General features: G+C 38.3%; 1 protein-coding gene and 1 pseudogene across 2 annotated transcripts; one reads left to right on the top strand and one right to left on the bottom strand.

Moving 5' to 3' along the window:
• Positions 1-83,373: 83,373 nt before the first annotated feature.
• On the bottom strand, positions 83,374-118,860 carry MACC1 (MET transcriptional regulator MACC1). Of its 2 annotated transcripts, XM_061997127.1 has the most exons (5): positions 118,707-118,860; positions 100,758-100,872; positions 96,495-98,527; positions 93,542-93,730; positions 83,374-88,207 (listed from the first exon to the last, which is right to left on the bottom strand). In XM_061997127.1, exons 1-5 carry the CDS (start codon positions 118,707-118,709, stop codon positions 87,992-87,994), a joined length of 2,556 nt encoding a protein of 851 aa, XP_061853111.1. In that variant the 5' UTR covers positions 118,710-118,860; the 3' UTR covers positions 83,374-87,991. The 2 variants fall into 2 exon arrangements, with proteins under 2 accessions (XP_061853111.1, XP_061853112.1); XM_061997128.1 differs by lacking the exon at positions 93,542-93,730.
• Positions 118,861-135,115: 16,255 nt separating this feature from the next.
• On the top strand, positions 135,116-135,228 carry LOC133625596 (U2 spliceosomal RNA; annotated as a pseudogene).
• The last annotated feature ends 8,951 nt before the right edge of the window (positions 135,229-144,179 follow it).

Below are 144,179 nucleotides of genomic sequence, written 5' to 3'. Positions count from 1 at the left end.
GTCATTAACATAGTCTGTTTACTATCTGAACAGGAGATGGCTCCAGCTAGCCATACCCAAGGGACACTATAATTTCTTAAGTCCAATGTTATATTATCATTGTTATACATTATGAGAAATCTTGCCAAGCAGATGTGAATGTAATGGAATCTGAAGGAAGACATGACTAGAGAAAGCTTTTTCTCCAGATCTGAATCATTTTAACTGTGAGCAGTATCCATATCTCAAGAAGTTAAAAAGAAATAAGGATCCTCTATAACTATGTGTTTCTAAATTCGGTAAATGTGTTAATATTGGAATTACGAATATTTAGCTGACAGTTATCTGATTCATTATTCAGACAGTTATCTGATTTTGAAAGTGAGTGCTAGGAATGACCAAATTAAATGACATTCCATCCATGACAGGGTGGTGATCTCAAAACCTGGAGTATCAGAAAACTGATTAAGTATTAGAAAACACAGTTTTCTAATTTAAAAAAAATATTTTTTGAAATTGTTTGTTCTTTGGAAAACAACATATTTTAAGCACAGTCATATTTAGTTTGTCTTGACAGAGTTAGGAAACTAATGGCTACAGATCTAATCTCTACTGCAAAGTTCCATAGCAGAAAAAAAGTTTACATCAAGGACTTCCCTCTTTGCAGACAGAAAGCTTATTTTTGGAGAGAAATTTTAGTGTATATTTTCTTTGGGGGGACAAGCTGTCTGCTTAGAATCATTACCAGAAACATTTAGATTGTCATTTGCTTCTGTATGAGGAGAAATCTAACAGTAAATTTTAGCCACATGAATAAATTTACAGAAATTGGAGTACTTTGCTCTTCTCTGTTGTCAGTAACAGAGAACAATTGGTACTTGTTAGTTCCTGGAAAAACAAAAAAAAACCCACAAAAAAAAAAAGAAAAAGGGAGAGAAAAGGCATATTCTCATTAAAAATCAGAACAATGGAAGAAAATTGTTTCAGGACATATGTGATATCAGCATTATTCCAGAGCTGCTTAGATCTTATCCAAACCTAGAAAAGCTAAAATGCTTTCAAAAATCTTTTGGGAAATAAGGGTCTGGGCAGATGCTCACAGAGAAAGCAGCTTTGTTCCAACTGCAGCTGCTAGCCTTATTGGACACTTCAGTTCCAAATTACTAGCAGATAGCACTATCTTTGTGGAAGTGTATGTTAAGCAAAACTGGAATACATCAGATGGAACTCTTCGCTTCCCTTTCATTCACACAAGATAGATTTTTTTTCTATTTTTGTTGTACCTATATATGCAGATGAAAATTCAGGTCCAAGTGAAATTCTTAATTTGGACTAGTTGTCCAAGTTGCAGTAGTCTGGAAGTAAAATGGAGTAACACATGAATTCAAAACAGATCAAATTACTTTCTAAAACATTTTTTTAAACATGCATAAGTTAACAGCTTTGTATATAATATCTCATTTTTTTCTTCTCTCTTATTTTTGTTTGTTTTACCTTCCATTTTACCTCGGCCTTCTCAAGAAAACAATACATAAATCTTCAGACTTTCCCCAGATATAGATCTAGGAGGACAGGGTGGCCAAGGACTAGATGATCTTTAAAGGTCCCTTCCAGCCCTACCATTCTATTATTCTCTGACATTACTGTTCTTAATGTTACCAGTGCAACATATAAGTCTCAGGTTAAGTCTGACTGTGGTCTTGCAGTTGCATGACTTTGACTCTGACTCTGGTCTTGTAGTGCCTGATACCGTGCATAATATCTTCAAAATCCTGCTGCATTATTGCTCAACCTAATAAAGAGACACATGCTTCAGTTCTTTTATCAGAGTGAGAATAACATGTGGAAACTGATCCCTTCATTCTTGCCAGACATCTTAAGGCCTAGATAAAGGAAATATATTTCTATCTCTATCTTTTGCAGATTTCAATCAAATAAGCACCCTTGAAGCTTTACCGGGATAGTTGAAACCCACATTAAAAAAACCCAGACAATAGAAAAAAAAAGTACCATGCATTTCTATCATCCTATAAGTAGATCTGAACTTGCATTTCTCTGCAGAATGATCTAACTACTTACCAATATGCCACTGTACAGTGTGTTGGCTGACTCCTTCCTGTTAACAGTAGTGCCCCGCATCCCCCCAGACTGATTCTATATCAGTTTAGTCAGGACGAAGAATGACTTTGATACCTTATAACTAGCATATTCATTTGGGAGAAAATTTTTAGTAATGAAATGCCTTACATTGAGCACATAGGAGGGGATTAAAATCTCCTCTGAAGTCTGGCTAAATGTCCTAACCACTAAGATACCAAGTCTCTAGTGAGCTTCGGTTTTAGTAGAACATCTTCAGCAGAAGTCATGATGGCCTTTACACCTCCAGGTATACACCTCCAGCATAGCCAAGTGATACATGCGCTCAATCTGCCTGAGTACTAGGTAACTTCTACCATCCCACACTCCACAGAGTCAGGAGGTATGCTGAAAATACACATTCTCCTCACAACTTCTCACTGTGAACTATTAAAAATTATCAGCCACCTTGGTGAGTTCTAGACATTCAGATCATATGTACCTTGTGTACCAGTATATGGAACATATGTGTCTGAGGGCTTTGGATCTCATGAAGCCAAAATATTTTTTTATATATAGCCCTAAAGAGATGGCAGAGAAAGGAGTTCTATTGTTTAACACCCCAGACTATCACCTTAACAACTGGGAACAGCACAGCCTCCCTGATGAGCCCATCCTTTGTACTGGTTTTACAGTACATGTTTTTATAGCACATAGCACAATGAGACAAGGGAAGGATAAACAAAAGGAGATTAATCTTCTGAATTGCAATCAGCCTAGTAGTCATTAAGCTGTGGAATCAGCAATTTGTTTAGTTCCCACAAAGCACACAACAAAACATTCATTGAGTTAATGCAAATATTTCAGCTCTAACTAAGATGCAATAATATTCTATAGTCTTTTTATTGTGGAAAAAAAAAATCTTTCCTTTATGCTGAAAAGGCAAAATACTAAATGCCATCTTCAATAAAAAAATCTTCTCTATGCTTAACAAACATTAGTTAATTTAGAAACTAACTCCAGCTATGCTGCTCCCCTGTTTGTTGACATTTGGTGTTGCCTTTTTGACACATTATCTTGTGCCTGTAAAGATACTTGACAACACTGTTTTTTCCCTTATTCCATTTATTTGAACTTCAGTTTCAAAATGTAAAAGTATGAGAAACAGCATATGTATTGTTTGCATGAGCAACAAGAGACTCTCACTGTTTTGAAAAAGACACAAAGGTTGGTCAGTCTATGATTAGACAAGAAGCTGAGTTCAGAGTTCAGCTTTTACACAGTTTCTCATTCATTTACAGGCTCCTTTGTAAAACATTTGAAGTATAACATGCGGGCACTGCATGCATCATAAAGAATACTCATCACTTGAATAAGAAACCAAGATGTAAGTGAACAATAGTTGCAAAAGGGTTAGTTCAGGTCAAAGAGCTGCTGCGTCTGCTAGCACATAGTACATGAGTCAACCACTAATAGAGAAACTCTGAAGATAAGCAGTGGCCTCATGTAAGAACAGGGAAAGAAAATTGGTCTAAAAAACCTCACTGGGAAACTTAAAATATTCTGCCAACAGAGAATGATTCTATAGCACTCTGGAAAGGACCCTACCAAATGACTTCTTCAGTGAGGCACCGGGGAATACACTTTTTAGTAGCTCTATGCAAAAATGAAAGAACAATCTTAAGAAAAAAAAAAAAAAAGGTGGAGAGATAGCTATAAAATGTATTTTCTGCCCAAGTATATTGTAAAGAACTTACTGTCTAAGGAAGCAGGAAGTTATTCCAACATTCTAAGTTATCCACTGATGAAGATCCTTCAGGATAACCACCTTTGCCCACTTTCAGTTGACAAAAGTTGGTCTAACATTGCTAAAATTTACATTTTTAGAGTGTCTATGGCAACAAACTAGAAGTCTGCAATCTAAAAGTCACCTCTCAATATCTCTGTTGAAACATGGAAGATGTCCAGAGAATCATATTTTGCCTGGAGATTTTCAAAAGGGGATTCCCAGGATAAAGTCTGGAAATTTGATTCCTCTTTCAACATACTGAACACAGGTGCTCCTAAACATCCCGAATAATTTTACCAGGAAGAAAATGCATTGCAGTGGACTGAAAAACAGATATCACAATTAGTGACTGATCACTTCTCAGCTCAGTGTGTACACATATAAATACATATATACAATTCCCAGATATTTTACTTCACAGATCAACCAAATTCAAAACCATCATGTTCATTAAAACTCTTTTATTACACATAATATAGAAAATACAATATATATTCTTTCTCTTTTGGAGAATTGGGAGGAGGAAAATTAGTTAATAAGCAAATTGCATGAAAAAATGAGACAAAATAAAAGGAAACTCTCAAAGAAAAATGAGTTATAATGTCTATTTCATATAACTTACAGAAATAACTGAAGCTACTTAGCTAAAGTAAAGAAGTAAAAATGATTTTATTTTAAGAGACTCTTGAAAAACATTCAATATCTGTAACTTTAGATTTCTTTATTTAAAAAAAAATAGTCTCAGGTCACATTTTCAAATTTCTTGTTGAGTAATCGTGAAATAGTAAATGTAATTCAGAAAAAAAGAAAGCAGTGAGTTCCAAGGTGAACCTCCAACTTCTAAGGTCAACTTTAAAAACAAAGAAAATAAATTACATTCACAGTACCTGTGACATTTGGCAACATCCAAACTTTTTTCTCTCCCATAACAAAAAACAAGGCACAGGTTGAATGCAGAAGATGTCAGACTTAAAAACCACAGGCTCTCCTTCTATCTCACCCTGGGATTTTAGTGGAAACTTCCATGGGAAGAGTATTGATTTATTCATAGGAGCTGTTTTCCCAGTGCTATGAATTGGCCAGAGATGAAGACAGCTCTAGAGAAGTACTCCTCCAGCACTGTGAAGCTCCTTGCTTCAAAACATACATTGCTACTCACAACTCCCACATAATTTTCCTTTTCTTCATATGCCAAGCTTAAATACAGCAACTTTTTTCTCCACCTAACTAAGCTGCAATAAAAACAACTATTCCCTCAGCTTTTGCATATAACATACCTAAAGCTCTCATGTAAAAATGAGAATACAACCTGAAAGGAAAATTTCTGGAACATTGCAAGCCTGACTCTAATTGTGCTGATCTTACGGAAACAATGTCTCACACACACATTGTGCCTGTGCAGTACATTCATGCTGAGTGTTTCAGGCCTACTTTCCATGAGCCAGACTGTTGATCTCACTTAGGAAACATGCACGGGACAATTTCATACTGTGTGTAAAGCCCTACTTAACAAATGTCCTCCCTGCTATGCTGGGTCCTTTTGCATAGTGCTTAATTCAGCTTATTAAAGAGTGTTCTAGCCCTTGGAATGGCTGGCGTCTGAAGGACACAAAATGCACTGAACTTCTTTACTGCTTTGGAGGTAAATATTCTTTTATTAAAAGTTACAAAACATTTATGTCCCAGGGAAAGAGTTAACAGATTTCTGGGTACTGAAGACAGACATTTTGTTGTTTCTCAAAGTTACAGTGATAGAGCTGATCTTCCTACTAGAGTTATGAATAATGGACTCACAATTCATAATCTGGGTAGGCTGAATCCACTTATTGAACATTTATTTAAAACATCTAAGGTGTTTGCAATGGGAATCATTTATTTTTAAACTTGGGAAACTAAGGACAGTATTTTAATATATTATTAGAGTAACAGAGAACAATATTGAGAATTTTAAATAAAAATTTATTTTTTATTCTTCCTCTTCCAAGTGGTTTTGCTTCCCTACATTCTTTTATTAAAAAGACAAAAACCAAAACTGGATGTTGTGGTTTGACCCAAGCTAGCAAAGAAGCACCACGACAGTCTCTCACTTGGTGCCCTCATTCACTCCCACCCTCGTTAGGATCGCAGAGGTCCCAGCAAAATGGGAGTAAAAAGATAAGCAAGGTTGTTGTGGATTGAGACAAGGGCAGGGAGGGCTCGCTGCCAATTACAGTTCGGGGCAAAACAGACTCCAGTACTCGACTTAGAGAGGAAAGTAGGAAAGTTTATTCTACAAGAAACAGAACGGAATAAAAACAAAAATAGGGTAGGATGATGAGAAAATTACAACACTTTAAGATCTCCCTCCCGCATCCCTCCTTTCTTCCCAGGCCCATCTCACTGCTCCCAGTATCTCTACCTGCACTCCTATCAACAGCTCAAGAGAGCAGGGAATGGAGGATGTGGTCAGTCTCTCACAGATGGGCTCTGCCACTTCTCTCTTCTCAGATGAGGATGACTCCTGGCATTCTTCCCCTGCTCTGATACAGGATCCCTCCCATGGGACATAGTCCTTACTGAACTTCTCTGGTGTGAGTTCTCCCCAGCAGCTGCAGCTTCTGCTGATACAGGGTCCCTCACATGGGACACAGTCTTTAGTGAATATCTCTGGCATGGGTTCTTCCCCATAGTTGCAGCTTCTGCAGATATATAGGGTCCCTCCATCGGGATATGGCCTCTTCTGGGCATAAGTTTAATGAGCTGCTTTGTTATGGGTTCCTTTCCACAGTTAAAGCTTCTGTGAATATTAGATCCCTTCCACGGGACACGGCCCACTCCAGCCATAGTGGTAAAGGGTCCCTCCCTCTGGACACAGTCTCTTCTGGCCACAGTTTTAATGAAGAAAATCACTGACTGGCTTGGGGTCTGTAGTGAAGTGATTGTGTCCCTCCCTCGGGACACAGCCTGCTCCAGCCATAGTTACTGTCCCTGGCTCGGGGTTCTTAATGAAATGAATCACTGCCCCTGACTTGGGGTTCTTAGCAGAATGAATCACTGTCCCTGATACAGGGTCATTATCAAAATGAGTCTCTACTGCTGATGTGGGGTCTTTAATGAAATGCAAATCTCAGCTTCAACAGTCCTCTCTGTAGAATGCAGAAGAGTCTCTGCTCCAGCACACCTCCTCCTCTCTTTCCCCACTGACCTTGGATTCTGCATGGTTGTTTCTCTCATTCTTCCCACTCCTTGAACCACTACTAGATGGAGAAGAAGAAGGGACAGAAGAAGGAAGAAACAGGAAGAACATTCCTCTCCCATTTTCTTCTTAAAAAGGTGATAGTGGAGGCACCTGGTTGACTCAGTCCCAGTGTTCGGTCTGGCTCAGAGCTGGGGAGAGTTTTGAGCAACTACTTGCAGGATCCATCTTTACATCCCCTTCCCCCTTACCAGAAAAGGCTGTCATGTCAAACCATGACACTGGAGCACTAGTGCCCAGAATCCAGAGCAGACAACAGTCTCTTATGTATTCTCTTCCAGCAAATAAAAACAGGGATTTTTTCCATTTTGCACATGTGCAGTGACTCCACCAAGCCGGGAGCATGTATATCTCAATACAAATTAAGAAGGCTATTATTCTGTTGTTCGTCATAAAAGTTCTCTCTGGGAACACAGAGCACGTATTTCATTTCACTAATAGGAAGCAGTCTTGACAGCAAGGCCCAACTTAGTGCGCCTCCTGCAGTTAGCAACAAAAATCTTGGCAATAGTTTCACAGATAACACTGACATTTCTCGAGGGCACAGATTTTTGCTAATGTGCCATCCCATTGAGGGACTTTTTCCTGACAAACAAGAAGCATAAATCCTAGCTGCAATACCATCAACAGCAAACAATTCCTGTTGACATTAGTAAGTGCCATGAGATCTTCAACATTCACAGATTATCTGAAAATACATCATTAGTCACAATAGATCATACTGTTACTGACTGTTAGTCATTGATCTTCTATTTAGCTTTAAAGGAAAATTTATCACTTGCCAAATCTGCCAAATTAACAACGTTGACTAGAAAACTGAAGTCACTACAAGAGTGAAAAAAAAATCAAGGGCAGTCCAAATTTTTCCGTATTATCAATACTTGGTCCTTGGAGCAAGTCTGAAGACAAAAAATCTTCTATACTACTACTCATTTCACTTTAGTCTCTATAGAGACAGCCCAGAAAAGTGCTAATTTATGGCAGGATTTCAAAACACTAACAAGATTCCTAAGTCACGTTCTTATTTCATTTCCCTGATAAAATTCCATTAGCTGTCTATTAGTCTCAAGGAAGAAGTCATGTTTTGTTAGAAGGACTTTTCTACTCTGTATCTACCTGATACTATTCCCTCTGACCAAATTACTAGAATGTGGAAGGGTATAGGGTATAGCTTACCATTAAATTTCTGTATTTGCAGGTGAGACTGCGTTTTTGGCTTTATGTAACCACCAATCACAAAGGCAGCTCAATCCTTTAGAAAAAGGATATATTTCATATTTTGTAGAAGCTAATATTTACACATTTTGAAGCACCACCTTCTCTAGAATTGCAGACTAAAACATAAGATTAATATCAGGAATTGCACTGGCAAAAACATTGGTAAATCTTTTTTCTAGAGAGTTAATCCAGTGATGGTGAAACTATGCTTTGAACAATATTAAAATCAAGAAGTTAATTTCTCCTTTTCTCTTGCCTAACGAAGTTATAAACATAGCATAAAAGTAATTTTATAAAATTTAATAAAACCTATATTTAAAAAGTTATCCAAGAGCCGGAATAAATAGATGAATTACCAACATACCTCTCACTAAGACCACCACCTCCAGCTTTACTGGGGCAATCTTAGGAATGAATGAAAATAACTTTTTGTCCCCCACCCTGCACTCCCTAAAGATCCCATTTCCTCTTACAAGGAACAAGTAGCCTACTAAATCTTGCATTTCCATTTGTAAGACTTGGAGGAGGGCATTTAGCAAAGGAAAAAATACATAATAAAATCACAGTCTGATATTATTAGCAAACTCAAAAAAAACCCTCATCATACTAATGAGAGCTTGGAAGATATAAAGAATTTGAAAACTAGCATTGACTACTGAAAGTAATCCCACCAGCAAAAGGCAATATTTTTCTTAATGACTATTTTATCCAGAAGGTTCTCACCTCCAAAATTCCTGCAGTCGAAAACCTGAATAGCTGATGATAAATTAAAAATATAAAAGAACAACAAGAAAAAAAACCAATCCCTCCCCAAATCTCTTTCAAAATTACCAGCTCGTGAATAAATGAAGGGAGAACTTGTCAGAAATCATTAGGCTCTGTTGCGTTTAGGCTAGCTAAATGGAAGTCTACCGAAATGTAACAAAGAATTCAAAATTTCTTTTTCAAAGGATACAGAAAGCTGACAAAGCCTCAGTCTCTCCACTGTTTTCAACCCCAAAGTGCAATCCAGATGTTCTGGACCATGTTAAAGAATATAGGTTGCTATTAAGCACTTTTCAGTATTACCCCTTATTTTTTTTCTTTCCCCCTCATATCTCATTTCCTGTGATAATGTTTGGTTGCTTTTTTTTAGTCCTTGTTTGTAGTGTTTATTAGAAAGTTTTGTAAAATATTTTACAAGGTGAGCCACTTAGGGTTTGCAGATTATTTTTTATAGTCCACTGAAGACTAAGTGATCATTATATTGCATCATGTGTTTGGAAGAAGAGGACTTCACTCTCAATGACATAAATGTTCATATTAGGAGGAAGATTATAAAAAAACATCTCTAGCATTGAAGCACTAGGAGTCTTATGTGAAATAAAAGCACTGAGACAGCAACAAACAGTTCTGCAAAGCACCTTGACTCTGACTGAGTGCTAGTCATAGGTTTATGTGGAGACATTTTTGGTAACACGGAAGGGACTGTAAAGATGGCTCTTGTAAGAAATTTGAAACTTTCCCTGGTGCTAAATCAAACCCAACTCTGGGGATGAGTCTATTGGGTGCCTCCACTATTGCTTTTTTAAGAAGATGGAAGAGGCAGGTTCTTCCTGTTCTTTCTTCTTTTTCTTTCTTCTTGTTCTTCCTTTTTTTCCAACTGGTGGTCGTGGAAGGAGCTGGAGGAGAGAGAAGCGAACACATGGACCCCAAGGTCAGTGAGGGAAGAGATGTGCTGGAGCAGAGACACCTTCCTTTCATCCCATAGTGATATGGCAGCTTGTCCCCCTGAACCCTGTGGAGAGGAGAGGTGAAGCAGAGATTTGTTGGCAGTTCGTATAGGACCCCACACCAGGGGCAGTGACTGTGTCCAGGAGGAGGCCGTGGATTTGTGGGAGGCTGGCTTTGCAGCAGAAGGTGTCCTGAATGCTGCTGCTGCAGGAGTCCCACTCTGGAGGAGTTTGTGAGCAGAAGCTGTAGCCCTTGGGAAGGACTCACACCAGAGAAATTCATTAAGGATTGTGTGCCATGGAAGGGGCTTTGTGTTGGAGCAGGGGAAGAATGTGAGAAGTCTTCCTCCTGTGAGAAAAGTGGCAGAGACCATCTGTGAGGGACTGACAGTAGGAGGTAGAGATATTTGGAGCACGGAGACAAGCCCAGGAAGAAGGGATGGGTGGAGGGAGGGCATCTTAAAGTGTTGATTGCATTTTTCTCATCATCCTGCTCTGGTTTTGCTTTGTCTGTTCTGTTTGTAGTAGTTAGTAGAATAGATTACGCTTAATTTCCTCTCTAAGTCAAGTAGCCGGATCTATTTTGTCCAGAACCGTAAATGGCAGTGAGCCCTCCCTGCCCTAGTCTCAATCCACAAGGTCCTTTTCTTCTCCCATCTCAGTGGGGCCTCCATCATCCTAAGGAAGGTGGGGGGTGGATGGGGGGCAGTGAGCAAGAGGCTGCACGGTGCTTCATTGCTGGCTGGGCCTGAATCACGACACTAGAGGAGTACACTGTTCTTTCCTTCATTCATCCTTTCCTCTCACTCTTGATTCAACATCAGCTTTTCTTATAGCTCTTACGTGATGTAAAAATACCTCTTCATACTTACTGAATTTTTTGTCCCTCAAATTTGCTAATTTAAATGCTGTTATCAGTGACCTCACACGACTTGAGGCTTTCATCAGTGTTTCAAGGACCTAAACTCTATAAAATATGGTTTAAATTATACTAAATATGGGTACAAGTTCCCCAGAGTGGAGAAAATGGAAGCCTGATGTTCCACAGTGTTATACTGTTGACAAACCCACTAACTCTACTGGAGTCATACTATCACAAATGTGAGGACACTAAGACCATTTTTTGACATTCTGTGAATATTACAACCATTTTTACAGATCTTTTTCATAGAAGTCACATTCTTGGAGATAATAGGGCTATTCACGTGAGTACAAGGCTGACTATGTATAAGAAATAATAAAGGCAGACAAATAATTAAAATAAATAAAATGTTGATGATAATTGACATTATTATGCTAGAGTACAACTATTTAAAATCAACAGAGCTACAATTTGAGTACAGTCTTAGAGAACGTGTAAAAAAACATAGGCAACAAAATAATCTATTATTGACATTGGCACAAAGTCTTCTGAAAATACACAGCTCAAATTTTCCATATTTTGTTTTATGCTATCCTTTATATTCCAAAGAAAAAGGTCTCTTAGAGCTACTTTACTCTATTTTTCTGTACTACTGTATGTTAGTGAATACAGATCTACCTGAAAGCAAGAGACAGAGATCAGACGATTTACTGTATGATACTGTACTGTATAAAACATTTTCAATCTAGTATGACTAATCCTTTGACAGTGTTTCTGTTCAAGAAGACAATTTGAATCCTTGTACCTTCACCCTGTCAGACTTCATATAGCCACAAAGAGTTTCCAAACAAAGTAATCTGTGAGCTCAGAACGAAGATGACAAGATGACCAGTGGGGAGAGTGAATGTTTAGTAGCAATCAAGGGATCAATCTATTCAAATGTGTCTTTTGACAAGGTTGGGATAGACAAGACGAATACAAAAGAATGGACCATTAACCAATCTCCCTTTGCTGGTGAGCAAGTGAGACAGATTTCACATATTAAACCAAAGCTCTAAAAACCCCCAAGTCTTATTCATTTTCTTTTAACCCACCTTCACAACTACTGTTTCAGACTCTGCTATCCCACCACAGCAGGTGATTTTCTCTCAGCCTGCAAGTTTAATAAGAAAGCAACACTTCCCAATGCACCTTCATTTCCGAGGCACTACAAAATGTCACTGGGAAAGTGTGATGGTTTTTTTTGTCACTGAGGGTTTTTTTAAGAAGCTGCAGTGTCTTCCTGAAATAAGCTATTAATGCAAACAGGTTAATTTAAGTACTTCCAGTTAAAGTCTGGGTTTTATGCGTGAGTTTCCATCATACTGAACTAAGAGTTTAATAATACAGCTGTCAGAGTAGCTAAAGTTAGTAGAGCTTTAAAAGCTGTCTCAACAAAATGTCCTAAATCTTATGAAAAACAAATTCTATGGAAACGAATCCACAAATCTTTGGCCCCATCTATTTACCACATTTTTCTCTAAATTGCTTCTAATAAATTAAATGTATGTATGAATGATCAGAAATAGAAGTTTTGTGGCTGCTACTAAGTGCTGAAAGAAACATTTCCAATTTAAACATTTCTAATTTGAATCAAGGATTAGTATATGATTAAAAAATCCTTAACTGGAATGTTGTAGAGCTGTAGTTCCCTTCAAAGATTTTTTTTCCCTTCTCCTCTACTTATTTAGTAAAGTTGCCATATGAAGCGAGAAATTATGGCCTCTGCCTGGCACATCCTTAATTTTACTCATATAAGGACTGTAAATGATGTAGAATAAATAATATTGCTTCACTAAATAACCACGATCTGATGAGGTCATTAAGAGATATAGTGTGAGAAATTATATACAACCTTAAACCAAGTAAATAAATTAAGTGGTAAAAATGTGTACCTTAAGCTAAACCTGTCCCTTAATCATAACTAAGGAGGATTAGACAAAATTTTTCAGATGCTTTTAAGAATAAAATAAGTTCCATGTTTTGTCAAAATATATTCTATAGGCAGAATAAGAAATAATAACTTTGTTTCAGGCCAGCTTGATTTCAATAAAAACATTAACCTATCTTTGCTTACTGCAACCTGACCTAGGCAGACCTGTTTCTGCAAGGGGGTTGGATAGGTTTAGCTCCCAAAAGAGTAATCAATCTGTATAAAAACTTAGAAAATGTAAATTAAGAAGGTAAGGGTGAAAAATAGAGGGGAAAAAAAAAGTCTTTATATTCCAATATAATTTTTGAAGTGAATAGTAATTTCTGCATTGATAAAATGTAAAAAAACAGATAAAATCCTGCTAGAATTCACCTGTTTAAGTCATGTATTTTAATAAGTGTGCTCTAGTGACATTAACAGCTTAATGAAGACTTTGACTGCTAAAACGGCATATCAAGAATTTGCCACAGTGAGAATATTATTTTACCTCATACTTTTCTATTTATCAACATAATACAATCTTAGGGGGAAAAAAGTAACAAAAAATATACTTCTGCTATTTCTAAGAAACATTACAGCTGTAAAAAACAGTTTAGAGAGGGGAAAGAAATAACAAGATAATCTAATCAATTTGAGAAAGCCTGTCTCCTTGAATCTTTTACAAAACAAAATGCCATACTAACCTGATCTGCACATCTAGCCATCATCAAAAGCAGTAATTCTGTGAGCAGAATAGAAATTCAAGTATAACAGATTTCTTTCTTTCCTTAGTTAGTTAGTTCTAGGCATCTGTACTCACTGAAATTGTGCCAAATTGTGAACAAGGTAATTGAGGAGAGTCCAGCACAGGGCCAATAAGATAGTCAGAGGACTTGGAGCATCTTCCTTATGAGGAAAGGCTGCAGGAGCTGGGGCTGTTTAGTCTAGAAAAGATTGAGAGGGGATCTCATTAATATTTACAATTATATAAATGGTGGATGTTAGGATATTGGGACAGATTTTTTCTGTTGTATCTAGCAACAGGACAAGGGGTAATGGGATGAAGCTGGAACACAAAATTTCCATTTAAACATAAGAACAAACTATTTCACTGCGAAGATGAGGGAGCCCTGGAACAGGCTGCCCTGGCAGGGTTGTGGAATCTCCTTCTCTGGAGGTCTTCCAAACCTGCCTGGACGCATTCATGTGTGACCTGATATAGGTGGACTTGCTTTGGCAGGGGAGTTGAACTATATGATCTCTAAAGGTCCCTTTCAACCCCTACCATTCTATGATCATGCTGTTGCTCTGGTTCTTGGTCAGCAATACCAGGTGCTGCTCTAGAGCTGAGTCATGCATTCCCTAATCATTACATAAGAGTTAAAAATGTGCTTAATTAGAAATACAAAGCATTTTGCTGAATAAGATCTCCCAAGATGAGCATGTCAAGGCTACACTGGAGCCTGCCACAGTAGTAACCCTCAGTTCCAATATTTTATTTTGTTGGTATTTTCCGTGTTTCATTTTCCCTTTACACAGCTTAATTTCCTTCCTCTCCAAATCTCCAAATTGCTATGTAGAAAAGACATTACAGCAAATACACACTGCTATATAAGCTGCGATAAATGATTTGGCACCTGGTAGATGCTGAGTTACCAAGTTACCATATCTGCAGTCCTTCATTGTGGAAATGCTAGTAACATACATCTTTTGCTCACATATACTATAGAGTTATAGGAAATAAACAGAAATCATACTGATTAGAGCATCTTACAATTTTGGATGATGTGAGGTGAGTAGAAAAGAAAATTCAATGATAAACTTCTGAAACTACTTTGTTAGACATTTGAACCTCCTCAAGCATTTTCTTCAATGCTAATGCACTTGATTAGGTCCTCCCAAGCCCAACACTCACTCCAGGATAAAATTACCATCCTTGATCTTTAGATTGGAATTTTTAAGCTCTGCCCTCCACTAATTTTAAGTGTCTTCTTCATCTGGCCCTTTCCATATTTCCTGCTTGTAATATTCCTTTTGTTCTGTCTTTCCCATCTCTGTGTCCTCTTCTTAGAGATCCTGTTGTAAGTGGACCTCTGTGCCTTAGTCCTAAAATCAAATAGTCGAAAAAATTGCTTTAGTAATAACGTTCCTTGATTCATTTTTATTTTCTAGGATGTTAAGATGCAGTGTACAATGAATCAGATGAAAAAGTCATAGAATACAGTAGAAATAGTTAACCTGTACTTGTTATCTCTTTCTACTTCAATGGGTTCTTTCTTGATGTTTTGTGTTACCTTTTCACATTAAACTATGCTTTTTGTTGTACATGTTCTTCACAAAGAGTCAAAGATGTTTTAGCTGTTTTAATGTGATTATGTTTGGAAACTTCCATATCTTTTTAGAGGATATATTTACTGATACTGATCCATCTGTGGTTGAAATTCTGTATCAAGTTCTTTATTTGAGATGAGTAAATACAGTATCTCTAGCAGAATTTACTGAAATCTTTTAACTTTTTTTTCAGTTGTTCCTAAGCCTCCTCTCATTTCACTCAATTTACTTCTTCAGAAATATCTTGGAGCAACAACACTCAAAAGTCTGGGATTATTTTGTTTCTCAAGTTACCAATATTCATCATTAAATAACACTATTTTTTTGATTGCTTTTCCATCCAAAATGACAAAAATCAGGATGATTGCGACTGAAATAGGAATGAGGATACAATAAAGAAATATATGGAAAGCATAGAGTTAGAGGTGGTGGAATATTGTCAGTCTTGCAAGAATTAGTTATTTGTGTATTTATATTGTCTTGGTTGGGACATGAAATTAGTATTTAACATTTGCTGTTTTTCCTGAGCAGCACTCTGAAACTTTGACCTTATTTAGCCTGATTGTTTAAATCAGTGACGGCATTAATTATTCCTTTGGGCTTTTCCTGGACTGTTTTCTGTATGTGTTTGCTTAGGTTTTGTTTGTTTAATTCTTGCTGTTTTCGTTTTATCTTTAATTAGTTCAGTGTTCCTCTTTCCAGTCTAAGTTGCACAATGCCTTTTGAAGTAGCAAAAACAGGTCAAGAGGGAATAATTCCATTCTTCAGGAAATGCTGAAATTTTGATTTTTTTATTTTTTCCCATTATGAAATAGAATTAAAATAACCTATAAAACACTCTTTCAAAAACTTCATTAGAAACATTTTTGGGAATCGTATTGTTACAATAAAGTCTAGAACCTTTAACTGTTAAAACATTTTTAAAATCTATATTTAAATAGGTTGTTTTAAAACATCTTGGACATAAATGAATCAAAACTTCCAAATATGTCAAAATGGGTGTAGTGGTTTTGCCTGGGCCAGGTTTTTCAGTAGCAGGGGGGCTACAGGGGTGGCTTCTTTAAACAAAAAGATTTGCCAGAAGCTTCCCCTGTAGCTGACAGGGTTAGGGCCAGTCAATGTTAAGCTGGACCCTGCACCTGACCCAGGCCTGGCCAATTAGTGATAACATCTGAGAAGGAGATGAAGTTGTTGCGCAGTTGCAAAACTGCAGCAGCAACAGGGAGGTAGAATGTGAAAACATCTCCAGAGACACTGAGGTCAGTGGAGAAGGAGGGGGAGGATAGGGCTTAGGCACTGAAAAGTCTCCCTTCTGATATGTGGTAAGGACCATGGTGAAGCAAGTTGTCCCCCTCCAGTCCATGGAGGTAACTGGGAAGCAGAGACCCACTGGCAGCCCATGGAGGATCCCACGCTGAAGTGGGTGGATGCTTGAAGGAGGCTGTGACTCAGTAAGAAGTTCATCCTGGAGCAAGTTCCTGCCAGGACCTGGAAGTCCATGGGGGAGGTGCCCATGCTGGAGCAGGTTTGTTGTCAGGACTTGTGATCCTGTGAGGTACTCAAGCTGGAGCAGTCTGTCCCTGGAGGACTGTTCTCCCCATGGATGACCCACCTTGGGGCAGTTTGTGAGGAGCTGCAGCCCATAGGAAGGACCCATGCTGGAGAAGTTCATGAGGGACTGTCTCCTGTGGGAGGGACCCCACAGTGTAGCAGTAGGAAGTGTGAGGAGGCCTCTCCCTGAGAAGAAGCAGTGGCAAAGTCCATCTGTAATGAACTGACCACAACTCCCATCCCCCATCCCCTGCACCACTGCAGGGCGGGGAAGGAAGGGGAATTCCGGGAAGAGGAGGGGTGAGGGGGGAGGTGTTTTTAAGATGGTTTTATTTCTCATCTCCGTGCTCTTATTGTTTCTGTAATAAATCAAATCTTTTTTTCCCTAAGTTGAGTCTGTTTTGCCCATGATGCTAATTGCCAAGTGATCTCTCCATCCTTATCTCACCTCACAAGCCGTTTGTTATATTTCAATCTCTCTCCTGTCCAGTTTAGGAGAGAGGGTGATTTTATGACTGGGTGAACATCAGGCTAAACCACCACAATGGGACAATCCCCTACATGAAAAAAAAAAATGTGCTAAATTGCCCAGTATTTCCCAATATATTATTTTCCTTTTCTTCAAATTGGTCAAGATTCAGTACTCTCCACTTCAGGGTAATCTTCAGGTGGACCTGCTTGAGCAGGGGGGTTGGATTAGAGGTCCTTTCCAACCCCTACCATTCTATGATTCTATGATTCTATGAACACAGAGCAGTCATTTCAAAAAAGAAACACTATAACTTCCTTCACTTACAGAAACTTTTCTCCTTTCCCTTTCCTCCCCACTCACCAACTGGAAGGATGTTGGATGTCTTTGTTTCTGTTTTGCTTCCATAATGTTTTCTAAACAGCACAAAACAACACTGTTCTCCTTTCTCATGTTTCTGGCAGCTTCTCTCCTGGTAACTCCTGTCCATGTACAACAGAGTTCTGAGTCCTTACAGCTCAGTCAACTTCACTGTTGACTTTCGTGCCTACCCTTGAATGCATAATGTCTTTTATAGCTTCTTCACAACCAAAATGCAGAATTGCCCACTCTGGAAGGGCTACTGGACATGGTTTATGCTCACCTCCTTCTGGCATGTGGCTTTCCTAGTTCTAATTGACCATTTTCTGTCCTCTCTCTCCATAATTTTCATTTATCCTCCTTCTGTTAGGGCCTCGGGACGTTTGTGTCAAAGTTCTTTGGCACATTTTATTTTCGCACTAAGACTCATTTCTATGAATACAGAATCAATTGCTATCCTAATATTGATGCATTATACATGGAATCCTTCTATCCAAATAAAACGCTTTTGATTTGTCAGAAAACAAATAGCTCTTTTGGGTTTTGTTTTTTTTGTCACTTCAACACATAAAAAACAGATGTCTTACTTTTTCTTTTCCAAGTCTTCTCTGCTATTTTGCCTTTTACTAATCACTTTCCTGTTTACTATACAGGTTTATAATTAGATATTGACATTGATTCACAATGCATGTGAGGCCCTACAAAAGTTTATAAATAAGTCTCCCTGATATCTTTGAACTAAGATTAGTAAAAATACATCTATCAAGACACAAACTTTCATCTAGTAATTCATCATCTTGCATTTTGATTTTTGCAACATCCTGAAATGAGGACTGAACTAGAAAGCTTGAAAAGTATTGGATTGGATCATAAAATCATAGAATGGTAAGGGTTGAAAGGGACCTTTAAAGATCATCTAGTCCAACCTCTCTGTCAAAGCAGGTCCACCTAGATCAGGTCACACAGGAATGTGACCAGATGGGTCTTGAAAACCTCCAAGGAAGGAGACTGCACACCTTCCCTGGGCAGCCTGTGCCAGGGCTCCGTCATCCTCACAGTGAAATAGTTTTTCCTTATGTTTAAATGGAACTTTTTGTGTTCCAGCTTCATCTCATTACCCCTTGTCCTGTTGCTAGATACAACAGAAAAAAAGGATGTCCCAACCTCCTGACATTCACAATTTAGATATTTGTAAATATTAATGAGATTCCCCCTCACTCTCCTCTTCTCTAGACTAAACAGCCCCAGTTCCTGCAGCCTTTCCTCATAAGGAAGTCCCCTGATCATCTTGGTGGCCCTGCGCTGGACTCTCTCCAGAAGTTCCCTGTCCTTCTTGAGCTGGGGAGCCCAGAACTGGACACAGTACTCCACATGAGGCCTCATCAGGGCAGAATAGAGGGGAAAAGGAACCTCCCTTGACCTGCTAGCCACACTCTTCTTCATGCATTTCAGGATGCCATTGGCCTTCTTGGTCATGTGGCCACATTGCTGGCTCATGTGTAGTTTATTATCAATCAGGACTCCCAGGTATCTCTCTGTAGAGCTGCTCTCCAGCAGGTGAATCTCCAGCCTATACTGGTGCATGGGGTTGTTCCTTCCCAGATGCAGGACTCTGCACTTGTCCTTGTTGAACCTCATGAGGTTCCTCTCTGCCCAGCTCTCAAGATGGTCGAGATCCCACTGAATGGCAGCACAGCCTTCTGGGGAATCAGCCAGTCCTCCCAGTTTGGTATTATCAGCCATCTTGCTGAGGATACACTCTGTCCCCTCATCCAGATCATTGATAAAGATGTTGAACAAGACTAGCCCCAGAACCAATCCCTGTGGAACTCCACTGGCCACAGGCCTCCAACTCGATTTTGTGCCATTGATCACCACCCTCTGGGCTCTGTCATTCAGCCAGCTCTCGATCTACCTCACTGTCCACTCATGGAAGCCACACTGCTTGAGCTTTCTGATGAGTGTGTTATGGGAGACAGTGTTAAAAGCTTTGCTGAAGTCAAGGTAGATGACATCCACCGCTCTACCCTCATCTAGTCAGCCAGTTATGCCCTCGTAGAAGGCTGTCAGGTTGGTCAAACTGGATTTCCCTTTGGTGAATCCATGTTGACTCCCCCTGAAACCATATTTTCCCTCATATGTTTAGTGCCAACTATCAGGATGATTTGTTCCATCACTTTTCCAGGGATGGAGGTGAGGCTGACCAGCCTATAGTTTCCTGGGATAAACAGGTAGAAATATGAGACAAAGGACCCAAAGAGACGGGGTAGGTAAATGTAACATTTATTAAAGTTCAGGAAAAGAAGGAAGTAATTTGTACCTGCTGGAATGCATACTCTCTGGAGTTTTGTTTGGAACCTTTGATTCCTAATTTTGTCTGCCATTAAACCCCAGTTTGGTCTTTTGGTGATAAGCTACTGTTGTTACCAGTTACTTGAATTTCTCAAGTGTCAGAAATTGACATGAATCTAAAGACTATTTGCCAATGAAATATGTGACATTCAGTTACCTTAAGATGACTCTTTTATTTTCACGGTCTGCTTAGGAATCCCCAAAAGTAAATTTGTCCACAGATGTCCAGTCCTAGCTAGTACTAACGTACTGACTTCAACTAAGCTGAGGGTCTTTAGAGCAGTCTATCATCCCCACATCTCCCAAGGCTTGAACATCATGATCTTAAACACTGCAGTATTTGCCAAGGGTAGTAAATTAATAGTTATGTCTTTAAAATACAATTTGAGAAGTAAGTAAGCTCTAGAAATGATGGGACGAACATAAAAGTATTAAATAGCTGGTCATTAAATGAGAATTACCAATTTTGTGCACAGGAGGAGGCAGATGTTCTGTGGAAAAAACAGCATGTGAACACGTCCTAATGTGCATGGGAAAGAAAATTAATTGTGGGTGATGAGGCTTCTGTAATTATGACACTTCTTAACTGGCAAGTTAAATTTGACCCTATAGTTATGGTAGTGTTATTCTAATACAAGTATGTATGTATAATTGAACTAATGGATATTCTGCACATTCTGTTTCACAGAGCTGATTTAAGACTTGCTCCTCAGTACCTGATAATATATATTGCTTCAGTCATACTGATTGTTCAGCCTATTTCTCAGTGAATAAGACCTGTAATATTATCAGTACAGAGAAACTATAACACATTGCAAATAGTCAGCTCAGGTCACTTCTAGAAACAAAAATTAAGCTCAAAAGTTGTGTTGCATCTCAGAATCTGTGAAGCATGATGCACTTCTCCCAGTGTTTTCTAGCAATAGTTTTTAGTAATCTAACTGAATGTGGTTCGGATTTGTTCCTATTTCTTGCCCACTGGCATATTTTCCCAGTAATCTGTCCATTTACAGACTCTTTTAATGACTGCAGAAGAAAACAGAACAGGAAAGGGAAAAAACAATGTAAAATTTAAATACAAATTGAACAGAGTATGTGTAGCAATGTAAAGTGTAAATAAACAGGAACCTCTAAAAGCAAACTCTATTTGCAGACCAGGATTAATGATCTTCTATCCTAACTAGGAAGTAAATCCTCAGTTGGCTTACCTATTACAATCATGTTACTGGATATTACTAGAAATATACTCATCAGCACTGTGACTTTGGCCCAGAAAGTATAACAGAGTCCTGAAGGATCAGAAAAACAAAATGATTGATCCTATCTTCTCATTTACACTTTCTTTTGATTTGAAGCATTGATGCTCACTCACACCTTATTTTACAAATTTTTATAACTTGATCAACACAAAAGTCCAAGGAAAACACACATCCTCATTTGGACACCCTAAACATAGTACACCAGTGCCATTTTAAGTAAATGTAGGGAAATTAACTCCCACTTTTTTTTTCTATTTCTGTTGATTTCTTGAAGCTTTCCTCTCCTGCTCTCTTCTGTTGCAAATCACTTTAAGCCTATAGACTGCCTATTTCACTCAAAGGAGAATTTATAGGATAACATTACTGTAGCACTCCCTTTCCTGTTATGGCAACCCAGCATCAGGCAAATTCCATGTTGCAAGAAGTTCTGAATCCAGAGCAAACACTGTGTTGCAGGATATGCTCCCTACTTAACACATAAACTATTCTTCATACTTTCCCGACATTTCTCTTCTAAAGGAGACCTTGCAGCTGCAGCTTCCATTTTTCATTATGAAAAATTCCTTCTAAAATACATTACTATGCATGGTTAAATAGAAAGAAGAGTCAGAGAATAGACAGAGAAGTAGCACAAAACTGAAGGTATAATGTTCCATTTACGTCTGGCTAAGGTCAAACAAGGAGTTACCTTCAGTTTTAAGATTGGAAATTTTGGAAAAATTCAGATGAAGATCTGCCAACTGTTTGCTGAAATATATGGCCTCAGAAGGTACACTGTGACAGTGATCACATTGAAAAATGAAGCTTGAAGTAAAATGGTTCGAAGTTTTAAAGAAATGTAGTCAGTGTAGAAATACTGCAATAAAATCACAGCTGTGACAAATATCAATGAGGTTTACGTATGTCTTATAAAATAAGGTATACACCTGTCTTTCAGCTGTACTGTGATTGTGCTAGTTTGATTCTCTTAACTTTAGCAGATGGGACACTGATTTGGAAGAAGGAACACTGGATTAACATTTCAGGATTAATTATACATTTACATATTTGTTAACTCTTAGGCTCCTTGATTATAAATTTTTAAATCTAGGAAGGACTGTTGTGATCATCTAGATAGATTTCTTTCAGAACATGGACTATGAAACCAGTAATTCACAGCTCAAATCAACAAGTTCTGTCTGAGCTACAATACATCTTTCAGAGCAAGCACCTTTCCATATTTTCTTCTTCTCATCTTTACCTGTTCCTTTTGCTTTCCTTTCTCATTCCCCTGAAATTCCTACAGCTTCTAGCAACACTTTCTTAAACCATACATAAAATCCAAAAGCAACTTATTAGGCACCGCATATGGCAGTCATATTTATTTTTTTAACATCTTCTCTTTACCAACTCTGACCATTTACTGATGCGACAGTTATAATCTTACTCCTGCATTATACATGAAGATATATAATTTGCCATACATACTGAGACAAAGCAAGTAGGAAGGCAGGTGTAGAGTTATCATGACCTGGCTTGAATAATTCTCCTGTATACTCTTGTTACTGTCACAGTCACAGAAATCTTGCCAAAGGAGAAGTCCCTGGGGAGATAATGTTACAGATGTCTTTATTCACCTTTCTGGCTGTAGCAGATGAGTAGTCTTCATTTTTGTGGGCAGACATGCAAAAGTATGACCAAGGGGGCAGGAAATGTGGTTAAGATAAAATCAGAACTTGACCAGAATAAAAAATGGATATACCCCCACCTTTTCTTGTGTGTGAGCACCTCTAAGGCACCAAGAGTACACAGCCTTTAAGGAGAGGTTTCATTGAGACAAAGAAATAACAATCTAGAAACATATTTGTCTTGGAAATCAGAAGAGCCAGGTCTGCTGGGAAGGAGAAGGTAAATCAAATGGACAGAAAACAAACCTGCCCACAGTGTTCCTGGTGGGAACTCGAGGAGACCCTTCAGTTCTGCATTTCAATGCAATTGTTTCCCATAGCCTTTCTTAGACCCATCTGATCCCCTCTGTTTCTTGAAAACTGTCTCCTTCCCTTCTTCCTACCCAAGGCATAACTGTGGGTTGTTGCTTACAGAACACAAGTGTCATGGTTTAGCAAGGAGCAGCTTTTGCTTGGTAACAGGGGGAGCAGGTTGCAGTGAAGACCCGGTAAAGAGTTTTTGGACTTTCCCCCAGCTCCTGGGTTCAGACCCACCTCTGTCCCAGCTGGGCCAATCTGGTACCTCTACAATTACTATTTAGGGACAGGAATTTGAAGTGCTGGTAGGAGGTGTAAGAGTGATACAAGATATAGGCAAATATGTGGACTCCACAGTCAGAGAAAGAGGAAGGAAGGAGGAGCACTAGACCAGAGACCCCTCTGCAAGCCATGGTGAGAATGCAGCTGTGCCCCTGCAACCCATGCAGGACCATGGCAGGACTGAGAACCACCAGCAGCTCTGTGTGAGTGAGCCTGGATGGGCAAGAGACTCTGTGAGGAGGCGGCCGTGGCCCAGGCTATGCTGGAGAGCCTGCACTCCTCACAACAGCCCCACACAAGAGGCAGAGAGGAGCTGCAGCTTTTGGGATAAATGCACGTCAGAGCGGCCCGTGCAGGGCTGCCGTGTGTGTGAGGTACCCCACGGACTTGCAGGGAGGACAAGTGCGGAGCCCACCTGCCCTGAGGAGAGACAAATGGCAGAAGCTATCAGGAATAGACTGACTGAAACCTCCACTCCCTGCCTGAGCAGTTCACGGGTGGGGGGGGGGGGGGGGGTGGGCAAAGGCTGGGCTCTTCATCGTTGTACCACTCTGTGTTGTTTTATTTTGGTTATGTTTTGGGGTTTTATGGTTATGCTTTAGTTGGTGTTGCATTAAATGATTTTCTGTTTTCTTCCCCAAGCCGAGTAGCCTGGTCTGTTTTGTCCTGGTCCTTAAGTGTCAATTAAGCTCTCCCTGCCCTTTGGCAATCCTCAAGTCTTTGATATTTGAGGCTAATCGTGGTCTTTTGGTCCCTGATGAGCCTAAACCATGACAACAAGTCTCATTGCTCCTCTATGCAACTGTCACAGCTGAATCCAATCTGTCCTAAACTCCTGATAAGTCAGTGCCCTGGGCTCAGCCTCTGGGCTTGCTCAGAGGTCCAGATCTCTCCTGCCTTCCAAAATATTTCACTGAACTCAAGAGCCAGAAGTTGAAATTGCCACAGTATCTTATCAAAATGTGTGAGATGTGCTTATACGTTAAGTTTTAAAGCATTAAGCACTAACCATTGAAAAACAAACCAAGGACTGTGGACAGATCAAAGCAACAGCTCTGTGACATCTAAAAATTAAAACTGTATGGAAAATTATTGTGCTTCCCTTGAAGGAAAAATGTTCCATATCACTTTACCATTGGTGCAACAGGCCCAACAGAGAATACATCAGACTACTGAAACAAATACTCTGTGGCATAAGCTAGTACCCCATCAAAATTTAGTGTATGCACTACATATGTCCAAATATATTTATATAAACAGTACATGTATGTGTGTCATACTTGCTGTGTGTATTATGCTTTAATTTGAGTGGGATTAATATTTAATTAAATACTTTGTTTCATCCTATGTCCAAACCATTCTGGTCTTTCCCTTTTGTGTATAAAAAACAGTGTTTACAAAGCCTTTAATATCTACAAATGACACAACCAGTTCATATGGAAAAATACTGATACCGAATTTGTCATAAGCTGGGCAGGGTAAAAAGAAAAACTTGAGAGATTCAAGAAAAGGTAGTAATTAGTTTCTACCTTTTCTTCATAGGCAAATTTTATAACTTTTAAAACTTTTTATTTCACTACTTTGTGCTTCCTGAGAGTTTTCATTAGAGGATATGAAAGCTCTGAGTTCTGAACGTGCCTAAGTGAGGAAAATTAATTTTTTATGAACTAAAACTGAGATCGAGTTGATGGTCAAATCAGTCAATAGGCAAAAATTTAAACCCAGTGGGCATCTTTGATGTGCTTGAGTAAATGTTAGAATTAGATAACCACCTCCCTGAAGTTGTTTTAAGGGACTTGCTGCATTATTTTTTTTTTCTTCTGAGTTATCCCTTTCTAAAGAGTTTTCTAAAACATGATCCAGGTCCACTTAGGTAAAGGATATTGTTTTTAGAAGTGTTGTGGGTTTTTCCAGACAGCAATGAAACACCACGACAGTCTCTTGCTCACTGTCCCCCCATCCACCGCCACACTCATTAGGATGGTGGAGGCCTGGGCGAAATGGGCAGGGCGGGGTGGGGAGGGGAAGATAATCAAGGATGTTGTGGATTGAGACAAGGGCAGGGAGGGCTCGCTGCCAATTAGGGTTCTGGGCAAAACAGACTCCAGTACTCAGAAAGGAAAGTAAGGAAAGTTTATTCTACCACCTACAAGAAACAGAACAGAACAAAAGCAAAAAGAGAGTAAGATGATGAGAAAATTACAACCAGCACTGTAAGATCTCCCTCCCCCATCCCTCCTTTTTTCCCAGGCCCAGCTCACTGCTCCCGGTATCTCTACCTCCGCTCCCCTCAACAGCTCAGGGGGGCAGGGAATGGGGGATGTGGTCAGTCTCTCACAGATGGGCTCTGCCACTTCTCTTTTCTCAGAGGAGGACGACTCCTGCCATTCTTCCCCTACTCCGTTACAGGGTTCCTCTCCTGGGACGCGGTCCTTAACAAACTTCTCTGATGTGGATTCTTCCCAGCAGTTGTGGCTTCTGCTGATACAGTGTCCCTCACACGGGATACAATCCTTAGTGAGTATCTCTGGCGTGGGTTCTTCCCCACAGTTGCAGCTTCTGCAGATAGAGGATCCCTCCATTGGGACAAGGCCTCTTCTGGCCATAGTTTTAATGAACTTCTTCACTATGGGTTCTTCCCCACAGTTACATATTCTGTGAATATTGGGTCCGTCTCATAGGACATGGCCTTCTCTGGCCATAGTCACTGGCACAGGGTCTTTGTTGAAGTGAGTCACTGCCTCTGATGTGGGGTCTTTAATGAAATGCAAAGAAATCTCTGCTTCACCAGTCCTTTCCGTAGAATGCAGAGGAGTCTCTGCTCCAGCACACCTCCTCTTCCCTCACTGAACTTGGAGTTTGCATGGTTGTTTCTCTCTCTCTTCCCACTCCTTGCACCACCACCAGCCGGAAAAGAAGAAGGGAATAGAAGAAGAAAGAAACAGGAAGAATCCTCCTCTTCCAGTTTCTTCTTAAAAGGTGATCATAGAGGTGTCTAATTCGCTTAGCCCCAGCAGTGGGTCTGGCTCGGAGCTGGGGAGAGTTTTGACCAACTTCTTACAGAAGCCATCTTTATAGGCTCTTAATCCTTACCAGAAACAGCTTCATTCCAAATCATAACAAGAAGGAGAGAACTTAGGGAACTCATATTTAGGTGTTTTTTTAGCCATCTTTAGAAGTACTGTTATACCACCCAAACTAGAATTCCAAAATTAGGAACTAAGAGCAGCATTCATTGAAGCTAGTAGAGAAGGTACTGGATCTGGCCTCTATAGAATCAAGAGTAACTTGCTACATTAAAGGTAAACTGCCTTGTGAACTACCAATTTATTTCAAATGTGAAAGCAAGAGTTTTCTTCAGCTTAGCCCTCATTTATTATTACATTCATCTTGCTTAAAATGTTATATTTTAATGTGGACAGTAAACTAAACATGAGTCAGCAATGTGCTCTGGCCAAAAAGACCAATGGCATCCTGGGATGCATCAAGAAGAGTGTGGCCAGCAAGTCGAAGGAGGTTCTAGTCCCTCTCTCCTCTGCCCCTGTGAGTAGAGTACTGGAACACAAAAATTTCCACTTAATCATAAGGAAATCCTTCTTTACTGTAAGAGTGAGTGAGCCCTGGCACAGGCTGCTCAGGGAGGTTGTGAAATCTCCTTCTCTGGAGATTTTCAAAACCCACCTGGACACATTCCTGTGCAACCTGATCAAGGTGAACTTTTTTTAGCAGGGCGTTGGACTGGATGATCTCTAAAGGTCCCTTCCAACCTCTATCACTCTATGATTCTGCGATTCTTAAGACTTCAAACTTAATGTGTCTTTTTTTCATCTAAATTACTCCTTTAAATATTAAGATAATAGAGAAAATCAGGGATAAGATGCCAAAGAATGATGCTTATATTGAAAAATATGTCTGCAAAAAAAAAAAAAAAAAAAGTCTGTTCTATGGTGCTGCATTTTATGGATATATTTAAAAACAAAATGAAAGAAAGAAAATGGTTTTCTGAAACCAAAAAAGAAATGTGATTTACTATTTACATACTATAAGACAGCTAAAATTCCAGAAACTTAATGCTTCAGTACACCATTTGGAACATCGAGAATTCCCTGACTTCTGTATTTGTTCCTTCATCAAATACCACAGGCTCTTTTAAGAGGGATCTCACAGTCCAGATTTCACCTTCTTTTGAGGAAATGCAAAGACAGACCTTAAGTACCACCAGGACCCTCAAGGCACCCATCTGCTTTCCCTAGTTTATGGATCTAATGGGTCAGAAAAGGACATACCTTTCCCTGACCATGTGTTGAATTCAGAACTCCTCATGGGCACTTCTCAAGCCAATCAGAGATCAGAGACGGCTGTTTGGTTTAGAAACCTCAACATCGACATTTTGGATTTAGGAGTAGAAACTGTCTAGGCGCTGTCAGAGTGAAATCCTTTGGAGTACTTGGTGAAGAAGTCTCAGATCATCAGTTTCAAAGTAAGGAACTCCCTAATGTATGAAACAGGTTTAAGAGATTTCTGTGGCAATTTCATTGTCTGTACATCAAATATAAAGCCTTTGATCCTTGTCCATCTCTCCTCTATTTTGGGACATTTTTTCTTAGACATTTTGTTCAACTCCTCCTTCAGTAGTCATCTGTTCCATATATATCAAATTTCTTTACATAGGATGGACAATAATGTTAAATATTACTTGGACTTCCCTGTATGTTACAGACCACAACCTTACTTAATTCACCTCTCATCTCGATTTTGAGAACTATGTAGCTTGAAAGTGACACTATTGGCATTCCTGCAGTTCATTATCATCTTTTTGTAATTTGTGAACTGTCCCTTGAAGTCTGCTATTTCTCAAAAGACTGAAATCTTAACATTGTTTTTAATCAAGCAATACTACTTCATTATTCCACAGAATTATAACTGTTTTCACTAAGAGAGATCGTTTGCAGAACAGTAATATTCAGACACTACAGGTTAAATTTCTAGGTTACTAACTGTTGGACAAAAAAATTTCTAAATGAGTTTCTATGGAGACCTGTAGGAAGAAGACATAAGTTATAATCCTGATAAATGCAGACTTTTAGTTTTCAGGTCTACATAAAATTGCTAGCTTGTATAACTCTTTCCTTATTAAATGTTATTTTATTCTTATCTGATGGCTAATTTTTCATATATAAATGAATTTTATGTCCAAGAAGTTGTAAACAAGAAGATGGCCCAACCAAAGAGACATTAGGATGTGATTTTCAAAGATGTCAAGGACTTAGAGGGAAGTGTAGAAAATGTCTAGGCTGCTCTGACTCTGCCAGAAAAAAAAAAAAATCAATTTAAATTACACCATTTTGTTTTATGGACTTTTGGCTACACTGAATACAATTATTATTTCTTTTTCATTAACTTTTCCTCTTAAGTAACTCCAAACTAATATTTCCTTACTTCTGCCAGAGGTCTACAAATCCTTATAAAAAAGAGATCTGTCAGTAGCATGTTCTCTATCTGGCACAGTTGTGCAAAGAAAATCTGGGCTATATGCATGTGCACTGCCAGTGATAGAAGTGTTTATACTCAAGTTAAGTCATTCTTTAATGTCTATTTGAAGGGAGAAAACACAGAGAGGAAAAAAAGTAAACAAAATGTTTTCTGGAAATAAAACAATAACCTAAAGATCTTTCCTCTATCTATTGCCAACCTGCTTGATTTGCTTTATCTCTTGAGCTGATCCACCTAATCAATCTTATTTGGGCCGTAGCTCAGCAAACCCATTTGAGGTTTGTTTCAGTGCTACTGGAAGAGTTTACTACACCCTTGGATTCATTAAACAAATGCTATACAAAATATTTATTTACCAGTCTATCTGAACTTATATGTGGAATGTTTTACTGACTAAAAGGCTATAACTTTTTATTTTATTTTATTTGTGGTATATATCCCTGATATAGAGGCAAGATTTGTAACTCAATGACCCTGGCATGGTGCAAAAGGAGAATTCCCTCTGTAAGGCTGTCTGCCTGCATATCCCCAGTGTCTGATTCTGAGCCCTAAGCAGATCTCCAGCTCTGCTCTGAGTCAAACCAGCAGATGTCACATAAATGTTACTCTGTTTAGCATCATCAGTGAAAATTATTCCTCTTTGTATTGGACTACATATTTGTTTCTCTTTTGTATTCAAAATTTGTCTAGCTCTTGCTTTATTGTTTGATGAAAATAAAACAATCTCTTTTTTTAAAAAATAATCTTGTTTCTCAAGGAGCATAGAAGGGGAAAACATTTCCACAACATTTTTTGTTGTATAAAAATCAGGATTCTGTCAAATGTATACTGTTAGTTACACTCTTGTCTTAGAAACATGAAATATATTGAATAAAGAAAAAGTTCAGAATGAAATTAATAATTTGAAGAATATTTTGAGAACATAGAAAGACTTGCAGTTTAACACTAAAGATCACTCTTTTATGGAACAGTTGTATTTTGTCTTCATGACTTTCTGAAGGATGTTTGATTTCCAAGTTCTCAAATTCCTAGAAGCCATCATTGTTCCTGCAATATATACATCTTCTGATGAGGCTGCGTGTGTATATACTGCTGTTGCACATGCCTCCCAGACCTCTTCAGTACACTCTGGAACTCAGTAATTATACTATTTTAGGGAAGGGATTTAAACTTTGTCCTTTAAGTCAAACCAAACACTGAGAGGTTTTGTGCAGTTAACTGTGCATAGGCTGCCAACTGCCTTCTCAGTGATGCTGGCGTGTCCACAGCTGTTACACGCAGGAAAAAAAAGACTTTGCACTAATTTTAAATGCTGTGACGTGAAGGTGCAGCTTCTTGCACCCCAGAGCTGTACCCAAGCAGCTGACTGGAGGCTCGCCACATGGCTTGACATGCCACCGCAAGACAGGGGTGCCAGGGAATTACAACCCACAGGATGACATCAGCTGTACTGCTGCTGTGGACCACAACATGAACTCAATAGGCTATAAAGATACAGTTCCCTTTTTGTTTTATGCTTCTAAAATTATTTTCAGATGTGCTGGCAGTCACAGCTTTTGCTGAAGGCTGTTAGGTTTTCAAGTACTCAGCACAAAGCTGATTAAAGAGCGGCTTTGTGTAAAATGTAAATATTTCATAACATAGCTTTTAGCCCATTTTGAAGCAGAAACAAACATAAGTGCTGACTAAAAGCTTTATTTAGGTATTTAAAAGAAAACAGTTCCTAATGATTAGTAATTTGTATTTGAACATCTATTATTTTAACTATGCCTTTTTGATAATCTGTATGACATAATCAATGCAAGTATAAAATTAGTTATGTGGATGTTAGGTCACATGCAGTTCTTTTGCTACGTTAGCAAGAGCTCTGTGAAAGCACGCAGGAATATTCTCTCCAAAGGAAACAAGCTGCCCAGTATCTATATATGGGGCTGAAATGAGTCAATATGTCCTCTCTTGCCCACAGGTGAGGTAGGGTGGTTGTTATCAGATGGGGAGCTTTTTCTTACCACAGTTGTTTATCCATAGCAGAGGATGGTTGGGCTCCTTCTTAGCTGCTCTGATTACAGCTCTGAATAATCATCTCCTGGGAATAATCCTCTCTCTTATTCCAGGTATGCTAATACAATTTGGTTTTAGGCATGTGTATTTAGAAACTGGAGTGGATATGATGTCTTTGTTTTAATATCTACTTTTCTGGACTTCTAAGTTCCACTAGTAAAAGTAGTTTAAGTAGTAATTTAGTAGTTTAATTAGTTTTGAATAGTCTTATTAGCAGTTTCTAATGAACATAAGTTTCTTTAATATGCCATTTCTAGTAGTGAGATGAATTCTGCTCTTCTGTATTTTCATATATAGCTATTGAACTTCAAGAACCTAAATTTTAGTACTGAAAGAATCAAGGAATTAAAGGCAGCATTTACTATCAAGCACACTTTCTATTTATGTGAAGTAGACCACACATATGGTAAGCTTTCCTGAAATATGTTACTGGAAAAACACTATGTTTCTTATAGGACCAAAAATTAGATTCACATTTAAAGGTTTGACCTTATCTTCCTTTAATCAATTCCTGGTATCTATTAGACGTATCTCTCCTGCAATCTATTGTACTTGCAAAGCTAAAGCAGATTGTTCCTTATTGCTTATTTCTTATGTCTCTCTGTACACTAAGATTTCTTTTCAGGACAAAATGTTTGTCTGGATAGCATGTAATAAAAGGCAAATAATAAAATCAGAATTCCTAAACTTCCAGAAAGCATATAATTTAATTTAGTTTAAACTAATTATTGCTAGCATCTATTTTACTGGTCTTATAGCATTATCTATGGCTTTTGTTTTCACTGTGACTGAATGTGTGGCTGTAATCTAAATTTTTTCTCTCTGAATTTAGAACAACATTAAACTATTCTGTAAAAGAGTTAAAGAAAGGACTTATTTTACTGTCTCAAATGAGTATTTTGAATTATTTAGAAATCCTTCAGCAAAATACAAACCAAGTTGGGAGGTGTGTGGGGGGGGAAAGTCTTAGACACCATATTAAAAGAAATGAAATATTCAAATATAATACTTTTGAAGAAAGATAGTTTCAAAGACAGGTTTTGGTGGTCTTAAATTTAGCACTTGCCTTTTTTTGGGGGGGGAGGAGAGTGTAAAATGTTTTTAGGCCTTGAAGTAAAAAAAAATTAATACTTTGCATTTCTGAGATTGCTTTTGGAACAATAAATTTCTTTCTGGTGGGAAAATAAAATAACAAGAGGCAGCAGTGTTTAGTATTTGCATTATTTCTTTTCAGTTCAATTGGATATTTAAAATGTCAGTGGAGTTGTGTTGTTGTTGGTTGATTGGGTTGGGATTTTTTTTTACCGTGGACCACAAAACTCCATTGTTTCCTACTGCTGTTCTCTTTCGTTGGGCTAATAGAAATCCCTACCAATTTTAGATGGCTATTACTTTCTTAGTAAAATTCTCATTTGCCTCAAATTTGACAATCAATGCTCTGCATGCCAATGCACATGAGATTGAACAAAATACAAATAAAATCCTGTCATTATTTTCTTTGTCTCCCTCATTCCAAACCCAGGAATTTCTAACTTTTAGGGAAGCTGAGGTATAATCCATTAATAGAGAAAAATCATATTAAAAGGAGTAGATGGAAGATAAATAAATCAAAGACAACTTTGACCACAGTCTTACCTTCTTGGATGTGAAAAGCACTATTGTAGTGGATATTAAAAGTGTTATGGGCTTATTTTCTTAACATGAGTTATTTAAAAAGAATACCACTTTTATTAAAAGTGTTACTTTTTTATTATAACCTGAATGTCCACCTTCATTCTGGCTTTTATTATAACTTTCAAGGAATACAATACAAAACACATTTCTCAGTTAATAGTAACTGTGTTCCTGATGAGAAAATTCTTGGTGTTGAAGGCATCTGCTAAACATCTTCACCATTCACTGCATATTGCTCCTATGCTATTATTGTATGTGTGTGTGTGTGTAGGCACCTGCCTGCTTATTCAGATAGATTATAGTGTATACTTTGGCACTTAAAATTGTATCAATCCATATGTTCCACATGAAATCCAAGAAATCACATGCCCCAGAAAACTTCATGAAGAGGAAACATTGGACTGAAGACTGTTGTGACTTCTTTAGCACATCAAACAATTAACTACATCACCTTTTTGGGTTTTTAATCCCTTCCGAGACATTAATGTTATATTTGATCTATTCCACAGTATATTCATCCCTTTGACATTAGCAGAAATCCTATCTGTAAATTTGGTGAAAGTAAATAATAAGTCTATGGTATTTAAAGGTATATCTTGGCAACAGAATTTCCTACATGAAAACCAAGAAATAACTTGTACAGTTTATCCCATTCTTCTTAAGATATTTACAAATTTATTGTACTTTATATACAGATTTGAGGGTTTTTTTCCTTTTTTTTACTTGTAACTTATACCATTATTTTCTAGATAATATTTTCTAAAACGATTTAGGATTCCTAGTGTCAGTAGAGATTATATACTCTATATACTTAAATGATATGAGTATGATCTTTAGGCAGCTGAAGTCAGAGAGTTTAATTTTGTTGATTCAAATAGATTCTTGATCAAGATCCTAACTCTTGGATAAGAAATAAGTAAGATTGCTGACTAACTTCCTTCACTAATTTGTCATTAATTTTATGTGGACTTCATAACATCCTGGCTACATCTGCACATACCAATTTAACATTTTTACCAATAGTTACTTTCCTATGACAGTTACTTTTCAGTTACTTTTCCTGTGTAACAGAATTTATTTTCTGATCCAAATGTCTGCAAATGTTAAGTTTTTCAGGAAAAAAAAAGGCAATAGCTAGTAAGCATATTTACAGGGAACTACTGTGTCTAGTACCCTTTATGAAAAAAAATTATGCTAAAGCAAAATCTGTCTTGTCCAAGGGAGGCTATTTGTAGATTCATCCACAAGGATTTCAGCATACATTTAACTGCTGTAGTGGGTCTGAGATGGTAGTGATTTTCCACAGCAGCTCTTGCAGTGCTGTGCTTACTGTTGGTATCAATATTATGACTACTGCTCACACAGCATCAGTGCTGTCCCTCCAGCATTCCTTCCCCCACCTTCACCAATAGCTGTGGGTGGGCACAATCTTGGGAGGGGCCACGGCCAGAACAGCTGACCCAGGCTGACCAAGGAGATATTCCATACCATATGACGTCAGCTCAGTAATATAAACTGGGAGAGAGGAGCAGGAAGGGGAGGCGAGATTCATTTCTGGCCTTCCAAAAGCAACCTCTATGCATACTGAAGCCCTGCTTCTCGGGAGGTGGCCGGACATCGCTGCTGATGGGAAGTAGAGAGTAACAGCTTATCTGCTTTTGCTTTGCTTCCCGCGCATGTGGCTTTGCTGCTTATTTATTAAACTGTTTTTATCTCAACCCATGAGACTTCCATCTTATTTTCTCCCCTTCCCTGACTTACTGAGGAGGTGGGGGATAGAGTGGTGTAGTGGGCACCTGGCATCCAGCCAGGCTCGAACTACCACAACTGCTTATGCAGTAGCTCTCTCCAGTTAAAGTGATAGAATTACACAGTGCTGTTAAAACGAAGCATATGTGTATATGTCCTTCAAAATTCAGGAAAATCTGGAGAAAAATAGATTGTATTTGGTTTTTGTTGATCAAGAACCATGTGCCTTTGGATATTTTAATAAATCCTTGTTTTTTAGAATACGATGCTTAAGATAAAAAACAGATTTCCAGCTGCCTTGCAGGATTCATTGTTGTTCTTGTGTCTCCTACTCCTCTCTGACTTAAAAAATCAGAGGATTCAACCTGTTCTCTTCTTTCCCCTATTTTGATTGGAATTCATGCCTTTGTTCATATGCATGCAAATTAACACCTATTGGTTATCACTGTTAGCTAGTGCAGCAACCAGATTTTAGCTCAATTTTTCTAAGACCCTTTTTGATGACCTGACTCTCCAATGGGACCTTTACATAATGGTTATCTGAAAAACTTAGAAGTGTACATAAGAGGTAAAAGATTTGAATGCTGCAGTGAGACACTGGTGAATAACTTCCATCAAGAATAACTACTGAAAGCCTGTTTCAGTTTTTATACATTCATGACAATTCTACAGCTTATCCCATAAAGGATCCAACTGTCTCAGTCCCCTGATAACCAGAAAGTTCAAATGAACACAGAAGAAGCACGGAACAGAGAGCATGGATTATGCATCCCAATTATGTTCTATAAAAAAAGACACAAGGAAACTGAAAAGTTGAAAAATGTATTTTCTCTAAGCACACTTACTCAACACATGTAGTTGTCAACTCTGAGGTAGCACATGCCTCATATGCCACTGTATGTCTTTATTTATAGATGTGCAGAACAGGATAACCCAAATACAGAAGAGGCAGTTCGCATAAACAGTATTAATAGTCTCTCTGCAGGAAGGATCATACAATCCACATGAAGCTCAGGAATCCCTTCAAGTTAGTGAATAATTAAGGATGTAATTAATGACTCTCAGACAAATGTATTTCAAATTATTAACATTAGAACTGCTAAGATTCTGGATTTTAGATGCTGAGTCTAAAATGGAAGGCTCTGAAAAACAGGATTTAATGTAAACAGGACTTGGAATAAATTTGGGAACCTCTTTCATTAACAAAGTTATGTGAAAAAAGATTTGAAAATTATGTTGACAGAATATGGAAAATTATGACAGAGGGAGCAACCCTCTTTTGACCTTGTAAGCATCAAAGCAGCTAGATATCTTGCCTTCAAATTCTTGTTCTCTATTCAGTAGCAAGATGCTTGGTATTAAATCAGATGCAACAAAGGGAAGGAAGATGTCTAGGGCAAGATAGAAACATACTGAACAAACACTATTTTCTTTCTATGAACTCTTCAGAATACTGTGAATTGCAACATATCAAACCATTACAGAGCTACACTATTTCCTGACAATTTTGCACAGACTACATTGTTGACTCTTGGAAAAAAAAAACAATTAAAAATAAACAGCAATGTGATGACAAATGCAGAGATCACTTAGTACCTAGAACTTGCTGCTCTATGTGCAACATCCTGGTCAAGATGTATACTGTGAGGAATCTTATTCAGGCAAATCTCCACTTACCAAAATTTGGGATTTAAAATTAGACAAAATAACACAAAAAAATAACAATTTCTCTGAATTGATTTTTTTTTTCCACACAGATTTGTATGGACATAAAAGCTCTCAAGACTGGGAGGACAAAATAAAAAAAAAATAAATTCTCTTTTCCAACCAGATTTTAGCATATAGGGAAACTGAAAAGATACATCACTATTTTTGATAATTAATTTCTTTCTGTAATAGATGGTCAGAGATTTCATTCTGTATAGGAAGTGAGAAATCACTCACTGCTTCCCTGCCTAATTAGAGTTACAATTTCTTCAAGTATAAACATTGAGATTTCTAAATTCATAAATAAGGGCCTGTGATTGCCTGTAACTTCTCGAAAGGTATGTGTCATTGCAGACCACCATCCCTTTCCACAGAAGTAGCACATGGATGAAGGCCAGAAGCAGTCTTGCCCTTTAAAATGTCTTGGAACACCTCACACTTGTAGAAATTTACATTAATCCTCTGTTTGTACAAGAAATATCACAACCATGTGGGAAACATTTACTGACATGAGCAGCAAAGACTTAGAAAATGCCAGACTCAGTATGTCTTTGACTAGCAAGATTAATGTCAATGGAAAGAAACAGGCATTGGATCAAGAGATATTTATGCATACTTCATTTTACTGTATACTTTGCCTTCTTATGAAGTTATTTGTAGATACAATTTACTTAACCAGTGCTTCTATGTCTGGCTTCTGTTTCAAAAATTAATCAAAAATTCATCATGTGCTCTGTTCAATAATATGTACTTGGAAAGCAAGAAGCTATAAATGACATAGAAAGGAAAGCATGGCTGCTATGTATTCGTGAGACATGAAAGTGAGTGCATGTAAGTTAAACGTGAACATTGGCTTGCAAAATAGTAAACAAACTTCAGAAATCATGAAAGATAAATATCTTAATTTCACAATTACTGAAATTTAATGGAGGAAAGTATTTTTCCTATGCTGAACATCAGGAATCTTAACTTCATCTCATTCTATCAGCCTGCAAATTGTACTGCATTGCACAGATCCTTGCTTGATGTAAAGAGCCCTGATGTCTGAGTCCAAAGAAACTACATTCTGCACCTGGAGAGAATCAGACTCTTGAAAATCATTACTTCTGAATTGGTAGCTAAAGCTTTGCTGCAGGGCTCCAGTCCTGTGTTTCCTACCTGGCCCTTGTCAACACCACAGAAATGGTGACTGGATTTCAGTACACCTAAATAGTGTAGATTTTTTCTATACTCTGACTACTTAAAAGAATGCACTGAAACCAACACTATTTTTGAATAGCAAATGTGGTGAACTCTAATGCTTCCATTTTTTTAGTTTGTATCTAGCAAATGTTGAGTAAGAGAAGGCAGCACAATCACAGAATGATAGCAGTTGGAAGGGATCTCTAAAGATCATCTAGTCCAACCCCCCTGCTCAAGCAGGTCCATCTAGATCAGGTCCCACGGGAACATGTCCACTGGGTTTGAAAAGCTACAGAGAAGGAGACTCCACAACTTCCCTGAGCAGCCTGTGTCAGGGCTCCATCATCCTCACAGTGAAAAGCTGGAACTTTCTGTGTTCCAGCTTTTGCCCATGAGCCCTATCACTGAACAGTACAGAAAAAAAACCCTGTTACCTCATCATCTTGACGTTCAGAACAAGGTCCCTCCTTAGTCTCCTCTTCTCTAGACTAAACAGCCCCAGTTCCCACAGCCTTTCCTCATAAGGATGATGCTCTTGTCACCTGATCATCTTGGTGGCCCTGCACTGGACTCTCTCCAGCAGTTCCTTGTCCCTCTTGAGCTGAGGAGCCCAGAACTGGACACAGTACTCCAGATGAGGCCTCACCAGGGCACAGTAGAGGGGGAGGAAAACCTCCCTTGATCTGCTGGCCACACTATTCTTGATGCATCCCAGGATGCCATTGGCCTTCTTGGCCATGAGGGCACATTGCTGGCTCATGGTTAATTTATTGTCAACCAGGACTTCTAGGTCTCTCTCCACAGAGCTGCTCTCCAGCAGTCACCTCCAACCTGTCCTGGTGCATGGGGTTGTTCCTTCCCAGATACAGAACTCTGCACTTGCCCTTGTTGAGTCTTATGAGATTCTTTTCTGCCCAACTCTCAAGCTCATCGAGATCTCACTGAATGGCAGCACAGCCTTCTGGGGAATCAGCCACTTCTCCCAATTTGGTGTCATCAGCCAACTTCCTCTAGGGAAATGGGATTTGGAAAACCCTTCTTTCATAATCTTTGATTCATCCTTAAAATAAAACTGTGTTCATGTCATTGTTAGGGACAGGAAGATGACTGTAATCCTTGTGGGATTTATCTGTTGGTGAGTCTTAATCACTTCTTCCCACAGCCTTGTGAAGGACTCATGTCAGCAGTCAGAGGGCAGACAGTGACGCTCACACAAAACCTTTAAAGCCTTCCTGGCAACAGTCCTTATTTTGATTCCAGTTACTGTGAAAAATACCAGTGAAAGCTGAAAAAGTCCCCGGGCATTTTTGGAAGTAATGAGGTGGATAATTTTTCCCAGAGAAAGATGGATAGAATTAGAGACACATGATACCCTGCATTAGGAGTGCAAGGATCTCAGGAGAGCCCTACGCAGAACTCTCCAACTGGCCTCCAAAACTGCAGGAACTCAGTGTCACAGTGCCTTATAAAATAGTGAGATGCACAGAAAGTATCTTCTTGAAAGTAACTAGTATTTTTAAGCTTGAAAGAAGTTAGGTTATTCTACTCTATGGATCCAGGATCAAGAGAACTACAGAGGCCATATATAATGGTTTCCCAAACCATTCAAGCTCAGCTGCGCTGTAGGATTGAGACATTTCTCATAGGCTAGTTGTCAAAGTTATGAAACAAGAGGTTTAAACTTGAGCCGAGATTCCTTTTGGTGAAAGCCAAAGGTGCTTGTCCACCTTGCTGTTAAATACCAACATAAAAGTATGAGCTCTAGGCTAACATGTGAGCCTGGACCTCTCTGCTTTGGTATCTTTACTTCCTACTGTTTCAAAACCACTTCTTCTATTTGTTCTGAATGAAAGAACTTATCAACCTTTTGTCTTTTGTCTCCTCTTCCAAATCTTTTTGAGGTGGATAGGGACTTTGAGGAGCTGTGAAACCTCCCTTTGGCTGGTCAGACTATGATAGTTTTAGCAGCATTTCTAAGTCAGGAATTCAATCAAGGTATATGCAACTCCATGGACAATTTTGCAGGTTTATCATGATCTGTTGACCCAAAAGGTTGCGATTTACTGATTTAGAGAACAGAGGTGAAAATGTTTTGAAATGTCATCCTGTTGGCACAAACAGCACAAAACTTGAGCACGGCTTCTTTAGAGTCCTCTTTATATGCAAGTATAACATAGACTAGTCTAACTCCTTTATATAACTGAATTGAGAGAAGTAGCACTGAAGTCTTTCAGTGATAAATTAGGGGAAGTTATATATCTTTGACAGCTAAATATACCCAATTGACATGTTGCTTGACATGTTGGTGAAAAGACAATTCTGAAAGAATTGTTTGTGCTCAGCATTATTTAGGATGATATTAGACTGACCTTCAGGAAAAGTTATGAATACAGTGCTAAACAATACTTCTTACCAGGAGTTTAAGAAACCTGGAATATTGAGCTCAGGACTGTGTTTTTTGACTTCAGTTGTATTTCTGGAATGCTTGTTTTGTTTTTTTCCTCCTCCTGGACCACCTCTTGACATTATTGGAAGAGTACATGCAGCAGGTTCAAAGTTCAGACAAAAGAGTTCCTCAAGGAAAGATTCAGTCTCTCCTATGAAAGCAAAAACACAGAGCAGGTTCTTTAACACTTCATTCTTGCTTTTCCCCTCCCTTATTCTGGTGGATGTTGGTAAACAATCACAATAATGAAAGACTTTATCAGATTCTTAATTTGTTTCTGACATGAACCAGACATCTTTTCAGCTTAGAAGGAAGTCTCCTTTATCTTCTCTGAACAGTTGACAGTGACAGTGTTTGCAGTTGTAATCATTGCTATCTTATCCTATCATTGCCTTGCTATTTTTGCTACCTTGTATGCACTTTTTCACTGATGGTTTCATTTCCAGAGGCTGTCCACACTGTAAGATTTGCAATTGAACAGTTCCAAAGGGGTCGGTGTCTTCAGAAGAAAATATATCTGGTAGCATGCCTCATATTTGTGTGATAGGTATTTTTATTAGAATGAAATTGTAGACTCCTTCTCCTCCTCATTCCCTTTAACATGCCAGAATAATTATGGGTGAACATAAGACAAAATATTTATCTTCCCTTGTAAGTTAATTGTTCACAATGGCAGAAAGAGATGATTTGCCTATTTCCATAATGAAGTACAAATGAAGGCAGAAGGACTGTGAAGAGAGCAATCAAACGGTGCACAGGGCGCTATGTAGATACAGGGTGGCTGGTAGATTCACTACGCTGAGTCAAAAAGCAGTGCAAACATCAGTATACCAACGAGAGAAGTTTCTGCCTGCAGTCCCCTGTGAGTTGAACTCTAGCTATGTTTCTGCAAGTGATTATGTTTACATTTTAAGATGCATTTATTAGAGTATAAAAATGTAAATGCTCGCAGACTGCATGTACATAATTCATTGTAGGGGGCACAAAAATCTCTCTGCTTGGCTTTGTGTGTTTAATCAGAATAATTAATGAGCCTGACAATTTAATTCTGCATAATCGTATTCCCATAAGCAACTATGCATTTATCAAATTCTGTCAGAGAGCAGAGATGATATAAAAGGAAGCATGAAACAATTCCTGGGCTCCACAGGGTACTGCCTGCACCTGAATTTTCAAGAAAAAAAAAATGACAGAAGTATGAAAATTAGACTCTTCTACTTTCAAGCTAAAGATTTGATGTTGCACATATCTAGGCAGTACATTGGAGCCTTCACATGATTCAGATTACTAGTGAGTGAAAATTAAGAATGAAAAGAGTTAAAGGATGCAAATAGATAATGTGGCCAGTAAGAGCCCCTAGGAAAAGTATATTTCTTTGATGACACAGTTGTCTTTCCTGCCAACTTCTTTCCAGTTGAGAGACCAAACGTTGCCTAGATTTGAAATCTAGAGGTTCTCTCTTGCACCACTCAAATGTAGTTTTATAGAGTAACCTGAAATAATGACAATTAGTTACATTTTTCCAAAAGTGACTTAAAACCTTTAGAGATTATTTGCTAGTTTAAGACAGTGGGACTTGTACCCTAATAAAGAATGGTTAATGATCATTTTGTTATAATAGAACTTAAAAGAAAGTTGCTTTACATTGTACCTGACTATCCATAAAAACAAGTGCTGCATGACACTTGGTACAAGAGCTGTTTATACTGCATGGCACAAACCCTAAATTTAGAAATGAATTCATAAATTATTTATAAATATTTTTTAATTTTTTTTTAATTATACCAAAATTCTCTACAGTATTCAGTTATGTCCTGAGGGATCAGGTATTAGGGATGCAGAGTTTACAAAAGATATCTGGTCTGCTGGTTTTTCCATCTCTATCGGGAGATAAAAAGTCCACATATTTCTACTTGGTTATGGTGTCTCTACCTGTTGTTAGCAGTGACTCTCTTGAGAACATTAACAGAATCTGTTGTCTTTACATTGTGTTGGACTTGAGGAATGGGATACTTATTTCTGGCAGCATTGTTTGGAGAGGCAACCCTACAGGACCTTGGAGCAATCTATTGTGACTCACTCCTGTTTGCAGATCTTGTGAGTGATTTGGGATTTTTTCATTTGGCTTCCAAAAGAGGTATAACAAGAATTTAATGCTTCTAGGACATCCAGTCACATGCTCTTTGCCTTTCCTTTTCTATCCCTTTATTCTCTTTTATCGATACTAAGCAGGAACACAAGTATTTTAACAGCCCAGAAGTTCTTACTGCAATTTTATTTTAAACTGAAACAATAACTGCTATTTTGTAATGAAATCATGCTAAATGCAAATCAGGATCTGACTCTGCATTCTTTCTATTTAAGATTCCTATTCTTCTGTAACTTCCATTCTCTACCAGGACATTTCCTGCACATTATGGAGGATGTGCTTAACCAAGCTTCTGAGATTCTAGGGCCCAGATTATTCACATAGTGGATATTAATGCATACCTGGACTTCACCCAGGGATTAACTAAATAGCTCATTTTCTGACAAACCCTAACCAAGAGGCAAGTGCTCCTTGAGGTTCCATCCCTATATATACGTATACTATAGCAGTAGCAGACCTCACAGGCTTGCATGGCCTCCAGAGATTACATGCTTCTCCCCTGTTTAACACAAGACATTCTCTCCCTATATTCATATATCATTGCACATACTGTTATAGTCTTGGAGGCTGAGACTGACATATTCTTGCACCAAGCCTGTACTTGCAGTTTTGCTGCAGAAAGATTTACTGTTGGAATTTTAGGAGACAGTTAACAAAGCAGGTACAGGCTGGTTTCTAAGAACTAGCATATCATGGTTAACCAAATTTCAAAAACTGAAAAGGATGAATCTGAAGTCTAGGACAGAATCTAAGACATCTTTGAGACAGTAATCATCAAATGTCTGACTGTCCTTTTCAACCATTCTCAAAATAAACACAAAGGACTTGCTCCATCAGTACCAGTCAGAGGACCAAACACATTTGCCTCCTCCTGATGTTTGGCTGCAGGCACATAGGTGTGGCAGTTTTAGCCCTGGCTGGGTGCCAGGTGCCCCCAAGTCTTAATATCACTCCCCTTCCTAAACTGGACAGGAGAGAGAGAAATATAACAAGAGGTTTGTGAGTTGAGATAAGGACAGGGAGATCACTCAGCAATTAGCATCACAAGCAAAACAGACTCAACATGGGAAGAAATGGCTTGATTTATTAATGAAGCATCAGAACAGGGAGATGAGAAATAAAACCGAATCTTAAAACATCTCTCCCTAACTCTCCCTCTTCCCAGGACTCTCCTTGCTTCCCCTCTCAGGTGCACAGGGGATGAGGGATGAGGATTGCAGTCAGTTTATTACAGTTCGCCCAGCTTGGTATCATCTGCAAATTTACTGAGGGTACACTTGATCCCTTAATCCAGATCATTGATAAAGGTGTTAAACAAAACAGGCCTCAACCCTGAGCCCTGGGGAACACCACTGGTGATCACCCACAAACTGGATTTAACTCCTCCACCACTCTCTGGGCCCAGCTGCCCAGAGAGTATTCCACCCAACAAAGAGTGCATCTGTCCAAGCTTTGGGAAGACAGTTTCTCCATACCTGCTGTCCTTGCTCAAACACTGTGAGGCTGTTTTTCGATCCCTGTTCCCTCCAGTCATGGAGTGGTACTTGTCTTTGATGTTCCTTGCCAATTAGGAAGAAAGACTATCTGTGTGTACCCAAAGGGAACATTTGGGTTCTGAACATTCAGACACCATTTATTGGCAGGGAGCACACATGTGAAGCTGTGATGCTACAGAGCAGGTATTGTTGAGGTATGTAAGGTGACAAGATAGTTGTGTTACCATATGCTCTTGTCAACATGCAGAACAGCCATGACCTCTCTGATTCAAACAATCCTGAGGCTTTGACAATATAGAGGAATACCTGTCCATGATATTTCACCCATAGGAGTGTGGAAAAATCTCTCACACAACTATCAAACAGACCGAGATATAGTCTGAGAAAAGTCACTTATTTGCCTTGGAAAATTCTTGTCATTCCAAGTTTTATTAGTGTCTCTATACCTATTCCAGATTCACTTATCATCCGTAATCTCCTGATCAAACCCTTTTCTCTTTTTACTTGACTCAAAATTTGAAATTGTTTGGTTTGCTTTTGGTTCAGACCACTTACAAAGTCTTCTCTAGTTTTAGTTTTGCACCATAGAATCAAATTAAGAGAATATTGAGACATGGTTTTTTATCTGTCAAAACACTGCTCCCTTCAGATGTCATGCTGCAGTTTCATCACTGATCTGTCAGGTCTGAGTGAAATAAAAACAATTAAATGTTATTGCTCGTGTCAGAATCAGGTATTATTTGCACTTGGAAGACAGCATCCTAATTTTCTTTACTGCTTCTTTGTTAGATGCCCTTGCAGGTCAAATTAAACACTATTTGAACATTCTCTGTCACTGTTTGTAGTCCTAAAAATGTGTAGATTATAACAGTTCTGTTTTTCTGCTTTCTCAGCTACATGTTTTTGGCTTACTTATAGTTCTGATCTGTGGTCACTTATGACTTACAAGAGATGCTTTATTGTGTTTCGTTTCAAAGTCATGCATAAGAGCAAGTCGTTACTTCCTCAGTCCTCTCTAGCACCACTCTGCACCACTTCTCCAGGCAAGTCTACAATTAAAGTTTACTTGTGATGAAATGAACCAAGATGACAAAGAAATACATTGTGCAGAGTTACCTGTCAGAGGCTTCTGTAGAAGCTACTACCTTCGAATATAATCAGTTAACCTGTTTAGAGGAGAGGTGTTGGCTTCGTTAACAAAGAGAATAAAAAGCTATCAATGCTGAGTTTAGGTCTTGAGGTACTATGGCTCTTATCACAAGTCTATTTATCCCATAACACAGGTCCCATTCCCAAACCATTTTTATTCTTCCTAGACTGGGTAGACATAATGAAATGCTTTCTGCAGTGAGTCACCAAAACCTATTATTTCTTCCCTAGCAAAGCCTGTACAAGGTAAAAGGGAACAATTCTAGGAAAATAGGACAGCCTGTTATGGTTTGGAAGGACTACTGTGTACTGTCTTTTTTATAATGCCTGCAAGTTAGAAGACAATGGCTTAGGGAATGTGGATTGGGAAATTATGTTGTGGAAACAGTTGGCAGTAAAAAAGGCACGATCAGTGAAGTGAGTAACTAACTGCATACTGAAGGGTCAATAGGTGGTCATGAGCAGAGAGTTGATGATAGACCTCAGTTATCATGTCATGTGATTACAATGAAACATTTGAGCAGTATCAGCATCTAGCTAGATTACAAATATTATTTATTGTTTTAATTGTATGTTAAATGAAATTTAAAATATTGTAATTTTTTAAAAAGATTAGCAGAGACTTGAAGAATCCTCGTAATGGTTTTAATTACTTAACTATGAAGACACATTTAATCAAAGCGCTATCTCAGGCAGAGAAGAAGTGCAGTCAGCAAGAGAACACAATATGTTCAGTTTCCATGGAAATTTACTCAAAGGAAAAGGGAAAATTAGCACTTGTTTCGTACATAAGGCAGTAAAATATTCTTTAAAATGCTATAAAGTCGCCTAGTCTTCTATAAAAATATCAATAAAATGCAATAGCAATTTTTAAATTCTATGCCTATAAAGATAGGTAGCGCAAATTTCTAGAGGCAATGCAAGCAAGAGATGACTTCAGAATTATACCTGTTAATAAGTTTGCATAGTAACAGACACAGTCTACTGTGTGGGCTAAAGCTCTTTGCCAAAGTAAACCCTATTTTTATAATGCTCACTGCATTCTGCAAGCTCATCTATTAATTCACTGGTCAAACCAAAACAATATCCAGCCTGACAAAAGCCAAAAATAGATGATGATTTTTATGACTGCATCTACAAATATGAATTATGCCTTTATGACATTTTTATTATTAATTTTTATCTTAAACTTGAGAACTTTGGTTTTGTTTTAAAAATGTAGGAGACATTCACTCAAGAGTGGAATCAAGTGATCTTTAGTAAATTATTCAATTGCTGATGCAAAATATAAAGAAAAGAGATTTTTATTATTTTCTTGTAATTAGTGATGTATTTATTACTCATGTATTTAAATATCAATCCTCATTTTTCATATGTTTTGACTGAATGTATTCATGCTTTTACATTATTTATTATGCTGGTTTTGTCACCTACCTGGAGGCTGAAATAACCTATGGGAGTTAGGATAAAGTCTTTTACAAACAACATCTGCCTCAGCTTAGCTTAGTGGTCAGCAGTATTCAGAAATATAAATATCTTTTCAGTAAATTCAACAGCATTAATCCAAATGTGAACATTAAATTCTATAAGCACAAGCTGTAGGAGGTGATTAACAAAATCCAGTTTTATTTGAGTGAATGACATCCCTTCAGAAGTCACCTCCGTTGCCTGCTGGCTATATATTAAGTTGCACATTTAATATAAGTATGCCACTATCTTTTGTGACATTGTCATGTTTTAAAGGTAAATGCATCTTATGCACTTTGACTGAAGGCATCTTCATGAAATTTGGGACAAATGGCCCTTCTCTCATGTCTTAGCTTGTAAAGCAAACAGGTAGTTCCTGGTGATCTTAGATCCATGGTAAAAACATCATCCTTCACTTTTACTGAAGTAAAGCAATTGTTTATGCTCTGTTTTGATTTCAGCCTACTGATTGGCAACAAGGGTCGCATGTGATAAACATCATCATTTCAGTCATAACTGTTAACACTTACTACTTTACCAGACAGATGTTTATTTTCCACTCACTTTCCATTATATAAATGGTGAGGTTTTCTATGGTGTCATGTTAACATGAAACCATAGTAAATAATTAGGTCCGTAATCTTCTTTCTGAGACTTTACCATTTAAATATTTAAGTAAGTGGAAGTATATGAGATCCTAAAATTGATGTAGTAATTATCATTTGCTGTTAGGTTCTGATCCAACTTCCACTAAAGTAAATATACTTTTAACATGCCAATAGAAGTTGGCTTAGGCCTTTAGAAATGAGCATATTAAAAATAATAACTAAAAATTAACCATCATCTTACTTTTGAATCAAGTAGTATCATATTGAGATAATTAGACTTGATAAAATATTATGGGTTTGATAGTCAAATGTGAGAACTATTTTAGAATAAGAATTCTGTTTAGAAGAACCACAAGTAGTACAAGTGTAGGCTGGGGGTGACCTACTAGACAACTGCTCTGTGAAGAGGAACCCGGCATCCTAGTTGATAACAAACTAAACACAAGTCAGCTTTGTGTCCTTGTGGCCAAGAAGGCCAATGGCATTCTGAAGATGCATTATAAAGAGTATGACCAGCAAGACATGGGAAGTTCTTCTCTCCATCTATTCTGCCCTGGTGAGGAGTACTCTAGGAAATTCTAGAGAGATTCTAGCGCAGGGCCACCAAGATGGTCAGGGAACAGGAACATCCTTCTTATGAGCCAAGACTGTGAGATCTTGGGCTGCTTAGCCTACAAAAGAGGGGACTAAAGGAGGATCTCATTAACATAAGTATTTAACAGGTGTATGTCAAGAGAAAGGGGTGGCACTTTTTTCTGTTGTCTACAGCGACAGGACAAGGGGTAATGGACATAACCTGGAACACAATAAGTTCCACTTAAACATAAGAAAAATCTTCTCCACTGTAAGGATGATGGAGCCCTGGCACAGGCTACCCAGGGGGGTTGAAGAATCTCCTTCTCTGTAGGTTTCAACACTCTCCTGGACATGTTCCTGGGTGACCTGATCTAGGTGAGCGTGCTTGAGCATTGGGGTTGGTCCCTTCCAACCTCTACCATTCTATGATTTTATAATCATTGTTAGTCAAAGAGTATTAGGCTGTGGTGGTTTGACCCTGGCTGGATGCCAGGTGCCCACCAAGCCACTCTATCCCCCACCTCCTCAGCAAGCCAGGGAAGGGGAGAAAATGAGAGTCTTGTGCATTGAGATAAAAGCAGTTTAATAAAGGAGCAGCAAAGCCATGCATGCAGGAAGCAAAGCAAAAGCAGATAAAGCTGTTACTCTCTACTTCCCATCAGCAGCGATGTCCGGCCACCTCCCGAGAAGCAGGGCTTCGGTGCGCACAGTGGTTGCTTTTGGAAGGCTAGAAATGAGTCTTGCCTCCCCTTCCTGCTTCTCTCCCCCAGTTTATATTACTGAGCTGACGTCATATGGTATGGAATATCTCCTTGGTCAGCCTGTGTCAGTTGTTCTGGCCGTGCCCCCTCCCAAGATTGTGCCCACCCACAGCTATTGGTGAAGGTGGGAGAAGGAATGCTGGAGGGACAGCCCTGATGCTGTGCAAGCAGTAGTCATAACATTGATGTGCTATCAATACCAACAGCAAGCAAAGCACTGCAAGAGCTGCTGTGGAAAATCACTACCATCCCAGACCCACTACATAGGTCAAAAGACCAAGATGAGTTTTGTTAACATAATTTTTATTGCATTTTGGAAGGCATTGGGATCTGCTCTGAGGGACATGACTACCTGAAAAACACTTCTATACAAACTTTTGTGCTCACCCTTTTTGACTGAGCCTTTTCTTTTGGTCACACAGCACTGCCACTGTCTTAAGTAGATATAAATAACAAATATAATGTTAGCATGCATACTGTGTAGTAGACTGGGTGAAAACATGGAATATCCTTCGTACATGACAGGAAAACATTGCATTTGGTATCTACCCCAGTGTTGAAATAAACTGCTGTGCAATTGCATGGCATTTGGCAAGCAAGAAGTAAAATCCCTATAATGTTGAGGATGTCTTAGCTATGATGTTCCCATTTTAGATCATCCAGAATGTGTGTGGCACATTTATGCCTTAAATGTTTCCTCTGAAGGACTAAGCTCCTGTTTTAATTATCTAATGCAACACCCCATCCCAATCCAAACCAAAAACAAATGAATTTCTCAGATGAAGATAATGAGAACAAATCAATAACACCATTGTAAAATAGTACTAGCTTCAGGGAACAGCTGCAAAAGTAAATAGGTCCATTTGTTTTGAAATCCTTCCTGAACATCATGACTCATCTTCCGGATCTATTTTGGGCTCTGTTATATGTGTGTGTGGCTGAGGTCACACAAGCATCCAGGCAGCTGAGGCAGTGTGAGTTGTCAAAAAGAATAGTTTATTGTGTGGATTTGCTGTATAGAAATGCCTTTTCATGCTCTGCCTTTACATAAAAGGATATGAGCAATAATCTGCCTTGGCTGCAATGGCTTCAATCTTCTTATTAAGAATCAGAGAAAGCTTCAAATTATTTCTCTAGATAATGTCAAATCTAATACTTTACTTCCAGAGAAACAAGATAAATACGGTTAAGTAGGCAGTTTATTTTGTCTGGAAAGAAGGCTGAGGAGATGTCAGAGAAACAATATGTATTTAGAATAGAAATAAATTTCTAGATTTAGATAGTAGCTTTTGCCATAGTAATGCCCTCGGAATAATGAAAAGGTCAATAGTTAATTTCTACCTGTTTATCATCTAATTAGGAAAATTCAGTATGTATGCTCTAATAATAAGCATGATCATAAGTGTTTTTTCAGATTGGACGTCAACTTTGAGGGCTGCTCACTTGCTGGGACATCTCCACAGAGGTGTTGAGCTGGGGCTTGTTCAGGGCAGATGAGGAGTCATCTCTGGCAGGCAGTGATGCTCATATGAGTGAGCAAAGATCTCTAGCAGGAGCATTGCCCATTTGGACGGAAGCAAATGCCTTGGGAAAGGAGAGAGAGGAGGAAGAATATGGTGTGGGTTTTTTTCCAGTTCTTAAGCTTTTCATTTGTCCTTTTGAGAGCTGAGAATAGTGGTGTCCTTTTATACAAGCATCTGGATGAAGTAATGATAGCTCTTAGGGTCACACAGTGAGAAAAATAAGAATCCACTAATTTCAACACAGCTGTGTCAGTATGCCCTACTTGTCTTAGAGCAGTTCTTGCATTTAGGTTTGACACCTTTGGAATTCCAGGAACAGTGTGGTGTTACAAACAAATGTGAAGAAAATAAAAACTTGTGATCTGCACGATTCAATAAAAATTCTGGGGTAGTTTCTATTTGACTCAGACCTTAGCTTTCAAATAAAATTTTGTTGGCAGTTTGGTTTGGGGGTTTTGTTTCTGTTGATTGCATATTTCATTTCTGGCTTTTTATTTTTTTACCTTTTATGGTATTTTACACATTTGTAAAACTAGAATGGCTACTGTAACTGAAATAATGTAGTAGTCATTTTCTATGTAATTTGATTTAGGGAAATCTAATGTCTGATGACAACTTATTAAATGATTGAGCATTAATAATTTTTGCTTCTCTTTTCTGGTTTAGTGCCTCCTTTCTCATACAAAGCTCATTGACATTCTTCTAGTCATGCTGAAGGTTATTCACTATGTGATCATTACTGCCTCACTTCTTACCTTCAGTTTGTGGGAAATTTCCAGTCAGAGCCCTTCAACATTTTTAAAGTTTTTAAAAAATCAAAATAGTTGCTTCTCCAGCACTGTCCAAAACTTCTGGGTACTAGTGAGACACTCTCCCACCATAGCCTCACCTGAGGAGCTGCAGTGATATAGCCTCCAATAGCACAGCTGCAGCGTTGTTCCTTGCCGCTACCCAGGACTTATTGAGAGTGAAGTTTGATTTTATCAACAGTATCTAAGGATTCCTCTACGTCACTCATCCCTTTGATGTGTGACTTTTCTCCCAATACACTTAAAGCTATTTCTTGAAATGGATTTGTTCTAAAAATAAGGACCATTGAACCCAAATGTGCCTGAATTCTATAGGTTTGATTTGCAGGGAACATGCCTTTCTGCACTGTTAACTTTGTGATTTTAAGCTGAAGTCTCCTGATAAATGCCATTTAAGTTGAGAACCGGCTTCTTGAAGACTGGTGATTGTAAGACTGTCTGCTTTCATTTAGATGAGAATTCTAGGCCTGTAACTGCATGGCAAAGTTTGAAAACTTACTCTGAGTTCACTTTTCATATTCAGAATCAGAGACAGAAGCCTTTCAATATTTCAAAAAATAATTTAGATTTGTAGTTTTCCTTTTTTTTTTCAATAGGATTTCTTTTTATCTTGTACAGTTTAGATGTCTCTTGAGATTGTTAATTTCTTATTATCATTTTGGATCGTGGCACATTTTCTAAACCTGAAATCTTTTGCATTTGGCAAAACAGCACGTTTCCTCTATTGTATTTTTTGTCCCTGTTGTTGAAGTTATTAACCCTGGAAAAAGGCTTTGAAGATCTTTCACATTACTATTTCTTAAGTGAGGCTGTAAATGATCGGAGTTACCATAACATATTGATTAGCCAGTTGACTTAAGGATCCCTATGCCAAAAATCAGTGACATTAGATTTTTTCAGAAATTGAGTGAAATGGAAAAGTGTTTGGTTTGTCAGATTAACTCTTTGTTCTTGACTGAAGAGATCCTATCTATAATAATATAAATAGTTTTAAACATAAAATAGAGTACAGATGTCTGACAAGAAAAAAAACACAGAAAGCTGTTAGAAGGAAAAGAAAGGAAAACTGAGAAAATTCGAGTAGTTTTCTTCAAGCAATATTGACTTTGGAGGGGTGATTAGCACCAAGAAGCCAGAACTCTTGGTGCCGAAATCCTCCCCCAATGCAAAGAGAAGCTGTCATGTTGTAATAAAATAATTTTCTGCTGCAAAGAAAAATGATTTTTTTTTTTTTTAGCTGGAGATGTTTTGCTACTTCAGAAATAAAGCAGTGGGATGTGTAGGATGCTCTACTATATATAAACTGTCCAGCTATACTAACTTTTGACTGATACTCTGTAATAATTTTCTGCACACTCATCAGTAAGCTTTGAATGCCACATATAGCTGACAGCTGCTTTCCTGGGTAGTGAAAGGGACAGAAAGGACTCTGGTCTGCTTTAAACATCAGACGAGAGCACAGGTTTCAAGGGGAACCTCTCCATCAGTTTTAAACTAGTATGAAATTAGTGTTGGAAAACGCCCAAGAGTTTGACTCTGCAGGCTAACCCTAGACTTGATTGATCTGCTAGATATATCTTTTTTAAGACCTTGGTTAAGATGCATGCTCCATGGGGATACATGCATGTAAGACGGTATCACTGAATTTTAAAACAAGTAGGTTTTCCTGTCTCACAAGTTCCTTACTTCCTAGGCTATAAGTCTTAGATATTTCTTCTAGACTTCTAACCATTGCATTTTAGAGTATAGCTCAGATTTTATTGGGTTAGAACCTTACATTTGTGTTGATAATATTCCTTGTTCCAGCTCCAGTCAGCATGTCATGGCAAAGCTTACCTTGTATTGGCAACAAGTCCACACTGCTAAAGGGTAGCAAAGGGACTATTCTGTTTCAACCACTGTCATTCTAAGCTTCCCCTGAATTTCTGTTCCTTACTGCAGGCACTCAGGAACAGCAGGGCTTCTCAGACTTACCAGTAGCTGGCTGCCACTTCACAATACCAAGAGGGTGTTCAAACAGTATCTTCAACAAGTACAAACAGCCCCATGTAAGTATTTAATTACTGCTAGCTGGCAGCTGAACGTTAACCAAGCCATATCAATGTAGAAAATGAGACTTAACTCTTCATGACTTACTCTTTCATCTTGCCAGATATTTTTTACAATCATTAAGGAATTACATGATGCAATATAGTGTAATCTAAACACTACTTTATAAGATTTCAATCTTCACTGACTGCCTAGTCACTCCTTTTTTGAACTTGGTGGCCTGTTTGTCAAGGCAGAAGTACAAGGAAGGTGATATTTGTAGCATCATATAACAGCATTTGTCATGTACTAGTTAACTTAGATGATCACTTAGATTTTCCACACTACTCCTGTCATGGAGTGCAGAGAGTCTACTATTTGGATAGGATGTGTCAGCAGGCTTTGTAGGTCAAACCTGCTTTTTTATTCCACTAAAAATCAAAACATATGAGTGGTTTCCATTTCATACTTAGTCTCACCTTTTTATTTTGTAACTTTTTTCCTTATGTTTTCTGTGTACGTTTCCCCCTTCTATTCACCTTCCTCCTTTTCCTGCATAGTTCAAGCTTTGATTATCTAATAAACTTTATTCTCAAAGTGCACTTAATTTGGAATTGAAGAAAAATGTTTGCTCATTGCTCAGAAACAGAAAATAATCCCCATGCTATAACTAGAAAGTAGTATTTTTAGCACATTATAAATATGTTTGTCTTATTTACTTATTTTTGAAAAGAGATCTTAGTGTGCTCTCCATGAACAGATGTGAAGGCTATAGGAAAATGAAATGTTTTTCCAACAGAAACCATAGATACTAAATTCTGCAGCAAGCAGTCACCAGTCTTAATATTCACCCAAAAAAAACCCCACATTGGTACCAAAAGGTGCTATTTTCTTTCACAAAGGTAACTGCATGTTACCGAAAGACCTAATGCCGAATCTATGTAAAACTTCATTGTGAGAACTTTTAAAACTCCTGAAGAAACAGAGGAGCAAAAGTGGCTAAAATACAAAGTATTCACAAAGACTGGAAAAGAGAACACCCTGTAGAAGGCCCTGTAGCAATGCCAGCATTGTCTTTGTAACCTAGGAGAGACACTGCCACTGGGAACATCGTTATTCAGAGGCTGGTATTCAAAAGCTTTGCATCATTTTATAAAAAAACAGCAAAACAAAACTATGGTACAGACAAACCTCTAGGGTTTTAGCACAGTCTGTATAACCTCAGAAATAGGTAATCCCTGATTTCCCATACCCCTAGGAGATAAATTAGGGAATTATTTTGAATAATGAAAAGTAAGTGAAGTTTCAGTCTCAGCTGCAACTTTATCTTGCATTTAAATTGAATCCTGATAAAGCCTAGCTACAGCAGAGGCAATGGCACGGGAAGAATAGGGGGAAGTTTATAGCCTGTAGTTTACGGTGTCCTAGCTTGGCATGAATAAAGTAGATATCTTGCACAGAAATGCTTCAAATGTCCCCTGTTTATGCTAACTGTGGTATTAACTGGCTTTGAGTTCATAATTTCCATATTCTTATTTAGCGTCAATAACTCGGGAGGGTGGTTTGGCACAGAGAGTCCCAGACCAGCATTAGCTTTTGGATTACTCCTCACCTCCCACTGAAGTAGTGACTGGTCTTCTCCAGTGTCCAAGACCTGATGTTGCCACCACCTAGGGCCAGCCCAGGATGGGCTACACAGCACCACATCACCCAGCCTGGAGCTCCCCTAGGAAAGGAACATTTCAACGTGAATTAGTGTTCTAGGATGGGCTTTTAATTGGTGGCATTTATAACTGATGCTGTATTACGCTCTGAATGGTCTATAAAAGCTTTACTGAAGGCAGAGGCCATTGCACAGGAATGAGGGGCCAGTGCCAAATTGTCTGTTATTTATTCAGGAATCTTGTAATGGATTTTGATTAGGCCAGGATGGTATCATCAAGTGATACACTTGCTTATTTTTGACTTCTTGTGATCAATACACTAAGATCTTTTTCTGCAGGACTTCCAGGTTCCTTCTACTTCCAGACTTATTTTCTCCATAGGTTAGTGCTGAAGCATGCTGACTGTTCATTTAACAGTGAGACAGTGCCTGAGGAACGAGACAGCAGCTTCTGCATACCTTGATTCATGGAGTTTTCTTCCCTTGGTCTTCTATGCCAAACTATTAACATATCATTCCATCTATCTGACTTAATTTGAACTAATGTTTGCAAGCAGTATGTGTAGGAACAGCTGTTATGCCAGTAAGAAGATTTAGAGCAGGAAAATTGCAATGTGAAAGCTTGTTTTCTAGAACTTACCTCCTTGTAGTGAAATCCCTTTGCAGAATGGCCAGGCTTGCACTTGTCTGTTAGAAGAAAACTGTATGATAGCATGCTTACATTTTCAATTTTTTAAAAAACGAGTTTGTGGTTGCTTTGCCAGAAGAGGGCTGATGTGAGGGCTGCAAGCTTTGTGGCTCCACAGCAGCTGGTCTGGGAGGCCTATGTGACGGCAAAGCAAGGGCTTCAGCTCCCTGGGTGCTTGGGCCCCAGCTCATGCCCAAACACCTGGGAGTCTCATGGTAATCCTTCAGAGGCTGGGCATGGGATGAAATTTATTTCTGTAACTCTTACATTCAAAACTGCAGTTACTGAAGTTAATCACCAAAAACTTCATAAACATTCATAGACATTTTCTACATGAAGCATTGACATGTGTGGAGGCGTTGTATTGAAGCAAAGAATTGAGTATTTAGAGCTCCTTGATTACTAATGCTTGACTGAAACACTGGTTAGAGAGTGATATCATTAAAGCAAGTCAGACCATACAGAACATAGTAACGATATGTGAAAGGTTAACATCAGGCAGTGAGACTGTTTCAGAAACTTCTCAGTCAGAGCTGACAGTTTTATCGCCTCCCAGAAAGTATACCTTTACTTTGTTCAGCATACTTCAGAGTCTTCATCTATCACTTGGTCCAGAAGGAAAATGTGAACAGTACTTTTTTGTTTAAACAAAAGTCTATTTCAATAAATTTTTATCCCCAAAATGAAGGGGACTAAAATAATACATCAAAATCAATGTGTGGTTAATATCAATGTGATGTTTACTTGTTTTCCTTTTGATGTCTAGACCGGTAAACATTTATAGGATGTAGAATCCTTTTGAAGGTTCACAGATTTGGAGCATATAGCTAAACTCAGTAATACAACAATACATGTGACTAATGACTAGTACTTGAAATAATAGTTCAGAATTATTGGTAAAGGTCAAATTCTTATATGCTCCTATTCCATCCCCTTTTCTATGGAAAGTGTTGCAGAAGTCTCAGTATGGAATATATAGGTCTACCTATGTAGTTGCATATCTCTTTCAAACTTATCATTGACCAAATAATTTTTCTGGAGGTAACTGTGGTTTATGAGGAAGCTATGCCAATACCAAACAACAGATATTAAGTTCAACAGAGTACAAGGCACTTTCTTTTGCATTACAGCTAAAATCTCATAACCCCCTCTATCCAAAAGAAATATGAGCATTCAACAGCTTTGAGGCAAAACTCATAATAATAACTTCATGTAGCTTTTTTCATTTCAGGATTACACAAAATGCTTTGATTCATGAAATTGCTTTTAAGCCAAGGGAAGATTTTAGCCTCCTGCAAAGCATAAACCTGTAGTTCCTCTACAGTGTCTTGTAACTTGTGACCACCAGTAACCTTGGGAGATCCCCATTAGGCAGGTTATATCAAGCTTATTTTGAAAACAGGGAAATTCTAATATTCAGTTAACTTTCTGACTCTCAGAACACACTGAAAGAAATACAATGCCCAAATTAAAGAGACATTAATCTAGGACTTAATTGATATACCAGCTTCAGAGAGCCTAGTTATTTTCAGACATAAAAGTCCCTTTTTAAAGTCTCGAGGACTTGTGTGAACTGTAAAAACAGTGACAGAAACTTGCTGTTAATAATTTGGGGGTTTCGTTATAGTATTTGGAGTCACTACATAGCATTGAGGAGAAAGTTTAGGGTTTTTTACTCACCTGTCATTAACAGGATGGTGGTGATGGGAAAAAAAGGTCATAGGAAGAGTTTTGGGGAAATTTTATTAAGTTTCATTGCTGTGATAAAATGATGAAATGGATATAAAAGAGAGGTAAATCAAAGAGCAGCAAAAGAAAATGGAGATACAACATTGTTTATGTTACATGCTTATAAAGGGCAAGTTGATTTTGTGCTCATGATGCACTAACAACTGTAGTTGTGCATATAAATGTGGAGGCTGGGGACTGTCCTGCTGGAGAGCAGCTGCCCTGGTGAGGCCTCCCCTGGAGTACTGTGTCCAGTTGTGGGTTCCCTAGCTCAAGAGGATCAAACAACTTCTGGAGAGAGTCCAGTGCAGGGCCACTAAGACGATCAGGGTACTGGAGCATCTTCCTTATGAGGAAAGGCTGCAGGAACTGGGGCTGTTTAGTCTAGAGAAGAGGAGAGTGAGGGGGGAATCTCATTAATATTTACAAGTGTCTAAACAGTGGATGTCAGGAGGTTGGGACATCCCTTTCTTCTATTGTATCTAGCAACAGGACAAGGGGCAATGGGATGAAGCTGGAATACAAAAAGTTCCATTTAAACATAAGAAAAAACTATTTCACTGTGAGCGTGACGGAGCCCTGGCACAGGCTGCCCAGGGAAGATGTGCAGTCTCCTTCCTTGGAGGTCTTCAACACCCGCCGGGACACATACCTGTGCGACCTAATCTAGGTGAACCTGCTTGAGTAGAGGGGTTGGACTAGATGATCTCTAAAGGTCCCTTCCAACCCCTACCATTCTATGATTCTAATTCAGACAGAACAGTAAGTACAAAGGGATTGTCCCTTTCAAACAACTTCTAATGGAAATGATAAAATTATTAGGTTTGTTTTCATCAACAATGGTATCTTTTTAAGATGCAGTGCAAGATTTGCTGGTCAACATTTGGATCAGTGTAACACATTTAACAGTTTATAGCTAAATTAAACAGAGTTACTGTATGACTCACTACCTACAGGAAAAATCATACTACCATCAACTCAAATTGCATTTGAGTTTGGGTTTTTCAACTTCATTTTAGAGGCTATTGCTAATAGCTATATAAAATGTTTAATAACTCTAACTCTGCCAATTTCTTATTGTCAGGCTTCATTTAGAAGTTTCCCTAGTCTGAGTTGCATGACTGGGGTTTTTTTCATCTACTTTTCCTCAGAAACATTTATTTTTTCTGTTGTTACTTTATCAAATCAGAGGTTTCAAAACATCAGAATCTAAAGAAAAGTTTGGGGTTTCTAGGGAACATCATTCCCTTAGAAAAGTTTCCACTGTTTTGGTAGAGCTATTTTTTATTAATCTGTTTGGTTTTTTTCTTTAAATCGGTGCTAAAATTATCTACTTCATTACACAAGATAATAATTTATTCCTCTAGGAGTGCAATATTATATCTACTTCTGAGAAGTGTTTTTTATGCTTTGAACTAGGTCCTGGATATTGACAGAAAGACCTCGTGTTAAAAGATATCTTTCATTGTAGCACTAAGTAGAGAAGTGTTCATACAGTGTTGTTTAACTGGTTTCTCATCAGTCTTTGAGAGATAGGGTTCTCCAGCTTTGTTTAAAAAGCCAAGGAAGCAAAATGAGGACATAAAACATTTTACTTGTTTCTTCAATTTGCCTGTTAACAGATACTTGAGATGGTCTCTTGCCTTTTATTGTGACAATATATATTGCTACATACTACACCACAGGAGTACGTGCAATAAGTAAGTAGTAGAAATAATTAACAACTGTCTTTTCATATTACTGACATTTCTTTCAAGATTCTTCCATTCTTTTTTTCAAGCTGAAGTATAGCATCATTTATTTTTAAGCACAAAAATGTTCCCGATTTCCCACAGATTCAATGATGTTAGGATGTCTGGGAAAACTAGTCCATTCTGATTTGTTTCTCAGAGTTTAGGTGTTCAAATTTTGCTTAGTTAGCACTGTATTGATTTTAGCTGCTAAGTGACCTATGATTATGGGCTTATGTTTTAACATTTGAATGTAGATGGAAAAGAGGAAATAATTATGTCAATTTTCTTTTTTGCTCTAAGAAAATTTGCCATAAGTTTTGTCAGTGTGATATCGGGGCATGAATGTTGGCTTCAAAGCATTCAACTTATTTCCGAGCATGAGATGCAATATAGCAACAAGACTTTGAACTACTGAGGTCTTTCATCCAGAGTCTTCATTCATCACTAGTATTCTCAGAAACCAAGCTAGATGCTAAAAACAATGAAGGCTTTAATTTCAGCACTGTAGAAATGCTTCACTGGAAGTAATTTACTCCAGGTAACACGGTAAATTGTACATTGAGCATCTGAAAGGAAGACAATAATTTAAAGTGTACTTTTCTGTCTTATTGTGTCTATAAAATGACAAATTTAATGAAGTAGAGCATGGGCAGAGAACAACCTTCATAAGTCCTTGAAGAGCTCTCATTAATGTGTTGTAGAATCCATTAAAACAATATATTGTTTTATGTAATGCCTTTGTTAGTCTAACTGGAAAGAAAATCTATCATAGGCAGCAAAACTGAAGAACACAGGTGAATTTGACATTTTGCACAAAAACACAGAACTGTTTTAATTATGCGGTATGTCAGAGGCTGTCAGTTGGTCTGCAGCATACTGCAAATGTTTCAGTTAGGGTTTTCATTAAACACTCTTGTCCAGGCTTTTCAGTATCACCAGAGGTGGGCAGGTCTGTTACCTAGATGTGAGTCTTGCAGAACCAAGTTGTTTATATTCTCATCCTTGATTTTATTCCTGTTACAAGCAAAATGCTGTTTCTGCTACATTGACTTACATGACAGTTCTAAAAAGATGTACTAATAAGCAACAGGATGAAGCCAAAACCTCTTTAAGGCTTCTCTCCCACTTCCAAAACACTGGATTGTGTGAGACTTTGATTGTAAGGAAATGCAGGTTATGTGTGGGTCATGAAGGCACAGAACAGCCAATATGACTCAAATTTCCTGATATAAATTATTACATCTCTGGCTTTGAACTCAAGATTTCAAGTTTCACCTGAATGTCCAAAATACAAGGGAAATAGCATCTTTCTGCAATAACTCAGTTGTTTTTAGCAAAAAAGTTTAATGTGGCTTAAAAAATCTTTTCTAATGGGAGTTCCACTGACATTGTTACATGAAGTCTTCAATATTAAATAACATGATAGCTACAGCTTGTTATTCTGCTGTTTCATTGTCTCTGCATAGGAAGACTTGGATGCTATAGAGTTAAGTTTTGACAGATGTTGATTTTTCCTGTATTTATTTTTAAGGATTAGATCAGTGGATGTTTTTCAAGTTTTGTTCTATTTTTGGTCTTATTATACATAGACACTGTGGAAAAGGTAAAACTCTGCCATAAATCTATCTCTTGAAAAGATTCTCATCGTATAGATATCCATCACGATGGGGAAAAAAAGCTGTTTACAGTGGTCCTCAGACCTCAGCTTTGATCTGTTTTCCAGAGCTCACCAGTAGACTGTTCAGACCAGCACAGGGAATGATTGTAATGTATCTGCAGGAATATGTTCCTGGGGAATGTAAGGCTACTTTCTGTTGTAGTAGTGCAGGCAATATTCACTTGAAGACGTAGAGAGTCTAAGTAATGCACGTGCAGAGACATACAGGGACAACATAGTACAACCACCAGAGTTGACTGGAAGCCACCCTTCCTTTGCTAGCTACCTCCTTATATGCTGCTTCTGCCCATGAGATCACCCAGGGCCCCATTGATTAACTTGATTAACCTGTTTCTGAAGTAGCATGCCAGCTGCATTAACTTATCCCTACCATCTTTATTCAAGCTGGCTGGTCCAAGCTACATCTGTGCCTACAATTCCCCCCTTTTTCTTTTTTGAACCAGCCAGCCTTTAGCAACACATTTCAAAATTAAAGGTACATGAAGAAAACAAAATATTTTTACCCATGGCCATGAGTTTACAACAAAAGGTCAATAACAGCTACATCGCTGAACAATACAATACAGAAATCCATAAAGTCAAAATAAACATAATCTGATATGTGTTGCTAGGAGGGACACACACTGGCAGGAAGGGATGAGTTCTTGGTAGCTCCACTCCTATTTCTTTTTCCTGATGTAGTTCTGGACTTCTCTTCAGATCCTTTAGCATGCTGATCTGTGAGCATTATCTGTAAGATGGAAGTATGTCTTCATCCATAGAAAACACATCATTTTTGTTTTCAAGTTCCCAGTGGTCATCTTAAGTTCTTGAATTCTTTTTATGCAATACAGATAGCTGGAGGAATTTACAGCAGCGTACGTGGTGCCACAGTTGTGAGGGTTTACATTTTAATTGAGTGATTGATTGAAGGTGGATCACTTGGTTCTTTCCTCAAGATTGTTTTTTCCATTGGTCTTACAGTTAAGTCCTTTCTGTTGATGTGGCTTGATCCATTTTGAAGGAATCCATCGAGGACCTTGATCTGTAATGACACAAGCATAGCCTCTTCCCCACGTCAACAGATCTGCAGGTCCTTTCCACTCTCCAGTAGTGGGATTCTTATACCAAACTTTAGGTTTGTCAGTAAAATCCAAATCCCGACTCATTTGGGCAAAGTGTGTTAATGCCAGTGGTTCATTCCTGTTTGCCACAATTCTGAGATGATTCATTGTATAAAGGGCTTTCATTAGTCTGTCTTGAGGGCTTACCCCCTCTTCCCCCGTTTTTTGTTTTTCTAGCAGGCCTTTTAAGGTTTGATGTGTACTTTCAATAATGGCTTGACCGGTGGAATTTCCTGGGATTCCAGTAGTATGTTTAACACCCTATAAGTTTAGAAACTTACGTGTTTTACTGGCTATGTATCCCGAGCCATTATCAGTTTTTATCTCTCTTGGAACACCAAGGACTGCAAAGCAACTCCTCCAATGTCTTATAACGTCTCGAGAACTGTCACTGGTTAAGGCTGTGGCCCAAACCATGGCTGAATAAGTATCAATATGTTCTGGTTTAGCAAGGAGCAGCTTTTGGCTTAGTAACAGGGGGAGCGGGTTGCAGTAAAGACCCAGTAAAGAGTTTGCGGACTCTTCCCCGGCTCCTGGGTTCACACCTACCTCTGGCCCGGCTGGGCCAATCTGGCGCCTCTGCCATCACTATTTAGGGGACGGGAATTCGGAATGTGAGGCAGGAGGTGTAAGAGTAATACAAGATGGAGGCGACCACGCGGACCCTTCAGCCAGAGGAGGAAGGAAGGAGGAGCAGTAGACCGGAGACCCTTCTGCAAGCCGTGGCGAGAATGCAGCTGTACCCCTGCAACCTGTGGAGATCCATGGCAGGACTGAGAGCCACCAGCAGCTCCATGTGAGTGAGCCCGGACGGGCGAGGGACTGTGTGGGGAGACGGCCATGGCCCAGGCCGTGTTGGAGAGCCTGCGTGCCACAGAGCAGCCCCACACGAGAGGCAGAGAGGAGCTGCAGCCTTTGGAATGGGTGCGCGTCGGAGCAGCCCGTGCAGGGCTGCCATGCGTGTGAGTTACCCCACGGACTTGCAGGGACGACTGGTGTGGAGTTCACCTGTCCTGAGGAGGGACAGACGGCAGAAGCTATTGGGAGCAGACTGACTGAGACCCCCACTGCCTGCCCCCCCGAACAGTTCAGGGGGGGCAAGGAAAAAACATCGGGATCAGGGCTCTGAGCCCGGGAAGAGAGGAGGTGTGGCGGGAAGGTGTTCTTAAAAAGGCTGGTTGGACTCTTCATTCATGTATTACTCTGTGTTGTTTCATTTTGGTTATGTTTTGGGTTTTTTGGGGGTATATTTTAGTTGATGTTGCATTAAATTATTTTCTGTTTTCTTCCCCAAACCGAGTAGCCTGGTCTGTTTTGTCCTTAAGTGGCAATTAAGCCCTCCCTGCCCTTGAGCAGTTCTCAGCCTCTTCGGTACTCGAGGCTAATCGTGGTCTTTGTTCCCTGATGGGCCTAAACCACTACACAATAGTAACATGTATACGTTTAAATCGTCCAAAAGGAGCATAGAGAGTGATATCTGACTGCCATACACCTGATGGTGCCAGATCCCTGGGATTGACTCCTACTCCTAGGCCGGTTTGATTCAGGCATGCAGGGCACGTGGAAACAATACCCTGAGCGTTTGATATGGTCAGGTCAAACTGCTTCGCCAACAGTTTCGCACTTTGATGAAAAAAAATCATGCGATCTTCGGGCTTGAGAAAATTTGTCAATTATTGGCCCCGTAGGTATCAATAAAGGAGCTGCTACTATCTTGTCAACAATTTCATTGCCAACTGATAGGCCATCTTTTAAGCCCGAATGGCTTCAAATATGTCCAATATAATAAGCAGTTTGACGTTCATTTATCTGATGCCAGAGCCGCAGGAATAAGTTATACAAATTCTGATTAGAGATTTTTCAACAACGCTCTGAACAGTTAGATTTTGCCATTTTCCATTCTCCCACCAAACCACTCCTGCTTTGGCTTGGATCTTACTTGCATCGGTAAAAACAGTCAGGCCTTTAACAGGTACTGCTGATCTCAATGGCCGGTCTTCCATTTGAAATTTAACAGAAAACAATTTATGGGCCAGATAATGATTATTTATAGCTCCTGGATATGACAATAAGGCCCACTGTAATTCATCAGATTGTTGCAGTGCCCAGTTCAAGAATTCATCTGTGAGAGGAACGAAAATGACGTCTGCCTCAATCCCTGCTATTTCCAGCAGACGTTTCCTGGCCTTAACTATTATTTTCGCAATTGCCTCAAGCCTTGTGGTAATTGTTTTTTGCAAATTATATGGCAAAAATATCCACTCCAAGATCCTCAATGGGTCTTTCGCTACTGAATCCCATTGCATCAAGACTGCCATTACATGCTGGTTTTGACTTATCACAGCAATGTTAATTGACAGGTCAGGATCATATCGGTGACTGTAGTTATTGACTATCTTGTTTCCTACTTTTCCTATTGCTTGGATTTGCTGCCGAGACAGTTTTCACGCACTATCAGCCTCTACTGAGCCCTTTAACAAAGGCATTAGTGGCAAAAGATCCTCATTCGTGATACCACATATGGTTCGTACCCATTGGATATCACCTATTAGCTTTTGAACATCTGTTAAGTTAGCAATATCTGTTTTAATTGCCACCTTCTGAGGATAAATGCGTGCATCGGTGATATTACCTAAATATTTCCAAGAGGCATGCATTTGTACCTTCTCTGGCGCGATCACCAACCCGGAGATGCTTAACTGCCAGTTCACTTCTTGTAGAATGCGATGCTGGCCCAGGTCTTTTCCTGCAATCAAGATATCATCCATATAATGCTAAAATAAGGCACGAAGGTATTTTTTGCGCAGAGGTGCCTGTGCCCAGGCAACATAAGTTTGACAAATAGTTGGCGAGTTCTTCATTCCCTGAGGTAAAACAGTCCATTGGTATAGTTTTGCTGGCTCTTGTTTGTTAATTGATGGTACTGTAAAAGCAAACTTCTCACTGTCATCCTCATGTAGGGGAATTGTGAAAAAACAGCCCTTTAGGTCAATCACCAACAGTGGCCACTCTTTTGGAAGCATTGCAGGAGAGGGTAATCCTGGCTGTAAAGCACCCATGTCCTGCATCACTGTATTAACAGCTCTTAAATCATGTAACAACCTCCACTTCCCTGATTTTTTAGGGATAGTAAAAATTGGTGTATTCCATGGACTGGTGGATGGCTTAATCTGACCTTTCTCTAATTGTTCATTTACTAATTCATGAATGTGGGCGAGCTTTTCTTTGCTTAGCGGCCATTGATCAATCCAAACTGGTTTATCTGTGAGCCAGGTTAACTTCAGGATTGGTCGCCCATCAATGGCCGCCATTAAAAATTTTCATTTGACAAACGAAAGCCCATTTGGCTTAAGGCGTCTCTACCTAAAAGCCAAACGGCAGTATTCATTACATGGGGCCTAATTTGCACACATCTACTCTCTTCGCCCTGTATGCATACCGAAATTAGGTCTGTGCTAATTTTTGTCATCTGTATTCCTCCTACTCCAACAACAGGGGTGTCTAAATTCTCTAAAGGCCAGCTTTTTGGCCAATAGGATAATGGAACAATAGCAACATCTGCTCCCGTATCCAGTAATGTGTTGTACCCAACCATGTGTTCACCATTTGGATGTTGGAATACAACCGTCTGAGTGGGCTTTCCCTGTGAAAGTGGCATTGCCAGTCTTACCTCAGGTACTCCAGTGGATCCAAAACCACCATCTCGATGCTTACGACTTCCTGCGAAAGGAACTTTAGCTCTGAAAGGAACTAATTGAGCTATTTTAGTTCCTTTAGATATATGAACTGGTGGCTGCCAAACTTTAACCATTATTCCAATGTTTCCTTCATAATCCGCATCAATTACACCGGGGAGCACAAAAATACCCTGTCAAGAGGCCGATGACCGTCCTAAAAGCAAAGCACTTAATCCATAGCCAAGGGGTCCGTTAGCGTTAGATGAGATAACTGTTACCTCCGTGTTGTGGATGGTTACATCTACTGCTGTTTCCACATCTACTCCTGCGCTTCCTGCAGTGGCTGATCTGAGGCCATCCAGGCAGCCATTGGTGTTGAAGGGCGTTTTTGTGTCATCGCGCTCGACCTTTTTGCGCTTGTTAACCCTTTTCCCTAAGGCATTGTATGTCTGGCCACTCGAGAGAGGCACTCAGTGGCTCTATGGCCAAACTTGCCACATCTGTAACAATTGCCATGAAATCTGCTGTTGGACCCAGATGGCCTGGCGGAGCTGTTTGTCCATACCAATGGTCTGGACCGACATTGATTTTTCACGTGTCCTATTTTTCCACAATTAAAGCATTTTGGCCTCCGATCTCCTTTGTGAGGTTGAACTAAAGGTTTCGATGCTGTTGCCATAGCTTCAGCTAAATGGGTTGATGATCCTACCCTAGAGCAGGCTTCTATCATGTCGACCAAAGTTGCTGTCCACGGGAGAGCCTGCAGGATCTTTTTGCAGTCATGGTTAGCATTAGCAACTGCTAAGTGTAACCGTATTTCCGCCTTTACTTCAGTTGACATGTTTGGTATACGATCCAGAGCTGCTCTTAGACGGTCTAAGAAGGTCATGAAAGGCTCATTAGGTTTCTGTATAATAGTTGTGTATGAGGGAACTGGCACCCTCATGTCAGGAACAATCTTAAATGCTTGACAAGCCAGTGTCTGTGTTTGCTGCAAAATAGCTTCATGCAGTCAGGCTTGTACCTGAGGGTCAGCAAACGGTCCTTTACCCAACATCACATCGGCCGTGATGACTCGCCGCGGATCTCCCTGTTGTAAGTCCGTATTTTCTACTACTGCCAGATCAACTCTTTTTTCCCCATTCTGACTCCCATAGTAATACCTGAGTGGGCTTCAGGAAAGTTTCTGCTAGCTTCCGGCAGTCAAATGGAGTCATCAATCCACTGGCGAAAATATGATCCAATAACGTTTGAATGTATGGGTTGGACAAGCCATATTGCATTAGAGCTTTCTGGCCTTCCCTTACCAACTTCCAATCCAAAGGTGCCCATCGTCGTTTTCTTTGTGCTACTATTACTGGAAAGGCTTGCAGAATAAGTTCTCCTTCGATTACCGCATCACATATGAGGCCTCTCCATTTCTTAGCCGGATCATAGTCATCTGGCCGGGGGTCTCTGAGCACCTGTGGGGATAAAACTTTAATCTTTGGTTTGGTTAATTCATTAATTCATTCCAACAGTTGATTAACTGTTGCTTTTGGTTTTTCCATCAGTTCCTCCAAGTGGGCCAAAATGTGTTTCATATCTTCTCCGTGTCATATTAATTCTTCCTTTAATAATTGTCTTTGTTGATCTTCAACTTCACTAGATGTTGGGGGTGATGATGGAAGACGAATGCACTCAGGGTTTGATGAGCTCAGGGGCAATGGCATATCCACATTGTCATTTGTAAAACGTACCTTTCGTTCTCTGCCAGGTACTCCTTCAGACATAGCAGAAGGATGGGATGGGGCAGGATGGTGAAGGGTGGGTGGGAGGGGAGGAGAAGCAATGCGAGTATTCGGCTCCTGGAACGGTGCTCTAGGGGGTTCTGGGGGAGGTGGGCTCACATCCATGCTCTCCTCTTCTAGAGGTGGAGCCGAGGGTATTACGACATTATCCCCTCCGAAGAGTCTCTTAGTATTTTCTTCTAGAGGTGGAGCCGATGGTACTATAAAGTCACCACCTCCAAAGAACCTTTTAGCATCTACCGGGAACGCAGATGGTACAGCAGCTTCTGCTTTCATGGCAGCAGCGGCAGCACGCTCAGCTTCTAGCTGGTGTATAATGGATGATACCAATTTACACAAGCCGATAGCATCATTCAACATGTCCCCCAGGTTTTCCCAGTGTCCCTTTTCATATACTTCTTGGGGGGAAACAAAGAGACCTACTTCCTGTCCCCATCTTACAAGTCTTAGTAAATCCTCTCTTTCATAACTGAATCCTTTCTCAGCAAGGATATGTTGAAGGGTGTCAATAGGATTTTCCTCTTTGCTTATGATTTTTTCCCATTATATCACTTTACTCAGATCACTTGCCTTTTCAAGCAGGAATCCAAGTGCTTTTCTGCCGAGGGTTCTTAGTCCAACCAATTCGGCATATCACGTCTGGGTCACCAAATGTTGTAGTAGTGCAGGCAATAGTCACTTGAAGACATAGAGAGTCTAAGTAATGCACGTGCAGAGACATACAGGGACAACATAATACAACCACCAGAGTTAACTCAAAGCCACCCTTCCTTTGCTAGCTACCTCCTTATATGCTGCTTCTGCCCATGAGATCACCCAGGGCCCAATTGATTAACTTGCAGCACCTGTTTCTGAAGTAGCATGCCAGCTGCATTAACTTATCCCTACCATCTTTATTCAAGCTGGCTGGTCCAAGCTACATCTGTGCCTACAACTTTCTGTACTCATTGATGTGTATGTGGGACTGCCAAGAACTAACATGCATATATAATTGAGTCTAGCTCATTAGCTATCAGTGACAAGCAGCCAGCTAATTGATCAGAAATGGTAGGAAACTGCACATGTAAGAAATCTCACATGAGAGAAAAATGTCAGTAAAAAATGTAATAGAGATTTTTAAGTTCTTTGTCCTTGTCTGTCCATTCCAGTTCCAGTCACAACCCACCCAGTAACTGTACCACAACATGTTGGCACTATTAAAGGAGTTTCACTACAAAAAGATTATCTGGTCTGCAATAATAAAATGATCAAAGAAGATACTAAACATGAAAATTAGGCAAAGACTAGGAAAGTTGCGTAATATGTGCAAACTTCACTTACCAGCTGCATTACTGAAGAACTACCCTGTCTTGTACCTTATTGTTGCTGTTCTTTCTGTTACTGTAGCATCTAGAAAATACAGTTATGAATCTATGAGGGCAATCAAATAATGTACTAGATGTTTCATATTTATAACAAAGATATTCTTGTCCCAAAGGACCTAGCAATGGAATGGCTAGACATTTAAGAGACAGCAGATGTATGGGTATAGACAGACTAGTCCAAGGGAACAGTTAAATGTTACTTCTCACTATTCAAAATTATGTGCTAATGTGCTAGAAAAAAGAGCATATTATGACACCTTATTTCTTTTTCTTAACATCTAATCCAGAAAAGTAGAAGAATGAGATGTTGTGAAGTTCTTTTGAAATGACGTTATAGAAAAAATCTTTCATCTTCCTTATCTATACTACTACTTCTCTTTTGAGTGAGCTGGGAAAGTGCTGTGGATTTCAGCCTTTTCCAAACCTCTCTAGTTGTATGCTCATATAACAAATACAGATGGGATGTCTTTGGAAAATAAAAAATTAGCTCTTGGATTAGAGGCAAGTGAATCTTCAATCTAGAGTGTTTTTTCTTGCCTTTAATCTAAAAGGCTAATAGATACAATTCAAAAATTCACATGTTAAGAAATCATAGGATTAAGGAAAACAGGATTGGAAGAAATCCAAAAAGGTAATCTACCTCATTTCTCTTCCAGAGTGGGATCAGACAGATTTATGGCATTTTAAAAGTGCAGATCAAACAGCCTCCTCAGCATGCTTACTGGTAGTTTGCTCCTGATAATGAACCCACACATTTTCTTCTTTAACTCAAGTTCACCCAGGTGTTCTGACAGCTCCCACCATGGCAACATGTTCCAACACACTGAATTACAATAAAAATAAGGAATTATCAGTAGGAGATGCATCAGTTTTTAATTATATTCCCTTTTAACACAGCTGAGTGTTTTGTTGGTAGGAACACTGATGCAAGTAGAAAGTGAGGAGACTGACAGTATCCTTTAAATTCATCTTTTTTTTTTTTAATTGAGGTGCAAGTGAAAAATAGATCAAGGAAAAATAAAATTTAGGACTTTATGGTTTCTACAGCTACTGTGATAGGAGAATTGCAGTATTCTAATTGCATTTTTTTAAAAAATAATCAAGCAGAAGTAAATTTTTCAAAAATAATTGTTATTGCCAATATTCATATCTTTCCTAAAAAGAGTAACTTCAGTCTTTACTTATTGAGTTGTAATCATATCAAATCAAAGTAGATAGAATATTTCATATTTTTTGACAACCACTCTACAAAATTTTATGTAGAATGAGGGCTGAAAAGCTTAATGGAACAAACTGCTTTGAAAACTACTGATTTTTGTGCATCTGTAAGAGTCAATTATTTATGTGTTCATTTTGGTGTTGCAATTCAATTTTTTATTGAATAAAATATCTAGAAATCTGACAATTTAAGGTTGAAATACAGTATAATTGTAGTGAATACTAAAGATATGAGGGTAAGGGTCAGTTTAGCAAAGCATTTTAGGGATGAGGGTAAAAATTTTGCTTTCAGTGGAAGTTAGCTGAATTGCACTCAGACTTCTTAACATACTTCTAGTTTTGCAGTGAGGAAATAAAAACTGTCATTTAGTTTAACTCACAGAGTTTGTCAAGAACAAATGTAAATACATTGTCTCCTGCACCTTTAAAACTTATCTAAGTAAAAGATATCTCCTACATCTTAATCTAATTGTCTAGAATAAATGAAAAGGCTGCCAAAGCGGAAAAAAACATCCACTACATCCTAACAGTAGGTATTCAGTCTATATTTCTAGAAACTGTTGAAATAATAAAACAGAGAGTATCGTTCTCTTTCCAGTACAAGAAGAGTAGACTAGGGAAGCAAAGGCTATCTCAGGCCTTAGGCTGACAGACATATGGCAGAGACAAACAGTGCACTGCTGTGCTCCAGCATTTCTACTTGGTCTCAATTAAATCAGTTTTCCAGCTGCAAAATAAGGATAAGCCTAACTTGACTTTCCTTGAAATGTTGTGAAAAGATAGGTATCCGATGCTCAAGAATGAGGATACTGATGATCCATATGGTTTAAAAATGATGGTCAGAAACTTAGTACTGGGGTTTAATTTAATCTATCTGAAAACATTCTTAAAACTCTTTATAGGTTAGATGTTTAAGGGAAAGACTATGTTAAAACTCAAAAGAACAATAGTTAGGTTTTCATTGTAGCTTAAGCTACTGAAGAATAGTAAATGACTTTGTCACCAATATAATGTTAACAGAATGGCCCAAACCACTGATCCTGATAAAGCTTTTTAGCAGACTAAATACTTGAATTGCCCAATTTTGAAAGAACATTTTCTGAAGTACAATTCTTTAAATTTGTCTCAAATTGGTAATTTGAAAACGAGTAGTTGGAGTCATTAGATCATCTTGAAGATCTAAGTCTTCAGTTTAGAACGGATCACTGTATTTTGATGAATCTATGGCATTCAAAGAGCTCTTTAAAAACCCTCTTTGAGAAGTGTGGACACGATAGTTAATGTAAGCAATTTCTACAGCGTAAGTATTGAGGATAGGTTTCAGCTTAGAGAGAAATTCTAGTACAGTTAAAGATCTGAAAAATGAGTACAGAACAGAAGGTCTGGCTCAGTGTTAACCTTGTGCAGTTAAATCAATACTGTAATACAGGCCTTTCCTGATCAGCTCTACTTATTGCTGCAATGCACAGCAATACAGTGCATTTACAATGCAGTGTAAATGTTTCCTTTACTGTTACAGGAAAGGATTAAAAATATAAATGAGGTGCAGTGGTTACCTTGGGACTGGCTTTTGGAAAGGGATGATGTTAAAAACTTTAGAGAAAAAAATATATCCTTTCCTTCTAAATGCATTGGGTGAGACATCTTGCATTTGGTACACAAGCTGTATTCTGACACTGCACTGGTAGAATTCCCACTTTTGAAATCTCCTGGCAAATTTAAAAGTCCAAATGTAGGACCAGACCCACATACTTGATGCAGAATGAAATAGACTGCCTTCTGACTCTGGGATTTCCAGCACAGTGGTATAAATCATTAAGTGGTCTGTTGTGCTTCAGTTACTGATCAAATAGAATCATCAGGTAGACTCAAAATGCTTTTTTTCTAGCTAAAACCAATAACTTCTTTCTTTAAAAAACCTCTATATTTCACTTTCACTTGTTTTCCGGCTTTGAAAGTCATATGTCTCTAATTAATGTCTAAATTAGTAAATTTGTTTCTGTTTAGAAAATGTCAATAAATATTCTGATACTTCAGGAGGTTTTTTCTCACTCATCACTGCTGATTTTTCTAAATTTATCCTAGTTTTGTCCTAAAACTTTGAATAATTGGGAAACAGAAAGGTTTCTTTGTAAAGGAGTTTTTATTAAAGAAATTATCCATTTTAAATCTGTGCCTAGCTCTATTTGATGGTCTATTTAAAATGCATGTACGTGTTTAGTACAGTCTGGCATTATAATCAGCTCAACATCACTATAAATTGAAAAAATCACTGTCAAAACTGATTCCATTATTGATAGTCTTGGTGAGCAGCTCAAAGACTGAATGGACTATGTGGTTTATTAGACACCTGGAACAGAATTTTTTCTCATTTGTAAAGCTTGGCTCATCAAAAGGAGACTAGAGGGGATGAAGTATGTGAAAGAAGAGCTTTTTCTCTTGTCACATAGGTTTACTGTGTTATTTTCTGTTTAATTTTCTTAAATTATAGAATACATTATATGGAAACAACATTTTTTTTTTAACTGTAAACATAGAAGAAAACAAAAAGAATGAAATTCAGTAGATTGTGGGTTGTTTTTTTTTTTAAAGTTATTTTCATTTTTGAGAATTTCACACAAGGGCACCTTTAATATGAATTTATAATTCTAAAATTAAGTTTCTAGTTTTTGCCCTGATGTGTCATCCTCTTCTGTCTTTAACCTTTTTAAGGAAAATTTGCCTGTTATTATAATGACCAGTTTATTAAAACTCTTCATCTCTGCTTATGCAGTCACTTCTACTGCTTGAACTGATACACTCCACCAATTCAATGCTCAATACAAAATCTGTCTTTCTACATGACTGCCAAAGTGACTGGTTTTGTTAGATGCAAATCTCTCATTTGCAATTATATTCTGATTTATCAGACAGCATTCTTGTCTTGAATTTTTTTTTGTTTCTGTGGAGGTGAGATTTCTTGTGTTTCTTCTCTTGAGAAATTCTTTTCAATGACTTCTAGGCAAGTGTCAACCATATTGCTTCACCAATTCTAAAAATGTATCCAAACATTCATCAAAATTATTTAATGATTATGTGACTCCATTATCTTTTCTCAGCATGTAGCAGAAACGTAAGATACTTAAGAGGATATCAGAATTGTCAGGTCTTGTGTCTGCTAACACTTGTCTGTACTAACACTAGTTTCATAATTGTAAGACAAACTTCAGAAAAATATGAGATTATGCATTTTACATTTTTTTACTTTTACCCTCTGAGCTTTTAGCTATACACTTCAGATACATTTTGTACCCTTTCTTTTGAAACCATTTGGACAGAAATTCCTAAAAGAAACTGTAAAATTATTTTTTCTTAACCATAAACTTCTAGCAAGTGGAGATTTAATGAAGATTAAGATTGTGAGAATTGATAACTGTGCCTTAGGCTTTCCTCAGTTAGTATGGAAAGCAATCGTTACTGCAAAGATCTAATAGTTTAGACTGAACGCTTGAGAAGTAATTATTTAGATGGTTATAGTGTTTCTTAATTAACATACCACCAAGAAACTACTAGTTCTTTAGTTATCTAAAAAACACAAAACACACCTGTATTGCTAGGAGTATGAAATCACAGTTGCACTGCTATGGACAACCCTTGTAAGTTACATGTAAGTCCCATTCTTTTCCCTTCTCTGTTTAGTAATAGAGACCAAGTTTGCTCCTACTTTGCTCTGTGCTGCCAAGTCTTTTGGGCATACCACAATGAGTTATCTGGGGGTTCTCCCTGGCTTCCCATGAGACTTGGGTATGTGGGTCATCTTTGCCACTGTTAGTCAACTGCTCTCCCACTGTCAGAAGATACCACTCCTCTTTATTCTTCTCACTTATTGAGAGTCAGTATAGATTCTCTGAAATTGAAAGAGTTGATCTGTAGTTTGTAGCAGCATAATAACCACTTTAAATTCTAGTTTTTACTAAGTACTTAGACGACCTGTGTCTTACACACTGGGAATGTCTCTTTCATTTCCTTTTGCTATAGAAAGTAGTTCTCTATGCCTTAAGAGGCAGAATGTTATTGTGGAACATAGAAAATATTTTTCTGGTGATGGTCCCAATGAGTCTGTTCCAAACTATAAGTTCTTTTTCAGTATCTGTTTTGGATTATTTATTAAGTAACGTTCAACTTATATATGCACACATACACATAGACATATATTGAATATGATGCATTAATTAGTCATCTAAAAATCCCATTCATCAGCCAGACTTCTTGATCACAATATGCTAGGAGCTATATTGAAAAAGATACACAGAAAGCTCTCAAAATAGTTTCTTTTGAAGTACTGTCTTATTTGAACTTACAGATTTTTTAAATCAAAGCCAAAAGATTCTGTAGTAGATTTATGATATAGAATTGTATGTTAGACATGAAGTGTTAAATATGTCCAACAAATTGCAGAAGCTGTGTATGTTACTTTATTATTTATTTCCTCAAAATGAGAAGCTGATAAGACAAGCAGCAAAAAACGGATACACTGAGAAGCAGGACATGGTTTTTTGGTGGTTCCAGAAGCACATGCTTTTATTTCAACATTAATAGACAAAGATACTCTTCACTGTCTCCTACTGAGAGGTCTCATAAAACATTTGTGGCTCAAGGCACTTAGGAGGATATGACTGTAGTTTGAATATATTTCATACCACAAAAAGAAGGCAAGGCTTCTTGCACTTGGGGAATTGACCACATAGTAACAGACTAGGCTCTGCTTTTGGATTCAGTAAAAATCTGGGCTACTACCAAATCTGTGTTATTACTTAACATACTAATAATGACTCTCCAATTCAATATATATGACAAAGTGACAGATAACTACGAATCATGTGTTGCTAGAACTTGCAGCCCAGCAACCAGATAAAAACTCCATGACAACACAATGCATATATTCTAAATAAACAAGTTACTGAATAAACTATTATTGAGAGATGTGATATTCAAGTCCATCAGTTATGAAATGCATTTCAGTCACTTCTGCTGTACTCATTTCATCTCTCCAGAGACTACTAGCCACCTTTTAAAACCATTTTGCCCACGTTTGGCATTTTTAGTCATTCTGCTAAGACTTAGTTTGGTTCAAATTTTTTGATATTTCTTAGGTCTGCTAGAGCTTTTTTCAAAGGAGAAAGTGCAGAAAGGGACTTCCTTTTCTATTTATGTTTAGTGACTACCAGTTAGATTTTAAAACTATCTGACTAAAATAGCAATAATTGATAAAGGAAAAATTAACTCTTTATTTTAGTTACACTGTAGCTGTAACGAGTCTTCATTAGTATTATTGTATTGACACCTTTTGCATTATCTCATTTGATGTGACATGTCTCATTTGCTGGAGTAATGAAAAATAACCAATTGTATGTTATTGTTGCTAAGATTCCTTGTAGTTTTCTTATTAAACTAAACTACCTAGAAAATATATGGCAGAAGATTTTCCATGAAAACTCCATCATAGCTTATTTGCCTTGAACTTCAGTCTCTTTACTTACTTCTCCTAAATAATGTATAAAAGTTGGTCTTAAAGAGTTTGGTGGTCATTACTAAAACTCTGTGGGTTATTTTACAAATAACGCACATTCAACCAGTTCATCAACTTTTTTTCAAGTCCTGTTTGTACCAAATTATCACTTATACACAAGCATGTAAATAAAAAGCTATTTATCACCTTGGTTGGTGCAATAAATGTAAAATCTTAATATTAAGAAAAATTGTAAAAGTTATTTTTTAAAAAATGGAGTAAATGGATCTTTATGTGAAGAAATACATGGTCAAACACTAACATGACAAGCAGATGAATATTTGATCTAAGGAGTCTGAAATAAAAACTAAGAGAATTATCAGCAGGATTCTAAAGATCTGTAGCTATTTTGAAATGTTAGATAGTTTATTACTTCCCCTCTTCTAAGTAAGTTTAGTCAGGAAGATGTTCTTATTTGCATGAGAGAAAGAAGGAATAGAAAAATAAGCTTGTCTGTGAGAAAACATATAGCCAACCTATGGTTCTTTTTGAAAACGTCATCCTATGTTGAGTAGTTGTTACTGGAGTTCTGAATTGTTTTAACTGGATCTCTTGCCATGATTCTGTCCCTCACTATAGAAGTCTGTGGGATTCATCTTCTTAATTATACATTTCTCATCATATGTTTTGAAGGTAATATTTGTACTAAAGGAGAAGTTTCCTGCCCTAGTTTGCTTTTAAGGCAAAGTAGAATTCTTTGTAGAAACAGAGGAACTATAAGGACATGCATAACATGGCAAAGCTAAAGGCCTGAGTTGCGATGAGTTGCTACTGAGAATTTAACAGGAGTTCGATGGAAGGTTTGACCACCATAGGTGATGCACATCTAGTTTTAGATGTCTTAAAACTTCTACAGTAGTCTCTCAGCATAAAATACTAACATTGTGAGCCACTAGTATTTTATATCTGTGTTGTTCAGTTAACACTGGTAAATGGTTAGTCAGCATTCTGAGGTAGAATCTGTCTCGGTCATTTGACTTAGGTTACTTGTGGTTTTCATTAAATGAAGGAAAAAGATACTTGCCTAGGAGAGTCAATTTCATTGCAGATAACAGTGAAAACCCTAGTGAGGTCATTTGGCTTAGTTACAGCATAAAATAACATAGCTCCCAGTGCTTAGAAAATTTCTGATATTTGTCTAAACAACTTTACATTCCTATTTAGAATAAAGAATATACAACCAGTATGTTCTCTCTCGCTTTCCACTTTAATTAGGGTGGAATGTCTTACTGGGGACATATGGCATGAGCACAGCTAGGCATCCCTCAGTTGACTTGAGAATCAACAACTGTTACTGTTGTGGTCTGTTATGGTATAAAACTAAAATATGATTTAAAGTTCATAAAGGGGTAGGTGATACTCTTTCCAATACCAGGATGTTACAATTATGCCAAACTGAACATTTCTGAAAATTGTTCTGTATTTCTTAGGATTTTTAGGAGTTGTTGGAGAGAGAAGTATTGCTTCCTCCACACCACCACAAAGAGGGAATTAAACATTTAAAGATGATTAGCATCTAAGGTATAATCCAGCCATGTGCAAAAGGCTCCGTCTGAGGCCCAGGTGTCAAGAGTGCAGCAGGTATTGTCAGTATTTTCTACTCACAGTCCACACTGGATTTTATCCTTCATGAGAACCATACTCTATACACTTCAGGAAGTTGAGTAAACACCAGTATTAAACATATTTTTAAGCATATTTTCAGCTGATTTTACAATTTAAAGGGAAGAGAAGTGAAAAAGATCCCAGCACTTTATGACCAGTGAATATTTTGGAAAGAAAAGAGCTCATGGGCGAAAAAATAAGAGTGCTTCTGAAAAATAATTAGTGTGCATTGCCCTCGGGGCCTTGCTCTTAAATCTTTTCCACTTTACTCTGCTCTTGGCATTCTGCTGCTGACATCAAATAGACATTTTGCAGTTAGTTACCTAGACTGTGTCATAGATGTATGTGTCAGAGAAGAAGCTAACCATATAAAAGCAGCCTAGCAAACCTAGCAAGCTATTTGTAATGTGTCTCCAAATACCTGCTGGCTTTTGCAATAAAATTCCAACAGCAATCACCACAGCTTTCAGAGCACTGCAGAGCATGCTTCTGGTTTGGATGGTGAAGGGGATGGCTAGCTCATTTTGTCACGAGTGTAAAATCGAAGCACACTTCAACAAGACTTTAAAAAAATATTTTAAAAGTGGGGAGGAGTTTTGTTATGTAATTTGTATATGTTTATTGTCATTTCAAAATTTTTGGATACAAGCTTCATTTAGTATATGTTTAAATCAGTGATTCTGGGCTGATGTACGCAGGTACTGCATACATGAACTACAGTAACTAATGTGAATTTGATAAGCGAATTTTATCTACTTATAGCAGAAAGTTTAAGTAGGCAAAAAAAGTGATGGTAGCCTCTGCTATTGAATGAATCAGCCACAGAACTAGTTGTTGTCCTAGGAAGGCTGTAGCTTCTTCCTTAACCTTCCCAATTCAATGTGCCACTTTGTGTCCTGCAAGCCTGAGACTCCTGGTGTAGCACTGTGTTCCCTGTTTCATCTGGGCAAGTGCTGCTTCAAATGCTGCAACACAGGCATGGTGCTCAGACACATGCAGACAAGCCAAGGTTTTCCAGTTGAGTGTTTATGATTAAGTGCTGGAATACTTGTACTAGCATGTGTTGCATCATCTTTAAAGAACAAGATTGTCTTAGCTTTATTCTTTTTTCTCTTGTCATTTTCTCCAATAAAATTATACCATGCTTATTTTAATTCAGACTGGCCAGGTATCTCCTGGCCAAGAAAGAGATTCAAGGTGAGACTTCACAGGACAACTGAGCTATGTTCTGATGCTGAAGGCAGCCAGTTCAACTCAGTGAGAAGTAATTTAGGAAAACAAGTGATTGGTTTTCTTTTAGGTTAGTAAATTCCAGGTATTTGTTAGAGAATTGCAAAGGAGACAGAAGGGCCATAGCCATGTGAGCACTGACCCTTTAAGGAGCAATGACTCATTTAGATGATTAGCTGGAAATTTCTTCCTTGAGTTTTAAAGAGTAGAGTTAAATCTGCCCATATCTCTTGAAAGGCATTGAAGAGGAGACTTGCTATAAGTCAATATGCTCAGCTGACACAGGTGTGTTTTCTACTATGATGTCTAATGATAACTTTCTAACAGTAGGAAGCTGAGACATACATCACCTTGGTAAGATACAACAGCAGACTAGTTTTATAAAAGGAACAGAAAGAGAGGCATTTCTCATTTACTTAGTCTGATAAGTATATTGGAGTTTCTTATTGTCTTGTATAAGTAAGTGAAACAGTTGACTACTTCAGAGTTAGATGAACGTATGCTTTCATTTCAATTTTACCTTGACTTGCCTTGAATGAAGAGCAGCTTCATGATAAGCAAACAGTAGGAAGTCATTCTTTATACTACAGTGTGACACATCTCTTTGCTGGAGCACCCTGGGTCACTCCAGAGGATCTGTAAAGTGAAGGCACTCTTCCACATGCAGGGGCCAGTTAAAGAACTGGTACCATAGTTGTCTAAAAGTAGTTTCTTTCAGAAGAGGGTGGTGACCATGAAAACAATTCAAGTTATTGCAAGTCAATGAGATGCATGTTTAGACTCTAGATCTCCTCCAAAAGTAGCTCACAGCACTTATCAAAGCAGGCAGTTTTGGAAAGAGTTTGCATTTTTTAGCTTTGTTGTTCCTAATAATTTATACTGACAGCTATTTGAGCTCTGATAGGTGAGTAATGGGACCAGACAAACTGAGAGTGCTCCAAACAAGATAGTTGAACCCTCAGCTTAGGAAAATATGTGTTCAACATATAGGATGACCCCATGTAAGAAATGGTTGGGACAATGACTGGAGCTAGAAAGCATGACTTTCCGTTCCTTTACTTCATGCCAATGGTCTTGACTTGACCTATGCACTGGATCATGAATATGCATGTGTGTACAGTCCTTGTTTGAGGGACAACTAGGTTCATGGTACTCAAAAACTGTTGTTACAGAATCAAATGGCTAATGGTATTAAAATAACAGTCATGATCAAAGGGTCTATGACAGTTGTAGATTAGTGGACATCTGTGACCTTTCTGCATAGATGGAAATCATCTCTGTGCCCTTTACAGTTGAATTCTGTAGTTGCTTCAAGGAGATCTTGACAACTGCTTTTTGCTCTGACTTTGCAATGATTAGCTTAATATTACTGATGCTGCCTGTTTCTGGATCAGTTACTAAAAATAGCACAGTAATAAATCCCTTTAAATATATTGGTCTAAATTCTCTCCTGACCTTCAGCTGCATCCTATCAGCATCAGACTACAAATCTCCACAGTACAGCTTTTTCACTGTTTACATTAGTATTCAAGATGTGCAGAGGCAGAAGGAAGTGCAGATGTAATAGAAGAGTATTGAAAGACAAAGACAGGGTCATAGTACTGTGTGTTGCTTTAAAGTAGTCTTAATGATTCTTGATGTTGATATGACAATGAAAGGAGAAACAATCAACCCGTCTTTAAAAAAAAAAAAAAACAAACAAACCCAAAATTCAACAATATAAATAGACAAAATATGAGAAAAATTTGAAGACTGAGGTTTTGGATACCATCACTGATGTCATCCAAAAGTCTGTAGGTACTTTGCAGGTACTTAAACCTTTTCAGCTTTCCTATGATCCTCTCCTTCATTAAGTAAGTTAATTATAAATAAGAACACAGGCAAGATTACACAAGCTAGACTTTGATTATTGTATTGTGCTCACAAATGATTGATTTTCTTTAGGGGAGTACTAGCCACAGAGGAATATTTTCCAGAATTGTATATGAACCCAACAAGGCTATAAAAAAGAATCCATAATTTTTCGTTATTGCATTCATGCATGGAAACTGTGAGGCATCTTTTACTAAATGAAACACAGAAAAAAGAAATCACTCCAGAATGATGAAGAGTCGCTTTGTTTTTTATTAGTCTGCAACTTGAAACAATGGCTGACATTAGTGTTTATTTCCTTTTAAGTTCATTTGCAAAATTTTGGATGGCCATAACCAGTAACATCTTACAAGAACTCTGTAACTAACCTCAGCAATTATTTCTCTGCCTGGTATTCCGTACTATGCTGGCTTACTCTTAGCATTTGTATAAGCACTTTTGTGTTTCTTATAATAGTCGTGTGCTGCCAGTATTTCAATGAGTACCCCCCACAAAATTTTTCCTATGTGCTGTATACCAAATGCTGCATTTTTCTGGTGCACAGTAAAGGAGAGGAAAAGAGAGGAGAGGAAATTTGTAATTTTAATTTCCTTTTCTGAAAAAGAAGGGGGGAAAAATGACTTGTAGATTAGGCCATTTATTACAGGCAGGTATAGTGAATTAGTTGGCTTTGGGGGGTGTATTTTGTCAGCAGATGGAAGAATATAATCCTAAAAGTGCAACACTTGGTGACATAAAACTGGCAGAATACAGGCAAATGTGGCAAGATATTTTGATAGGTACAGTGAAAACTACTACTGCATATAATGAAGGGCCAGATCACCCCTAGCTTATATACATCTTTTAATGAATCCCCTCTGCCTTAACAAGAGAAAGAGAGTGGTAGCAGCACTATTCTGAGTTAATGGATATCCCTGAGGACAAAATATTGACTTGAGGGAAAAAAAATATATGTAAAGCGAGTACCTTATTTGCAAGTCTGTAGGTGGGCTCAGGTTCAAGATTTTTTCGTTTAGATTAACTAGCCTGGGATGCTATTTTCCTATACCCATTATATGCATTTTGAAAGAAACAGTCTGCTAGAGAGAGCTCATCTGAAATTGTACAGCTACAAACAAGTTATTTACTTTGGGAATGATCCAATCATATAATGAAATAAGAAACAATATTTCAAAGTGGTCAAAATTCTCATCGCTGCCCATTCTGGAGATGCACTTAACATTACGTAGAAAGGCTTTTAGATTATTTAGAGGTTGTCTTTTCTCAAGACAAACTTGCTGATTGGGTGCTACACAGTTTCAGGTCTTACACACAGAAAGTCAGGGGGATTACTCTAGCAATGTCTTTGTCTGACAAAGATATTTTCAAGCTTTTATTTTCCTTAGTTATATGCACATTGGCAAGATTAAAATAAAAGAATTACAGTAGTCAAGATTCCTACAAAAACATGATGTCTCACAGGTCAGCTAGTAAGTGAATAAAACCCTGTCTTATGTAACTAATCTTAAATCTCATCACACCTCATGGCATACAGCAGCAATCCAGGCTAGCTCCTCTCTCCTACTTTCCCCAGGTACAGTGAGATGCCTAGATCACATGCCCCCAGTTTGGTTGGGTGACAGATATGTGTGTCTGGTTACATGACAGAACAAAATGCTTAACTGTATACAGTTGATATATGTGTTGATTGGCTGCTAATATCCAGTAGCGGTTTTGATTGTTTTTGTTGATCTTCTGCATCTTGTGTTTTATTACATTTTCCTTTTCTGGTGAAGGGTATATAGGGCTGGGGGTCAGAGGAACTGGGGAGTCTCAGAAAATACCCAGACACAGAGCAGTGGTCAAGGGAGGGTGGCTGAGATGAGAGGTGGGGTGGGAGTTCACTGTGAATGACTACTAGCCAGGTCAAAGACAGGACACCTCTAAGGGGTAAAAGGACACCAGAGCAAGAGGTATTGAAGGGATGAGCAAGTCTGAGAAGGCAGGGTGGCAGCATGGGTTGCAAAGGGATTTGTGCAATTGAGGTGCTGATGTGAACTCTCTAACCAGCACCTGCAACAGCAAATGTGCACAAGACAGCTCTTACATCAGTCTACACAGCTCACTCCGGTTTTTCCCATCTCAGCTGCACCATTGGTTTTGCTTTATGGACCAGTATAGGACTTTTATAGACAAATACAAAAATGAGAAAAGGGCAGGGTTAATTTGTGTTTTCTACACTAGTTTGATACGTTTGATACCCTGACATGCAAGGTGTACAGAATACCACCAACGCCATCTTGCTGGCTGGAGGCCTCCAGGCAGAGAGACTTGTTTGTGTGTATGAAAATGGAGCTTCTGACCTAAAACCCTTAACGATGCTTGCAGGCATACAGAGATGATTCAGATTTCAGTGTCTGTGAGATAATCCCCTGACACTAATGACTAAGGTCAGTAATTTATTCAGAAAAAAGTCCCAACTTTTTGTGATATCTTCTTGCTGTAGCTTCAGGGTTTGAGGATTTTTAATTTTAATTTGTTTTAAATTTCATAATCCTATTTAACCCTCCTGCAAATGGGTCCCCAGGGAGAGCTTTTCAGTTATACACAATTGGTTTTATAAGCAGTATTATTAAACCATTCATTTGCTTTTTTTTTCCCCCTTAAAACTCCTTTATTAATAGCAATAGAGACTTTTCTATTAAGAATAGAGGGTTGCATGATATTAAATGGTTTCAGACTCTAATAATAACATTTCGTACTTGTGAGTAGAATTATGAAGAGAGCTTTCTCGTCTGAGACTCTGCTTAAAATCTGCCACTCCTCTCCCTGCTCATCCCTTCCTCCTTTTGTGTTTTTCTCTCAGATGCATGAAATAGATTGAGAGAAGGAAGGTCATGGGGCAATGTCATCCCTGAAGAGTTTGGTTAGGTTACATTTTAAGTTTCACTTTTAAGATTGCGGTCTCTTCTCAGAGACCCCGTTTCCAGAATCAGCTGGTTGACTATGGCTCAGTCCAGCCAGCTGCTTTTGGTACTTGAGGCCACAGACCAGGAAAGAGTCTGTGATTGTTGCTGAATAATTTGAGGAGCTATCACCTGGGCTGGACAGAAGGGAGAGCATTGGAAAGCCACAACATCAATAACTTTAACTAATTGCCTTTCGCACCCCTTTATACTGATGTCTTCAACAATATCCAGTAACAATTCAATCCCCAATTCATCCCTGTATGAAAAGGTACTTTCCCTTATTTTTAAATCCATTGCCTGATATCTTCATTGTCATGAGACATAGTAGGTAGTCATTGCTTATTCACTTCCCTCCTGTCACTCCTGACTCCCTTTGTTCTCAGGGGATTGTATTTGACAAGGCTGTATTTTAGAACTTGTTCTGAATTTACCACAAGTGGTATGTTTAAAGCTCTGAGGCTGTGGAGTGGAGCTGAATGCACTTGTCTTTGTCTGCTTTTTTGGGAGTATTGTGCTGCTATCCTCCTTCTTGGCAAACCAGTTCATTTACATTTTAAAACCTGGGATTTAGAATGGATATGTAAATTGACCTTCCAGTCAGTACAGTAGCTCTTGCTACTTAGTTTTACATTAAAATTCCTATGATAATTTTAAGATTTAAGATAAAGGCTGTATTCCTGGCCAATTTGTACTGGAAGGAGTGTAAATAAAAATGTGATCTGAGAAAATGGAAATAGATGTTCAATTTAAACCAATGACCAGTGTTATTTCCTTCTACTAAAGGTTCATAAACTTCTGTTAGATTTGACCAACCTTTTCAACCAAAGATTTGCTTAAACTTTCATGACTCTGACAAAAAAAGAGAAAATTTGAGAGCATAACCTATAGAAGGAGGCCTGGGGTCCCCAACAAGGTCCACAGACAATCCTTTTCTCCAGAGTCCATTCTCTTTCTGGAAGTAATAGAGGAAAATTACTTTTGCTTATGAACATGCTAAAAGGATTGTGTGTTCATCTTTTTAACACACAGAGTTTTTTAATGAAGAAAAATATTCATAAAGGCATTGCGCATTTCCCTGGTATTAACAGAACAACAATCTTTCACCCTGTGGCCATCTTCCTCTTCTCTTCTTTGTCTTACAAAAGCAAAATAAAAGCCATGCAAGATTCCAGTGGACAATACAGTTTTACTGTGTTTATTTTGTTTAAAAATATATACTGTAAGTTAAAAAAAAAAAATATATATATATATATACACATATTGGCAACAAATATAAAATGGCATTTTCTGTATCAAGAATAATCACAGGTTATGTGAATATCTATCTCATACTGTCTATAGACATTTGTTGGCAGCAGAACTATTAAGAACAATAGTTATCACCCATACCATGCTAACATTTTCCTTTACACATCTACAATTGTTCTAGGACATCCCCAGAGATTTTAATAGACTGGATGGTGTCTCACACTAGTGTGTAGAATACCATTTTCTACATTTTTTTGTGGGGGGTAGGGATCCAACCCCCTTACTCTCCATTTTGTTGTCTTTTCATGGGCAATTTTCATAGCCATGACACAAACAGAATAAAACAAAGCTTTGTATTACTATTTAATTCATCTGTCCATAGCTGAAAAAGCTATTAAGTGATGAAAAAAAGCAGGATCACTGACTGGGTTTAGCTCAGAACATGGTATTACCATCTGCAGTTTCAAACAATAGCTTTTATTATTTAGCAGATCATTATCAGCTGGATCACTTATTGAGTCCAGAAGTACTTTAAGAGTAAGTTTGCAAAGTCAACTCAACACAATAAAATAGAATTGCTTCTTTGGAACTGCTTAGTGTTTGCTTTTAACACATGCTTCCAGGAATAATTTGTGAAAATAAATCTTTTTTGTATGTGTGAAAATGATTGAAGGGACACTTGCCTGCTTCTCACTATTTTTATGGCCTCAGTAGGAAGAAAGACGGCTGATGCTTCCTGTTTTCCCTCCCTAGAAAATTACACCAAGAATGCCCCTCAACCTGTGGCTTGCTCTTGACATCCAACTTTAAAAGAAACTTCCTTTTCCTTTGCTAAATCTATGCTTTCCAAAAAAATACCAAAAAACCCCCCATGGAACAGAAGCCTTCTTCAAACTCAACTGGAAGACTGGAATTGATGTTGGGGAATAATTTGCCTTTTATCTCCTACCTTGACTGTTTTGAATTCAGAAATACATCAGTGTACTGTGCTGTTAAATAACATTGAGCTGAGAGACCTCTGCACTAAAACAATACAAATGTCTTCCAACTTCTCTGAGAAAAAGCCTAGTATTTCTAGCATGAGCGGCAGCAAGATTTTCCTTGCTGCTGCGCACTATGAAAGGTGTCTGCCCCACTCAAGTGCAGCCATACCCAAATGATTCATTTTTCCAGCTTTCATAGAAAAGTGGCATCATAAAGTAATTGGTCCTCTGACAGCTTTACATTTGTTCCTTTGCTTAAAAACATATGTATTCAGGGATTAGAAGGCGGCAAAAGGGTTAGGTTTTTTCAGCCTACACATACAGAAGGAAATGGAACTGGCTGACACTGCTCTTTTCCCCAGGCTACCCAAAAATAATGGGAAACAGAGAGTCATTTCAGGCAAGGACCAGAGGCTGATATTTTTCCTTGTCTCCTCCCAAGGAGTTGTTAATCTCACTCTGCCTCACAGAAACCCAAGAAGGTATGTGTGCAGGCTCATGAGAAAGCTGTTCTCTCTTGACAGGGTGGGAGGAAAGGGGAAAGGTCAAGAACAGAGCATGTTTACGAAAGCCATGTGCTGCTAGCTGTGTGCTGCTGCAGAGTGCAGCTGCTTCTACTCTCAACTGGCATTTTGTGGTTTTGAACACTTGAGTGCTAAATAAAATATGGGGATTTAATACCTTATATATATATATATATATACACACACACATGTATCTCCAATGTGGGCTACTAAAGTAAACAGAATATTGCCTGAGTGCACATTTCATTCATATGAGTAGAAGCTTAAAGCAAAAGTAGGAAGCACAATTAACAACCAAAGCCCACAATCAAGTTCCCTGGAGTACAGCACAACTATAGACAAATTCCCTTTTAAAGAAATATACTTTGAGGATCAGTTTCATAATTCTGCAAGTTGAGAACATTGATTCACTAAGTCAATATATTCTAAATGTACTGGGCCAAATTCAACTCTTATTCAAGTCAGAAACAACTTTGCTGTTGTTTGACAGCAATGAGAGGGCCTGGCCACAATAGTATCAGGCAGTATCTCTGCTCCCTGAGCACTTCTCTTCACAAGTTTCTGATCACTTACCACCTTCTCAGGAGGGATTGGCTTTCATCCTTGAGGGCTTTGGGTAGCTTATCTTTCATATTTGGTAGAATCACTGAAAGAGCAATATGTGCTTCTGGTAGCTTTCCTCTCTCTTTAGACTAGTAGGAAAAGCAGTCCTGAACTAAGAAATTGCTTTCTTTTTCAATAGGTCATGTAGTAAACACTCATTTACTAAAGATAGGAAATTAAGATGTGCAAAAAAAAAAAAAATGGAACCAGATACCTTCAGGAGTAAGCCTGTTGTTGCAGCCAAGTTAACAAAAGAGAAGAAAAACAGAAGGGGAGGATAAGGGGGAAAAGAGAAAGAGAAAACAGGTGGCTTTACCAATGATTTAAGTAAGGGAGCATGGTCTGCTGGGACATGTGAAGATCAACTGGTGAGAGAAGGTGGTGAAGCTGAAAGATATACTCTGTGATCTCCTCTGTTCAGCTAGATAGCTCTTAGGGAGAAAAAACAAAAAAAAAGTATTTCCTTGCAGTTTTAGGCAGGGAGATGGTGTGTGACCTGCTGCATCACTGCAAAATCCAGTTCAGGTTTCACAGTCTCTGCTATGAGAAGGGTCTAAGGTGAAAGTGGCAGCAGTCTGGGAAGTCTACAAAAAAAATTTCCCCTGGGAGAACACAGTGGTATATTGCAAGCATCAAAGACATTTTTCTTTTAATTTAATGTCTATTTGTAATATTTATAATTTAATGTTTGAATTTATCTTTTTACCTTTAAGGAAGTCTATTTTAAAAGGAACTAGTACATGCCTTTTCCTTACGCAGCAGCATGAAAGAGAAAATCAGCAGATACTTTCTGCCTGTTTGGAAGCTTCACTGCCTGCAAGAAGGAATGAACAGTTGGTCTCAGTACTGAAGTATACATAACAAGAGAATGTTATTTTGTATTTTCACTGCAACTCTTTTTAAAAACTGCACAGGGCAAGATAGCATAGCCTCTAGCACCTGAAACACCAGGGATCTTTGATAATCTGATGCTTTTTTTCACCACCATTACTTTATCAAGCAAAACCAGTCACTGTTCTGTGGGCTGAATTCCTCATTCTGTTGCAAATCAGGAGGAAATCCACTGAAGCCAGATAACTTGCACACATGCTAATTCAGCCATGCCTTGATGTTAAAATGTCTTTTGTCAACTGAGATTTCCTGTTACTGGAGTAAGTGCTTTAACCTCAGTCTCTTTCCTGAGCTATGCTTGCTTTGGGAAAGCTTAATGAAAGTAGAAAAGAAAGCAGGTTAGAGGAAAGGGGAGGGGGGAAAAAATGTTTAAATGGACTGTTTTGTTTTAGAATCACAAAACTTGCCTTCTTAGTAAAGGTGAGCTAAGAGAACAGTGGAAACACAAGTTTTGGACTGACACATTACTACTTTGTGGTACTCCTGAAAGAATTTGGCTTTGTCTTGTCAACTGCAAGTGATGGCAGAACACCAATTTTCTTTTCAACTGGTTGTCATGAATATTTGGTGATGTTTCTGAATGAATGTTGTTCAAATGTGCTCAAAATGGCTTTAACCTTTTAGATCTACCACTTAAATAAAATATATTTAATATCTAATGCTGATGAAAATAAATAAAGCTGGTTAGCCTGTAGCTATTATTCAGCCTTATTTTCTACATCTATAGTAAGATATTCAGTAATGGAAAGATTTTTATTGATAGCACCTAAGCAAGGTTCTTTTTAGAACATATAACTGATGATAATTAAGTGTTCCATAAATTAATGAATCTAAAAAGCACCCCACTGTTAACTTCTTTTGAGAAAATAATAGCCATTAACCATATCCTTTATACAGTAAGGTAGAAGAAAATGTTCAACAGAAGTAAGAACTGTCTACACCTCTTGTACCTACAAAGCCACTCTATCTACATATCTAACAGCAGAGTAGGAAAAAACAAATGATCAGGGGGTGGACAGTGTACACCAAGAAGGCTTCCTGCATTTTCTTGGATTTCTGCACAGCTGGGTCTAGACATTTACAGCAATAAATCAATCCAAACCAGTCATTTGAGCATTAAATTGCCTGTCTGACACCAGCAGCTGTTTTACAAGGACTGAGAAGCACAAACCTATTTTTCCAAGTGAAAATAACTCATTAATTCCTGTTTTGTGAGAAAATGAGATTCATTTTGTCCCAGTTAAGGCCAAATGAAGCCTAAAGTTTTCTCTGGGCTAACCTGGACTCCCTGTCTTAGAGTTGAGGATTTTGAGCATCAATTACAATAATGTATTAAAATATTTAGATTTTTAATACCTCACTGAAAATATTGTAAACTTAGCTCCTTTTAGAAACCATCCTGCCAAATTTGAGACTTTTTGTTGACCTCACAAGTTTAATTCCCCCACTCTTATTTACTCAGTAGCCATTAGTAAGCTCTAGCAATCTGTTGCCAAGAACAATGGAGCTAGACTCATCATCGGGTCAAGGAAAACAAACTGCTTTCTGTCCTGCTCTGCATGCATCACTGAAACACAAATATCAGCACTACAGTTTCACAAGAAATTTTTCAAAAAATATCCCAGTAGTCTATTCTTCTTCCTCCATTTTGGAAAAAGCACTTGCCCTTAACACTTCCATGCAATTCACAAGAATCAAAGTTCCAGTTAACTCTCGCCATTGTTTCGTTACTGGGTTTTTCATTTTATCCAAGGCTGATTGTAGGTCTTGTAAGACATCTCTGTAACTATCTCCATAATGGGCTGCCCACGTGTAGAGAAAGTCATATGCAGGTTTCCACATCATCTGCAGATAAAGGGTAAAAAATAAAGAGGTTTAGTTGCAGAAATTGAATGTTGAGTAAACAATCGCTATATCTTTACAATGGTAGAAAAATCATAAGGGAATTTGATCCCTAGCCATGTTAAAATGCATTAGCATAAAAGGCATGTTAATGTAAATACTCCATTAACCTTGTCTAATTCATTTCTGCAAAACTCTCAAATTCTTAGAGGAGTAAATAATGGAAAGATAAATTCTTCTTTCAGATTATTATCACAAAGTTGAAAGATATCCCTGCCTGAAAATATAATTCAAAGACATGAGGTGGAAGGAAAACCTTTTTTTCACCTTGGTCGTTTCTGCAAGGCATGCAACCAGCAGCAGTTTCGCTATCTGGAGTTTGCCTGCACTTTTGACAGTTAATGCATCTCTTTGTCTCATTCATCAGCATCCTACTGTCCCTCTACTTAGCTTGAAACTTTAAAAAACACTTCTTATCTTCACATAAAATATTTTCTGGTAAAAGAGCAGGAAGATGATCTATCTATATTTAAAAAAAAAAAAAAAAAACAGAAAGGAAAACCCCCCAAATACTCCAAAAGCAGGAAAGGCAAAAGCTTTTATAATTAGATTTTTAAATCAAGACATACAATTTAAAAAGTATCCCGTAAGAAGCAAAGGAAATGAAAAGACACGTTACCAGTGTTTATTTCAAACTACAATATGTTTCTTTTATACCAAACCAATGTGGAGTAGGTTTAATTTGTCATTGGTCTAATGAGAGAATGATTCAGATACCAAGCTGGATGTACATATTTCAAAGTACTGATGACCAGAGTAAGTTTGTCCATCTTACAAACAAAAAGATTGTTTTCCCAGCTGCTGCTTTTCCAAATTTAATTTGAGCAATTCACTTTCTAGTTTCCCACTCCTTCTTGCAATAAAGGTTTCGCAAACAGCAATTGAGTTAGCAATTGCAGGAATGATACACAAAGCCACAAAGAAACCCATCACTTTTCTAAAAGGTTCTGGCATTTGCCATTTCAATGGAAATATCCTTATGCGTAGTAATAAAAGCATATGGACTGATGTGTTCATATTTATATATATGTATGCATATACAGAAATTATCAGGAAATCCAGATTTTCTTAACATCTTTCTATTTTTTAATGGAAGAGCAATTTTCCTGGGTTTGAAGGACAATTCAGAAGGAAATTCACTATTTCTTCAATATAACCTTATTAATTTACAAATAATACACAACATACAGCTCTGCTTTCTCGATTTAAGCCTTATTTACTTGACCCTTTGAGGAACTGAGTATCAGAATTTATTTACTCATAGTTCTGAGCTTCTCTCCACATTTGGGCTAAGAACTCTTAACTTGACCCAAGATTAATTCTATTGTAGTTTGTGTAAACAACTTGCCTCAACTTTTGCTGCCTTTCTCCCCATCCCCAGATGGAAAAAACCTATTAAACTCATATCACCAGTAGCATGTCTCACAGACTGCTTCTGTCTTTAGTTTAAGTCAAAAAGGTGTCTATGCTTTAGACACTGACACATAGTCAGTGAAGGTTCTCATTTTAGGTCTGCAGGACCTAAATTATGGTATCATCATTTACCCAAAATGAATCATGTCTACCTCTTACTTTAAGCCAGTCTATCTTAAGTCATAATAATAAGGTTACAAAAGGAGGAAAGAGATGTAATTTGGTTGTAGATGGGAAGGAGGAGAGTGGTGAATGCTTTCCTTTTATTAGACAGGTTATATTGAAAAAGAAGGCGGCAACATACTACTACAAAGACTAGATAATACAATGTATTTTAAAGCAGAGTGTAAAGTATTATGGATATACTGATAAAGCATTTATGCTGAGACCAGTAAGTTTCTGTATTCCTATTTTTAGCTTGATAACCAAGACAGACAACATGAGAAGCTGGGATTTCCTGACACTCTGCCACTGACTATGCCTTTTCTCTGTCTCCTGCTTCCTTTCCTTATATTGCTGTTAGATCAGGATGTTTGAAGAATTGGGATAGAGCCTTCCATCTTCACTAGAATGTGAAAAGACAGTGAGTATGAAAAGATGCTCTGCTTTGACTTATGATGAAGGTCAGTCTGACACTATGTAATCAGAGAATTGGCTGAAATATGCCAAAAATACAAACTGTTGGTTTTCTCTACTCTGTCATAACTGATTATTTTTTTTTTTCTAGGACTAAAATTAAAACAAACAAACAAACAAACCTAAAAAAAATAAACAACAAAAAAAACCAAAGAAAACTAAAAAAAAAAATTGAGGAGAGAGTAGGAATCAAAAGCTTTACAAACTTGTCACTAGTGTTTCATTATTAACTTGGCAAAAATCTACGCACACATCACACTGGATTAACATTGCAAACTATGCTTCTAAAGCAAGTCTTTCTTTACATGATGTAACACACAGAGTGAACTGAATTGCATTTGACATTCCTGAATTATATTAAAGCAGATTTTCAGGTAGAATATTAAATCACTGAAGCATCCAGGGCAGGTCTCATCTCAGCTGTGTGCATGAGCTTTCCCTCTACTCACATTGGCTCTGCTGAGTAGGTAATAATGATACCTACATCTTCTGTAAAGTGATTTGGAATTTACTGATGAAAAGCACTTCAAAATCTAGGCACCAATTGTATGTGCCTCAAGTTTCCTCTGTGATCATCTGTGAGAAGATTTCTCCCTCTAAGAAAAACATTAAGTTTAAAAGCAGAAACATTTTTCAACTAATCAATCTTCTTGATGGTAGAACATCTTGATAGGAACCAAATCGGTGTAATGTTTTCAGATAATTCTCAATAATTAGTCAAAAATTATTAGTCCCCCACCTTTGCTTGGTTTCCTGGAATTCAGTAGAAAGTACTGAAAATTAAAGTTAGATGTACACAACAGTGAGAATGCTGAGTATTCACATGAGATACCGTGCCAGAAACCCAGTGTGCTTTGGATTCACACCTGTGTGGGCAAGCACTTACAAATTACAAATTCTCACAGGAAACTAGTAAATTGCCCATGGGCCCATCCTAAACCTTACAAAATGACAAAGATAAAAGAAAATTTTAATGCTTGGTTGCTTGTAGAAGATTTTCTTTAAAAATAGAACCTACTCTATTATTGACTTTTTTATGATAAAGTTGACCACATTATCTTCTGACAGCAGACATCACTGAAAGGGAGACAACTTTGTAGGTGGTTTACCATAAAAATAATGTACAGAACCTCTTAAAGGTAGAAGAACAAGGTGCATGAGGCAGAAGATGGACTTCATAGAAATAGATACCCATTTAAAACAAAGTAAATATATACATTCGTTGTATATTTTATACATATATTTATATATAAACATAAATAGGCATGGTGTTGGGAAAAAAAGTTTTAAGATTTTTTTTAGTTCTGCTAAGCAAAAAAGAAAACATTTCCAAAGACCATGGAGACCATAAGAGTAGTACATTGTTCAGGTTTAGAATTCCCTCTGTAGAAAGATGGATTTTATCAGGCAACCACAGAAAGCTTATTAAGCAAAACAAAAGTCTAAGTAGGTAGACAAGGCAGTGCATAGCAGTAAAAAAAATAAATCAAATCAACAAAAACCACCAAAGTGGAAGTGACAAACATTAACATTCTGGTTTATTATTTTAGAATATGCTAGTGCAAAAGCAGAGACAATAACAGTGTGATCCTTTTCATTAAAAGACAGTAGTAGTCTAAGAATTGGTAGAGCTGAGAGTTTTATGAAAAAAATATTTAAGGAAGAAAGTCAGCCCTGGCACAAGTTATGTATCCAGAGCAATTAAAAAAAAAACCCACATACATACAAAAAAATATCTCAAAGACAAAAGCAACATCAGAGGAAGTGCCAGTATTTGCAAATAGCAATGATAGAGGTAATTTCACAGAATAGCGCAGAACCTTGTAAGTAAATGTGTGGAATTTCAGTCAAATATCAGTTAAGGAGGGAGGATGGAACATCAAAGAGAATAAGAAGAGACGGTTCACAATTAGAGCAGAAATCTCTTGATAGCTATCATCAGGCAGATAAAATTGAGATTAAGACTCACTGGATTCAGTCTGTGGAAAGGAAGATATGTTTGTCAGGGAGCAGAAATAATCAGCTACAGAGAAAGGAAAAGGCATTAAAAAATGAGTAGATGCTAACCTGTGAATGGCAAGTAGTAATTCCTTTGATATTAAGAGATGAGATAGAAGGAATTCAGACTGGATCATGCACATTATCTTCACAAATCAGAGGATGATAATACTGGTAGAGGGACAGTTGAGTCTGAGTGTAAGTACTCAAGGCAGAAAGATCAACTTGAGCATTGTTCAGCAGCACTTAGAGCATATTTAGTTTGAAACCCAGTCTGGATCTAGAAGTCACTGGCACGTAACATTGTGGAAAATGATGGGTTTACTACATGCTCAATGTTAGAGTAGAAGTAGGAAGACACTTGGCTACCCAGGCAAAGGCATGCCAGAAGCACTGGCTGGCCCTTGGCTCAGAGATATAGACAAGGGTTCACTCAAAGTCTTGTGACATACCTGACATAATGTGGATGCTATGAGTACCTCTGGGACCTCAAATGACAGTAGATATATGATTAGGCACTTAAATGGCTCCTTAGATATATATACACACTAAGATACATCTGAGAGGATAACTTGGTGTTATTTAAAACTCATACTTCTGCGTGAGTGTTTCAAAAAGGAGACTAAATAGCATAATTTACCTGAAAAAATATGATTTTTTTTTTTAGAAATTTCAGAGCTTTCAGAAAGCTCTGACACCAATTCCACTTCTGCCCTATTATATGAATATGGCAAATCCTCGAGCTTCTTGTCATATTGCTTAAGCTAAATGACAACAAATATTACACAAAAACAAAAAAGTGTAATGGCTGAGATAAGCTTCCTTTCAGTAGCAAGTGCAAAAGTTGTACTGAGTGATTTGCCGTGGCACCTGCAAGGACTAGATGGTCTGCTTCACTGTCTGAAATGACAGCAGAGGAGTGAGAAAGATTAACAAGTGGAAAGGACAATAAGAAGGGATGGAAAGTGGCCCTTGAAGAGTAAAGAGCTGAAGCTCACAACAGAGACAAGGACCTCCACGGCAAATTAATTTGGCACAACACTGAAGAACTGGCCTCAAAAGAATATCTAGATAGTTGGTGAGAATTCCTTACATTGAAAAGTTTGCAAACTGAATAAGGAGTCTGAACTGCAAAAGGAAAGAAATGCACAAAGCAAGGAAGAAGAAAAGTCCTTAGCTCTGTTTGTGCAGAGGAGCAAGTGTGCACACACGGTGACACCAGAGCCTCACCTCCAGAGCTACTGTTCCATTTCTCCCTTGGTGGGGTACTTCATAAGCCTCAATTTGCTGCTTTGTGAGTCGGGCTAGCTTCTCTGCAAGCTCCCGCCAGTATTTGCCAAGCTTGACAGCTGAAGTTAATATGATGGTGTCCTGGGTAAGACGTGCCACTAATCCCTGGCAATCTATTTTCAAAAGTGCCTGCAATGATAATTTTCATTAGTATTCCTTCACCAGTAATCACAAACAGAATATTATCATTTGTTTTCATATCACTGTTCTCTGTTTGGAAGCAGACAGGAAGGCCTTCTGTCTCTTTTGTGTTCTTACAAATATGTAACTTCTTTTTCCACAAGAAAGGTGTTGCCAACAGTTTCATAGGATAATTGCCCACAAGAAAACATTAAGCTGGCACTCCGCTGCTTCAGAATTCCAGTGTCAAATAGATCCTGCCAAGCTTTCAGATCTCAAAGGAAAAATATGCTTCTCCAACAAAAGTATTTGGGACATCACATTTAGCTTCTTAAAAGCATGACATGAAACTTAAAAATTAAGTTAGAGCACTGTTATACTAAGGTGTGGTCCTTTTCTGCAAAATCATTGACAATGTTGTTCAGCACCTTTTGATTTACTCTTACCACAGAACTGATAAGTTGCTAGCAATTTAGCACAGGTGCAAGCATAAAACTCTTCCCTCCCCCATGCCAAATGAGCTTTTAATAACAACACAAATTAAAACGGTTCCAGGAGTGAAACCCTGAAATACAGATATGTTGCATTCTCCTTTTGTTCTTTGGATAAGAGCTAATGGGAAAAATAGGTGTTGTTTCCTAGTTCTCCTCAAAAAAAGTTTACTTTTTCAGTGAAAGATCAAGAAGAAAATCCAGAAGTTTCACTTATTCTTAGATACTGATTTTTAATAAAATGTCAAACACTTTTGCAGAAATTAGCCATTTGTGTGATTTAATTGTAAATATTTTTTCCATTAAAATCCTTGTTCCAAACTGTAGGATTTTTGGTAGTCACAGTAATGAGCAGCAGACTATAGTGTACAATACCAAATGTCCTGATACTTTGGCAAAGTAGAGACAAAGTTGTTCAGTATGTCTTTGCTCTGATAAACAAGAATCACATTCATTAAATCTATTTTTATGTTTAAAAGAAATAATTAGTAAATGCTACACAAAATGGACATTAGCTTCAAGTCTAACTTTACAAAGACAAGGACCTGCATTGGCCTTTCATAGCTCAAAATCATAAACATATGAACCAGATGGAACATCTTGTTACTATAATTATGTCCTTCCTTTTTCCTGCTTTGTAATGCAGTCTATTTCACTGTATTCAACTACAAGTTTGGGTTCTTTTCACCTTTAAATCACCTCTCCTCTATTTGTACAGAGATGTGACAGATTAAATTCTACTTTGTACTTGTTCAATTTTATTCCACACAGTTTAATGCAGTCTTAAGAAGCCACGGCTGCCAATACTTTCTGAATCCTGATGAAATTGCTGTCATCACTTCAAAGGGGATAGTCTAGTTACAAAAAGTAAACCCTTTAAGGTTTACAATCCAGGATAATCAAAAGGCTTTAGATGAAAGGCTGCCTTGTTAATTTAAACAGTCCTATATTTTTATATCAGAAATTTAATTTTCTTCTATTCCTAAATTGTAGAGTTTTAGTCAGGGCCACTGATGGTACTGAGTAAGGATTAATTCCAAATTAATATGTGCATAGATCTGTAAGTAAACTAAGGGGGTTAACAATACAACCTATTACCTGAAAGCATTTAGAACAAAACCACTTGTAACAGTATCGAATCACAAAAAAGTTGAACAATTGCTTACAAATGAGGCCCACAAAAAAATGTACTTAAATACTTGCAATGTTGTCATCATGTCACTAAAACATTGACTATGAAGTTGTGATGTATGGATCAAAAAGTCTTGTCTTCAACAAGTAGGTCAAGATTTCCTTGCTTTAAAGTATATGAAGCTAAATAACTCAAGACATGCACCTTAGGGTACAAAAATATATATAAAAAATTGAATTTCCAAATTATAAAGCTACTAAATCCTTCACAATGGGAATGTGAATTGCTTGGGTGAAGTAATTTACCAAAAGACAAAACTATTTCAATCATGGCCATTTAAGAAAAAAAAAAAAAGTCAACTTGGCCCACTAAATGGATGACACTTCTGGAACATTTACAGAACACTGTTTCATCAAAGTATCTTCTTGAGAATTTGAAGGTATTTTTCCATCTATAGGTGTCTACAACGTTTAGTAAGATGTGCAGGTTTGTAAAGACTCCAAGGGTGCAGGACCATGTTTTCCTGTTCATACATTACTGCTGAGTAGTTTCTTGGCAATACATTACCAATAACCAAGTTAGTGCATGTGGTAGTTTGAGCCTGACTGGATGCCAGGTGCCCACCACACCGCTATCACCCACCGCCTCAGCAAGCCAGGGAAGGGGAGAAAATAAGATGGGAGTCTCATGGGTTGAGATAAAAGCAGTTTAATAAATAAGCAGCAAAGCCGCGCGTACGGGAAGCAAAGCAAAAGCAGATAAAGCTGTTACTCTCTACTTCCCATCAGCAGCGATGTCCGGCCACCTCCCGAGAAGCAGGGCTTCAGTATGCTTAGAGGTTGCTTTTGGAAGGCCAGAAATGAATCTCGCCTCCCCTTCCTGCTCCTCTCTCCCAGTTTATATTACTGAGCTGACGTCATATGGTATGGAATATCTCCTTGGTCAGCCTGGGTCAGCTGTCCTGGCCGTGGCCCCTCCCAAGATCATGCCCACCCACAGCTATTGAAGGTGGGGGAAGGAATGCTGGAGGGACAGCACTGATGCTGTGTGAGTAGTAGTCATAATATTGATACCAACAGTAAGCACAGCACTGCAAGAGCTACTGTGGAAAATCACTACCATCCCAGACCCACTACAGTGCAATACTTACAACAATGAGTTCATACAGAAAAAGTCTTTTTTTCTTGTTAGCATGACAATCTTCCTTCATCCTCTTCACAATGTATGCGACTCTTTCTGATTCTTTATCAGCATGTGCCTCATTAAAGTCATCCAAAGACATCTGCAAATATCCTAACACATCAGCCAAAGCTCTCCAGTCATAAACATTCTCTGATACTGTAGACAGAACTACTGAATAGATATAAGTCAGTTTTTTGAATGGTAAAGCAATTTGTTCAACAAGATTCCTAGTCGTTAGCTCACTATCGGCAGTGTCCATAGCTTGTTCTTTGGAAATCACTTTTATGTTTTTGCAATGTACAAGACCAATCTTTCTTCTGAGAACTCCTACGTACCACTCTTTTATTTTAGTTTGTCCAATGGCTTTTACTTTATCTTCACCAAGGAGTGCTATTGTGTCCCCTTTAAAATATTCTAGCAAATAGTCAATCTTATTTTGACGTAACACAGTTTTCAAAGCCACTCCATAAGTATTAACGTTTAAAGATTTATCTTGAAACTTTGGATACTTAACTGTTGGTATTAGAAGTAAAGGTGCAGACTTGATTTGTTTGTAGTTTTGTAAGCACTTTGGTCTGTTGATAATTCCACTTAACTTTGGAGCTGGATCAGGAGTCGTAACATGGAACTGAGTTACTTGGCTGCTTTTTAAAACTTTAATCTGAACGAGGAAAACAAAGAAATGCATCTCTCTACATCCAAGCATGGAAAACAGAAATTGTTGCTGGACCATTTCACCAGTTTTCAGCTCCTCTTCTTTAATATTTTTGCTTTGGTCATCCACCTTCACTTCAAAATCTGGATCACAGGATACCAAAGAAATGTTTAGATCTTGTGGCTTTTCAAGAAGAAATGTATGTTTTCCCCACAGTTGAAACACAACAGGAGGCATGTTTTTCCTCCCCTTTTTTATATCACAAATTGCAAGTTTTTCTGGAATGTAGTTATGACCAAAGACTGTAAAAACTGCTGTAAAAGATGGATGAATATATTTTGGACCATAAATTCCAACTGACACTGTTCGATGAACATAGTCCCAAACATTAGTTGCTGGAGGCTGGATTTTGTTTGCTTGTACAGCAATTACTGCATACATCACATGACTTAGGTCTGTTAGCTTCACTTGCACAGTATCTTGATAAGTGTAGCAATTCTCTAACTTCTTAAAAGGCCCTTCTTTACTGAGACTAGAAAAACACACAATATCACTCATAACTTGGCTGAGTGGATCATTCTTCACTTTAGCTGCAACTTTCACCTCTAGGAAAATGGCTTCCTTTGTGTTGAGGTTGCTCAACCGAAGTTCTATCAGAGGACTTACAGCGATAGACAGTTCATTGTTAAAGGATAACGGAGGGTTAAGGATAGCCTTCAAACCAACTTCTTGGAATTCCCCAGGTAACACATGACCCATAGGGACATGAATGTTTATATCTGAGTCAGGTAGCTGTACTGAACCCCCTTCATGATTCAGTTTACAAACTACATGAATATCTGTAGCTTGTGTTTGTGCCCATCCAGGACTGTGGCTCATGGCTTCTAAGTCTAGGCAAGACCGGGTGAGTTGGCGGTGACTCAACCAAGCATTCTTGTAGGCTTCACGGTCATTTTGAAGCCCTGTTATGTCTGAGGCTATAGTTTTTTGAGGTGTTTTCTTGCGAGGAATAAATCTTTGGTTAATATCCAGTAAGTCAGAGACACTCTTGGATAGTCCAGATCTTCTTGCTGAAGACTTTCTTAGAAGACAATCAATATTTAGCTCATCACCTGAGGAAGCCAAAGAATCACTGTTGCTAGAAGCTATAGAGAACAAATAGGGTTTTTCTTTTAAGATCGAAAGGTACTTATTATTTTCACTTCTATTTGAAGCAGCTATGTCATGTACGAATGGGTTGGAGGCTGATAGCTCATTCCAGAAAGGATTAGTCTTGGAAACAGCATGGGTGTGTTTGAATACACTGGGCCACTCAATATCCAAGTTCATTTTACTTTCATTGACATCTGTTTAAAAGAAAGAACAGAAGCATTTCACAGAATCAGAGAATCTTAAGGGTTGGAAGGGACCTCGAAAGATCATCTATTAAAACAGAGACTTGAGACATTCCAATAATTTCCAACTAACAGATAACAAAAGCTAGCAAGTGACTAAATTTATCCTCCTAAAATTCGTATAGGTTTTTTGTATTTTTTCCTTCAGGTTTTTAAAGAGTAACAATATTGATTTCTAAGTAGCATTAAGAATCTTTGTTAATAGAAAAAGTGCCACAATTTAGTGCTGAAGGTTGTAAAACATCTTCTGCAAGGTGCTGAATGCTACCTATCCCTATAACTATTAATTGGCACCGAGTAATCTAAAGTCTCATAAAGTTTAAACCCTTATATTCCAGTAATCTTTGACCTCTTTAAAAAAAAAATACCATGGATATCTTTCCTTCTTGTCTAACTCTCTGCAAAGATCAAGCAACTACCATTTCATTTTTCAAATACTGAAGGCAGTAGAGATAAATGTATTGTTCTGGATTCCTTTTCATGCCAGTGCACATGCATTTAATTAATAAGAGAACTCTTACAATTTATCTTAGTGGATATGGAATTTGTTATACAAGCTTTCCATTTAAAAAAATCATTGGTATCATTTATGAGGTCCTGCACAATTTGAAATTTGAAGACACATATTTTTATGGCTTTTAATTTTTCTGAGATTGTGCTTAAACTGATAAATGGGGGTGTATAAGTGATATTTAAATATGCTTTCTAATAAAATACTCACTATTAACAGTAATGTCTATTTACTCTGAAGACAAGATGCCCTTATATTTTATATTAATAACTGTTCACTGTTGATTTAGACTCTCATCCTTGCAATGAGTAGAATCTCTGAAACATTTAGTGCTAAGGGTTGCTACTACTTCGGTTTGCCATTATTTTTCCAATTACAGATGTTACACCATCTGTTTTTCCACATCTTTGTGAAGAATTTTAATTTTGGAGGGAAAAATTATAATTTCTGTTCTTTCAGCATATCAATATCCTTTACTATTACACTTTCCATAATACCTTCTATCTGCAAGGTTACTAAGTATTGCTCAATTGCAAGTATGAGAGTGTCCTCAGCCACAAAGAAATTAAAATCCTGAAATGGTAGAATTTTCATTTTGTTTCATTTGTCATAAATTATGATGAAAAGCCAAAACCATGAAATTTTTCCACAATTACAGAAAATTCCAATTTGGAAGAACTACAGTAGAATTTATCTGCTTCTCAGTTGCGCATCTGCAAGGCTCTAACATTATCTAGACATGAGCCTTCCACGTGAGCTGATGAGTGGAGTAAGCCCAGGTGTAGCCTCCTCCTCCTCAGGCACTTAGACTTGGCCAAGGCTACCAGATCATACTGGGTTGCTCAAGCATCTGCTAAAATGTTCTTTTGTTTTATTATCTATTAAAAAAATGACTAATTCAAAAAGAAACACTAGGATTTTTGTTTGGGATTCTTTTCCCCATCGGAAAGGGCATGTTTCCACAGGAAAAGTCTGAGCACAAAACTCTGGCAGAGCCTAAGCCATTAGGCTGGACACTTTCTCACACGTGGGTAGCAGCACAGAGTACTGGGCTACAGGAGGTTAGCAATGAAATAATTCCTGCTCCCCAACCCGCATAGCAAGTGCCAGGCTCATAGTTACTTACATCTGCTACTAGAAAAAAGCTAGAAAGATGCTTTCCTTGTGGAGGGGAATGTTTTCTGAACTTCTCAGCAATGAGATTAAATCAGCTTTGCTGAGACTCCAGTTTTTAAACTGAGCTAACTCCAAAATTACCTTGGCTTCCTGATTCTTAAAACCTTAAATTAACGTAGTTTGGCTAAAGAGTCCTTCTTCTCCTCCCTTTCTTCATCCCTAGTAAACATACCATAAATAGCATTTATTCATGTAAGGTTAAAGATTCTAACTCTTCCTCCCAGTCTGTCTGGCACACATTTTCTATGGCAGGGGACAGAGAATTTATATGCCAGCAGGTTCATCATGGGAAACCTTGTGACAATCCCTTGTATTCTGACCAGTGACATCTACAATGGCCTGAGTGGTGCAAAACATCATTATATAAAAAAAAAAAAAAAAAAAAAAAGAAAGTCTATCTAGATTAGCTATAGCTCTTGACACTGTTGAGAGTTTTGCAGAAATAAAGAATTTAGGTGGATAGCTTTAGTACGGAAAATAGCAGAAGAGACATACTGTAGCTGGCTGAAGTTGTCTGGTCATCCATATCAATCAAAGTTCCCTCTGACCTGCTCCGTGGAATCTCTCCACTGGTTACGGAATCTGTTCCACTACTGGAAGAGTTTTCCTCCTAGGAAACAGTTAAACATATGAAACATCAGCAAGTATGTAATTTGAAAAATGGGAAAGTGTTGAAAGAGCTTTGCTCCTGTGATGTAACAAAAAAAAAAAAAAAGAACCTATGGTTTATGAGTAAATTTATGGAGTCTGCCCAAGAGCATCTCACAAGCCCAAGTGAGTCTTACTATCTAATTTGCAGCAACTTTGCCAGATACTACACCTGCAGTACAACATGGTACCCTAGTCCATCGTGAAGTCCAATAACTCACATAATTAAATATCTTGCAAATGGAACTGAGACAATTGTACAATAACTTCTGCTCAGGTCTTGAATAAAACCCTTTTTTTTTCAAAAAAAAAAAAAAGCATCACAATTCCTGTTTTCAGATAAATTTAACCACAATCATTAGAAGACAAGAACCAGATCTGTTTTTTCTTTTGAAAACATATTTTCAATCTTTTCTACTTTATTGTTCTTCCTATGCTCTTCCCTCAGAAAACATCAGGTTAAATTTTCCTTTTAGTCTGTACAATAATGACTTAAAGTACCCTTCCTTAGGGCCCACACCAACACAGCAACAGGGCAATCATCCCAAGAGAGGACATTCAAATCTTCTCTCTTCTTTCTTCTGGCTATGAGAAGTTCTGTTTGATTTTGACGCAGCTTCCATGGGACTGAGCCACATAGAGCTGTGAACCAGATATTATGGTTGAAAGAGAGTTAATAGCAAACCTAGTGCAAAGGAATATCCCTCCGAAGCAAGCAATATGAGGATGAACCTCTAAAAGCACCATTGCCTATTGCTATTTTCAGCTGCCCAGAAAGAGGAGCTGCAGGTCTTCAAAGGAGCATTTGGTATTGTATGTGATTAACTTACTGTGCCCCAGCAACAGAAACTGGAGGGAAAAAAAATATTCTAGATACTTTTGTGGAGGAGAGCTCATTAAATTATCAACATAAACCAAGTGATCATTTCATATCTTTCCCAAAATCCTCTTGCAGATCCTATATATAGTGGGATAGAAATGCTGATGGGCAGTAAATACATTAAGACATATGAATAAAAAGAAAGGTCCATCCACAGGATACCATAGTCAGCTTTGTTTAGCAGGCTGAAATGTTGCAGACTGCTGCTTCTATAGTGGCATTTGCAGCCTAAGCAGTTCTCAATTTATCATGTTTAAAATGGAAAAAATGAAAAGATGCATTGGGCCAGGTTTTACTGTGCCTAAGAAAAAGGAATTTTCAGTTACATTTCTATCAGGTGAGTTATGGGAAAATGGAAGTGTATCTTATATCAAAACATTACTGAATAGAAACTGGAAGTCATCTGTTTCCATTGCGCAATGTCATCGTTTCAGACATCTCTTTTTGACATTATCAATGTAAATTGGTACTTTTTGTCTTCCCACGACCTTCAGCTAATGGCAAGCTGTTCAGCTACCAATTTACACTCCAGCAGGATGCAAGGTTGTGGTCACGTTAAGTCTGACAGTCACCCAGCCATGCTTCTGTCACAGGACTATACAGACTAGTGGGTTCTTCTGTTACCAGACATCTCAGGTGTTGGTGGGCTCTTCTGTTACCAAACGTCTCAGGCTTTGGCCTTGGAAGCCCTGATTTCAGATGTTAATAAAAGCCAGACTCAAAGACCAATACTTCATGGCTTCTGCTCTCAATGACACACCAGAATCAAACTGGAAACTAAAACGCATCCTTCATCTCAGCACTTTAGTTTGAAGATCTGATGTCCCAGACTTGTAAAAAAAAAACATATCACTGTTCCTCCCATCTCTAATAAAGGACAATATCTTTGATAGTGTGTATTGATTTCTTCAAACGAATAAAATTTTGCTTTCCTCATCTCAAAATGTTGAAAAACTGAGCACACAGTATAAAGATGCAAAATTTTACTTCAGGATTCTACTTCAGAGCTAGGGGAGGTTTAATCACCAGTGTAACGTATCCATAGTCTAAAATGCCTATAAGCATACACAAAGAAATTCTACTTTTTATGACACTGGTGTATTTGTTGGCAGCATAAGTCTCTGATGACTTATTATCAATTGATACACTAATCTAAGAATGATTAATTAAATAGTTAAAATTTTCAAAATTATTTTGGTAGCTGTATGAAGTGGGAGGCAGTAAGTAAGTATGAGGAAAGAGCACAAGAGGGCAAGTAGATGTACAAGAGCTAACATAGGAAACTCTGGGGAAAAGGAGAGGGGAAGAGAAAGAAAAACAATTTCTTTACACAGTAGGAGTATACTGACAGAGACATGACAGCAAATGCATATAGAAGTTTTATAAACACTAAGAATTACTGCAAATAGAACAAACCATTTTCTAAAAGTTCCCTCTGGGAACTCCTTAAAACCTCCAGCCTGGCACAGAGAAGGCAGATACTGAAAAAGAAATTCATTTTCAAAAATAAGTCATTCCCCCACCTTCCCCACCCTAACAATATTCGTTGTTGTGAGAGCATGATAAGGGAGTCCTTATTTTTTAAGTATATTTTCAGGCCAGCCAAGACGAGGGTAGAGATAAAAATTCTTGGGCAAGAGATGATCACATTTTGGGCAGCATGTCAAAGGATGTGGGAAATGCTGAGAATAAACTGGACACACACCACTGGGTATGGGGCAACATGACTCCTATTGCAGAGTTATATGATCTGACACCAGGGTCAGGTCCTGTCTATCCTGTATTCCAATCTTAGTGCTGGGAAGGCATAGATCCTCAGTGCCTCTGTATTTGACAAGGAAAATAAAAAAATTCAATACTCCCCCTTTTCCATGGGTACATTCTGTGATAAAATAGCATCCCAAATGTAACTTATGATAGGACAACCCTAGTAACTAGGAACTTATATGGAAAAATCTAGAGAAATAATCATCCACAAAAGAAGAAAGATCAATGCATGTGGGATATAACACCATGCTGACCAGTGGTGAAGGGGAAAGGTATGAAACCGTTATGCTGCAAAGAGAGGGAATTGTGTATAGGAAGAATCAGAAAGTAAGCTTTCGATTTGCTGTAGCTACCAAGACAGAGATAAATTGACAAGGGCTTAATGGTGCAAAGAATTATTTAACTGATGGTATGATGATTCACAGTGTAAATTGAGCAGGGAATGAAGAAGAGAAGAGGTAAAGAGATAAGCTATGCAGGTGACCAGCGAGTGACTGCTGAGAGATGTGGCATTTTTCTATGTGTGGACAAGAAACAGTTTGTCAGGTGCACCCTGCTGTTCAAGTCTGGAGTGCATTGCTTGACCTATAAGAGCAGAGGACTCGGGACCTGGAGTGCTAGGGGCACTTTGCAGCACTGTTACAGAGGAAGAAAAACACAATAGAAGAAGAAGAATATCACAGGTAAGAAGTTCAGTTTTATAGAAATCAGGGAAAGATTTGCTTCAAATGGCACTTTTGCTGCATGTGATGCCTCTAGAAATCTCTTCCATGTCTCTTAAAATTCCCCCTTCTTTCCAGTCTCTCTACCAAAGAAAACATGTCCTACTGTGCTTAAAATGGTGTAAAGGAACAAAAAAGAAAGCCCAAAAGCAAACACTTCCTCACTGCCTTTCACCTCAAAAATGCTCAAAGAACACATTCTTTTGTGTTTTTAAAGTATCAACACCCCAGAGCAAAAGCAATCTGCCTTATACTCAACCTTAACCCTTCTCCAAAAGCAGGTTGTGTTAAGAGCAGACCTCTCCTGTGGCACTGACATGTGCCTTACAGAGACAGTGCTACTCAGCCATACCATTATTCAGAATGATTCATAGCCATTGTATCCAGAGGATGAAGTTTATGTATTTGCAGAGACAAGACAAGTAACACAAGAAGGTGATGGAGATGTGCCTCATTCCACAGGCTCACTTTTAGCTGCCGTAGGGAAAATCAACTTGCTGATTATATAGGTTAGGTTGTCAGACTTACTTTACAAGTTTATGTCTGAAAAATGAGCAAGGTATATTCACCAGAATGTTAAATACAGGTTTCCTGATCTGACTAAATGATGAGTATACCAAATTATTTAAATTCTATTAAATAGAAGAAATTCTAAAGAGAAAGCAATACACATAAGAGAGATGGTTTCAGAAGGCAGTACATATCATCGTTAAATCTAAAACACTGCCTGTTCTCAGCAGATATGTTTCCAGTTAAACATTTGAACAGTCATATTTGAACAGTTCATCAGTATTTGTGACTTGGAACAGCTCAGAGTTTGCTGAGAGGCAGTTGGACCCAAGTTTACCAATCTTTGATTACAGGGCTGGACTGTAGCTAATGGTAGTACAGGACGGAAAATGAAACCTTCAGTTGAAGTGATAAAAGTTTTTTATTTATTCTCTTGACCTGGTACATATCAGGCAGTCAAGGTAATGCAGCTGTATCTCATTCTGAACAGACAGAAGTGGCTTTTAATGTTCAACCTCAAGAGAGCTCAATCCTTACCTTACTAATACTTAGCAGCAACCTTAATATTTTAGTATGACCCTTTTACTTGTCATTTTGCCTATAATGACAGAAAAGCATTTTCATATAATATATCTACTACTTTGTTGTTAAATAATTGCCAAGTTTGGTACTTACTTTTTCAACATTCTGAAAATGTAACACGCTGGGGGAACTGTAGAGCCATTCACTCGCTCTCCTGAATGCAGGGTTTAAGCTCACTGTAGGTCCCACATATGACTGTACTGTTGCTTGTAACTGACATAATTGCTGCTCACAATACTTCATCTGAGCTCATGTTAAAGGGTAGAGCTAGTAGTCTTAACACAACAAAAATGGGACTTGAAGTGGGGACTTGAAGTGGGTCATCCTCTCAGTAGATTTCCACGAGTTTATACGTGGGTTTTTACAGCCTCTGCTCAGCTCTACACAACTTAGAACACACTGCTTTACAGTCCAATTGAGGAACACGATGCAAGCAAAAATTACTATACCATAGACACTCCCTCTGTAAGGCAAGTATCCTCCCTTTCATTTCATACATCTATGTTCCCAAAATTGCTTGGCGTAAGCATAAGTGCTATAGTATTTATTACAAACTTGGGCTTATTGCTTTCCAGAAGCCTCAAGAATGTGTAGTTAAATTTTAATGTTGTCTTTTGGATTTCAGCTACCACTCTTTGGTCTCAGGAAAAAGGAAGTATCTTGCCTTCTACTTATACTACTAAGTAACTTTTTAAAGAACAGAAAATTGAAAGTAAAAATGTCACTAAGGAATGAATTAAAAGATTCAACTTTCTGCCCTTGAATTGTTTTATTTCTTCTTTTTTGCCAAATAGAAAACTTTGCAAGTTTATTAGCTTAATTCTTCCATGAACTCACTTCCTTACCACCTCTCAAAAGCTTCCAAAAGCAATACTACTTTAAAAAAAAAAACCAACAAAAAAACCCAGACTGGATTCTCACTACCTGTATGTAATCAAACATACTTTGGAACCCCTGCTGGTTTCTACACTTTTGGAGGTCCTATGAAAACACTTCTGGTTGCTTCACAGATATTACAACACTACAAATTGCTACTGACTGTGATGACAAGAGTTATTCCTTCAAAACAGATATTGAAAACACTCTATAAAGAACACCTTTTATTTAGAAGTTTAATTAAATAGTAAAAGTTTATGTTTATGGGTGACACAAGAGCTTCAAGGCCACCATAATAGACACAACACTGTAGAGCAAATGAAAAGCCTCTATGTACCATGTTCTGCATGTGAACTAGAGCCCTGCTCATCATCATTGGGTACTTTTAATGCTTTCTAGGATTAAACAAATGTCTCAATGATCAACATTTTAAACCTAGAGGAGTGGGAGTAAGTGGGAATCTGAAAATTCCTGCTAGGTATTTACATCCTGATCAGGGATGATCAGGGGACTGGAACATCTTTCATATGAGGAAAGGCTGCGGGAACTGGGGCTGTTTAGTCTGGAGAAGCGGAGACTGAGGGGAGATCTTATTAACATTTATAATTATCTAAAGGGTGGGTGTCTGGAGGTTGGGACATCCCTTTTTTCTATAGTAGCTAAAAACAGGACAAGGGATAATGGGATGAAGCTAGAATACAAAAAGTTTGACTTAAATATAAGAAAAACGATTTCACTGTGAGGGTGAGGGAGCCCTGGCACAGGCTGCCCAGAGGGGTTGTGGAGTCTCCTTCCTTGGAAGTCTTCAAGACCTGCCTGGACATGTTCCTATATGACCTGATCTAGGTGCACCTGCTTCTGCAGGGGAGTTGGACTAGATGATCTCTAAAGGTCCCTTCCATTCCCTACCATTCTATGATTCTATGATCCTCACAAACCAAGTGCTCAACATATTGTCTTGTTATCCTGATTTCTTCTCTTTTTCTTAAATTAGATTTTTTACCCACACCCAAGCTGCATGCAGAAGTTACAGCACATTTACTGTCCATCCAAAAAGCAAGTAAAGGGTAGTTTCCAGACAATCAAAACTAAGTCAAGCAATGAAGTAATTCTTCAGTAGAAAATGATGAGGCAATTATGAGTTAAATTTAAAAGTAATTACCTCTATGAAACATGTAAGGGCTGTGTGCAGACAGGGGAAAAAGCCCTCTTGACTTAAACCTTTAAAGGTCTTTCCAGTAATGTGAGATCAGAAATCCTACAAAAGCTCTTCACAGCATCAGTGGAAAGCAAAATGCACTAAAGAACCTACTTGAAAAGCCAGTGTTTCACCTGCTCATAGCTCTTAAAGTTCTTAAAATTACAATTGTAATTAGCATTAAAACCAGTTTTTAAGCATCTGTATCAGATGAATACACTGCAAATATGTAGGATGAGGGTTTTTTTCTATGCTACTCAAAAAACAATATAACAAAACAATATGGCTGACGCTAGATCAGGACCCAACCACTTATATGGAATCACTTTGGTTTGGTGTTGGTTAATGGAGGGGGGAGAATAAAAAAAATTCACAAAAACAAACCATAAAATGCATATATCATTAAAAAAATGAGGTAACATGGCAATATACACAGAGACTTTGTTTTGTAATGCTTAAACCATGTCAGGCAAGCTTTCAAAATATATAAATTAACCTAGAAGAAATCCCAGTATTGCAGGGCACAAATCAGAGGCAGGAGTGGGAAACAAGACAGGACTCAGTCACTTTTTCCACCTCTCCTGGGGAATATAAAGGCATATGATCCAGAAAGGACTAAGAAAAAATAAAGGAAGATGGATGACATGTGATCAGCTCAACATGGGGGAAAAATGAATTTAATATGCAGCCACCTGTGTTGGGAAAACAATTCCATTTAATATGATAAAAGAAAGCAAATCTGTTTGGCAGGAACTCCTCTAGTTGTCATTGGAGGTCAGTTTAGAGAGTTGATAACTGAAAGCACAGTCATCCTTCAGAGCATCCATAAATTACATTTTATTGTACTTGGCCGACTGCATAACAGATATAGAGAATATGTAACAGCATAAATAATATGTTTGATAGACTGTGGTAATACTTATAAGGAAAGACTGATACTTGATTTCTTTTGTATTGATCTGTTTTGACTGAAGAACTTGTTTAATAGACCTTTGTACTTTAGGAACATAGTGAAGAGAACATCAGAGAGGGAGTCTTAATCACAGGAGCATTTTACCAGGTATAACGCAGAAGGTGCACTTTTTCTTTGTTGCTTTTTATGGCAATTATAGTCCCCAAAGCTTGGTCAAAACTCTTCTTCAGTAGTGAGACATCATCACATTTAAAACATTTGCATCTGTGTTGTTAATAATAGTCTGAACTGTCCATTCAGTTACATCTGTCAATATTTCAAAGTTCCTTTTGCCACTAATTTTGAAGGGAGGAAGGGAGGAGAATTCATCGAAATGTATTTTGTTCTCTAAAAGGCAAACCCAATAGCTGTCATTACATTGCAGACAACACTGCTTTACACAGCAACTGCACATATCCTTGTTTAGCAAAAAAAAAAAATCTTCTCATTTCTATCAAATGGGTTTCATGTTTAAATTGATAGATTCTCTACTAATAAAGGACATTTTCATCTCTGAATGTATTCTTAACTACTTCTTATTAATATGACTGAGAACAGAATACTTTCACTGAAATAATGACTGACAGATCAACTCTAAATGTCAATGATCCAGCCATAAAAATGAAATCAGAGGAATGCAATATCAAGTCCCAATTAATAATCCTTTTCTGATTTCAGAAGACTATGTGTTTCAGAGGAATAAGTAAGTCTTACATATGTAAACAAGGAAGAGATGTTTCTGGTATTGCTAGTACTTATATAACTGAAATAACACTGATTCTAATTGCTTTAGAAGCATAAAATACATCAGTTTACAGTATCACTGTAGATCTTCTAAAAGAAAGGTCAATTTAAGAAGATTTGAGGCTGGTTCCCAACAAATTGCATGGCCTTGTTTGTGCAAATTTAGTTCTTAAATCTGTTTGCCTTAGAGGCTTACTGACAAAACTGTCTTTCCTACCTGTTGATAAGAGGCCATCTATACTTTTGTTCCTTACTGTTTTATATGATAAGAAGAATAATATGTTTAATCTCATGCATTTATATGAAGCAGTGAGAAAATCACTCTTCAAAGATTTTTCTCTTCTTCAGAAATGAAAGGAAGAACTATGGGAGAGTTGTTCCAGGTCTTCTCTTCCTCCAGTTCCTATGTTGTTTTAACCACCTTCATTCTCCCCACTGCACCGCAGTATCCAACTGTCTTTCCAGCAGCAGATCTCTTTCTGGTGATACGTACCATTAGCTTGAATGCAATAACACAGTGGAAAGGTTTTTTTCAGGAAAACCATACTATTACAATGTAATGGATAGTATTATCCACTGGAAGCATTTTAAGACTATATATTCCTTTGTCCTGCCTCCCTGGAAGGCTCAGAGGCAGAAACTATTCCTGAAGTTTTCATCAACCAGTTGGCTGACCTGCAAAACTGATCAATGAACAGCTTGTAAAACAAATCAGAGAAGTCTCCCATGTCAACCCAGCCATTCCTATGCTGACTTCAATCTCCCATCACCTCTATTCACCCCCAAAAGCAACAGTGCAACTCCAGCTTGTTTTTCCTAAAAGCCTTGCTTCTCAGGCTGCTCCAGACATTCTGCGTCTCCACTGGTTCCAGCTCTTCCTTCTAAGCCAATATCACTGAATTTTGAGGGCAAAAATCGATGAAAATGTGTGCAAAATTTTTTTATTTTGTTTATTCTGCCTCTGCAAGCTTTACTATTTTCCACCACAGCTGAAGTTATTGCCTTTTTAGCAGAAGTGAAGGGCTGCAGATCAATAACTCTTAGGTATAATCACAACATTTGAATATGTCTCCAGCTTCCCTCCTGGTCTGTCCCTGTTTGACCTCCCACCCTATCCCTGTGTCTCCCTGTCATCCTCCCTCCCCTCCCAAAAAAACCCACACACTCCAGTCAGTCCTAAATTTTTACATGCAGCATGTTCATTTCCACCAATATCGCAGCCTTTGCAAAATCTAGCCATCATCCAGTCTCATGAAGATCCTGGCATCAATCTTTTGTTTCACCTCACTCTTCACAAACACTGAGCATACCTTCCAATGTCATATAGACTGAGAAAGCTCTTTATTTTGTACTATTAAGTCTCCAAAAATGCTGTGGTTCTTTGACCTCATTGCTTCCTATGTAGAAAAAAAACCCCAAACTGGGCATCATCATATCATCTGAAACTACCTCTGCAACCATATGATGCTCCACTCACTAGAAAGGATAATCCTCAGGTACATGAAATGAAACTGCTACACAGGCTATTGTCAGGCTACAGAAGTAAGTTACAGAAAGACGATTTGAGACTACTGGGATATTTAAACATCACACAAAACCATAATCACTTCAGAACCATTACTCTGAAAGGAAATTTTCATACAATGCTTAGAGTTGAGGCTTTTCTGATAGTCTTGCAGGAGAGGAGGTTGATTTATGCCTGCTGGAGAAAACCATGAACAATGTCCTATACATTGGCTACTGCAGATTGAAAGGAACAACCATCTCAAATACCACTAAACAGTCTAGGCCACAAAGTCAGTACAGGTACCAACACTAGCCATTTCATTTGGGATTAATGCCTACATGAAGCTAAAGTTTCTGTAGCTGGCCACTTTCAGTCTGATCAGTAATAGCAGAGTAAATTGCTAGAGGTACGAGGTTACACAAGTGAAATAAGCTGTAATCTAGCACACAGCTTTCTAGTACGTTGGCTTCTCTAGTTAGGAACCTGAAGGGACCTGACATGTGTTAGCTCAGAGAATTCAGCCTATTCATCAACACCTTCCAAATGACAACCCTATGGAAACACTTTTTCTTTGCTTAGTCTTAAGTTTACTGTCCTTGCTCTATTTGTAACTAAACGTGGGAGGAGGCAATCACAGCTTTTCCAAAAGGTCACTAGCTTTGATGATCACAGTATTTCCCAACCCTTCTCACCTCTTTGGCAGTGAGTCTCAAGTTTTGCAGTTTTAACTAGCTTCTAATTGTCAGAGTTTTCCTTTCCTTTTTTTATTAAATCCTGATAGAACTATTTGGAATCACATCCCTCTGTTAAACTGCTTACAAATACATAGTGAGTACAACTCAGTCACCAGGACCTGATTGTTTAATGCAGAAGAAAGGAAGGGCAGAGATGGGGGAAATGAAGATAGACAAGTTTACAGATGGAATGACTAAAACACAAAGAAACTGATAGCCATATTTGAGTGTCTTCCAGTCCTACCATAAGAATTGCATAAACATGTGCTAACTCCTTAAAAATCCAACTCCAAACAACTTGTTCCAGAACACTCAGGAAATCAGTGACAAAGCACAGAACATGCAAGTGTCATGGGAAGAAAACTGACACCAAGATGAAGGCTTTGAAAGTAACGGCATAAATATTACAAGAGCCCTTCTCTGTCCAAAAGTGTTCACATGCTGAAAGCAATTAACTGGAGAGCAAGGCAGGTATTCATAACACCTCCCTACAGCCTTTGGCATGGCTAAGTTTGGCCTCCCTTTCCAGCTATGAGCAGAAATCAAATACAAAAATCAGATAAAAGTAAACTGTAGGTTCAGCTAGCACATAGAAGAAAATTGTTGACATATACATACACCTCACACACAGTTTTCTCTCTCCCATTAATTGATTTACATGGTAAAACAACTGACCAGTGATTGTGAATGTAACTTCCACTAGGTTGAGACTTCAAGTAAATTATCCTTCTGTTTCTGCTGCCACATACTACATGAGATGAGGAAAAGTGTAAGGAAATATTTACTTTTCTGTGGAGCACATCATACAGCACCTCCTGCCTCTGTGTTTTGTGACTGGAGTACAATCACTGCCAGTACAAATATGAGGGAATTCCAAGGTGCAAAGGGCTCTCTTACATATTTTCCAGATTAGTAGCACTTTTCTGCTCAGCCATACTTGTATCCACCCAACAATACAATCCAGGCAAGTAACTGTGGGTGGGATCGAGCTGGCAGGGCCTAAGTACCTGTCCTCTGGCAGACAAGAAGGTAACTGAGAGCCATTAAAGGCACCTCTTCCTCTCCACTGCTAATATAAAGTAATTAAGTTATTTACGTTAGGATGATGCATTCATTAAGCACTTATATCTACACACATACCTCGGAGTCCATGCACTTCTAACAGCTCAAAAAAAACCCAGTTATCACACTGGAGAAGACTTGTTAATTTTCCCCACTCTCCTCAAAACTGTATGGAGTTTATCTTGGAGGCTGTTAAGTTCAGCTCAATTAGTGTAACAGATGTTCTGTGCACCATCTTGCAGTAGGACTAGACAACTTTACTCCTTGCCAGGTTGTGCTGCCATTCAGTGGGATCTCAACTGGCTTGAGAGTTGGACAGAGAAAAATCTCATGAGGTTCAACAAGGACAAGCGCAGAGTCCTGCATCTGGGAAGGAACAACCCCATGCACCAGTACAGGCTGGGGGTTGAACTGCTGAAGAGCAGCTCTGCAGAGAGAGACCTGGGAGTCCTGATAATAAGCTAAATATGAGCCAGCAATATGCCCTTGTGGGCAAGAAGCCAATGGCATCCTGGGATGCATCAAGAAGACTGTGGCCAGCAGGTCAAAGGAGGTTCTGCTCCCCCTCTACTCTGCCCTGGTGAGGCCTCATCTGGAGTCCTGTGTCCAGTTCTGGGCTCCTCAGCTCAAGAGGGACAGAGAACTTCTGGAGACAGTCCAGCGCAGGGACACCAAGATGATCAGGGGACTCGAACATCTTTCATATGAGGAAAGGCTGCGGGAACTGTGGCTGTTTAGTCTGGAGAAGAGGAGATTGAGTGGAGATCTTATTAACATTTATAAATGTCTACAGGGTGGGTGTCTGGAGGTTGGGACATCCATTTTCTCTATAGTAGTTAGCAACAGGACAAGGGGTAATAGGATGAAGCTGGAACATAAGAAGTTCCACTTAAATATAAGAAAAAACTATTTCACTGTTCAGGTGAGGGAGCCCTGGCACAGGCTGCCCAGAGGGGTTGTGGAGTCTCCTTCCTTGGAGGTCTTCAAGACCTGGCTGGGTATGTTCCTATGTGACCCAATCTAGGTGCACCTGCTTCTGCAGAGGGGGTTGGACTAGGTGATCTCTAAAGGTCCCTTCCAACCCCTACATTCTATGATTCTGTGATATATGGAAAGTGAGGGGACAGCTTTGTGTTCAGCTTTCCTCTTCTCACCCTTCAAGACAGATTTTATGACAACCTCAATAAGAAGTAGCTTCTGCTGAGAACTGTGTTTCTTTGGAAAACTATTGAGATTTAACAAATATATTTGTGATGTTATTTGTTTCATTTGAGGATTATATATAATTTACTGGAAGCAAGTTAATAATCTCAGTCCAGAGCTGAAGGAAAACTGTCCACACTAAAAAACAGAACAAATTTCAAACACGGAGAAGAAAGAAAGCAGGGGCGGGGGAATAAATCACTGAGCAGAAGAACAAACTGGCATGGCTCATGTTCTTAGCACTATAATTTCACACAGAGAAACAGGTGACAATTTGTGCTGCAGGAATTAGGGCAGTACTATGAATAAATTGAGAATTCTTGTCTCTCTGCTATATCACACCCCTCACACATTTACACAGTTCCTGTTAAATTAAGGCTAGTGGATCAAAGGGAGTGAACTCATAAAAAGGTTATCATCACATCATAGGCTTTTCTTCAGGGCTCAGAACTGACATTGTGCAAAATCACATATGAATAAAAACAAACCACCTAAAAGTCTTCCCAGCTGCCTCTTCCATCCTCCCAGTTATTTCAGACAAAGTCATTCACTTTTAATTATGCAGCTTAGTACAAGTATAAATATAGTTTATTCTCCATGTAAATACATATCTAAAGCGCAGTCTCAATTAGATCATAGGACAAAAAATAGGCTGAAGGATTTGCCACTGATGGGTCACAAGCTTCAAGTCTACTGTTGAAACTTTGGGGTTTTTTATAGACATAGGCTCAGGTGGGAACTTGAATAACTCCTTGTCAAGTTGTTGCATGAATGTTTGGTGATACAACCTGTTGCAGCCAGTGGGAAGGGAACTGCTTGCTTTGGCATGATTGCAAAATGACTACATAATAGGCAAACAAGGTTGCTGGCAGTTCGTATTAGGACACAACCTGAATTAAAACCATTGTATCTAACTAGAGATCAATGTGGCTTAAAGTATGAGTTTGTTCATCTTAGAATCAATTTAAATACTTGTGAACTCTTGTTTAATTTAGGAAAGTATTATATGACACCATGGAAAGAGAGAGATGGAGACTAAAGAATCAATTCAGGGCAAACCTGTGATAGAAGCAGGGTCAAATCTCCCAGGTTTTTAAGTCATTAGGCAAGAGACTAGATCATCTGGCATTGTGCTTAAGGCTAAACCTGCTTTTGGGTTGCCATCTGACTGGATGTCTGGCTGTCTGGTTGCTCCAGAAAGGAGCAGTCCTACATGTCCTTTGCATCAACACTGGTGCTTATCTGGTCTCACAGAGAACTGGCATGATGAGTCAGTGTTCACCTGTGCTGTCCTTTGGGAATTAATGGCAAGGTATGAGACATGAGACTACCCCATTCAGCAGCAAGTAGCCATTACAGCAGGGTAAACATAGTGCAAGAACTTACCCAAAGTAAAATGGCATCTCCCCATTTCACAGGTATGTTCTAAGGAGGAACACAAATATTACTACTAAGTACTTCTCCAGTGAAGACAGACTTCCTCCAATAATTCAAAAATATCCTTTCCACATTAAAAAAGTTGAAGAAAATGGAAAAATGATTCAATTATTTATATTTTGAACTAAAATAATTGTAATCCAGAGTCTTTTGTAAATATATATCACAAGCAAAAGACTTCAAAGACTCATTTCTGGGCAGCTAGAATACTCACTGGGTTTCCAGGGCAATTTAGCCTCCAGTCACTCACACAGCATGGGGGAGGCAGCATTTGGGAGTAAAATTATCAGCCAGCTTCTTCCTTAGCAGGCTCGCTTACAAGGTGAAGTTCAGCTATGCAAGGCAAAGACTCCTACAGTTACAGAAATTAAGCAGTGTATAACTCCCATAAAATTCCTTGAAAGGGATGTCTGGATACATCCAAACCTAAAAACTTTTCTTCTTGACCATAAGAACACTAAATCAGAGTCCAAGACATCATATGCTGCAAGCTATATAAGGCTTTGTTTCAGATTTATGAAGTTTTTAGTGGTTTGAAGACCTGACTCCACTGCTTCTCCTTGGTAGGGAAGTATTCTACTGTCTCTGCTTATTGAAGTGTACAATAGCTGTTTTAATTAAATTGTCAAGGGAAGGAAAGGAGGAGGAAGGAGGTAAGAGAAGAAGGCAGGTCATCAGAAATTGGTATGACAATGTTTGTTCACAAACCAAAAATATTGAAGTTATTGACCCCAGAGCAGACTATGAAGAGCTACTGGAAAGCCTAATAAGTTGGACAGCATAAGATTAACTTTGTAGCAGATAAGAATATTAAAAGTGCTTACAGAGGATAAACTTAAATTACTCACAGACATTGATTTCTAAACTAGTTGTAGTTTCTTATAAAAAGTTTAAGCATGATCTTCAACAGTTTAAAACAGATGTTTACTCAATGTGTATAAATACAGATAAGATACTGGTGTCTACTGAGAAGCAGACAAAAATATGGTAAAAATATTACAGACCCAAATCATATGTGTGTGTGTGTGTGTGTGTGTGTATATATATATATATGTAGGATTAGTATATGACCTCACATATACTCTGGTATTCAGTTTCTGGGAAATAAACTAACTACTCCAGAAAATCAGAGTTAAAGAAGGTGTACTGAAAAGAATTCAAGAAAGAGGGTAAGAGCTGAGAGGTAAAGGCTTCCATAGAAGAAGTAGTTAAAAAGGCAGAAAGTCAAATTAGACAAATTAGTCAAATTAGTATCAGCAAAATATGAGAATGTCAGGAAAGAGATGTTACTGAAATAGCTTCTTTTCACTAAAACCATGTTACATTTCCCTTTGTAGAATCTGTAATAACTTAAGTTTCTATGCAGTATTTTCTAGGAGAGGGGAGGGAAAAACTTTTAGTTCAAGACAAAGCTATGCTTAGTCTTTGAACATTTTTTTTTTTAAGTACACACCATAGCTTTTGGTGTAGAAGTTTATGAACTGCAGCTGCCACTACTGTAGAGCTCAGCTTTTCAGACAGGAGGACATCCTGTAGAGACCGTCAGATTAGGTCTTTTGACTTTTATAGCAACATGATTGTATCGCTCTTGTCTGGGCCAGGTTTTAGTATTGGGGGGGGCTACAGGGGTGGCTTCTTTAAACAGAGAGCTGCCAGAAGCTTTCCCTGTAGTTATAATAGGGCCATTGCCAGTAGTTCTAAGATTCAGTTTTATTTCTCAAGTCCCTGACTCAGTTTTGATTGTTCAATCAAACTATTTCTCCCCAACTCGAGTCTGTTTTGCCCGTGACACTAGTTGCTGAGAGGTCTCCCTGTCCTTGACTCATGAATCTCTTGTTATATTTCTCTCTCCTCTGTCCAAGTTTAGGACGGGAAGTGATAGAACCACTTGATGGGCGCCTGGCACCCAGCCAGGGCTAAACCACCACATTATATTTTTGCATTGTATTCTGTGCTTTTGGTGTTTCTTCCTCCTATTTTGTATTCATCTTTCAATGGTGTGGACTTTCCTGCAGGGACTCATGACAAACTTTATGACAGCATTAACGTGTAGAGTGAATTTCCAAGTTTCTTTTTTTCCCTTGGATACACTTCATGGAAAGCTCTCCAAGACAGTCCACCAAACACAAAAAATTCTAGGCCAAAAATCACTACAATAAAGAGTTAAAAGGATACTGAATAACAAATAAATGTGCAATTGAACCAAATTAGCCAGACTCATAATAAGCAGAGAAGTGGGGGGAGAGGACGACAGAGATGGAACAACATTTTAAACCAAACATTTAAATGCTCAATAAACCTTCTATTGCAACATATAATTAGTCTGTTGAACGTATTCCTACAGGACATTGTTGTACTACATAGTTTACTGGATACAACCGTAGATATTCCTTGGTTTTAATGTACTCAAAGTAAATACCATCCTATGGCTTCTGGCATGACAATAACCAGCCTGTACTTGTGTATCTCCCACCCAATAGACACACTGTGAAACTGGTTTCGGTGTGTAAGTTCAGTGTTGAAGCATTTAATATTAACCACTGTCAAATACATGGTTCTGGGCTAGGAAAAGCATTGCCAGTGTGACAATTTGTGCCTCCCAAGATCCACCCAGTACAAATCATCCCCTTGCTCCTTCTCTTCCTCTCTCTTATTCAGAAGGATTCTTATTGCCATTTTGTAGTAAATCCAGTAAAAAGTTATTCTCAAGCAGTTAAGATCTTGAGCTATCTCCTCAAAATCAGAAATCTGTATCTAAGAATGGGTGTTATTAGCTGAGTGGTAATAACAGGTGGGAAGAGAACAAGAACTGTTTCTTTCTTGTCTTTCATTTAGTTGATTCTGTTTTCAAACACAACAAACACTTCTGTTGGTTATGTTTTAGACAGAAAGGGAGTTGGTTCAAGGTCTGTCAGCATTATAGGTCCTGCTTCCACACAGGTCTTGCCTCCACTGCTGTGGAGATATTACTTTTTAAAATTTCTTTTAATAAAGAATGGATATTTTAAAGTTCAGAGGTCTATATGCTCTTTAAACTCTGTCTGTTTTGGAATAGCTGCCTTGTTAGCAGGGAGGATTATTACTTGGTGTGCTGCAAACTCCTGATCCCCAACTCAAAAAGCCAGGTGCCAGTACAATTGCTGCCTGTGTGGAGTATTTCGGTTCATATAGTTGCTTCAATAACACCAATCCGATGAACCAACCAAATGGAACAAAAAAATCCAAACTCTCTACATATACACACACACATACAGAAAACCACAGCAGCTTATTTCAAAACAGAAAAACATCACAGGAGGACAGTTTAATGCTGGCTGATTTAAAATTGTAAGAGGTTCAACAGTATTTATGCTCTCAGGAAAAACAATCACCAGCACTTAGTAAGCGCCGTAGCCCTCTCCACACATCCCAAACTACCGTAGGGTACAATAACATGCAATTTAAAATGTACATAGGTTCTGCATCTCTTGTAGAGGCACCTGGCTCTAGCCATGGCCAAAAAGAGAGTATGAGACTGCAGTCCTAGTACCAGGTAAAAGACTAGTATGATATTTCAGCCCTTCAAAAATATTTTAAACAAAACCAGCAAAAGATATTTGAAACAAAAAAAAAGCAAACTCACCATTCTGGAAACTAAAAGGTTACTCCTAGATCCAAATTATATTGCTTCTCAAGACATCAACACTGTTGAAAGAGCACTCATTCTTGCTCTGGCTTTGAAAAACTTGAGCGTGTTCGTGGTTCAGGTAGGTGCTGGGAATGTACCTGGTGTTCCTCTCTCTTCGAAGTGCTGAGCAAAGCTTGCTGGAATGTGCAGTCTAGCAGGTACCTGGCCTCACTTGTTCAAACAAATGGGAGGGAGAGATGGAACTACATTACCCATAATTTCCTTCAGCTGGTGTATGATTACACCTGAAACCAGGAGAGGTGGTGTGAGAGTTTCGCCTTAGGGAGGAGAGATAGGCACACAGGAAGGAAAAAGAAAATATGTACTCCATGGGTAGTGCTGGAAGAGTTAGGCTTTTCTACTTTCATGTAAGGTGCTGTAGATACATCGAATTGCTGGGAGAGAGATAAAGGATAACCTTCTGAGAAAGGTGAGAGTTAAAAATAATTCAATTTACAGGCAAGGAATACAGTGACCAAAATTGCCTGAACCTGTATGACCGGTTTGGGCATCTCTGTGAATGTGAGAGAATCAGACAAAAGGGTATGAGGAAGCAAGTTAAGGAGAGGTGGTAACAGCTTGAGAAGACACCTACAGAGGAGGGAAAGCAGAGACATTTGGGTGGAGGGGATGATGGAAATAATCCCTCTTTGGCCCCTTGAGCTTGAGGAAAAAGCAAGTTTTCCTAGACAATATATCGTAGGTGGGTTCTTTTCAGTTATTTCAGCATTTTGTCTGATAAAATTTATAAAGATTAGAGGGACAAAGATTATAGCCACAGAGATAAGTGGTCTTTGCTCCAGGAATGTCACAAGGAGCTGGAGAAGAGTTGATTTGCCTGTCTTCTATTTTGCTACCTGTGTTTTTATGGCACTTAGGACTCACAGCTGAAACTCCCCTTTGATGGAAAGAGGCTTCACAGGCTTTCTAAACCTGCCTCCAAAAAGCTTAAGTATAAAACAAACAGGATGAAAATAAATGGGAAAGGTAGAATCCAAGTCATGGTGGAGATAGATAACATCAATATTGGTGAGCAACTTCCATCAGATAAACTTTCTGCCAAAATATGCGGGAGGGCAGGGGGCTGATCAGGGCTAGTAGCAAAGTATGGTGAAACTCTGTAAATAGTTTCATCTGGAGAAAAAACAAGTTGAAATTGTGCCATCATTATGACAATGGTTAATACATTACAGTACTATTCCTTAGAGAACTGAAAACTTTCCCTCTTGCTTCATAATCCAGAAAGCATCCTTTCCCACCTGACTATATGGGATTTTCAGGTGAGAATCTCTTCTATTTTCTATAATAAAGTAAGGTATTGACTGTGACAAAGATGAAAAAAGAGATGTTCCATCTCCAAACTAGATATACGTTTGAAAGAGTTCTGTCCTGCTCTTAGAAGCAGGAGGTTAGAGTAACACAGTAGAATGATTAAATTTATACTAAAACTACCCGTTACAGATAAATTAAGTAATTTTCACTCCCACTGCCAGTCTGAAGACAGATGTGGAAACAGAAAATGTAGGACAGATAAAGCCCTGCCAGACACCAGGAGGAGAAGGGAAACATTTCCAGAGATGTTTAACAGCTTTCTCAGAGCTATTTAAAATCCAGTTATTTCATTTTTGTTATATATTTCATTTCTGGGGCTTTTTTTTGAGGTAGGCACTGTCTATCATATGTCTCTAAAATTAATACAATGGCACCCTAAGCCAGTTGAAATTAATTGTTATACTAATATAATTTAATAATAATTTAAATTCTTGGTATCTTAAACTCTACATTTCAACCCCTTTTCTGCCATTTCAGACTACTACTTAAAATCTACTTTTAGATAAGATATTTTCCCCTGGACTTCATTTTTCTGAATGGATTGTTAGCTCATAGCAGAAATGTTGTTTTCCAGTAGAAGCATTTTCAGAGCCAGATGTTTTTGACAACCTGTTCTTATGATTCAAAGAATAATTTTAAAAATTGTAGTTATATTTTACCTTAAATAGAAAGATTTTAGTTTAGGCTGATGATTTTATCATCTCGTTTTATAGGGATGAATCAAAACTCAATCAATCTAATAGGCTGTTTCACAACTAGAGAAATCACTTTAAAGGGTACCTGTACCCATAGCTTTGTGGGATCCTGCAAGCGGGTCCCTGTTGACCCACATAAAGCATCTACAGGAATCCAGCTCATCTCTAGGCCTCAGAGAAGAGCTTGAGTATTAACATAGTCTCTCTGAGTTTGCAGTGCAAGCATGACCAATTATTAGTTCCCACATTTTTATTAAAGTCTGCCACTTCTGTCTTGTTGTATAATAAATTTTACCTTAAATGCATCAAAAAAGGGTGTTTAAAAGACAGTGCTGCATTACTCTGCTATCTGTTCAAAAACAGATCTGACCAGGCAGCTTCTGTTTCTATACTCCACTGACACCCATGCTCGCCAACAACTTTCCTTTGAACATCATTAGATGGGACACTGTGGTTTCTGCTGTTTGACTCATTAACAAAGCAAAGTCTTCCAAAAAGCAAATTTAGACTGTTATGCCTTAGGAATGCTAAGTAGTATGTAGACAGTTAATAAGCAATTTTGTGTGTTTAATTAACTGCACTGTTTGCATACAGGGGAAACTCACATATGCTGTACAGGCAGAAAAAAACAGTAGCAAACACACATATCTGGCCATATATTTCTCACATGTTTTGTTTGTTAAACTCAATCCACTCTTCTGAGATATCTCTGTCTTTTAAATCAACAGAGTTTGGTGAAGAATATTTTGGAGATGAATAATTTTGAGATGGAAAATATGGAAGCTGGGGATACATGTATGTAGGAAGCCCTGTATGAAAGCTGGACATGATAGGTCAGTCCACATGAAGGCAGCAGCTAGTGTAGCAAAAGCAGGAAGTGATCTGCAGCAGCTAGGGCTGCCAACTCCAGGGCACAAGCAACATCACAGGATGCTCACCTCACTTCGGAAGTGGGTGAATGCCACCAAGCCACATCCTTTGGCTTTTACAATCTTACTGGCAGTGGTGTCAGGATCCTGAAAAACTTGGGAGTGTAATAGTCTCATTCTGGCTTGATGTAGCATAATATATATGGGAAGCGGCAGCCATGTCTTCACTTTCCATTAGGTTATAGTAGGTGCTTTCCACTTCACTGATTTTTTTCTTTCTTTTTTTGTTTAAGCAACTTCATATTTTGACAGACAACCTATGAATGATTGCAGGGTCAAAGGGCTCACTTGAATTCTGCCTTTAAACATATTTTATTTGCCTGCAATACATTGAATATCTGAGGCAGAAAGTAGAATATCTTTTTGAACCTCATCTCAGTTTTACTGCAGTTGTCATCAGAAGAATGATAAACACCATTTGCTTCAGTTCTTCCTAAAACTCATGAGAAACAAATATAACCCCCCTGCCAATCAAACCATCAGAAGAGAGGCACCATAAATCCTACACTACATGACAGTTACCTGTACAATTACTTCCAATGAAAATGAGCTGTGGTCACTATACCATGATTTATGCATGCATATGTGAGAGGAAACAAAGGTACAATAGGCCATTTTGGATATAAAGAAGCCCCTCAGACATGGTCAAATCTATTCTTCCCCACCTCTCCCCCCATCACTGGAAGAAAAACTTCCATGGCAGAGAATATTCTGGACAAAGGCATTTACACATGGAGTACCTGCCAATTAAATAAAACTTAATAAACAAGAGAGATGTAGGAGTGAAAGTTGGGTTGCTGCCAGGTCTATGCTAGAAAATATTTAATAGTATAGTTATGCTGGCAAAAGCAGCTTCAGCTGTTTCTACTGATTCCAGAACTGGATAATCTATATCAGCAAAAGCACTACTTCTGCCAGTTCTGTGTCCACAGTAGAGCTGTTTTCAGTATAAAACACCGCCAAAAATCACATTCTTAGGGGATCTTATTTATACTAACGACACTTTCTAATGTAAAGCAGGCTTTACAAACATTAATGAATACTCCACCCAGACCAGCAAAACCACTTTCCTGATAAATAGTGATTCAAAGCAATTAGAAAGCTTTTACCTGAATTCTGAAGGGCACGGTAGAGTTCTGGGCAAGGTTAAACATTAGAAAATCATCTCTCAAAGCATGTTGTATCCTCAGGGGGCTATCTCTTAGACTTTAGGCAAGGTGAAGACTTAGTTTGAAAAAAAAGATCTGTGGCATTGCATCTTAACGTACACTTAGAAGTCATGGCAACAATACCACCGGACTGGAAACTACTGCCAAAGTCGTAACAAAAATAGGTACTGAAATTGCTGAAGGCAATAGATCAAATTGAAACGATGTTGTGCAGCATGGAATTTAGTAAGGAAGATTATATACCGAGCAGCATAAGCTATATGTATGTCTGCTACATCCTCTTGTTCTCTAAAAAAAAAATAAATTGGAATCATTTCTCCAAGGAGAGCTGGACCAAAAAATGAAATTTATTTAAAAAAAAAGAAAAAAGAAAAAAAACCACACAGAAAGTCCTAATGAAGACACAGTTGTTCTGATTCTCATATATCAACAACTCAGGGAAAATCATTGGTTTCCTCCAGTTTTTATCTTCGTGAAACAATGAGTATGTCATGCCCTTACGTTGATTGAACATTAAATTATGTGGAAAAAAAAGAGGGTTTGATTATTACTGAGGAGAAAACTTTAAAGAACATCATTCAATCAAAATGTTAATATGAATAGGTCCCTGGCAAATTGTACTGAAGAATATGAGGACAGGAACTTTCCTGAATGGTGAGCATATGGTTGCCAAAAGGGACTTGAAGGAAGGGCTCTGAAAGCAGTAAAGATCTCTTTCTCGCTTGTTATATCTAGTGGGTTGGGACTTGTGCCCTAGGGAAGAACTCACAAGATTTCTTTTGTACCACAAAAACATTTGTTTCCTCTCTATAACTAAAGCTGTTTAGCTTGGTTGATTACTAGATTGCTCTATGCAACGTGTGTTCATGTCTTAAAGGGTAATGAGTAGCAAGGAGAAAAAAACACTGTTCTAACTCAGAAGACTTTCTTATATTGTGTTTCTAAAAATAACTAACACACTGTACTCAGCCACACTTGGGTAGAAAATAACTGAATACTGGAGATTAAGTCAATAAGGTTTGTGGTGGTGGTGTTGTTAGACTGATTTCCTAAGGAAACAAGGTCTATACAATCATGCTGTGTCTCATGCTGTGCTCTTGCTCATGGGAGTACATTTTTTATTTTCTTTTGATTAGTCAATGTCCATCAAGGAAAAAAAAGATACTTGCATGCATTTATACCACATAGACATAAAGAATCAGAATCTGATCTCATTGAAGATCCCAAGCAGTTCTGATGAATTAAGTAGTAGGAGGCTAGCTTTGAGAATAAAAGTTGTCAACAGGGACCAGTTTTTCAGCAATGGGTATATTAAGAACTTGAAAATCTGGCCAGGGGTGCCTCACTGGGAGTCAGGAGATACCAGATGCTTTTGAAAGTCAAGCCTTTGTTTTGGTGCCTATATGAAAAGTAGGTGCTTCTGAAAACTGGATTTGAGCTACCAGGGTAAGGCATCAAAAATATATTCTAGCACCATTATAAACTTAAAACTAGCTGTCCCCATGTTAGACAGGAGTTGAACACTGATATGTTCTTTACGCCACTTAAATCTGAAAGTAAGTATTTACTGCTGGGATTTTTTCTTTCACTTAAAAACAATAAAAATGCAATTTTGGAAAGTCTCAAACACATAAAAATTTTTGTGTTATACCTTCTTACCAACTTGAATCATTATTTGCTAAATATTCATAAATTACAGCATAATTATAACTTCATACCTATAAACCAATTATTCATTCCTTTAAAACAGATTGTATCACCACTAATATAGGAGCTAATAAGTCTTGAAAACACGGCCGTGAATCCAGCATTTTCTTTGTCAAGTGAGGCTTGGGGGGTTTTCCTCCAGTTAAGAACATTCTCTCAGTTTAGCAGAAAACATTTCTTCTAAGTTTAGCAATGCTTTAGCCTGTATTTAATGAGAAAACCTTGTCCCTTCTCACAGTCTCCTAGCATCCTTAATCACAGCACTGTTGCTACACATTGTAACATGTAAAATATGGTCTATTACAATAAGCCAGATGACTGCATATTTCTGCAATAAATGAAGAAATAGTTGAAGTCTACTACATTTTTGACCTAACGTATCCTGTATCTGATGTCTAATTCCTTAAGTATTCATTAGTCATATTTCGTGGTCATAATTTGATCATATTTATTTTTTTATAGCAACTCTGATAAGTTCTATTATGCCTTTGTCACAGATGTGAGATACAGAACTGTACATCTAAGCTCTCATTTTTGAGTACTCATTACCTAGACAAAGGTACTCTTTCCCACCATCAGGTATATCAAGCAAGGGGAAGCTGACAATGCAAAGAAAAAACCCACATCACTGGTAAGCTATTCAGTTATATAAACACCCAGGTGCTCAATTACGTTTCAGAGTCAGCAAAACACCAGTTAATCTTGGTGGTGGTGGTGTAATTCAGATGCATATTTAACTATTTTGTTGTTTCCTCTTTAGGAACAATATTATCACATTTACATGTGTATGCTGGAATCCAAGCTCTGGAGTACATATACCTGAGTTCCACAAGCAACTGACACTAAACAGACACTGTCACCATCCTGATAATACTGTGTCACTGTGGTAGTTTGAGCCTGGCTGGATGCCAGGTACCCACCACACCGCTCTATCCCCCACCTCCTCAGCAAACCAGGGAAGGGGAGAAAATAAGATGGGAGTCTCGTGGGTTGAGATAAAAGCAGTTTAATAAATAAGCAGCAAAGCCGCGTGCGCGGGAAGCAAAGCAAAAGCAGATAAAGCTGTTACTCTCTACTTCCCATCAGCAGCGATGTCCAGCCACCTCCCGAGAAGCAGGGCTTCAATACGCGTAGTGGTTGCTTTTGGAAGGCCAGAAATGAATCTTGCCTCCCCTTCCTGCTCCTCTCTCCCAGTTTATATTGCTGAGCTGACGTCATATGGTATGGAATATCTCCTTGGTCAGCCTGGGTCAGCTGTCCTGGCCATAGTCCCTCCCAAGATCATGCCCACCCACAGCTATTGGTGAAGGTGGGGGAAGGAATGCTGGAGGGACAGCCCTGATGCTGTGCGAGTCATAATAGTCACAATATTGATATCAACAGTAAGCACAGCACTGCAGGAGCTGCTGTGGAAAATCACTACCATCCCAGACCCACTACAGTCTCCACCCCTTATTCCATACCATTTATCTCATGCTCAGACAAACCATCTTAACAACCCATATACATTCTTATATACTCTCATTAACCAGTACCCCCACTCTTCAACAGACAAACATCATTCTTGTATTCCCTCTTGCATCTTGCATCAAACAAACAAACAACATTCTTATATCTTTCATCCTCTGTAGATGTTCACTGGAGCAGGCTATAACTTCTCTCATCGATCAAGATGGATATCCAGGCCAGGGGAAACACTATGTTCAGTGTTGGGCACCAGCATCGGCTTGATTTGTCCACTTGTCCAGTTTGTCTTGCGAAGGTCACCTACAACAGACAACTCACATAACAGGTTATTTTTCCCCCAAGGTTAAGTCTCCTTGAGGTACACATCGAGTTTTCCCATCCTTTCTCATCACCCACCAAGTACACCCAGGCCCTTGAGCAAAGACAATCCCACAAATGGGTTTGCCCTTTCCCATGGGAGGTGCAACCCATACTGCCTTCCCCAGCCATTTCCGCAGGTGCACTACAGGGACCTTGTCTCCTCCCACAGTATGTAGGGGTTTTGTTTGGGCAGGACCAGGACGGTTAGTTGAACCTCTGCTGTTAACCAGCCAAGTGGCTTCTGCTAAATTTTTATCCCACTGCTTCCATGCCCCATTGCCCAGTGCTCTCAACATGGTCTTTAGTAATCTGTTATATGTTTCAGTCTTTCCAGAGGCTTGTGGGTGATAGGGGATGTGGTATATCCACTCAATGCCATGTTTCTTTGCCCAGGAGTTTATGAGATTATTTCAAAAATGAGTTCCATTATCTGATTCAATTCTTTCTGTAGTGCCGTGTTGCCACAAAACTTGCCTTTCAAGACCCAAGACAGTATTTCAGGCAGTGGCATGATTTACAGGATATGTTTCCAACCAACTGGTAGTTGCTTCCACCATGGTGAGTATATAACGCTTGCCTTGGTGTGTTCGTGGTAGCGGTCCAACATAGTCAATTTGCCAGGCCTCACCATATTGAAAACCCAGCCATCGGCCTCTGTTCCAGGGAGGCTTGATTCGTGTGGCTTGATTGCAGCACGTTTCACATTCGTGGGTGACCCGTGTAATGGCTTCCATGGTCAAGTCCACCCCTCGATCACGAGCCCATCTATATGTTGCATCTCTTCCCAGATGTCCTGATGTTTCATGGGCCCATCAAACTACAAATAGCTCACCTTTACGCTCCCAGTCTAGGTCTACCTGAGCTACTTCAATTTTGGAAGCTTTGTCTACCTGTTGGTTCTTCCATTGTTCTTCAGTGGCACAGCTTTTGGGCACGTGAGCATCTACATGACGTACTTTCAGAGTCATGTTTTCCACCCGAGCGGCAATGTCTTGCCATAATGCAGCAGCCCAGATGGGTTTACCCTTATTTTCTTCCATTGCTGTAGCCACCCCCATAGGGCATTAGCCACCATCCAGGAGTCAGTATAAAGATAGAGTACTGGCCACTTCTCCCATTCTGCAATCTTTAGAGCTAGCTGGATGGCTTTCACTTCAGCAAACTGACTTGACTCACCTTCTCCTTCAGTGGCCTCAACAACTCGTCGTGTGGGACTCCACACGGCAGCTTTCCACTTACGATGATTTCCTACCACGCAGCAGGATCCATCAGTAAACAAAGCATAATGCCTCTCATCTTCTGATAGTTCATTATATGGTGGTGCCTCTTGGACACAAGCTACTTCCTCAGGCAATGCTCCAAAATCTCTGCCTTCTGGCCAGTCCATGATCTCTTTCAGGATTCCTGGGCGATTAGATTTCCCCAGCCGAGATCGTTGTGTAATCAACGCCATCCACTTACTCCATGTAGCGCTGGTTGCGTGATGTATAGAAGGGGTTTTCCCTTTGAACATCCAGTGTAACACAGGCAGACGTGGTGCCAAGAGGAGATGAGCTTCTGTGCCAATGACTTCTGAAGCAGCTCGAAGTCCCTCATATGCTGCTAGTATTTCTTTTTCAGTTGGGGTGTAGTGGGCTTCTGATCCTCGATATCCTCGGCTCCAAAACCCTAATGGTCGACCTCGGGTTTCTCCAGATGTTTTCTGCCAGAGGCTCCAGGTGAGACCACGCTCTCCAGTGGCAGTGTAGAGGATATTCTGCACATCTGGTCCTGTACGGATGGGCCCAAGCGCAACTGCACGAGCTAGTTCCTGTTTAATTTGTTGAAAAGCTTGTTGTTGCTCAAGGCCCCACTCAAAACAGTTCTTCTTTCTGGTTACTCTAAAGAGAGGGCTCACAAGCTGACTATAACCTGGGATATGCATCCTCCAGAATCCCACAAGGTCCAGGAAAGCTTGTGTTTCTTTCTTATTAATTGGTTGAGACATAGTAGCTATTTTATTCACAACATCCATAGGCACATGCCGACGCCCATCTTGCCATTTTATGCCCAAAAACTGTATCTCTTGTGCAGGTCCCTTTACTTTGTTTCTTTTTACAGCAAAACCAGCTTTTAGGAGAATCTGTATTATTCTTTTCCCTTTCTCAAACACTTCTTCTGCCTTGTTGCCCCATACAATTATGGCATCAATGTACTGTAAATGTTGAGGGGCATCACCCATTTCCAGCACAGTTTGGATTAGACCATGACAAATAGTAGGACTATGTTTCCACCCCTGGGGCAATCGATTCCAGGTATATTGGACACCTCTCCATGTGAAGGCAAATTGTGGCCTGCACTCTGCTGCCAATGGAATTGAGAAGAATGCATTAGCGATGTCAATCGTAGCATACCACTTGGCTGCTTTTGACTCCAGTTCATACTGGAGCTCCAACATGTCTGGTACAGCAACACTCAGTGGTGGTGTCACTTCATTCAGGCCACGATAGTCTACTGTTAACCTCCACCCTCCATCAGATTTTTCACAGGCCATATGGTACTATTAAATGGGGAATGAGTTTTGCTAATTACTCCTTGAGCCTCCAGTTGATGAATCAACTCACGGATGGGAGCCAGGGAATCTCGGTTGGTGCGATATTGCCTCCGGTGCACCGTCCTGGTAGCAATTGGTACCTGTTGCTCTTGAACTTGCAGCAATCCCACAACAAAAGGGTCTTCTGAGAGGCCAGGTAAATTAGAGAGTTGTTTGATTTTCTCTGTATCTACAGTGGCTATACCAAAAGCCCATCGATACCCCTTGGGGTCTTTGAAGTACCCTCTCCGGAGGTAATCTATGCCAAGAATACAAGGGGCCTCTGGACCAGTCACAATGGGGTGTTTTTCCCATTTGTCCCCTGTTAAGCTCACTTCAGCCTCTAATAAAGATAATTCTTCACATCCTCCTGTCACTCCAGAGATCCAGACAGAATCTGTGCTTCTATACCTTGATGGCATCAATGTACACTGTGCTCCTGTGTCTACTAAGGCTTTATACCTTTGTGGGTTTGATGTGCCAGGCCATTGAACCCACACAGTCCAGTAGATTCAGTCATCCCTTTCCTCCTCCTGGCTGGAGGCAGGGACCGTCTATTTCTGTTCATCAGAGTATTCGCTATCTGATCCTTGCGATTTTAGACCTGAAGTCTCCTCATTGGCATTGAAGGAAGTAGTTGCAGTTCTTCTATGTCTTGGAGATTGTTGATTGTCCTCTTTTGTTCTGGTAGCTACTATGCTGACAGCCCTCTTGGGTGGTCCTTTTCTAACAGCTGTCTTCCCCCTTAGTTCACGTACACGCTCTTCCAGCTTAAAAGTGGGTTCACCATCCCACTTCCTCATATCCTCTCCTTGGCCATGCAAAAAGAGCCAGAGTTCATTTTGCGGTGTACTCCTACGTCTGGGACTTCCCTTTCCCCTGGTCGGGACAGTGGATGACTGAATTCTTGGGGCAGTTCTGAAAGTCAGGCCATCATCCCACACTGATGAGGAGGTGCAGAGGCTCTCTTCATAGTTCTGTAACCAAGAAGATACCCTCTCCACTGTTGGTATATCCATGTCTGGGTGATACACCATTGCCAAGATATTAGAATATGTAGCTGGGGCACTCTGAATCACTTTTCTCAACATGGCCTGTGTACACTGGACATTGTCTGGATCTGTGGAGGCCTCGGCATTATCTAGATCACCGTAGATGACTTCCAACACAGCTAATTCCCTTAGGTATTGGATGCCTTCATCAGCTCTAGTCCACTTTCCTCGGGCATTTACAAGGTCTTCCTTGAATGGGTATCTTGCCCTTGCACTTGAGAGGAGCCGTTTCCAGAGACTACAAATTGAGGTCTTCTTTCCAATGCCTCTATCAGTTCCCCGGTCCCTAGCAAGAGATCCTAGCTGTTGGGCTTCTCTACCTTCCAATTGCTGACTGTCAGCCCCGTTATCCCAACAACGGAGCAGCCAGGCACCAATCTGCTCACCTGGCTGGCGACTGTAATCTTTTCGCATATCTCTAAGTCCTGTTGAGGTGAGAGACCGAGTAGTTTCCATTTCCTTTTCGATTTCTTTCACTCCTTCTCCTGATCTCTTTACTGAAGGAACAGCTTCTTCTTCTAACCCTTCCTCTTCCTCCTCTTCTGCCCTTACTAATCAATGATATGGATTTGACCTCCTTATCCACTGCTTCTTTTTCACTACTGGGGCAACCACTGTGGTTGTTGTTTGATTCCCTGACTCAACTATGTTGGTCTCAGCTACCGTTTGAGTTTCCACTTCAACCATAGTTCTCTGAGAGGACTGGACTGTGACTGACTCAACCACGGTGGTCTCAGGTACCGTTTGGGTTTCCACTTCAACCATAGTTCTCTGAGAGGACTAGAGTGCGGCTCGGTAGGCAGAGGCTAGCCCCAGTATAGTGCCTGAACCTGATGGGCCTCATTAGGGTAGGTAAGACATCCTTCTATCAGGTGGCGTGCCAGTAAAGCAGGGTTTTTTATCTGTTCAGGTGTAAAATCCCAGATTACAGGAGGTGATAACCGTCCTAGGAATTTGCCCAAATTCAGCCACACACCCTGCCTCCCAGGGACTGGCTGCTTCAGGGGCATTTTAACATGTTTCCATCGCAAAATTGTCCTCTCTGATACCCAGATGAGTCAATATACCAACCATGTTAATTAGTAATATTAAAACTCTCATATAAGGGTGACTAAGGACCTGGGAAGTCTGTATAACAAAATTGTCTACATCAGTCCGAGCTGAGGGGAAAGAGTTGCTTTGCCCCATGGCCTCCACAAGATAGCTCCCGCAGCACAGTAAATCCACCAGTAACAGAATGAGACTTGCTATTATTATTTGGGCCATCATGTTCCCAGGCCCTTTCATCCTTTTCACAAAATTATATAGCCAGCTTAGCAAAGCTATTAAGGTTAAAGCACAGCACAGAGTCAGTGTTAGTAGCATCATGTTCCCAAACATTAGAAAGTGTAAGATAAGCTGCATAACAGCAAGGCTCCGTGACCAGCACAGGAACTTTGCACTCATTGGCTTACTGCAATTGCAATGCAGTTAATGTAAAACTGCTATTATCTCGCCCCACGTTGGGCGCCAAAAGGGCTGTGGTAGTTTGAGCCTGGCTGGATGCCAGGTGCCCACCACACCGCTTTACCCCCCACCTCCTCAGCAAGCCAGGGAAGGGGAGAAAATAAGATGGGAGTCTCATGGGTTGAGATAAAAGCAGTTTAATAAAGAAGCAGCAAAGCCACGTGCGCGGGAAGCAAAGCAAAAGCAGATAAAGCTGTTACTCTCTACTTCCCATTAGCAGCGATGTCCAGCCACCTCCCGAGAAGCAGGGCTTCAGTACGTGTAGCGGTTGCTTTGGGAAGGCCAGAAATGAATCTTGCCTCCCCTTCCTGCTCCTCTCCCCCAGTTTATATTGCTGAGCTGACGTCATATGGTATGGAATATCTCCTTGGTCAGCCTGGGTCAGCTGTCCTGGCCGTCTTCCCTCCCAAGATCATGCCCACCCACAGCTATTGGTGAAGGTGGGGGAAGGAATGCTGGAGGGACAGCCCTGATGCTGTGTGAGCAGTAGTCATAATATTGATATCAACAGTAAGCACAGCACTGCAGGAGCTGCTGTGGAAAATCACTACCATCCCAGACCCACTACAGTCACCTTTTAATAACTGAAATGTAATTTTCCAAAAGCTCTACAAACACTCATCTGATCTGCAAAACGCTACTTCTGGAACTCAAATCTTTTCTTCTACAACAAGAATTTTCTGGTGCCCTTTGAGTACATCACACTTCATCTTAAGGCAAACTGACCCCATTCCTTTCAGAAAAGACCTGACGTTACCATCCTTGCAAGGGAAACATAGGCTATGGCTTTAATGCCCAAATGAGCTTACACAGATAATCTGAAGCACACATAATGGTCCTGAGATCTTTATGGACCTTAAGATGGTCTTTATGTTGCCAGTCAAAAGGGAAGATCACTTCTGGTTGCCTTAGGAGTAATAAGTCTAGAACCCTGGGAAGAGCTGCTCTCTGGGCCCATGCTATATAAAAGAGCTCCTCTTATTCAGTAATACCACCAACTGGCTCTGATTACCATAATGACTGTAATTAATGCCTATGCTACTAAAGCAGCGTATGCTTGTACAGCAGCTTTCCAACCACTGCTTGTACCCCTGGTCATTCTCTGCACTGTACGAGGCAGCAGCAACTGAGCGCACGCTGCACATACAAGCACTTTTTACATTGAGGTTACTAATAAGGAAAAATAGTAGCACCAGAAGACAATCTTCTGACCTCATTTTCTGTTAATATCGTGTTTCTCTCTAAGTTTTATCTTTTAAGGCTTTCAGAGGTTCCAACGAAAAATGAATTGCCAGCTTAGAGAAAACCTGCAAGGTGTAATACATAGTATAATTTCAGTATAGTGTATGCTGAGAATGCAGTTATAAAAAACAAATTGGTATATCTTCAGCTGCTATTAATCAGAACAACTCTGCTGAAGTGAAGGGAGTAATTCCAGTTTACATCTTCTGAGGATCTGATTCCTACATTTACCACGAAAGCTGTTAAACATGGAACATCGCTTCAGCACAGTAGCTCCTTGTTAACTGAAAGCTGTAGAAACAGCATATTTGGTTTCAAGGCCTTTATGGAACATAATCTGAAAGGCAGGTTCCTGCAATGCACTGAATATTTCCAGTGCTGGCTGGCTCAAGGGAGTGATCACTCAAAAATCTTGCAAGGTTTGTTCCTGTTGCTTTCATTTTGAATGTAATGATTTATCTTCGTTGACACCTACAAGAGCAGGATAAGATCAAATAATGAACTGCTTTAAACTTCGTAAATTACATGGGTGGTTTCAGGAAACATTTTCCAGTAAAATAATACAATCCACACTTAACCTGGCATCTTCTAGTGCCACATACAATTCTCTTTAGCTTTTAAATCTAATGGAGGTAGGAAGCTGGAATTATTCAGGGGTGATGAAATGGCAGTTCAGCACAAAAGCTAGCTGTGGCATTAACAGCAGCAACTTTGCTGACTTCAGACAACTTGGAGTTTAGACCAGCAGTGACACTGCTCTATGGGTGGAAATGCTGTAAAGGCATGTCAAAATGTAAACAACAAAGCCTAGTTCCATTTCAGTAAACATGCACAAGTTTATCAGTCTATGAAATAAGATGGTTTCAAGTAATTGTTCAGGTCACAGAAGATCCATGAGGATTCTCTTTGCATGCATTTCTTGCTGAAGGCCAAGTTCAAAAACTTACATAAATTGGACAGTAATACTGGCATGCTTCAGTAAAAGTTATAGACTATAGTAATGCAAATGCAAAAATACAAATACTTGCTCACATAAACACCTACATTTTTCTTTTCATACTATTAGCACTCTTTTCAGTGGCTTAGTTTACTGGAATTTTGGACTTAATTTCTACACAAAGAAACACCTTCTGGAACAGAAGCTCATTATCTGACTTTATTAATTTAGTCATAGTAAAATAATATTAATTAAAATATTAATCTTTGCAATATGAGGGAAAAGAACAACTTACAAATCCGAAAAAATCCTGACAAGATTCCTGACAAGCAACTTGAACTGAATTCTTCAGTAACATCTGAAAGCTGCAAGTCATCATTTTTTCTCCCCTCATAAACATGTAAAATCATATGCAAGTTCAGTCATGATTGTTAAATTGTGGATCAAAGCAAAAGTTTGTTATAATGAAGAGAGTATTTAAATACACACATGAAGAGCATTCGTTACCAGTGTCACCAGGCTCACTGTTACTGTCTTCACTGCTTTCAAAAACGAACAATATTGGTGTTTGGTTGAACAAATATACAGATTTCTGATCTGACAATGTTGTTGTAAGCTAACACGGCTTTGCAACAGATGTGACCCATTAAGGCTCATGTATGTGACTCCAGTTTCCTACTCCTCTGTAGCCTAGACCACATGACATGCACTCTCACCATGCAGTGCCTCTGCTCTGGCTCCTTTACTGCTGTTGATTTGCTGACCAGCTGCACCTGGAATATTTGGTTAAAGAGTAAGGGAGTGTGCTGGATTGCCTTATGTGGCAGGACTTCTTCAAGGACTCATTTGTGTGGTTAAAACAGTACTGCTTCCGTGCTAGTCCCTTTGACTCAGGTCTCAAATTCACATGTCCCTTTCCATCATCCAGAATTTTTCTCATGTATTGAAGTGGATGACTCTTGAAAAGAAACATACTAATAAAGTTGGAAAAACTGTTGATCATAGTTGCAATTAAAACCATTAATCCAAAGCATGTCTGTGTGCATGTTTCTGCTAAGGTTGACATGAATGCCCAGATCTTATATAATTGGTGTCTCTTCTGTTGAAAGCTTGTTTTCTTCCTAGTAGCTGTTACAGGACTGTGTTTTGAGTTTATACTAGACAGAACAGTGATAACAATGGGTGCTTGGTTATTGCTGAGAGGTCAGAGCGGTTATTGCTTACAGAGTCAAGGCCTTTGCTCCTCACTCTATCCCACCAGCAAGTGGACCAGGAGTGCAGGACCTGGAAGGGAACAGAGCTAGGGCAGCTGACTCCAACTGACCCAAGGGATATTCCAGACCATAGAACATCATGCCCAGTATGTAAACTGGGGAGAGCTAGCCAGAAGGGGTGGGTCACTGCTTGGACTTTTCACTAAGATCAAGCCTAGTATCTGTTCTTAAGAGTTTAATATCTGATATGTCCTTGATGAGAGGACTTCATATTAATACATTGGGAAAAGTATTTCTGAGCCAATTAAAAAGTTGTAAAACACTTTCATGAATTTGAGAGTCTAGTTTCATTTGTCAGTTATGCTTTCTTTGAAACTTTCCTCTTGGAATCTCAGGCACCTCCAAGATTTTCTAACTTCACATCTTTTTGGTGAATTTGTCCTAGAATGCAACCATTGGCAAATCATTCCTGCCAAAATGTCTGTGGCACTTCATAAATTACACTCTTCACAGATTTTTGTCCTCGCTTCTCTGCCAAGAATTCTGTAGCTAGAGCCCTTCTAGCATAACATATCAGGTGAATGCTCATTATAGCATACATAATCTTAAACTGTACCATGGAAAACCTCCTACAACAGCCCCATTCTGCCATTTGAATTACAAGGTGCTAATCTTTGCTTGATATCTTTTTTCTAGATTTCAGCAATGTGACGGGACAGAAATAAGATTTGCCTTCTTTTTCTGCAACTTATATTGGAAAGAAGGTCTACCCTCTTTAGAATTTTTCCATATAAGTACTGTGAAAAAGGGTTGTTTTTAAAACTCACAATACTTTGCAATCAGTTGAAACAATAATTTTAAATTCTCTCTTTGTGTGTCTCCCAGTTTTTCTATTGCAACCTGTTCTAGTCGGTTCAGAAATGAAGACCAGTGCATCTCCACACACATACTATCCTTTTGGTCAAATTTCTTCTGATATCATCATGACTCTTCTTTATTTGAACTGAAAAATAACATCTTATTTAGATAATTTAAACTAAATTTGATAGTTTGATAAATAACTACAGGGCTATCACATACAATAATAGTGTTTTTACTGTCTGAAGCCAAACCAAACTCCAAGCATGGCCATTGTAATGGGCAAACAGAGCCTTTGGCAACTTCTTTCTGATACATATGGTACTAAAATTTCCATAGTGTTGGCATCCCTGCAGAATTTTCCACAACAGTTATTGAGCCTCGGAGATGAATGAAATATTGTAACTTTACAACAGCAATTACTTCTCCACATTGAATAATCTTATGGACTCTATATGAAACTTCTGCCATTATCCATGTACACCTAAATAAAGTCAGTTACTTTTTTCTGGAGAAGTTTGCTGTTCATTAACCATGATTGAATATTGTTTAAAAGACCCTATTGTGAAAATAGGCTTCACAAATTTAAGATCCATTGTTTCTGTTATTTTGAGTGACTGAAATTGTGCATTTGCTTTGACTCTTTCCAGTTGCAAAGTACCAGGATCACATCTGCTTGCAAAAACTAGTTGAATCAGGTTGCACTCAGCTTGTGAGAGGAAGGCATGTCTTCATCCTTTTCAGAAGAGTGATCTTGTGAATTTTTGTCTTGCAAGATGATGAATATAACTTATAATTTAGTCATCATTTGCCTTTTTCCTTCTTTCTGTAAGTACTGAAAACTTACCAAGTCACTGGCATTCCTTGTGGTTGCTTGAAGAGTGAGCTTTGATGCCTCAAACTTCTTTTCTGATTAGGGGATCTAGGCTAAGTAAATATTTCTTCTGAGTATCTAGTCAGAAATTATTAATAATTAAAAGCTGCATGACCACAGAAATGGAGTGCAGTGTAACAGAATTCAAAATAGAAACCCCGAAACTCTACAAATTACAGTAAGCAGAGGAAGAGTTTCATTTCCCAAAGTTCCACAGAAGGAAAGTCTTCAGTGGCCCCCAATAATGTTTCAACTGTTTTCCACGGATCAAACACTATTGTTTCAGCTGCTGAAAAATATAGGCTGTTACTACTCCAAGAAAACAGTTAACTTGCTGTTAGAAGTAGAATTCCATAATGAAAGTTTTTCAAATATATCTTATTGTAAATGTATTTTATTTCATAGTCAGAAAAATACTCTTTCTTTTTATTTTGTTCAGTTGCTACTTATGACATTTCTTAAAATTTATAGGACTCATGACAAATGAAACAAACAGTTAGTTAAATTTGGAGTTACTTGTTAACTGCTCTTAATACAGTAATCTGAAATACAGCTGAATAATGAAGGGAAAGTTGGAAAGTCAGGTTCATATCTGTCCACAGAACAAGTACCTTTTCCTTGTTCTGAGGCAATTAGCTGTAGACAAGTTTGTTAAAACAGAATTTTCACAGAAAGAAAAAGAAAGAAAGAAAGAAAAAGGTTAAAAATATTAAAAACATTTCCTGCAAACTTTTTTTTTTCCCTGAAAAGGTCTGGGAACTTCATAAAATATACTTTTATTTATAAATATTTCCACTGGCAAAAAGTAATTAAGCAGAGGTTTTTACTGAATCATTTGATCTCTCCTATTTGAGAATCATCTCAAAGTCACACACAGATTTTGCCAGTGATGCAGATTTTTTAATCATAGTCTAACCTCACCACAAGATCCACCTTTACCTCAGTGTCTCATATGAAATTCCAAAATTACATAGGCCAAATTTTCACTAAGTATCAGCCTTGCTGTAATTGTCACTTGACTTCCCTTTTTATTGTTTTTTTTTAAAAGTAGAAAACCAGGAAAACCTTCCTATTTATTTATTCTGAAGATGACCTGCTAAATGCTTCAAATTAATTTTCATGAGAAAGAGCAATGTTAACAGAAGTATGTCTCTGTGGCTTTAAACATTAGCAAAATACTGACGAATCAGAGGCATGGAAGTATGCTGCCAAAACATAATTTCAGTAGAATATTTTTTGTTTCTTTAGCTGAATATTTTATTAGAGATAAACCACTATTTTATTAAATCAAAAGACTGGGAAAATTATTTCCATTAAACAAAAAGAAATGAATAGTCCTTTCTTCATTCTACCACCAGAAACGTGGTGGCTCTAAAAAGTAGAGCCAGGAGTCACATCTCAGAGTTTTTAGACTAAGGTCTGGTTATATTCACGAAGTGTGAAGGTATCTTTTTCTCTCTGTATCTTTCCTTCTTCTTCTGATTTCTTTTAAATTTATATTTTTCTCAGTATTCATCATGAGCACTAGCAGTAACCCACTTATACAAGATAAGAAAAATTTACATTGTCCTATAACTTCAGGAGTTCATAGAGGTTTAGGTTTTGAGTATTTGGATGTTGCATGCTTCTTAATAAAATAGTCATCTCAGCATGTATGGTAACTTTGTGTGTATCTTAACAACTTTCTTAATACTATGATTTTTTGTTGATGTTGTTACCTTTCCTATAACGATCTTATGTCAATTAGTAATTGGTAATTTAATTCACAGTGGTACTGATAATTTTTATTACTCTCTCGGGCATAACATTTTTTTAGTTTGACATGTTCAACTTGAAATATTTTAATTGAAGAGTGTATTTACGTGCTTTTGTGACGTCACACATTTAAACCAAAAAGTGTTTCAAATTCAGTTTCTACAGTAACACACAATATTTTAACAAATTAACTCTATTCTGTAGCAGATGCCATATGGAAAGTTGAACAAAAAATGTGATGAAAAGATTTTTTCCACACTAACTTACTTTTAGATTATTTGAATCAAGAGATTATAGAATGTGATTTGTATGTAAACAATTGAATTCAGGTTTAATAGACATCTTGGAAACAAAAATACTCTAACATCTTTTACAAACATTTCCACTGACAAAACGTGCATGAGTCATATTTTAAAAGCTTTGCAATAATAAAATCTGCTATAACAGAACTGTATTCCACATGCACACACAAAAACAGTTGGAAATTCACAATAGTTTGATAGTGGAATAATTCTATTCCAGAACACGTTCTTTTGGCAGATTTTTTTTTTCCCTATTGAAACAGCAGATCTTTCCTCATGAAATACAAGGCTGGAAACACAGTGTACTCAATCACCAGAAAAGCATGTGCATTTTCTTAGAGTCTTCTTGAGGATAATTAAATTAGAAATACAATAACATTTTGCTTTTATTTATATTTCAGTCACTTAAACGAAGAATTTATGGTTATCATTAGATGTAGAATTAAATATTATAGGTGAAGAAAACAGAGTAAAAATAAAGTTTATAAAACATTTTTTAAAAACTTAGATTTCTCAAAACCTAATTAAATTTTGCTTTAATTTACACAAAATTCTTTTAAAAAACTTACATTCTGCATCACTAATTAATATACTAAAAAATAAAGTCAATCTATCACTGGATTACATATTTCAACTAAACCAAATCCTTCCCAATCAGAAACTGAGCTTTTTCAGAAAGCAGCAGAGAGATGCTGCACACTACAATTGCTTGCAGGTGATGACCTTCAGAATATTCAATGGGCCTGGCACCCTGCCACCTTTGATAAACCATACAATTTACTACACAGATCTTTAGTACTGAGGATCTATCAGAAATATTGCCAACAAATAAGAGGCCAGAAAGTGCAGAAAGTATTATATCAAAATATTTTCCTGGCTTTCCTCAGTAGGCCTGGCCTACTGAGAGTTCTGAAGGAGGCCAGAGGCTGATACATTCAAGTGCAATCTTTTTCAGAAAAATTATGTGGAGTGTTTTGTGTAGGTGGGAAAAACAGTAGATCACAACAGTCTCTTCTACCTTTATGATCTATGAAAAATGAAAGATCTCATAAACTTCACAAAAGAATTTGAGACAAAGATATGGCCAAGCCTGTGAAGAAGAGAATTTAGAGAGCCTAATATACTACAGCAACAGAGAGCAGGCCAGGAATGGTTTGTAAAGAGAACGTTGTGTTAGTACAGCTGAATGGTTTGGAAGAAAGTGCTGAGATAAATCAATTCTGTATTTTTTTAATAGGATGAATGATGTAGAAAGGCTTGATAGGGTCATGTGATAACTTAATTGTGTGAGATGCATAAAGAAAATGTTTCTTATGGAGCTTTCTCTTGACAACACACTCCTCATGCAATGAGTAACAGGAAGGTAGTTTTAATTTTTTTTTTTCCTTTTTAAAAAGACCTGAGGAGCCACCTTAAATCCCACTAGGCTGAAGGAAATAATACATTGCTCTTACAGATACTTGGAGGCTGGGAGTTTTTTCCATCAGTATTGTGTTGAGCGTAATTTATTACTAGCTCCCCTGTAGTATCATTCTTTACCAAACAGTGTGAACACAGAAGGCACACAGGAAGATTTCTGCACAAATCGTGACATCGCCATGGGCAAAGCAGCGTGCTCTGGAGGCTTGTGGCAGTCCTGGCTGGCTAAAGTAACCTTATCAGCTTCAGGATCCAAGGACTACAAGAGCAGAGTCTCTGTTGCCATGGCACCCTCTTCCCATTAAATGGAAATGATCCATAGGTTTCATAAATTGTCACCCAATTATCCAACTGCAATGTTGCTAAACACCTTTAAGTAAGCAGAGTTTATGTCTCCTTTTGTTTCTTTTTCAGTCATCGTCTTTGATGTTCAGACTGCATATGCTGTCTTAAAGGAGAAAGAAAAACTTTCTCTTTGTTCCAGAGCACCTTTTCTGTGTTTTCATTTTGCAATACTGACTGAAAGTAAAACTCAAGGGTTCACATTTGATTGTTTCCAGACACACTGCAAAAAGGTGCTAGTGTTATTTCAGAAAGCCTATAAATATTTAGGGGATACCTGTTTCAAATTAGCATCTGCTCTGTTGTCCAATAATAATTATACTTCAGAACACACAGAAAAGAGGGGGAGAATGACATTTTTGGAATTGCCTGAAATGGCCCTCAGTGAAGGAGCTGTGACAGAATCTCAAAGGAATTTTCAAATTTGAATCACAGGTCATCAGGATCTGGAAAGAAATTGCCTCCTGGAACAGAGGTAAAAATACTTTGAAAACATGTAACTGGACACAAAAATAATCTTGGCTGCAGTATTTTCTAATTTCTAAGCCCCTGATTTTGCAATATACATTTTTAATAGAGTGGGGAATTCTAGAGGAGTGGGCATGCAGACCACCTCTGTACATTCTTAATTAGGTGGAGAGAACACAACTTTCTCATATTTAATGGCATATTTGCCAGGCTTCTCTAGGATGATATTTTTAGCACCTTTTCCTTGTGTTAATAACTGTTCGGAGAAAATTACCATTTTTAGGCTGTAAATAAATGCTCAGGAAAATAGGTAAGATGTCCTTAATGCATGTTTGGTTCCTGGTTAACCAGGGTAACTAAGGCTTTCTAGTGTTGCTCAGAAGAAGTGACTGTTAAAAAATATTTCAAGTTTCTCATGGAAAATCTACACTCTTAGCACCAAATTTGAATTGTGTATATTCCAATGTTCAGTATGACCAGCTACTAACCACTAATGTGTAGACCACAGTTCTGGAACCCGTGCTTTAAAATACTACCTAAATTAAACAGAACTGTAAAGCTCTGGAATGTCTCTCATCATTATTGGTGGTTTAAAAAAAAAATGTGTTCTTTTTTAAAAAAAAAAAGTTACCACATGCTTTTTAGGTGCAGCTTGCCACTTAGACGTAGGAAGTATCACTCTTGGGAGTTGATTGTAACAAGTTAGGTGCTCCATTAAAATGTCCCTTTTTCAGTACGACCAGCATTTGGAAATTTCTCTGTTTACAAGAAAATTATTCCACTCCTTGCCTTCTTTTGCAGTCTTTCATCTTGCTATCTCAGATTTTTTTTCCAGACATCTGTGTCAAAGAGAGTGATGATTGTCAGTCAGAATTACTACAGGTTTTGAAGGCAGATCTCTTGTTGAAGTGTATCATTTTGTATTAGGACTCAGTGTTACACTCCCTACTGTTTAAGGATCAGACCACAGATAAAGAAAACTTGCTAAAAAAACACTTTCAGTAAAACTCTTGCTTTCTTTTTCAAGACAGCATCAAAGGAAGTAATATACAAAAGAGGGTTTCAAAAATAAATTAAATTCCAGCTTATTTTTGTGTCTGGGGTGCAAAATAATGCAGATCTGCTTTACCTTGGAGAGAAATGTTTGCTGCTTAAGCTCCCTGGCATACAGAGAATGAGGAGCCATTCCTAGCCACCTGGCTGGCTACTCAGCTTGCAATATGGGACAAGGAGAAAAGTGCATTATAATAATCAGAATATATATGAGTAATAGTTTACTGTCATACATATCTAATGGGTGTCTATCAATACAATGTATAATTCACAGGCTGCCCCTCCAAAGCACAGCCTAGGTACAAAATGAAAGTGAGATGCTACAGGCATTTGTACTCGTCAAAGGATATTGTATAACTGGTACTTTTCCTTTAGCTCAGGAGGTTCAAAAAGTGATAATGAACTCTCACAGGACCATGTTCTGCAACAAAATCAGAGTTCTACATTTAGAAACATAATCTTGTACATTGGAAATTTTGTTAGGTTAAAGCAGAATGGAAAGTGAATGTGCTATTCACCTGCTGAATTAATGTTCGCCATATCAGTTATCTGCACAATATCAAAGGCTCTGTTGTGTTATTTTTAGCCCTAGAAATAGTAACAATCAAGAGACTACAGGCTCTCTGAACATTAAGTTTGGCCCATCATCAGTGAATCAGTACATCATACAAGAAGTGGACTGATAGACTCCTTTTTATTTTTTTCATTTTGGGTTATGGAAAGCTTTTATTTATCTTAATAGGTAGAGAAAGACGAAGCTGGCAAATAATGTTGTCATTCTGGTCCTGAGAAGAAAACTTTGTTAAATAAATGTCTGGTGGTAGTTCTGCATATTTCTTATTTAGCCAATCTCCTAGTAAGAAACCACAAGATTTACATGCTTAATTTTTGTTTTGATGTCTGTATTCTCTGGAATAATACAACCTTCTGAATAGTTCATAAGATTACTGTAAAAGTTATTCTACTGGTTTATGTCTAAGTTTTTCCATTTGTAAAATCTTGAATTCAGAATTTGTGTTTGTTGTTTCTCGTGTTTTATCTGAATGTAAGAAAGAAAAACGCAGGTTGTGTTTCTTTGTTGGGAGCAGACTCAGACCCATATATATGAAAAACGATGAGTCTAAGACTTGAGGAAGCTTTGAGACAGAGATGCTTTGAAAAATTGATCTTTAATCAAGCGACTTTTCAGATCCTTAGAAAGGTGTTAAGAAAAGTCTGGGTTGATAACTCAATTTGTTTGGAGAAAAAGATGTAATTCAAATACATGAGTGACAACCTACAATAAAGAATGCTTGGAAGGTAGTTTTCCCCCGGTAGCATATATTTATTTGGAAGAACAAAAAGCACTTATACACTTCTGAGGACCAGCAGAAGGAGAGAAACATTGAAGTACACTTGTAGGTGAACAGTCCTGAAAAATACTGTGTGGTTTTAGATCACAAAAAAAAAAAAAATAATGGCAATTGAATGCAGATTTGAACAAAGAACTTTTTTTTCTAAAGGATATGATTCCCTTTTCTATTTTGCCTTTTCCCTAAGGGGATTTCAGTAATGTCTTCTAGGGGTATATTACCTAGAGTATTATATAATATATATGGATGACACTAACCTGGGACCTGGGACCTTAATTTTGCCCAGATTTCCCATATGTCCTTGAACAAGTCAGAAACTAAAACATTTTGAAAGTCAGACCTTAATTTGTCTTCTTTATCTTCTCTATCATTTTTTGGCACATAATGCAGAGATAATAAGACTTTCTTATCTTACAGATCATAAGAAAAAAAGAATAATGCAGTCCAGTACTGAAGGATTGGGTTTTTTTTAATAGAACTGTTAATGACACACTATACATGTAGCCTGACTATTTGCTCTTGTGGGAAAAAATGATGAAATCACACGAACTCTAATTAAAGACTCATCAGTCTCTGTCTTTGAAAGCAAATAAACTGAGTTTGCCTGTAAATTGAGTTAAGATATTAACTCAATTTAATATATGATAACCACTAAAATATTATGGTACTTTTAATTATCATGACAAATCTGTTTAATGAGATCATTTTGAAACATCTGTAATACAATATAGGTCATTTTAAATACAAGATTGAGAATATACATGCAGACATGAAAGAGTTCGTATAGCTCCCTGTTATCATGGTCATAACAGAAAAAAGTATT

Source organism: Colius striatus, chromosome 5, assembly GCF_028858725.1.
Source record: "Colius striatus isolate bColStr4 chromosome 5, bColStr4.1.hap1, whole genome shotgun sequence".
Classification (NCBI taxonomy): Eukaryota; Metazoa; Chordata; class Aves; order Coliiformes; family Coliidae; genus Colius; species Colius striatus.
Note: the sequence above shows the minus strand (reverse complement) of the source record. Positions and strands in the feature narration are given on the sequence as shown.

Bases quoted from the DNA above. Each gene is read 5' to 3' on its own strand.
- MACC1 (XM_061997127.1), bottom strand. The intron at 98,528-100,757 runs GTATGTCTCTTC...TCTTTTAAACAG, and splicing joins GACAACTTCAGCCAGCTACA to ATGTCAATGAAAGTAAAATG. The intron at 88,208-93,541 runs GTGAGGCTCTGG...CTTTATCTGCAG, and splicing joins ATGGAACAGTAGCTCTGGAG to ATGATGTGGAAACCTGCATA.